General features: G+C 40.2%; 2 protein-coding genes and 1 pseudogene across 2 annotated transcripts; all 3 read left to right on the forward strand.

The window, feature by feature from the left end:
* Window positions 1–1,558: 1,558 nt before the first annotated feature.
* arnt2 (aryl-hydrocarbon receptor nuclear translocator 2) lies at window positions 1,559–55,580 on the forward strand. The gene is made up of 19 exons (XM_070909845.1): window positions 1,559–1,810; window positions 8,229–8,340; window positions 12,438–12,485; window positions 17,292–17,505; window positions 19,120–19,333; window positions 25,893–25,995; window positions 32,548–32,613; window positions 33,297–33,382; window positions 37,191–37,267; window positions 37,894–38,028; window positions 39,666–39,740; window positions 41,734–41,885; window positions 47,570–47,645; window positions 48,360–48,480; window positions 48,597–48,699; window positions 48,845–48,990; window positions 51,126–51,284; window positions 55,178–55,323; window positions 55,482–55,580. Exons 1-19 carry the CDS (start codon window positions 1,780–1,782, stop codon window positions 55,578–55,580), a joined length of 2,163 nt encoding a protein of 720 aa, XP_070765946.1. The 5' UTR covers window positions 1,559–1,779.
* A 39,002-nt stretch (window positions 55,581–94,582) lies between these two features.
* On the forward strand, window positions 94,583–114,573 carry abhd17c (abhydrolase domain containing 17C, depalmitoylase). Its single transcript, XM_070907264.1, has 3 exons — window positions 94,583–95,067; window positions 108,540–108,719; window positions 114,339–114,573. The coding sequence occupies exons 1-3, from the start codon at window positions 94,583–94,585 to the stop codon at window positions 114,556–114,558; spliced, it is 885 nt and encodes a 294-aa protein (XP_070763365.1). The 3' UTR covers window positions 114,559–114,573.
* Window positions 114,574–131,239: 16,666 nt separating this feature from the next.
* LOC139286142 (uncharacterized) lies at window positions 131,240–131,903 on the forward strand (annotated as a pseudogene).
* Window positions 131,904–144,179: the final 12,276 nt, after the last annotated feature.

Here is a 144,179-nt window from a genome sequence, read left to right on the forward strand (position 1 = left end):
CAGTCTGCTAGTCTCTAGCCAGCTTTGCCTTGGCCTGCTAGCCTCCAGCCTGCACCTCAGCCTGCTTCGCTTTGGCCTGCTAGCAACTGGTCTGCTCAGTCAATTAGGCTTGAGTTTGTGAGCCTGCGGTCTTCCTGTTTTGAGCTGGCTAGCCTGCTACGTGTCGTTCCTGAGCTGGCTTTCTCAGATCCCCAGGAGCTTTCTGTGGGACAACTGTGGAGCCACCCTGATGTCCAGTGGTCACCTTAAGTGTATTTTATATTTGAGTGTATATCCATTTTCTAGCCTACCGCTCCATTACATTTCAGAAAGAAATATTACTACTATATCTATTTGACAGCTATAGTTGCTATTCATATTAGGGTTTTACATACAAAACACATGAGCTTAAAATATGATGCATTGTTACGGTTTAAACCATCCAAAAGTGTGGTCTACAGGAGTGAAATAATGTTTCCACCTTGACCTGTTACAATTAAATGTCCCATAATATGCTCATTTCAGCTCTACATTTTTATTCTGGGATTCCACTAGAGTAGGGGCCCTTTTATGCAGCCTGACAGTTCACCGTCTGTCTGAAAAAAATCAATTTTAGACAAATCTGAACAATCTCCAGAAACTTGAAGAGTAATCCTCTGAGCTGGGGGATGAAGGTCTCTGTACTTTGTGTGACCTGCTAGGGCCGTGGCTGAGTGTGGTGACTGTATAGTTGTGACATCACAACCTTATGGAAGTATGGATGGCTCATTTTAAAAGGCACAGTTTCTGAATACTGGATGTGAGCATTTTGATACTTTCATAGTATTTATATAGCACCTAGACCTGCATCAATAATAATGATTCAGTAATAATATAACACTGACAGGTCCATTCTGCATAATGAGTACCGTAACTTTTGATTATTTAAGTGCATTTTTCAGATAAAACATCTGTAGCTACTATTAGTTAACTAACTGTTTGAATGCAGGACATTTACTTGTAATGGAGTATTTTTATAAGGTAATGTATCTACTTTCAAAAAATCCATTACTTACAAACTTACTAATAAACAATGACTACTGAAAGTGGAACCAAAATGACCTAGAAATGTATGTACCCATGCTGTAGGCTATGTATTCATTTACAGGTAGAGATAGTCATAGGCTGACATCTTTTAAAAAACAGTGTGGGTTATTTGAATATAAGGTCTTGACAAATGGTTTGACTGGTGGACTGGTCGTGGCTGATGTTCTCTTGAGCAAGGAGCTAATCTATACAGCTCTAGTGGCTCACCAGTAGTGGTACAGACAGTGGAAAACAGCTTTTAGTGACAGGAGGAAGAGTACCGAGTAGCAGACAATAGTAGAGAGTGAAAATATCTTCACACACACAACTTAACAAACAAACAAACCAAACTTGCAACACTAAAGCAATACACTCAAAACGACGCCATACATCTTTACATTATATTCATCACTGCACCAGTCACACTGTAGGACATTAATTTATTCAAGCAACCCTAAAATCTCGCGGTGCTACCATTCAGACATCTTGCATTAAGTCTGGTCGTGGAGATTTTTTCATTTAACATACACTATATTTGTTCCGCACAGAAACAGGCCTTTGTTAGTCGATTGAATCCAGATTAGTTTTCCTCCGCGTTAACGGATGTGAGGCGGTTGGACCGAGCCTCGCGTGCCAATCCCGCGGAGTTTAGACGGTCTCTCACGGGGGCTCTCTATCCGTATTGTGCGTCATCTCCATCGCTGCCGTTTTGTTATTTTTCTGCATTGGGGAAACATGGCAACTCCCGCCGCGGTCAACCCGTCCGGTAAGTCAGTGTCCAGTCTGTAGCTGGAGACGAAACGGAATGTTAACTAATGTTATCTAGATTATAAAAAAGAAGCTGTAGTTTGCTTAGACTGTTGCTGTACAGGGCTGAAGCGACGATAGGCCGCCGAAGCCTGGTTTCAGCATCCATCCCCCTTCCCCCACTGAACCGCCGTTAACAATACTACTATTCTTCACAACCTTGCGGGCAATTTATGAGCCAGAATGTCACAACGACTTGGTTATTGTGAAATTCTAAGTATCTATGGGCCTTTGGTGTCGTATTTTTGCTCCTTTTTAGCTTGTGAAAGCTAGCTTAGTGTGTTCATTTCACCGACCCTTTGCTTTCCTCACTGTGATACAAAAGGTTATTTTGCATATCGTTGCCCTACAGCGTTGCCCTTCATATGTTATGTGTTACATCGGAGACATTTTAACATTTGTTGTAGCTTACTAAAAGGTTGGCAGGCTGACAGCGTGACTTATGTGTTGTTCTCTGTTCCTTGCCTGTTGATTGCTTATTGCATAGAAAGGGTTTAGATATCTTCGCCTGTAACGTTACAGCTTTCATGGACAGAGCGAAATGCTAAACGTTATTTAAAAATCTGCCAATGTAATAACGTTGTGGCTTTTCCTAGGTAGTAACGTTTCGTGACGTACCGGAGAGAACACAACAATTCAGGATTCCCTTAAATTCTGCAATCCGACATTTAGCCACTAAGACAAGTAACGCGTATTAAAAGAAAAACTAGCCTAAACTTTCAGAATCCATGCCCCTGTTGTTGACTCAGTCTTTTACATCAGTGGGCAGTAAGGAATTGTGTGAATCAGTAATAAAGTTTGTATTGAATTGAAATACGTGGTCCTTTGCCGATTTAATAGAAATTTGATGTTGATATGTAATAAGTCTTAGGTGAAGCTTACATGCCATGTACGTTTCCGGGTAAACAAAGAAATTGTAAATTGTTAAATGTTTAAATACAGTCTGGCGTAATGTTCTCCCAATGCTGAGTTAGTGAGGGTGATTTTGCTCATGTGAATTACTAGAACAGGTATGTACAGCGAAAAGCATGAAGCTTAGTTTAATTGAAATGTATGTACCTTAATGGAATCACACTTTATTTCTCTTACCTCCAGATCAGACAATACTGTTTCTAATAAGCTTGATAACTACGCAGTTTTCAAAGAATGGAGTTAATCTTTTTAATATGGTCTGTGTCAACTGCCATGGCAATAAATTAAATGAATTACATTTGAATTAAATATTTGTGCAAAATATACTGTAGCAATTGCTTGTCACAGTCTGTGAATATCCCTTAAAGTTATGATTTTTATTCAGTATAGTTGCAAAAAATGACCGTATAAATGTTTCCACATGGCAGCTTTTGTCTTGAGCCTCCCCAAGTAGGACTTCATGAGTATTTGGGTGAAAGAAAAGAAAACACCAAAAGGATCTGTCCAAATCGGGTAAGAGTGGCAAAATAATTATTCTTATGTAGAGGGCCGAGTCTCTGAGCATCTTAGACCTCCAAATGAAAACAGGCCAACCATACTCGACCTCGTGTTCTGTGTCACTTAATTGGCAATGTAAATGAATAGGGAATATAAATAAAGAATTGGCTGGTTATTAGCACCCTGGCTGCATACAGAGTGTTGAGATGAGGTGGTGTTAGAATGAACAATGAACAGTTGAGAAAATAACCCTGTCAGATATAAGAAGAGAAGATTAAACAAATTCCTTCATCTTTGTCTTGTTTTAAGAAAAGCCAGTCTGTCAGTCATTGCAGATGGGAGTCTCAAACTCTCAAGGCCAGGGACAAACCTATTGCTTTAATTATCATCCCCTGCATGTTATGCTTGTTGGAATGTAATGACCCACTCACGTGCAGTGAGAGCTACGTGCAGCTCCTCTATCCGGTGATGACACCCAGTTAGAATTAAGTCATGCCTAATGCTGACGCTGTTCCTGCTATAGGAGGACAAAGTTAGCCTGCTGATCTGTGATCAGCCCTACTGTTTCCCCTGGCATGGATGTATGGTCAGGTGTGTTGACCTCAGACCAGGTACTTGGGGATGTGGGAATGCTGTGTCACTGCAGGATTATCTCCAGCTGGCTGTCACCCAGATCCAATTGGTGTAAGAACATGTGAAACATGACAAGTTAAATGATCCAATGAGGGTGGTGTATTTCGAGAGGATAGATGCAATTTCAGGGCCATGAAGTTTACAGATCAAAGTGAAGTATGTATAGAAAACTGTCAAGCACTGAAAGCAGCGTTTTCCATTAATTACTTTATTATTCAAGTAATTTATCAAGCAAAAATGCCAAATATTCTCTGATCCCAGCTTGTCAATTGTAGGGATATGCTGCTTTTCTCTGTTTTCATATCACAGTAAACTGAATATCTTTGAGTTTTGGAGTGTTGGTTGGACAAAATTAAACATTTAAACATGTCAGTTTGGACTTGGATTTTCTGACATTTCACAGACTAAACAACTTCATATACTGGAGAAATAATCAACAGATTCATCAACAATGAAATGTTAAACTACAAAAAGGTTTTGTATGAAAAATGTGTTTACACTCAGCAAAGTTTGGAATAGGAAAAAACTGACACTGTCTGTAAATGTTTTTATGTTTCTGTACTGACATATGCCAGTATTTATGAATATCTGTGAAAAGCTAAAATCAGCTGATATATCTGTAGTGGTAATAGAAAATTCAGACATCAACATAAAATCACAGGAATACAACATTGTAAGAGGTTTAGATAAACATTTCAGTAATTAATAAATACAGTAGTGACATCCTATCAATTTTGCATCCAGTTCTATCAGTTTGTATTGTAGTTGGTTACGTTTTTTTAAGTCATAAAGAAACTGCTTTGAATATACGTCCGTGTGTGTTTATTCCTTTTGGAGTGTTAATTGTCCTTTTTGAATGGTGAATGGCCTGAGGCAGTTTGATAGACTTGGTGGTTGGGGAAAAGACATGGAGTGAAGGAAGAAAGGATGACAGGCAAGAGAGAGGCTAGAAACAGTCTTGTCTGATTGAAAAGGAGAAAGTATGTAACATTCCCCCTGGTCTCCCAACAGGCTCATTAATGTGTTTGACCTCAGGGCTTTTCAGCTTTTGGCTGTTTGAAGATGTACTGTATATCTGAGTTAAAACCAGGCTTCTGATTGACTGTGTGTCGTTAAGACACTGCCCCAAAGAAAACCTTCAACACTTGCCATGCTGTTAAAGGAATGCAGAGATCGTCAGCTTATCCAGTAATAGGCAGCTGAAGACTGTTGGCTCTGGTGCTTCATTGTGAGTGATAGAAGTCCTGATATCCAAACACACACCTTTGACCCATGACATTGCTCTGGTAGCTATGATCCACAATCAAACAGTGTGTCTGCACAGCCCGCATAGTGAAAGCAGCACGTTAACAAAGCAGTAGCAGCTTCAGGCCTCCGTCTGTCTGCACAGGATACGTTCAGGCACAGCACTGAGTGTAGGTCACACATGTTTTGGCAGTGACAGAACCCAACACACAAACACACAGTTATGTGTGTTTAAAAAAAAACAGAAGAAAATAGACTTAAAGCGTAAAAAAATATTTAGGGTCGCGTTTATAGTGTGAGTAAAACTCAAGTCGTTATGCAGCCTGTGTAGACAGTTGGATTTTTTTAAAATGTATCTCTCGCATCAACCTCGTGTCAGATGGACGACTGAAAGATGCGGCTGAAACGCCTCCTGTATAGACATGCCGTAACGATTATGTTTAATTTTATATGATGGGAGGGATCCCTAGATCAAATTTGACTAGATAGTTAAGTGTTTGTTTGGGCATTTTTAGATAGTGACATTAGAAAGGTCTCAAGAAATAAGGGCAAGAAGAGATGGGGGATGATATGCAACATTGCAAGCCAAACATAAACTGAGGATGCCACGACTACAATGTTGAAAATATTTAACATATTAGAGGAACAAAAAGAGATGATATTATTCAGAAATAGTGTTTTTGACATACATGACACATAACATGAGTTAACCAAACAGTAGTCTGACGTATCATTCTGTGGCTTGTTTGTATTTCTTTAAACCAGATGGAATGATTGAATCAATCTCATGTCTGTGTGATAAATATGGAGCTGGACAAGGAAAGCCTAGCTTAGCATAAAGACTGGAAGCAAAAGATAGCTCTGTCCAAAGTTCAAGACAAGCTCGCTATTTAACACGGGCATCTTGTTAATACCACTCCTGCCATGATGGATATGATGCAGTTTGGTTAAAAATGATTTGTGCCCACTTAAGCTGAAAGATCGATATGAGCCAGAGTCAGCCAGCAGGCCCAGCACGAGTCAACAATTTCCTGAAATGTCTGATCAGCCAAACACCTGTGTGAGCTTGGAAAGTCTTGTGAAAGTAGAAAGCTATGATGGAAGGGATGGAAAATGACACCTCCAATTCAGGCAATAACACAAAAATTATAGTTTTTTTTAGACTGTGAATTGCAGCAGGAGTAGCTGAACATGATTGTTGATGAACATGATGTGTTTCAACTAGTCTTCCATAGCCAGACTCATCTCCACACTTCAGAGAAACGTCTGGCTCAACCCATTATCATTGTGGGAGGAGAAGAATTCTGACTGAAATAGTCGGCCAATCGCAGAGTTAACCCAACACCCTTCATCCGGTGGGTCAGATGAGCCAAACAGTTAACACAGGGACATATGGATGATTTTGGCTTCAGTGTTCTCATAATTTAGCAGAAAAGGTGACCAATGGGGCTCTCTTCAAAAGGCGTTGTATTTCTTAATGGCTGTAACACTTTGAATGGCGAACTGCACCATGGGTTGTATATTAGTCGTGTAGTGTAGTGCCTATTTAGACTGTTAGGAGAAAGGCAGCAGTGTATGTGTGCTGTTCCCGCCATGCTGAATGGCTGCTCTGATTGTTAGATGAAGCGGAATCTTAATCCGATTATGCTAGTTTATAACCTTCTGTTACTTATACCTACTTCATGAATGAATGATGGAAGACTGGTCCTTAGAAGGCCATGCAGTGTGTGTGTGTGTGTGTGTGTGTGTGTGTGTGTGTGTGTGTGTGTGTGTGTGTGTGTGTGTGTGTGTGTGTGTGTGTGTGTGTGTTTCTCTTAAAGAAAAGATGTAGGGGGGAATGCATACTGTATCAAATATTAACTATATTACTTGGTGCACTGGAGCATACCGGAGGGTTTGATTGGCCTGTCCATTGCATCTGGCTGAATGAGTGAGTGAGTGAGTGAATAGAGCAGAGAAATGGAGGGGAAAACAGCAAGGCAAACATAATGGATTTGTGGATGAGCGAGGAGGAAAGTAATGCAGTGGCAGTGAGAGAGAAAGAGGTAAAAATGAGAGGAGGCTGAATTGGCACGCAGTATAATCCTCTCAGCTATAATGACACAAAGCACATTGGCTTCATATTGAATGGAACAGCAAGCACGTATTTTACCAGCTTCATTACTGAAACATCCATAGATAGAATTTGTTGTCCAGACTGCTAACTATAGCCTCAGGCTACACTGTGTAGGTCTGTGTCGATTGATTACTCTACAGATCCCAGTCCTCCTATGGAATACAGTGCTGACAACAGACTAATATAAAATTTCATATATATGGGCATGATAGGGCAGTGGTTAGCAAGTGTGCTTGAGCAAGACACTGAACCCTACGTTGCTCCATGTTTCTTATGTCAATGCTAAGTCATGTTTCAAGCACATCCTTGTTTGTTAGTGAACAGTTTTCTTCTTCTTTGCATTTGTTGGTACATTTCTATGTTTTTGTGACTTACTTCCACCAGCTGTGGAATAGCCTGAAACCATCAGCAGGAATATGACATGTATCGCCTCGCTGCATGCTTGCAAATGCAGAACATAAATACAAAACATTGACCTGTTCATTCAGCACTACTTTATAGCAAAACTAGGGGCCAAAAACTCTACAGGGGACCTTTAAGGTCTCAAGCTGTGCAAGACAATGTGAAAATGTAACTTATCATTTGTTAAAAACATGAGAACTGGAACCATAATATATCTGAATCTAATATTATATAATATTAATTGGCACTGGTGATGTAAAGCTTGCCTTTGTTTATCGTACAGCACCTGTCAATATGGCTTACTGCGTTCCATACCTAGCCAGTAGTATCAGTGTGTTGACAGAGAATTGTTGAGTGAAATGAGCCGATTTAAAATGTATTTTTTCATATATTTCAATATTTGTGAGATGAAGTGTGCTTCTGAAGAGCTGCTGAAAACAAAACAATGTAAAACTCTACAGAAAATTGGATTTATAATAATTCCTCAAATAGGAGACACAGCAAGTTTAATGGTAGTCCTATGTGACAGATACTTCTGCTAACCCTCTGCTGCTTCTGTTGTATCTTCCAGAGATGGGCAGTGAGTTGCCAGGGACAGTAGCGATGCCGGGAGCAGTTGGGGCCGGCCAGATGAGGATGGGAGGAGCCGTGCCAGGACGCGGGGGTAAGAGGAGATCAGGAGGGTGAGTATTTTCGATGCTGACCTGTTGTGGAAATCAACCACTACATATATATTTAAAACATTTTTACAGCAAGACCTGAAAATAAAACCAACAGTCCCCAGAAGCTGATACATTTTTGTTTGGGTTCCCTGCCACATTAGCTAGTAACATTTTAAACAGTAGCATTTAGATGCCTAGGTTATATACAGTCTTTCTCATAGTCTTATTACAGTGTTGGAGGGAACAATATATTCATTCATACCATTGTGATGTGTATGAAGCAGCTAGAGAGTTTCATACTTTTGGACTTGATCACAAAAGAAAAAACACAAAGCATTACTTTTTACACAGTGAAAGCATTGTGCTCACACTGTGTACTAGTATTTGTGCCGCGGCGCATGTCGGGTTCAGTAATATACTAGTCAAACAAAAGTTTATGAATAACTCAGAAAGACTGAATGTTAGTTGGCTGTTATGTTGGCTAACTAACTTATCGATATATCACTTTGTGTGTGTGTTCCGTTTGGTTTTTAGGCATCCAACTAGGGGTGTGATGGTACACAAAATTCACAGTTCGGTATGTATATCGGTTTTGGGGTCGCGGTTCAGTACGTTTTCAGTACAGCAGGGAAACCAAAAAAATGCAGAAAATAGCGTTAGTTATTACTTTGGCACGGTCCGAATTTGCAGTGAGAGGATGCCTGAACGCTGTGGGGATAAGGTTTGTGTTTCCACAGACAGACCCAACCTCAATTGAACAATGTCGGCATACTTTTTGACACGAATCGTTGACCATTTTCTCTGTAACTAACAGGGAAGCCGTAATGCTCCAACACAGTGGATCTGATAGACAGCAACTGGTGCGTTGCCAAAACGTTCCGGGTAAAGCTTACGTTCTAGAATTTCTGTGCGAGTAGTTGAGATAAATAAACTATTTTGACAGAGGGCCCGCTGGTCTGTGTGCATTATGAAATAACAGTTACGTGTCTTGATTGAAAAATTTATATTATTAGTATTAGTATTTGAATTTTATTTACCTGGGTGGGCCGCCCATGTAGAGCCTATGTATGGTAAACACTGTATACCATGTAGCTGCAGTGTCTCTGGTTTCAATCTGGGTGGTGATGTTTATATGTTATGCTCCTCTTTCTCACCTTGTCTTTCCTTTTGCTGTCTTGCATCAACAACCCACAACAGGTGAAATTCTGTATAAAGAAACTAAAAACCAGAAACCATGTTGTGATGGTATCACACCAGCTGCATCAACGGGTTGATCCGACTCCACCAATAATTGTTGTTGGATTCCTCTACTTATTTGTGGTCTATCGAGGCCCATAAATCATACCTTATTTTTCAAGATTCAGGAACTGCATCAAGTCTATCCATTTGTCTGTTGTTTTGGTGTTTCAATTTGGATGGAGAGCTTTTAGAAACTTATCTCAAAACTATTATGATTGGAACTCCATTTGACATGCAAATGGAATTTTCAGATTCTGCATTAGTGTAGCATTGGAGCAGCCATAAAGGAATGAGGTGAAAATACAGGGGGGCTGCTTTAGACTTGCTTTTTGTGTTTGTGTGTGCATAGGGAGCGCTGTACATGAGTTCAGTGTCTTGTTAATGTAATCCTCAGAGGCCAAAGCAATGCATTTAACCCAGCAGGCATTAGGCCAACATAAACATGAATAAATAATACAGACCTGGATCTAGGCAATATGGCAAATAAGCATGGCATAGGAAGGCAACAGGGACTCTTGTGTATGCCATTGTTGTTTTATTTATCATGGTGTGTGTAGATGAGCCAGGTTGTAGTTGAGTAAGAAGATCCCAAGGCAACAGACACACACCATTGCCCCCTCAGACAGTGTCACTCCCATGGTGCATGAAACTGTCAGGTAGATCATGAGTAGTGACAGGTTATTACATGCACTTAAGTAACCCAGCTATAGTTGCCATTTTCCAGTAAGCTGCTTTTTTAAATGTAATGTAAATGAGGAACCTGGTTTCTGTCATCTGAGTAGGGGATTAATGAAACCTGACACACACACACACACACACACACACACACACACACACGGATGGAAATAATGAATTACATTTACATCGCAAGTATTGTACTTTGCTACATTTAAATTTATAGAGTAAAAACATGAACTCAGTCACTGTACAGATGAGAGCGTCAACAACCACAGTGTTGCCTGCCTTGATGATGTTTTACTCTGCTGTTAATTCAATAAGAAGTGTCAGGTTATCTAAATTATGCAGCCTAATAATGCTCTGGTAACATTTCAGGGAATGAAAGCAGTAACATAGCAGGGACAAGCATTTAAAGGGTTACTCTGTGAGTAGAATGGTTTAGCCCATGATTGTATAATTTAGTTCACTCCGTGTGGGCTCTAGGCTGCTAGCATACATAACATAGCTGAGGTGGATGGGGCAACGAGAGATGAACTATGAGCTAGGCAGTCGAAAACTGGGCATTTCTCCACTTGTATGTGACACACTTTCACTAGATGTTTCCAACGATTGCTCATGTTTTCGCCCTTACATGCAAAAGATTTGTTGCACTTTTGGCAACTAGCATTGTCAGCATCGCCTCTGTAACCAGACTTTTGAACATTTCCGCCATTGTCGCCAAGGACAGGGTCTCTCTCATTGTGTGTGTGTGTGTGTGTGTGTGTGTGTGTGTGTGTGTGTGTGTGTGTGTGTGTGTGTGTGTGTGTGTGTGTGTGTGTGTGTGTGTGTGTGTGTGTGTGTGTGTGTGTGTGTCCCACCCCTCACACATATGACAGGTTCTGAGGGAGAGATAGACGAATGTCTTAATCTTATTTCAAATTAGAAACTGAGTTGTTGAGATAAAAAGGTGCAAGATAACGTTATGTAGCCTAAATAGATAGGAAATCTATTTTAATTTCCCCAATACCGAGAGCAGAACCGATAATGTCGGAGCATATCGATACTACTGTCTTTAATAATTCAGCCCCGGGGCCTGTTTAATACTGGGTTTTAGTACCCATGCTTCTCGTTATGCTATATTCTAGTATGACTATCAATATTGGTAGATGGGATGATATGGAGACTGAATAGTTCAGATAACCACACAAGGATTTTACATGCTTGGAAGTGATGGTCCACTTGACAGTGTTGATGTAGTTGATGCAGTCATTGTGGTGCAGTTGTTTTAGCTGGAGCAGTGGTAATATTACTCCTATTAAATGTGGCAGACTTGTTATTTTAAAAAGCTAAACAAAATGAGGATGACCTGTCAGTGAATTTCTCCTTAAACCTCTCAACAAGTGGCTCCATAATAGTAATTCAGCCTGATGGTTTCTCTGAACAACTCTGTTTCTATGTTAATAGTGCTTTGTCAATGTATGCAGAGGCACAAACAGGGTGTGCGTTACGCTGCTCCATGTCACGCTGCTCTGCCTTCCATTTCCATCCCCCTTTTTTGTTTCCATTAATGGTCAGGTTTGCAGTTAGGTTGTTGTACAGGACTACGTTTTATAACATTTTGCGGCCTACCATGCTGTTAAACAGCGACGCTCTTTGTATAGTGTTGACACATCTGTTAAAAATGTTCTGAGCAAATCAATTATCTCAATAACAATGCTGTAATTTCTCCCTTTTTTGGATACTGTCCAGTCTATTGCATGCTCGCTCCTGAATTGTTTTTCTCAGATGCATTGATGTTGGCTTTTTAACCCGTCATCATGACCATGGCTAACTCTTGTGACAGATGGTTGATTTCAAACCTGTCACAGTGATTTGATCCCAGTGGTAAGGCAACAGAATGGCTCATCACTCGTGCCTGTGGTGACATGTTGAGATGAAAGCATCAGCTCTGTGAAGAGTAGCCAACCACTGAGGCCGGATAAACACATTGACCTATTGGTTTATTTGTCAGCAGACACAAGTTTGTCACTTTGCAGCAGCAGAACCAAATGAAGAAGATCTCTGTTGCTCTAAACTGATTTCTGCTATCTTAAGTTATTGCTGTGGATTTGCATACGCTCTTTTTTTTTTTACCAGAAAACACTGTGAATTTAGTCATGAGAGCACTGTCAGCTCTCAGTCTAATAGAAGTAGTAACTGTGTTTCCTGTGATTGTCTCTCAGAATGGACTTTGATGATGAAGACGGAGAGGGACCGAGCAAATTTTCAAGGTGAGACCACTGAAAGCATTCCGATCCTGTCTGAAATGTTTTAGAAATAGTTCACAAAGATCACACAGTGTCTGTTTCAGGGTATCTGCCGGAATAATAAATTGAAGTTGTTGAAATGAACATATTACATTTTTTGGATCAAAATTTTGACTGCATTCTTTGAATTAAAAATGTATTAGTAGTACAGTATGCATGCACTTTAGCAAACTGGAACATGAGTTTTCCTTGGTTTTAAATTGGTCTTTCAGGTAGCATTTAAAAGGTCTTAAAAAGTCCAAATTTGTCTTCGTCAACCCTGCAGATACCCTATGTTTGTAACATTGACTACTTCTTTGACACCTCATGACTTACTTTTTGTTTCCCTCCATCAAAAATACAGTGCTGTATTATGCATTTCTTTTTTTTAAAGAGGGACTCAGGTCTTTCTCTGTCACTGCATCTCAACCGTCCTCTCACAATTTAATTTATCTCAACTTGTTTTCCTTTTCTTCCTTCTCATATTGTGTTGTGAGTAAGTCTGTAGGATGTACAGTAAGTGCTTTATATCTGAGCTGACAACACGGAAGTGGATTTGTTTCTGCTAAGTTGAGTGGCGACTATGGGAAGGAGGAGCTGCTCTCTGCTGAACACAGGAGGAACTGCACTCTTAAATAATGGACAGTAGCATATTCATACTGTGAAAGGGTTTGCCACTGTACATACACATTGTACATAAAATAGATATTACACTTCTGTGTCCCATAGCCAGGAGCACAGCTGCACTGAGACTAAATTGGAAAAAGGTAGAGTTGACCCAATTCAGTGTGTTTGGGGGAAGGGGTTGTTTAGGCTGTAACATCAGCAAAGTATGAAGACAGTTGAGAGGGAGAAGTTCAAACACACGACAAGACTCTTCCATACTCCGACAGTGTGAAAACTTCAGGTTATAAATCAACAGGATATCATAGATTACAGTTTCTCAGCAGATTTCATGCTACAAGTTCAGTTTAGTGATATTTGCCTTTGCTTAATCCTCACATTTTTAAAGTTAGGATTGACATGAATTGAATGACATTGAATGGACAGGTTAAAGGAAAATACGGCCTGGCTCTTTTATGGACCGGGACCTTTTATACTTTAGTTATGGTTACTGAAGTCTACGGATGCTGTGATTCTGCTAGACCTGGTTCTAGTATGAAAACAAATAATAGCTATAATAATTTTGATCTTTCAAAAAACAAAATACTTAATTGAGAAATTGAACCACTGCTGAATAGTTGTAGTGGTTAAATGTTGAAATTGCATTGAATGCATTGAAATATTTGACTTTGATAACCATGTATCTGAATTTATGTGGTATGAGTTCTCCTCTTAGAAAGTGTCAGTGGGTAATTTCAAATGGTGCAACTTCCAAAACACCATTTTAGGTTTGACAAAAAGAGCTGAACACAAGATCCACCTACCAGCTTTTTCAGCAGATATCAGAATCTCATGGCCTTCACCAGCAGATGGGATTTGCTCATTTGTCATGTACCAAACAAGTACTTTTTTAGGCTTCACAAATTCAGATAGAAGTATCCAATATTCAACAAACTATATAGTTTACTCAAATTCAATTAGCCAAATTCTGATCTGACTGATACAGACACCAAAAGACAAACAGATTCAAAATTGAATATCCGGACTACCAAGGACTTCTATCCTGTCAGGTTATTTCTGTCAGTTGTGTGCACCAAGTGTCTAATCTGCCTAAAATACAAGAGGAAGAAGTATCCTTGGTAGTCTGGATGTCTGGAAGTTTCATTTTTTTGTCTTGAATTTAAGCAGTCCAATTTTAGCAACTATAATTTTTTACTTTTACTACTTTTTTACTTTGTGCAACTTATATATAATAATAATTAAAATAAAATAGATTATATTCATATTTAAGTTATTAAACATAATTTGATAATCACTTGAATTTGCTCTCGAAATTGGTGAATGCTATTCTTAAATCTATTATTAAATTAAAGTTTTTGAAATTGAATCACATGTAAGGATCTATTTGCAATTTAAAAGAAAATACATTTAAATTCATAAATCCAGATCCATGAATCCAATTCAGTGTGGTATGTAGATTTCAACATTAACTTTTCAGTAATGGTTAAGCTTTACAATTTCAGTTGCTTATGAGATTCAACTGCTATTATTTGCTTCCATGGTCTAGTTGTTACAATGTGTACCGGAGAGTGGGGATGGGGGGTAGGACCCAAATGCAGACAGCACACAGCAACATGACTTCAGAGGTGGAACGAACTGCCACTGGAACAAGGAAATTGACTGGTAGGGAGTGGCTGATGAGGGAAGTGAGAACAGGTGAGCAGGTGAATGAGAAAGTATAGTTGAAAAGTCTGAGGGCATCTGGTGGGCGGCTTGAGGAGGGCAGGTCTGGGGAGTAGGAGAGTAGCAAACTGTGACACTAGTAGGGCAGCAACATGAGTGGTCAGACAACAGGCTGTTGTCCATTTCAATGTAAAAATGGCATAAACCAGAGAGTTTGTCTAAAACTTGAATGATTCTCCAGCCCCTCTGTGTTGCTGCCTTACTCACGTTTCCGTTGTAAAGCTCCAGAGTCACCTTGTCCTGAGATGTCAGCAGTTCAGTTTGGGAGTTAATATAACCAATATGAATGAAGGCCACAAATGTAACCCAGAATGTAAGATAAACATAGTTTTGTAACCTGTCCTTACTCAGAGTAGAACAGAATACTTTTATCACTGCGCCAATTACAACAGCCATTGGCAACCTGTTTTGTCCAGTGTTGCCTGTGTTGTTACCATCAAACTACCATCTACCTCATGCATTAATATGTGACAACCATTGCATGTGAGGAGAATGAATAGTTCTACATGATGCTTTTCATCTGTATATATATACATTGTGTTACATGCTGTGTCCTCTCTTCTCTGTAGGTATGATGATGATCAGATTCCTGGTGGGGATAAGGAGAGATACGCCAGGTAGGCCTAGCCAGCTGAGGCCGCAGAGGATTTTCCATTGACTCAGGGATCAACAGACTGTACACCCTGCACATTTAATGCCCGTTCTAACAAACAACTGGTGCCAAAAAATATCAGGATAGGGTTTGTATACCAATATATTCGGTATGATATTGGTATGCTTACTAGAAATCATTTATTAGCCTGTTAGTGTTGACCATCATTATGAAAGTTCTTATCAGATCACAATTAGTTTGTCAGTATGTTTTATATCAGGTGCCTGGCCACAGAAACCATTCCACGGTGGTAAGGGAGTAGTCAAGGCAGATGACCACCAACCTAGAGTCCAGTTCTGCCTCATAAAAGGAAGTTTTTCCTTGCTACTGTCGCCAATTGCTTGCTTATGGTGGGAACTGTTGGATCTCTGTATGTAGTATAAAGAGTACGGTCTAGACCTGCTCTATAAGTCAAGTGTTATGAGATGACTTGTTGTGATTTGGCGCTATATAAATAAAATTTAATTAAAACTGAGTTGAATTTACCTAACGTGTACATGTCAGGGGGGCTGGGTGATATAAATGATGATCAGTAAATTGTGTGACAATATATAACAACAAATTATATTACAGAAATTAAGCCCTTTTAACCAATTATATCTGTCTTTTAGGAACAGCCCACTTTCCAAAATCCAAAGGCACAGTGGGGTTGGTTTAGTCAGCTAAACTTACCAGATGATGATGTTTTGGTAAAAAACAGGACAATTCTGTGTTGGCACATAAAACAACAACCAAACCCAACAACCTTAAACATAAAGAGTTGTATTGGATAAACGAGGAAACAAAGACGTCAGTGGTGTGGCGTTACTTTGGCTACTTATAGACGTTTTTGGACACAAAGTCAAATTGCGGAGATAGACAGATTTTCTTTAAAATGTGTGTATTATAATAATAATAATAATAATAATTTATGTAAATAGATGTTCTGTTTACAGCTCAAACAATTCTTGGTCATTTTCAGGTCCTGAGTCTGCTACCAGAGAATTATAACCTCAAGGGAATCTTAAAGTTCAACAGAAATACTGACTTGATTTATATCATGATATATACTGATAATGACTAATATGAAAAAAAATATTATGGTATAACTTATTTGCCATATTGTCCAGCCATATGTGTAAGTCTGTGAAACCTGCAGCTAAACATGATACATCCTGCCTGATGGAGCTGCTAACACAACTAGAAGAATTTCATTTGGATTTGTCCCCCTGATAAGAATAAAATTTGAGCAGAAACAACATTTTGGGGCTTTTAATTTATTTATATATGACATGCCCAAAATATTAGACATTGGGACAGAAATGTATTTGCAGCTTCAGACCTCAGTGAAAAGTGTAAATTTGTATATTAGGTTCTGCAGGGGATTTTGTCTCAGATTGAGACAAATAGGTGCAATGTTTTCACAAATACAGATTCATTTAAAATCCCTTGTTGGCTGACCTACGTTGTTGCAACCACTTCAAATGAGCAGTTGACATGAAGTCGACAAGCAATTTTATTCAACTATCAGTTGTTCCAAAATGTTTTTCCTGACAATTGATTACAGATTTTAGACAATATACTGTCAATTGTTGTCAGATGTAATGGTAAAATCACAATTTAGACAAATAGGTCATGGGTTACAGTTTAGGGACATTGACAAAACCTGTGGTAAAGCATAGCTAAAAGATTGGAGTGGTTTTAGAGGGAAATCATGACTCATCATAGCTGTTGATCATTTGTTCAAGCAAGGCTGGCAAGTGGTTCCCAGTCTGTAACCTCCCCAAGCGTCTAACTGCTCTTTTCTGTTTTAGAGAGAACCACAGTGAGATTGAGCGACGCCGGCGCAACAAAATGACCCAGTACATCACTGAACTGTCAGACATGGTCCCTACCTGCAGCGCCCTTGCCCGAAAACCTGATAAACTGACCATCCTGCGTATGGCTGTCTCCCATATGAAATCCATGAGGGGCACTGGTAACACGTCTACTGATGGGGCCTATAAGCCCTCCTTTCTCACTGAACAGGTACTGTAATGTCCGAGCTCTATCACAGACATAGTATGTATAAAACTTATTCACTGTCCTTGCCATCTTCTTGTTTTATTTATTTTTTACCACTTTGAGTCAAAGTGATTTTGGCTCAGATCAACAGAACAATACTTAAATATCATAGTGAAAACAAGTTTCTACAAATTTATATCCACACAAAATAATTGTGGAAATGCTCAGTTTGGAAGGCCATGTGCAGGGCAAGATGAACATTTTCCATCAATACCCCCCAGTGTTTCCCCTACGGTGGAGTTACAGCAGCGTGTGCAAAAAACATTATAAAGAGTCGGTCTAGACCTGCTCTATTTTGTAAAGTGTCATGAGATGACTTTGTTGTGATTTGGGGCTATATAAATAAAATTGAATTGAATTGAATTGGAAAAAAAAAAAAAAGTTGCGCATGTGTGAATATTTTTTTTTTGCGCTTGCAAAGCCAAATGCTTTACTCAAAGGTGTGTGAAATTACCTGGATACGAAGCGTCCATAGCGCAAAATAATATAAGTTAGTTTCTAAAGGGATCAGAAGGAGCCCGCTCCTCTCTCCTTGTTAAAAAAACGAAACCGGCTCCTGCTAGGTGCATACAGGGGAAACACACAAGAAGACTTGTCTTGTTTCTTCCTTGACCTTGCCTTCAGTTATTGCAGTGGTGGTATGTTCTGAGGACACAGTTGCTTCACAACAATAGCACAATCATAAGAGGTCCATAAGCTCAAAGCAGGTCCATCATTTTCCAATGGGTAGCTTGGATTCAGTTTTGTGCATGTTGAAAGTGGAGTTGGCTTACTGTGGAGCAGTCACTGACCAAAGCTGCTCACTGCTTTTTACTGTGCATCCTGGAAATTTTCCAAGACTGGAACAATTTTCACATTGGGAAACCTGGAAAATGACTCCCTGGGCAGAATGCTACCTACTAATCTAGAGAGTGGTTTGAGACACACCCTGAGAAAATTCAGATCCTGTTGTCCTCATTTGTCATGATTATACATTGACAATGGAAGGCCATAGCCAGTGTGTAATTGTCAAATGATTCACAGCCTGTTTTGTCATTTAACAAGCCCTGTAGATGTCTTTTTTTAAGATACTCAGGTTTTGAGTTGAAGATAACAAAGGTACAGTGCTCCTTTAGCATTATCTGACTGTTACACTTGTACAATTATGGCTAATTAGTGAATGTAATACAGCAATCAGCATCAGCTGCTTATAAATTGGCTATTCCCTACATTTGAACTCCTTCCCTCCTGCCCCTGCAGATCCTTAAGACAATTCCAATGTTTAATCACGTCTTTGATCTTACGTGTGTGTGTGCGGTCGTGTATGAGCATGTATTACTTATGCTGTGACTCGCCTTCCTTTTGGGGACAAAACGCAAGTCCCCATAAAGTAAATCATTACATTTTAGGGTGAAGACTTGATTTAAGGTTTAGGGTTAGGGTTAAGCAAGTAGTGGGTATTGTTAGGGTTTGGGTAAGTCTTCAGGAAATGAATGTAAGACAATGTTATGTAACTGAAATGATGGAAACACAAATGTGTGTGTGGTTGTGTTTGTGTGTTTATGTTTGTATGCTCATGTGCCCTTGTGCTCCCTGTAGGAACTGAAGCATCTGATCCTGGAGGCAGCAGATGGCTTCCTGTTTGTGGTTGCTGCAGAGACGGGCCGGGTGATCTATGTGTCAGACTCGGTTACACCAGTGCTGAACCATCCCCAGTCAGAGTGGTTTGGCAGCACTCTGTATGAACAGGTCCACCCCGACGATGTGGACAAGCTAAGGGAACAGCTCAGCACTTCAGAAAACTCCATGACAGGTAGAGTAGAGTAGAAGTACTGTCATCAAGAATACTCTTTCAGCTGAACATTGGTTTATAAAGGGTCTCACAGGAGCAGCCTAGAGTCATTTTAACCACCTGTCATACACAACACACAGATGTCTGCCATTTAGACTACCACTGTGCTCACTTTTTTAACAAACTCTATCCTTTGTCACTCTGGTGTCATACACAGTCAGTTGCCTATATTATGCCTATGCCAGAACTCACAATATTAGGACCCTGGAACTAGTTCACCTAAATGGAATGCAGTTGTTTTTAATGTCATGAATTATATTCATGCTTTTCCAGAATATGCATGCCAGAATGTCTGCTGTGAGAAAGGTCTATTACTGTACAGACAGCAGCTTCTAAGTTAATGGACCATGTGTGTAAGTGAAATGTGTTACTCTTTTTTCGTATAAAACAAAAATCAAACACGTTCTGTGACCAAGTTGCAGCTTAATAGTATTTTTCATTCCTTTCCTAGTGGCAGCTCAGCGACAGCTGTTTAAGCTGAAATGAGGTGCAAAGGCGGCAAAGTAGTTTTCACATGATGCACTGTAAAGGGTTACTGGCAGCTTTTGGAGCAGTTCACATTGACTCTGAAAGATGTGCTGATGATCCGCACAGGCAGCAGGTTAAATCACATAAACCTCCTTTGGTCTATATGTTGTGAACAGCATGTTGTTGTGAGTCAGCATGTTTGGCAGGCGTCGCAACCATGTGATCCCATTGCAAGATGGTCTCTAGTTTTGAATTTCGAGCGTCATCAGAATCACATGACTGATCCTGTGAGTTTCTGAGTTTCTTTATACCTTCTATATTCTTCTTTTATTCAATTCCTTCCAAGTATTCACTACGTATATTATATGCAGCGGAGAAATTCTAGTTTTGACATTATTCCTAACACTGACACTCTCCTATTGGTCTGTCCTATTAGTTAGCTCAGCGTTGCCCACAGTTTGAGAATTTACTTGTGGTGGTGGGTGGCACGGTGCGTGTGACGGCCATGTTCAGTAATAAACTAGTCAAACAAAGGTTTATGAATAACTCAGAGAGACCTAACATTGGTTAGCTGTTATTTTAGCTAGATAGCTAGTTTATTTTCATTTATTTTGAAAAATGGAACCATTCAACAGTGGCTCATTGGCCATAATTCTCACTGTAACAGTTAATGCACTCAAATACTGACATATTGTTAATAAGAAAAAATAAATAACAGTGCAGCTTGTGCTGGTTTATACAGGTATGATACAATGGACTGACTAACATGCACACATGAAGGCACATTATAGTGGGACTCAAGCACTTTGACCAGATGTTAAAATTCTGTATTCTCTACGGCCAAGTACGGTCGCATACCTGCAGCGATAAAAACTCCTGTAATATTAGTTGAGACAGAGACTCGCCCTCCAGTCTGGTTTTGTCTCGTTCCGCTAATCGACACATTCAGATGATGCTGTGTGTGTTTCCACAGACTTCAGTTGAACAGTGTCAGCATACATTTGACAGTAATCCTTGCCCATTGTCACTGTAACTAACTGGGAAACCGTAATGCTCTCATGCATTGGATCTAAATGTCTAAGCCAATTAGCATGCTACAGCTGATAGACAACAACTGGTGCACTGCCAAAATGTTTCAGGTAAAATTCGCTAAAGCTTCTGTGCTAGTGGTGTAAACACTATAGCTGATAGACAACAACTGGTGCACTGCCAAAATGTTTAAGGTAAAATTCGCTAACGCTTCTGTGCTAGTGGTGTAAACACACTCTCCCGGTGCTCCGAGCTCCCAGTCCAGCCAGTCAGCTAGCACTAACTGTTAGTGTTACTTACAGTGCATCCGGAAAGTATTCACAGCGCTTCACTTTTTCCACATTTTGTTATGTTGCAGCCTTATACCAAAATGGATTAAATTCATTTTTTTCCTCAAAATCCTACACACAACACCCCATAATGACAACGTGAAAAAAGTTTTTTTGAGATTTTTGCAAATTTATTAAAAATAAAAAACCTGAGAAATCACATGTACATAAGTATTCACAGCCTTTGCTCAATACTTTGTTGATGCACCTTTGGCAGCAATTACAGCCTCAAGTCTTTTTGAATATGATGCCACAAGCTTGGCACACCTATCTTTGGGCAGTTTCACCCATTCCTCTTTGCAGCACCTCTCAAGCTCCATCAGGTTGGATGGGAAGCGTCGGTGCACAGCCATTTTCAGATCTCTCCAGAGATGTTCAATCGGATTCAAGTCTGGGCTCTGGCTGGGCCACTCAAGGACATTCACAGAGTTGTCCTGAAGCCACTCCTTTGATATCTTGGCTGTGTGCTTAGGGTCGTTGTCCTGCTGAAAGATAAACCGTCGCCCCAGTCTGAGGTCAAGAGCGCTCTGGAGCAGGTTTTCATCCAGGATGTCTCTGTACTTTGCTGCATTCATCTTTCCCTCTATCCTGACTAGTCTCCCAGTTCCTGCCGCTGAAAAACATCCCCACAGCATGATGCTGCCACCACCATGCTTCACTGTAGGGATGGTATTGGCCTGGTGATGCGCGGTGCCTGGTTTCCTCCAAACGTGACGCCTGGCATTCACACCAAAGAGTTCAATCTTTGTCTCATCAGACCAGAGAATTTTGTTTCTCATGGTCTGAGAGTCCTTCAGGTGCCTTTTGGCAAACTCCAGGCGGGCTGCTATGTGCCTTTTACTAAGGAGTGGCTTCCGTCTGGCCACTCTACCATACAGGCCTGATTGGTGGATTGCTGCAGCGATGGTTGTCCTTCTGGAAGGTTCTCCTCTCTCCACAGAGGAACTCTGGAGCTCTGACAGAGTGATCATCGGGTTCTTGGTCACCTCCCTGACTAAGGCCCTTCTCCCCCGATTACTCAGTTTAGATGGCCGGCCAGCTCTAGGAAGAGTCCTGGTGGTTCCGAACTTCTTCCACTTACGGATGATGGAGGCCACTGTGCTCATTGGGACCTTCAAAGCAGCAGAAATTTTTCTGTAACCTTCCCCAGATTTGTGCCTCGAGACAATCCTGTCTCAGAGGTCTACAGACAATTCCTTTGACTTCATGCTTGGTTTGTGCTCTGACATGCACTGTCAACTGTGGGACCTTATATAGACAGGTGTGTGCCTTTCCAAATCATGTCCAATCAACTGAATTTACCACAGGTGGACTCCAATTAAGCTGCAGAAACATCTCAAGGATGATCAGTGGAAACAGGATGCACCTGAGCTCAATTTTGAGCTTCATGGCAAAGGCTGTGAATACTTATGTACATGTGATTTCTTAGTTTTTTATTTTTAATAAATTTGCAAAAATTTCAAAAAAACTTTTTTCACATTGTCATTATGGGGTGTTGTGTGTAGAATTTTGAGGAAAAAAATTAATTTAATCCATTTTGGAATAAGGGTGTAACATAACAAAATGTGGAAAAAGTGAAGCGCCGTGAATACTTTCCGGATGCACTGTACTTACTGTTAGTGACTAACAGGACGGCTAGCTGGATGCAGCTACAGTTAGCAGCAGTTAGCGGATACTTTAGCAACAAGTAAAGCTACCAGTCCATCAGGAAACTCCGTAAATCACAGAGTAGCGTAGCAGTCGGAGGACATCCGAGGGAAAACCAGAAAAACTGTGTCCATAACTGTGCGGGCTGTGTTTAGGGCTCAGAGGCACTGGGTGCTGCCCCTTGGTAGACTTCCAGGAAGTTGGTCAATCAGAAGAAAGTGGGCTTTTAAGGAGGGGGGGCTTAAAGAGACGGGAGCTAAAACAGCTTCAGTTTCAGATGGAGGATGAACTGAGGGGCTGCATAAAGGGCCAGTATAAGATAAATAAGGATTTTTTTTCCTCAGCCTAACTCTAGTTAGTTCTCTAGTTATAGTTGCTCTATATGAGCATAATAGGTTCCCTTTAAGCTATATTGTGGGAAATGGAGGATCCAATGCTTTTGGAGGGGCTAAAAGTCTGGATATCTCAGCCTCTGCTTCAATTTTGACCATTATTTTTTCTTTCTGTTTCTCCCCAATTTTATGGAAGTGCAATACAAATCACTGTAGTACCCCTTTGATGAAATAAAACTCATGTAACTCAGGGTAAGGTCACATCAGGTTTAAGCAGAGATTATAAACTCCAGTCAAGTGATTTCTCCTCTGGGTTTAATCTACTCTACATCTTGTTTATTTCACATTACATGATAATTCTAGGTATTATGTTATAAGGCACTGAGGATGAAAGTGATATTTTTATATATTTATGTCAGACATGCTCATAGTGCTCACTAGAGGGCAACATTGTCTTGTTAAATCTCTTCCTTTCCATGGTCCTCTGGAGGCTCCACAGCGTCTCATTGGAGCCTAGGAGTTTATTGTTTTGTATTTATCAGTCTTTCCATCTGTCTCCAGAGGTCCTCTGAACCGCATTGAATACCCAGCAGTGCCATGTAATCCACATAACACAATAATCTCCATGTAGAGCTGTGACAGATGAAAATACACACACGAGCATGCACGCATACACAAGCACATACACAGCCTTTGAAGTCCCAGAATTTCTCAGAGTTAAGTTTCATTCAGTGGAACTAAAGCAGTATGTTTTGGAGACTCTTTCTCCTTCTTCTGCTGCTCACTGTTTGAACTATGTTGAGTGCCTGTTGCAAGACTAAATGTTTTTCCAGTTTGCTGACGAGGAAGGATAGAACAACAGTGGAACAACCGATTGTTTCCTGCACACCATTTGTTGCTGTCTGTAATTCATTGTGGGAATAATATGTTATCCATTTACTGTTAGGGATTTTGTTTTGGTTGTTTCTGATAGCTGAAGTCAGTGTAACCACTCTACTTCATATTTTTGTGCCAATAAATGTGTTAAATATAATTTAGTGCTCTTTGAAGCTTTTTAATTATTGTTACATGAGAGAGAATAGCATGTGCTCATTGCGTTTGTTTCCTGTTTTCTTTGGGCAAATTGTTGATGATGTAATCTGGTCTATTATGTGTTTACCATGGTCATCAGCCTTCTCTCTATCTGCATCTGCTTGAAACAATGTCATCACTCATCATTTGTGTGCTTGCGTGTGAAGTTCCAGTCAGCTTTATATTTGTGAGATACTGAGAATTCCTTTTCCATCTGGAAAGGATCAGTCCTGTTCTAATGACGATGGAGACTGATTGTGCAGGTTATAGTAACAAAGCCAAGCTGTGGGCTCTCACCTTCCTTTCTTCTCCATCCTGCACAAGCTCAACCTCATATAGATATACATCATACACCAAACCACTTGAACCATGTGATCAAGGAACTCATGGACCCTCAGGGGTCCTTGAAGGAGGTCTTTGGTGTCCCTTGAAAAAATGAAAAGGAGTTTTAAGGCATATTAGGGCAATTGTAGGTTATAAAACAATATGGAGCTGGCGAGGGGGTTAATGTTCAGAGAAAAAAATGTACAAGATTAAAGTCGTAAATTTACAAGGAAAAAACTTGGTTATTCTCTGAGATCTAAGTTGGAAATGTATTAACTCTCGTCTGATAGAAATATTGAGTATGTGCACAAAAATATTTTGAGGTTATACTAGAAACTTACATATTAGTCAAACCCTCCATTGGGTTGCCTGCAGAGTAGTTTTGATTCACCGGATGTAGGCTATTGGGATAAGTCTGCCATTTGCTGACTATTTCAGTCAGAATTCTCATCCCCCTCCACTATCTGCGTTGCTGCATCCTGGATACAAACGAGTGTTTTTTCCCCTAACCCAAACTGACAATGGGTTTCACAGTAGTGTGGAGTCTGTGCTAATGACAGTACTGTAGTCTGGCAAAACCAGAGTATGGTTGTGCTGAATAAAGAGACTATTGCCAATTTATTGTATATATTTTTATATTTTATTTATTGGGGGGGGGGGGGGTAATAGCAGAAAATGCACCTATTCATTATTTCAATAATTATATTTAAATAATTATATTAGTAATAATGTGTTTTGAATTTACAATAAAAAAAGATTAACATGATGTTAATGAGTACAAGCCAATGTGTCTTCCTGGTTGTGGTTTCATTCATCGTTGGAGACATGTGCGCTGATGTGACTTTGTTTTCCCTACTTCCTACTGATTTCCAATACCCTCATCATATTGGGTGCTTAGTTTCACACGATGATCAGACAACCTGAAAATACAGTGGCCATCTTTGACATTGAACAAACGGAAAAAAAAAAGGTGTAACACTACACAGCTTCAGTTTTGTCTCCTGGTGGGCTAGAAAGTGTTTTGTCATCCTTTTATTCCCTTGTTCCTGATTGACATGTCCAAAAACCACAACTGTTGAGTTTTGATCATAGACTGAATTAGTGTGTTAGCTTAAGCCTTTTTTCCCCTCTCAGCAGTAAACATATACAAGACCATTTGCTCCTCCGTCTGGTTTGCAAATAAGAATACAGGTTACAAGAAATAAGAAATAACAGGTTGTTTGTAGTAAGTTAGTCTTTACTGGTCTACATGTTGTTGTTATCTGTGCACTTGTGTTGCCTTATGTTAATTTGATCTGCTGTTTGTGTGTGTGTTAACAGGGCGGATTCTGGACCTGAAGACAGGAACAGTGAAGAAGGAAGGACAGCAGTCCTCCATGAGGATGTGCATGGGCTCCCGACGCTCCTTCATATGCCGCATGAGGTAGGTGTGTGTGTGTGTGTGTGTGTGTGTGTGTGTGTGTGTGTGTGTGTGTGTGTGTGTGTGTGTGTGTGTGTGTGTGTGTGTGTGTGTGTGTGTGTGTGTGTGTGTGTGTGTTTATTTCTGTCCGTTTTGTTTGTCAAATTGGTTTAATTTTTCTTTCTTTCAATTTTTCTCTACAATTCTTTAAAATGTATATATCTTGGTGAAGCTTGCAGAAATGATGAGTATACTCTAGAGATGTAATTTTTCAGCAGTACTAATTATGAATCGTGTCAGCAGTAGATTTAGATAATGACTCATTAAAATGAATTAGATGTGGCTCAAATGAAGCATGTTGAAAACAAATGATATACTCACTTAAGCTTTGTAACAGTAAATGGTAATCAATTGACATGCAAGCAAGCTGAAGTGGTACACAATGGTAAACAGCAGGGGTTCATGTAATGTGGCAAGCAGTCAGCACAAAGTGACAGCCATTAGACGTTTACAAAGACATGAATGGCAGTTTTCTTTCTTTCAGCTGCCTCCTACACAGAACATTCCAACATTCCTGCTGAGCTGTTTCTAATTAGCCCCACAGACGCTTTTACAATAGTGTTTCATATGAGACTGTGATGGTGTTCAAGCTATTATTCCCACAATTAATCATAATATGCAGGTCTGTGTTGAACTATCAGGGTGAGTCAGAAGCAGAGGATGAAACTAGATGGAAGATATTAACAGAGGTAAAAAGTAGGGTTGGGCAGTGGGATTTAAATCAAAATTACAAGATTATTTTTAAGATATTAATATATATATATAAATGTAGATGTCCTGCTCAAGTTTTTTGGCCCAGATCCCAATCTTAGTCCTTCAATACTGGGTATCTGCCGATACAGAGTCTGATCCGATACTTAAATATTGATTAAATATGTATCTGACACATTGAAGTAACAGCTGTAGCTACTAAATCTGACACATCAAATTTGTGAATTTTGCCAACCTCTGTGTCAGAGCTTTTCGCAAAGTTTCACATTCACACACTCACACATTTTCACTCTCATATGCAGTGGAATGCTGTACTGTAGAGCCTAGCTGAGGTGGAAAACACAGTAGAGGACAGTAAAGAAAGGATTGGAATTTGATTGGCTTAATTTTAGCCGATAACGATCGATCTGACATAGGATAAGGACAAGGATAGGTGTGCTGCGAAATTAATCTTTTTACCGACTACACCTGCATCGCATGTACGATGTGCGTAGTGTTGTGTGAGTCACAGACAAAACAAGATGGTGAGCTTTCCTTTTGGGATTGTGTTTTCAGTTTTTGTACCCAGCACAGCGCTGTGAAACTTTTTCACCGACTTTGTGTAGTATGGATAAGTTAACATCTACAGACTACATGTGAGGGATAAAGTTACTAAGCGACTGCCAGCTGATGCCTGTTTGATACAAAGTAGCCGATATACAGCATGATTACTTAAAATGAAGACACTTTGTGACCCATTTATGTGTAAATGGACCACGCACACCTCGCGTAAAAAATATAAGTAGAAGACTGACCTGTTTTTACATTTGTAGAGCAGATCTCCGCACCACTTTTGCACTGCTCTCACACCTGGTGCAGCCAGTTTTATTGATTATAGTGAAAGCGTAATGTTGTCAAATTTAGCCCGCTTATCAGTGCAACAAACTATGCCACTGCTATGGATTACAGACAAAAACAGGCAAAACTTTGAACACATGTTAAACAATGGCTTAAATGGCTGATTTTATTAGTTTTGGTTCAGGTTTTACCTATAAATATAAACATGGTATTAGATCTTGACCTACCAAACTGCAACATGGGGCTTCCCATAACCTTAACTTTTAAAAAAATTGTGAGGCTTTGGTGCTCACAAGGTTTGTGTTTCCAGTATTTTACAACCGGGGATGTTTCAGATACACGTCATTAACTAGACAAGTGGCGCTATATTGTTATAATATTGTTTTTGTTTTTTCTTTCACGTTTACATTGACATACAAGTTTATACTGTACGGCTGAGCAAGAGAGGGCTGCAGGGATGACGTATATTTGTAGGCCAATCCGGACGTTAGCATCACTCTGGGTCCCTCCACTCATTGTTGCTGGAGACTTCAATCAGGCTAACCTTAAGAGGGTTATGCCTAACTTCCATCAACATATTGCCTCTGACACAATCACTGATACAGGTCATGTCCTCAGAATCAGCACCTGTCTGTACTTTCTATCTGCAGAGCGTTTGGTTTTATATCCTTTCCGCCAAAAGTCGATGGTGGGTTACTTGCCCAAGGGTCCTATTTTCATGAAACCAACAGTGCTGCCAGATCACAGTCAAATGCGCCCTGTCCCCTGTGTCTGGAGTGTGTCACTTTGTGGCTAGGCTCCCTTAGCGCAACTGTGGGGTACTTGGGCACGGGGTGGGATCATAAAGAATACATTACCATAGATTATAGGTTGGTGCATTAGAGGCTGTGACCATCATGACCACATTCACTAAACACAGGGCTCTCCCTATTTGCTCTACTTAGCTACATGCTAGAAGTTGACTTGACTCACCAGTGCAATGAATTGGCACATTAGCTTAGAAATTGGTGTCAGGCCTCAGTGCACATGCTGGAACGGGCGGCGTTCTCTTTTTTATCCACACTATGATTTTATATTGTCAACATAAAGTATGAATTAACACATTAAAACACAACATTAACTTATAATGAGTTCCTCCATTGTTTAGCTAAGTTTCTTACCTCTACACTTTTCTCTGTTCAAGGATTCAGCTAAAACTGGCACTTTGTCAGCTTCAGTTCCATGACCAGTCAGTGGACGGTCAGGAGGTAGGCTGAAGTGTTTGATTGGTTTAAGTGAAAGTAAACCTGAATTTATTTATTTATTTGCCAAGCCTATCAACAAAAACATTTTCTTTCTATCTGTTAAACTATCCCAAACATATACATGTGTAATATTTAACAAGGATTTATTTCAAGTGGAATTGTATAATTTTATTGCTGACTTAACTACTCTGGACTACAGAGGACTTGCACACAGACAGCAAAAAAGGAATTCAGACTAGAGTCTGGATTTTGAATACTTCAATTTGACACATCGCATGGCTGTACAGACAGTGAATAAATAAAGAGCATAGAGTGCAAAAGTGTGTTTCAGTCCATGTTGGAAAATGAGGCATACATGATGAGTCACCTTAATGTGTGTTACTCTCTAGGTGCACCTAGTCAATGATCTAGGGCTTGATTTAACACACAGGTGAAGTTATTACTAACACATTAGAATGATGTAATTCCATAGCACTGACACATTCTCTTACCCATACTGATATATTTACGCATACAAATGTTGCTTGTACACTGGGAATGGGACCCACAATATATTTAAGTAGAAAACCATATACTGTAAACCTTTATCCTTCAAATTCACCATATTTTTCATATTTGAACCTCAACAGAATAATGCATCCATAAGCACTTGAACAGAAACTGTTAAAGTGGATGTAGTCAGATTATTTAAAATGGGTCTGTGGAACATAGTTTGGACAAGACATCTAGAAACTAGACGTCAGTCTTAGCACAAGGTCCATTAGTAGTTGTTCTGGAGCTTTCGATCATATCAGACAATCTTTTTCTGCAGATGGAGTTTGCCTAGTTGGCTTGAAATTGTAGCTGTTCAAATTTTGCATTTTTCTGAGTACTGTAAACCTGCAATAACAGATTTTTTTTGGCTCCTTGGGGGCAGAGGAAAGAAGTTGTGAACATTGACAAATCATGACAGTTTAAGTTGATATGGCTCAATCAGTTGCTTAGGCCACGTTCAGACGGACTTAAGCCCGGGGTGGAAAAAAAGAGCCCTTTTATTCATTTGAATGCAGCCAGTTCTGTGGTGTAGTGGGGGTACCAAAAAATTGTGGCTCCACCTTGTGGTGGGATTGCAACTACTGTTTCTATGGTCAAGAATGAACTTTCAGTCTTATACATACATAAACAAACAAACAAATTTCCCAAAATTCCAATCTGACTTATTTGGTATCTTCCTACATCCCTACTACAATTTTAGATAAAATTGTGTCAGTTTGAACAAAGTTTGACTGCACAGCATGATTTTTCTAGATTCATATTCGTCCATGATTACATTATTACATAATGACTGGCTAACCAGTGGGAGACTACTGGTTGAGGTGTTAATCTGATAGATGGCTGTAGTTCTTTTCCTTTAAAAGGTTCGATATGGAGTTTTCAGAAAGTCCTATATTTTTTTTGATCATTGGCTCCATGATACTAACTCACAAACTAACTCTCCGCTTGCAAACCACTCTATCAGCTAAAGTTAAGAAGCAACCAATGCCAGTTCCATGCCGTGCAGCCAAGTCACAGCCAGCTGGCCAACCCCAGCTTTGGTTACAGTTACCTAGTTGGTCGTCCCTGCCTTATATCGCTCTTGGCTAGTAAAAAGCAATTGGTAGTTATACACTATAGCTTTGCGTGTGGTTTTTTTTATTTTTTTTACTAAGGTTAGTCAGCTAGCTCTGACTTAGCTATGCTGCATGGATCTGGTGTTGATTGCTTTGTAATGTTAGCTGATAAAGTAATTGGCAAATGGCAAGCTAGCCAATTTACCAGCCAGATCAGCCCCGAGAGTCTGGGTGTATTAGCTGACTTATCCACTCAAGACAGTATCTTGCTATGCTAGCTAGCCATTTGTTTGCGTCAGCAAGCAAACTACGTGGACTATGTGTTTTGGTTGGTGCCGGCCGTTTGTTGAAGTTAGGGGACACCATTTCTAGTAGTAGTAGTTAGTTCAGTACAAGACAGTACAGGAGAGGTGCCAGTTCACCTCCTGGGCACTGCCGAGGTGCCTTTGAGCAAGGCCCCAAACCCCTAACTGCTCAGGGGGCACCGTTGCATGGCCTATATGCATGTAAATTGTACAATAGAGTGAAAAAACTTTTCCCCGGGGATTAATAAAATAATTCTTCTTCTTTTTTATAAATTGAGGTATCCACAGATCCATAACCTATTCCACATCACATGAACCTCAAGCTATATACCTTTCTATCCTGACGTGATAGCATTAATATTTCTTCTACCCAGAGGTTGTTGGTTAAATGACTGGTGTTCCCATACTTCATAGATGATTAGACTTAACATGTTTGCCATCTATATTCTAATGATTATTGTCGTATGTTTGACATCACTCCATCTCCACTCCATAGCTTCTGACCCTTTACAAACCCAGTTTCTTGCTAAATGTGTCTCTTTCCTTGCATTCTATGTCAGGATATCATGGAGCCATAGCCCTCATTACTCATTGGCTTCAAACTACATCAAAACAGCTTTGACTGCTTCAAGTGATGGGAAGAGTTCATGTTAAGTTTAACAAAATAACACACCTTTTCCTGACAGGCTGTAGTTGTGTTAGTGCCAGAGTATGTAGACTCATCAGGGGCTGCTGTAGCCTTGTTTTGTCTGGATTTGTCACAAAGGCCTGCGAGTTGCATGAGAGCCATAGTGTGTTAAGTTGTGAGGAATTTGTTTAACTGGCATGTTCCTGTGTTATGTTGCTATTCCAGGCTCTACGTAATTCAAACAACATGCTGCTGGGACACTCTGAAAGAGACTGCAGGCAAACAGTGAAACACAACGACTGCTGTGACACGTACATAAACACGGCTGAGAGGAGCAAAGCAGGCTAACATTTCAGGGTAGCCATTATTGGATCCAGGCAGGCTTATGTAATGTTCGCCACGAGACTGGCCTTTCCACAGAAAAACATGCTGATTGTAAACCACTGGCTCATTTTCCTGCGACCGGACATTAGCCAGATGTAGACTGGCTAGTGGGGTAGCCTGAGGGCCAGGCTGGGTTAGCTTAGCTCTCAAAGGTGTGTCTCTCTTCCCCTCTGCCTGTGGTGATCGCACCGCTTGAGGTGATGCTTGGGCTGGCTGATCTGGCTTGATGATCAGAGGATGCTATGGGCAGTGATCTTCTCAAGGTCTGCTGCACTTTATCCAAACCCTGTGCTTCCTTTTCCGACGTTAATGAGTGTATTTCTGTAAAGGTACATCCTTCCTTAGTTAAAATGTGCTTCAGCAATAAAAGTGAAAATTAAAACAAAAGTGTAGCAAAGTTTGAGGGAGCTACGGGCCACCGCGTCTGCAGTGAGTTATTAGGGTTACCATGGTTGTGATCTGGCATTTGAGCATGGCATTTCACTTCTGTTGGGGAAAAAAAGGTTCTCAAAAAAGGCATCCTTTTTTTTCGTACACATACCCTGTATTCGAATTGTATTCCCACACCTATAAGATTAGACCAACAAGTAAAGAACCATTCTGTGTTTGCTATATGGTGCTTCGACATTAATAAAACATTTTCACAATAGTTTTTAGATCTTACTTAATTTCATGCAAACGAACACCACCATCGGAGAGCATGGGCAGCTGCAACTGGCCTCTTAACTGTAGTGTGTGGCACTCGGATGTGATGGGAAATGTGGTGAGTTGCTGGAATGTAATATATAATGTTGTCTTAATTTTGTATTTGTGTACAGGTGCGGTAGTGCTCCTCTGGATCACATCTCCCTAAACCGTTTGTCTAACATGAGGAAGAGATACAGGTACAGAGACTATCCACTATAATTCCTTTATTTCTCACCAGCACTCCATCTCTTCTCCCATACCTTGTTTCCCTTACATCCCTTTACCTTAAACTGGTGATGTGGAACATGTTCCTGTCAGTTTTTCGAAATCCTGTTCCTGCATTTAATTGTGTATACATGTTTTTGGGGAAGTAAATCATTCTATCTGCCTATTTTGACATATGGTTGAAATGCTGTAACTATAATATTTTCCAAAAAAGAAGCTAGAGTTGAAAATCAATCAATGATAAGGCAGTGCAGGACAGTTCTCTTTGTAGTAAAGATGGAATTACAATATTGTCTTTCATTAATACTTGTATTTTGTTGGCAGCGAAATGTATAGATATATACATATAGTTAGTAGAAATGAGGCAGACTTCTGACATAAGCCACACCCACGTCTGTTGTAATCTGAAAACAGATATTTTTGTGACATAAACAGAAAAAGATACAGATAGTAGCTTTGCATTACACCCCTAATATACAGTAATACAGTATGTAAAGCTGCTTGGAACCTAAAAGCCATTACTTGAACAGAGAGATGAAGCCAACAGTGTTAAGTATTACATGTATGTGAAGGCCTGTATTGTTGTTGAGTCTGTCCACAGCTTTGTCAGAGTATGTAACATGCTGCTGTTTCTGTGTGTGTGTTTGTTGGACAGGAATGGCCTTGGACCCTCAAAAGAAGGAGAGGCTCAGTACTCTGTGGTGCATTGCACTGGCTACATCAAAGCCTGGCCCCCTGCAGGTAAACAGACACACACACTTATACACATCCTCAACTCGATGCTCTTGTCTCTATCTCTGCTTAACCCAAACTTCACCTCACTGCATGAGTCCCTGCCCAGAGCGAGTGTGGCCTGGTTTAACCTAAAGCAGCTGCAGGCTCTTCACAGCTCTTGACCAGGACCTGGATTCAACCACAGATCCACAACAGCCTGTGTGGTTCTGGTATCCATTTCAGGGTGTGTGAGTGGAGCCGCAGGATTTTTACAAAAGTCTGTGTTGTCTTTTGACTCTGTTCCATGAGGCTGTGTTCAGATGAAGTGCCAAGCAAACATTTCATATCTTTGTCGTCTTTGTGTGAATTTGACTGCTGGAGTGATTTTGCAGTCTGTCTTTTGACTGATGAATTTCCCAACTGACAGTACGGATGATTGCTGTAACATGGTGTTTCCCTACCAGGAACTTCCCAGGAACTCTCCTTTCTGCTCCTGTCTCTGTACAATCAGAAAGCATTGTACATGAATGCTGCCTCTAAATATCACGCTACGTTAAATGGACTTCACTTATAAAGCGCTTTTCAACCTTAACAGTTCCCAAAACGCTTACAGATCAGGTCTCATTCACATATTGATGGCGACCAAGCTGCCATGCAAGGTGCTGGCCTCCATCGGGAGCAATTTAGGGTTCAGTGTCTTGGTTAAGGACACTTCGACATGTGGACGGGGGGAGCCAGGGATTGAGTGCCACAGTGCTAACCACTACATCACCATGCACACCACCATGTTATAAAATGCAACTGCAGGGAAGCATTCATCACATCTGTTATGGAGTGAAACTGGAGTGTATTATGTGGAAATTGCTGCTTTGCTCGACGCACATATTGTGATCCCATCCACACCCTGAAATTTGGTCTGAAGATCAAAAATCTTTCTAAAATCTATATAACTCAGTAGAGCACCAAATGTGGATTAATCCGTCATTAATCCTGAAAGTAGTCCCAGACAAATGCACTTACCTCTCTTCCCCACTGCATTTACCCTCTTACTTACTCCATTTACCATTTTCTAAAAGCTACAGTGACCAGCTGTTTTAGGAAATTACTGAGCCTTTTTTTATTGAAACTATGTATCTTTGAGCAGTTGTGAAGATTTGCGAGGTAAGGAAGTCAGACAGTATTGAGATACGGACTAACAACTTGGTTTTGGTCATTTCATGAGAGTTGTCGACAATAAGAAAAACTAGAATAACACAGAAATAGTTAGAATTACCTACTGTACTTGGTCCAAATGTCAACTGGTACCTTCCTGTACCATTTGTCCAAAATCTGTTGTTAAATTTAGAAGAACACATTTTTAGAAGAATTTTGGAAGAATTTATTGATAAAAGAGGTATTAGATTTTGCTTTGAGATATAGTTTTACCTATAGTTATATAGTGTAGTATGGGGTGGATCTGAGGCACACCAGTTCTGAGAATACACAAGGCCTCAGATGCACTCTGTTACAGAGACAGGGGTCGGAATGCAACCCCACAGTCTCAAACCAGGTGTCTAAATGGCTGATGTGGTAAAGTGGGGTGATGGAACTGAACAACATCAAGTAACACACAACTAAGTCCCCTCTTAGAACTTGAAGTTCACGCTGGAATATTTCCAGGTATAACACACACACACACACACACACACACCCACCCCATATGTGTGTTGAAATCATTGACATATGTTTAACTTCTTGCCTAAAAATACTCCTTTGGAATGTTCTGGACACAGTACTGCCGGCAAATGGTCATCAGACGAGACACAGGCACACGCACTCATTAATCGCAGATGGATAACAAAAAGACATGTGCTGCAGACACATACGTTGCACATCGTGCACCCGCACAGCTGCTGTTGACTAAACTGTGTTAGGAGAGGAATGTAGCCACAAATAAGGACAGAGTCGTGGTTTTCTTTTTATGTGGAGAGGAGCTGATGGTCGCTCATCTCTTTCAACTCTATGGGCTGTAGATGTTCCTTTCTATCTCTGGGATTATCTAGACAAGGATTAGAATATGGGTTTCAAAGGTCTTGTAAGATTGTTAGAATCTGGGTTAAAAACATCTGACGGAGTATTTGTATTTTCGTAAGATATTAAAATGCTAAAGTAGGAAATACTGCTACTCAGGTTTTCTCTTGATCCATATGTACCTTTGAGGTAGTGGTTGGTGTTAATGGGGTACTCCAGTGTGGTAAACAAAAAACACTCTCTGATGTCTTATGTGAATTTATGTATGTTTTTGGGCCTAAAGGGAAAGGACACACAGGTAATTGTGATAAGTGTGAGTCCTCTGTGTTAGTAAAGTAAAGCAGTTCAACATATACAGTAGTAAGATAGGAAGACGACACAAGGTTAGGGGCAGTGGAATTATCATCATGTTTTGGTTGTTCTTCCTATATAAACATATTCTAGTCAGAACCAGAGTTCCATAGAGTTGTCATCATCTGACCTTCAGGTCAACACAGTGTGCATAGCTTCTTCAACGTACACAACAAAGTACTCTATAATATATACTCAGTAATATTCCAGGCACATAGTGAACATCCAGTGATTTAGCATTGCACTTCAAAAAAGTTGAACTTGTGAGAGCTGCAGATGGTGCTGGATCCATGCACAGCCTGCAGTTCTTTACCTAATCTGAACACCAAGGAAAACCAATTAACAGACGATAAAGGCATAAAATATAGCTTTTATTCTTTAAAAATGTGCTGACCTTTGCAAAACTAACTGTAAAGCTATTTTCAAATGAAACTTTACTCTGAAAGGCAGCTACAGGGAGCGTTGAGTTTGCTTTAACATCTGATGCTATTTAAAAATACCCTGGAGAGTTGTCTTGTAAACAAAGTTCTGTTCACATTCAGTGCCACTCACCAAAACTCATTGTGTGTATTCCTAAGGTGTAACAAACATGCTAACTGCGTTTCCTTCCTCCTAAAACATTGGCAAAGTTTTAAACCAGCATTGTTTACATCTATGTTAAAGTTATAGGAAACTTGATTTAGAATTAAGTTCTATTCCATATCCATTTGTAGGAATACATGTAAAGTACTCTGCAACTCATTTAAAGTTTTGGAAAACATCAAATAGTGACTAAAAATAACCAATGATTTTTACGATTTTACTTGTTGAACTGTTGACACCAGGGCGGTATGGTCATTTCAATTAGATGCAAATCAAATCAGTGACGACCAGGGAAAAAATAAAGCCTTGTCTTGTAGCTTGCTATGGCAATAGACAAACATGACACACTGTGTAAAGGTAACAGATGAATTTCACAGCCATAGACTGCCTATTAGACTCAGAAGAAAGAAGTAAGAACATTCCGGATCCGCCCCAATACCAATCCATAGGGTTGGCACGAGACATCTTTATTGATAGACTAGGTTTGAACTTGGTGAAGGTTCTCCAAGTGTACAATGCCACTGCTACTGTGACTGAAACTTACTGAGATACGCTATGTTTGATTTAATATGACTTTATATTTGATTTAGCACCAAACAGTGGAAATGTTATTATGGGAAAAGTGCCTCCAAAATGGAATTGATTTGTCTGTTTCCCCCTTGTCTTTTGCTGAATTATTTGTATTAGACGGAGGCGCAAGTGTGAATTATGTGTTTGAATGAAATATGTCAGCAGAGTCTGGTGTTGTGCCTGAAAACATGACTTATTAATCAGAGAGAAGCAGGGCAGTGTCAGCCAGTAGATTACGTCTCACTGCTGACAGTTCAAGTAGCAAATGAAAGAATAAGTTATTATTCACATGTTCTTCTCTTTCTCTCTCTCTTTTCCTCAGGTATGACTATACCAGAAGAAGACACAGAGGCAGGTCAGACTGGAAAATACTGCCTTGTGGCCATAGGAAGACTGCAGGTGTGTTTGTGTGTGGCACAGTCAGTTGAAGCATTTAGATTCCAAAATAAAAAACAATAAACTTTTAGTAGTATCTTAAGTATCAAAATGTCCATAGAAGATTCTTAAACCACTCATCCAGCATCATTCACTTCTCATCTGTCAGTATGCTCAGTATGTTTCACACTATATCATTTCAATAATTATGGCTAAATATGCTGCTTCCATCAGAGCCTCTGAGGCAGAAGGAGGGAGATAGCTGGACAAGGATTTGGATTTAGCTATATTTTGAAGATAGTGAGTGTCTGAACACACAAGTCAAGTGGAGAAGTGGATTAGATGCAGGAGTGGTTTGAGGGGTTTCTATTTTATTTTTTATTTATTTTTGCTACGGAAACTTGTCACTTTTAGAATCAATAGTAACTGATGTGAATTCAAATAGAGGGAATTATTTCAGACTGTTTTGTCATAGAGTCTTAGATTGAGTTTGGATACTTGTGATGCCAGTGGTAAACAGTGTCAACAGTAACTTATTTTGTAGAACACTGATGTAGTATTATTTGTGCTCCAACCCTCCATTTCCTTTCTTAAATATCTTCGTCTATCTATGTCTAAAGAATGTATCAAATGTCTGTGCCCTTCCTCAGGTGACCAGCTCTCCAGTCTCTATGGATATGAACGGCCTGTCAGTGCCCACAGAGTTCCTGTCGCGTCACAACTCTGATGGTGTCATCACTTTCGTCGACCCGCGCTGCATCAACGTCATTGGTTATCAGCCTCAGGTTAGCTTCATAATTCATAATGCCTTCTCCTTGCAACATATTCATATCCACAGTAAGTTGCCAACATTGACCTTTCATGAGCTTTCAATTAAGTTTTTATTATTTATTAATATCTTTCGCTTGACATTTTTTGTATTGCTGCTATCACCAGTGAAACTTAACACCTCCTGCACAATTGTTTCACATTAAAAGCCTTCTAGTTGGTCAAAGGCATAATCCCTCCCCTTCTTGGTAGGCTTTTAATGTGGAGCATCTGCTGGAAGTGTAGCGTTTCATTGGCTGTGATTTAGCAGTGATTGAAAGTACGGCAAAATAGAGTCGACCAACCTTTCTTGTTGTTGTCATTATAATCTGTCATGATGAAACAAGTGATCAGACTAGGTCCAAAATATTTTATAGAAAAATTGCCAGTCCGACGTGACCACCTGCCAGTTTTCAAAGGCTTCGTATGTGCATTACAAACACTTGTTTTCAATCACTTTGACCTCTAACCACTATGGCTCTTTTGCAATACCCCAGTCATGCTATGTCTCAGGTGAACTCCTCATGAGGAGAAAATTCCATAATTTAACCGTACTTTGCATTATCAGCTATGCACATAAGTTACTGTGTTGACAGTGGAAATAAGCAGACTCGGATGAAAAACATTCCAAACAACCACATTCCTGTGGCCAGTCAGCTTGTGCCTTTGTTGACTCCTTCTCTCATTACTCAACAGGAAACCACTTATGAGAACGGCTCTATGACGGTTCTGTTTTGCATCTTCTGCATCGCTTCATACCCCACCGGGAGCGTTTCAGACGCAGAGCATTTTGCCTGCCTAATTTTGCTGTCTAAGTAGGCTACTTAGTGAAATGGTTTCTTTTTTTGTCTGTTTTAATTGTGTTTATTTTTGATATTTGATCGGGAGTCTGCACAGGGCATTTTTATTTTGAAAATTGAACGGATGCTGTTTGCCGTTCCTGTGTCTGACTCCCTGCCCACCTCGTTCTGCTCTGTGCAGCTTCTGGGACGCTTCTGAAACACGCTGTGGCGCACCTGACTGAATCATATGCATTGTCTAGAATGAATATCGCGTCGCAGGCCGAATGCCACGTGACCATGCCTGGTGGAATCAAGCCGTAAATCCTGCAGACCCTTTTGTCTTTTACTGCATCACATCTTACATTTCAAATGAGATACTTGCACTCAGTGTTTGAATCTCACCTGCATTTAATATATTGCAGAATGATTCATTTAGTTTCACAATTAGAGGAAAACATAGAAATCCTGAGAACTCATGGTGGTTAATTTATCACAAAAACACAAAAAAAGTTAAGATCTAATGTCTGCAAAACAATGCAACACCATCTGTTATATCCTTGATTCAGAAGTTGTTTAGTGTATACCACTGATATAAATATACCAGCCTTTGATTTACAAACATTCTTACCACATCTGTCAGTAATGATGATGGATCTGTTGTTGACTACCAGTTTACTTGATAGAAAAAAACACATCTGTAGAAATTGCAATCCTACTATAGGATGCAATATGCAGTATGAAAAATGATACGTTTCGGTTTTGTATTTTTTGGTTAAATAAACCCTTTTCAGAAGGATAAATTCACCTTAACTGACTGTGGTGCTGTCCTGTAGGACCTGCTGGGGAAAGATATCCTGGAGTTCTGCCATCCTGAGGACCAGAGTCACCTGAGAGAAAGTTTCCAACAGGTATGACGAGAGTGTTGCTGTTAATTAGATCTAATGGTTTCTTTTTTTTTAATCAGTTGAAAAGAACAACGGTAGATATCATTGGGTTAAAACTTACGAGACGGGAAGAAGAGAAAAAATGACAGAGCCAAACTATGTAGTTGCTACACAAATGATCTCCAAGTCTGTAAGTAAGTGAAACGTACTCATTTATATAGTACTTTTCAAAACCAGGGTTACAAAGTGCTTCACCGTTACAAAAGAGACAACAAGCATTTGAATAAATGTTTAAGACGGGGGATGTCCAAACTTAACATTTCTCTCACCAAAAAATATCCTCCTAATGGGTGTGACGCTGTGCTTTGGACTGAAGAACTGCTGTCAGGTTGTTTTGGCATCACCATTCGTAGAAGATCTCATGGAGCCCAGTGCATGGCTCATGACAGGGTCTGTTAGGGGGGCAAGAGTGTTTAGAGATCAGCAACGCCCTTTGGCTTTTGACTACAATTATTTATATGAGAGATATAGATTCTGGTCGGAGGGAAGGACTTATCTGTTTCAGATTCTTGAGCTGTATGTCAAAGCCATTTCATTTTGCTTTTGTATACTGATATCATCCTACAACAGAGACTGATTGAAGCACTAAAGCTTTGTACTTGATGTACTTATAAGATAGGAAAGTAAGCCTATTCAACGCCTTGAATTATGTTTTTATATTTATTTTTTATTGTCTCCCAAGTCCATTTGAAACACCAGGGTTGCAGCTGGAAGAACGAGGCTAAAATTATCATACATGCCATAAGAATACGTCTTTTTTTTTTGGACATTTTTGCCTTTATTTGATAGCTTGGAGAGTGACAGGAAATGTGGGAGAGAGAGAGGGGATGACATGCAGCAGGGCACAAGCCGAATCAAACACAGGCTGCGGCGGTAAGGGCTCAGTCTATATGGTACGCGGGGCACATTAATTTAATGGAAGACACATATAGTCAGACCTACTCACGGAGCAGTGATATTATAAGCCTATTAACCTAAGCATTCACACAGTATGCAGGTTTTTTTCTGCATTTAGCAGCTGTGTTGCTTATAGCCTGGATGATGTGTTTAACTTCTTATTTGTTTTAGTTTATTGTTATTTATTATAGTTTTCCGTTAGTTTGTAAAATATGCCCCTCTGCTGCCAGTACTCTTATCCATGTTTGTGACTGGTCATATGCTGCAAACACCACCCCTTTTATGTGCTCATGTCTAGATTGGGAAAACCTGGGTTGACTTACCGATAAGTTGATAACCACCACCGTGTGACCGCTTACCGTGATTGTGGCTGTTAGTGAACAAAAATATATTCTGGGTATGGGTTTGTAGTACAGGCCTCTGGTGTATTTGATCTTGTTGTCTGTTGTGTAGTCAAAGTGACCCCAGTGTCTGCCTTATTTATCAGCAAAACAGCATCATTCTAACCGTATTGTTTATAGCTGAACTTAACTAGAGGAACATTTTCCTTTCCTTTCCCTCCTCTCCCTCCCTGTCTGTCTGCCCTATGTGTGGACTAAAAAGTTCTCCATATCTGTGATATGTTGCTCTGGCCTTCCTCAGCAGTTTATTTGAGTCACTTTAAATCCATTTCAAATTGGGAAGAAGTGCAGTGCTGTCATTTCTCAGACTGACAATCAGCAGTGTCTCAGAGGAGGAAGTTCAAGAGCACAGTATTGGTACCAGCAGCCCGCCACAGAGAGTCCATAATACAGTAGAAACAACGACTATATGACAGCTCAGCTCGAGCTCTGCTAAAATGGTTTAATTTAGATTTGATTACATCATAGCCAACTGGATGTTTCACTCTCCAGGTGAGCACAAATGTGAAAGAAATGTGTAATGGAATGACAAATACATGAAGCTGTTTTCACAGTAGTTTCAATCTCTGCTACTTTTTTCACCTCCAAATCCAGCCAGATGATTAATAAGACATATTTGAAACAGGAATATTAATCCGTGGATTTCCCTCCCTCTGCAGGTGGTGAAGTTGAAGGGGCAGGTTCTGTCTGTAATGTATCGTTTCCGTATGAAGAACAGGGAGTGGATGCTGATCCGAACCAGCAGCTTCACCTTCCAGAACCCATACTCTGACGAGATAGAGTACATCATCTGCACCAACACCAATGTCAAGTAGGTTCTTCATGCTCACCCACACCCAAACACGCACCCTAACATAGTCTTGTTTCCATAATTTAAGAGGACATTATATTGACTTACATTTATTCAGTGTGAGTGCCCACAATGTGACTAGATGTCACACACACACACCCACACACCATTTAAAATCAGGCCTTATAACCTATCTGATGTTGGTTATTGGAAAAAGTGGGTGCATGAATGGAGTTTAAATTTCTGGTTATGGTAGCAGAGAGTAGCAGAAGCAAAAGGTCAACAGCTGTAACATTTTTTATAAAATAATTTAGAATTTTTTTATCATAGCCTTTAACATCTGCCAAACTGGTGGGCAAAGAATGTGGTATGTAGATGCATTAATTCTCACTACTGAGGTAGCTTGTTTATCACGAGATTTCCAGAAGGGACCTTCACTTTGGTTGAATTTACTCAAGCCCACAGACTTTAGAAGGCTTTGCTGTGCTCATTTTATAAATGTATGACTCGTTGTTTCATAAATGTCAATTATGGACATTCTTTGAGAAACTGTATTTGCATTTGTTAAAACCGGTTTAGTACAGCAAGAGGGTAATGCAGCCTAAATTATAAAGGGAACCTCCAATACAACTAGCGTTAACTGAACAGTACCAGTTGTTGTGACTATGCCATTATGACTATGTCATTCGTTCAAGACATGATGTATAATTTTACACACAGGTTGTTTTAAGGGAATGTCACTCTCAGCAGATTTATAGATGAGTTTAACACTAATCCAGTATATCCTTGGGTAGGAAATTAGGTTTGACGTGAGATGTCAGCAACTCACATTTCTCACCTTGCTCTGTTCTCAACATCAACACTCTCAATTGTTTTTTTTGTTCAGCCAATGAAGAACAGCATAGGAAATACCCAGTGCCGTTTCTAACTTATGATTGGGTGGGCAGCCTACAGCCCGCCCACCCCCTCTTCTCATCTTGTTCAGATTCAGGCACAAACAGAGCTCTGAAGCGGATCTGTCCGCTCCGTTACTACGCAGAGTAGGCAAGTTTACACACCGTTAGACTGCAGATCCGCCAGTTCTGCGGCTCACCAGTTTTAGATGCGGGAGCGGCTGGCTGACAGATTAGGCGACCAGTGCACTGGCACACTGGTGTCTCTCTCAGGCAAAGTTAAAGCACACACGGTCCCACTGCTCGTGAAATCTCATACACTAAGTCACATGCATAACCTGCTCTAACTTGTGTATGGATTGGAACAAATCAGTGTTCTAAATGTAAATTATTATTATGCTTATTTTTGTCTGGGATCATGTACACAAACGGTAACCTCAGAGAGAGGAGATGATTTGCTCCTGATTTAGCAAGCGAATTTCCAGAAGCAGTCCACGTCTCAACTCAAATGTGGGAAGAAGGGAGAAGGACAGACTGAGGAGAATGATCTCTGTCTGCCAGACCCCTACCCAAACCCCTACCAATTTTTTTCAAAACACTACACACAATTCTCTACATTTGGCACAATCTTCATTGAGAAAATCTTGTGTTCAGATAGAACACACACAGGCCTATGTAAGTGTGATCTTGAAAAGGCATTCATACTTGTGTTTTCCATTCATAGTAGTATTTTACATGGGCAGTGTTCAATCGGTTCATAGAAATGTCTATTCATATGATGGCGTGTCATTTGAACACAAAATACCATTTTGAGAAGACATAACATTAGTTTGAATGCAGAGAGTATGGTTTCAGAAAATGTGTGTAAACAGAGAAACTGTAACCCCCATGGGTTAATTAGTCTTCTGCACTTAACCCATCCAAGCACTCCATACAGAAACAAAGCCTGGAGAGGCTTGAGGGCGTAAAGACAGGAGCTTGCATCTGAGCTGGACTCTGACAACCGTCCAATTGCCATTTTGCCAGATTTTTGTGCCACCTGGCCAGGGATTTTAACTGGCAACCTTCGAGCTACTAGTCTACTTCTCTAACCCTCTGGGCTACATTCTGTCCAAGTAGCCCACCTATTATTGCTATCAGCCCACCCTAATATAGCAGGCAAGAACTGGCCCTGATTGACAAGTGTCATCCTGAAATAAATACACCATGAAATAAATAAGAGGTCTTTGTGGGAGAAACAAAATTAAAACACAGTGAAATTAATAAAAAAAGCCAGCCTTCAGATAGATAGGAAATTCATTAAAACATATGGAATTGTGTTGGAATTTTTTCCAATGTTGGAATGATAATGATAAACATATATATAAACAGTAACAGTGGATACTGATTCATTTAGAAATACAGCATGTTTCATTGCTTGATTTATTTCTTTTATTGCTTACTTGTTAATTTATATTTATAATTTATATTTGTCCTTTGATATTTATTTAATTTGATTTATTTTTATTTAATATATTTCTTATTTATGTATTTCATCGTCAATGTATTAATTTATTGAATGATTGATGTATTTGGTTGTCCATTTTCTTAGTTATTACAATTATGACCCATCTAGTCTTTGATACTCATCTCCAGTTAAAATAAAACATCTTACTGTCTGTCTGCACATGGGATGACAACTATGAATTTTGACATTGTTGTGACAGTATATGAGATTCCTTTAACAGCCAGTGGCATGCAGAGGTGTTTGGCAATGGGAGGCAGGGGTGTTGAGTTAGCCAAGAGTTAAGGAAGTGAATTGTGCCTACATTGAGTGTAAGGGCACAGCCCTTCATCTGGATAGATCAACATGGATTCAGAGGCTTGCAGACTCACACTGTGTACTATAAGTAGTCAGTGTTCCTCAGTCTCCACCTGGTAGTTTTTTTATAAATATGGCTACGAAATGACAACATAATTGCAAATTGTGGTACATTTTCTGCAATAAATACAGTTGTAGTATCTTGGTGTGCATTTATTTATTACCTTCCATCTGGCCTTAGAAATAATGTCATTTATCTACAGTGTTTTGCTTATTTTGATTGTTACATGAATTTTAAATTCAAATGAATTCCAGAGGGAAAGCTTCTTGCATGTCCCACCCGCTGTGAGTAGTAGTATCAGTTGTTTTTGTCCCTGCTGCTCTGATAGCATCTTCATTTGAGTTATACCCCTGTTGCTGGCACAATTGTCACATTAACTGCCAGTGTATAGTAAGAGGAAATTGCTAGCCTGCTAAATTTCTTCTTCTCCATTGTCTTTGTCAGAAATGGTGTGATTTGGTTACCAAATGGGACATTTTCCTGTCATTCCATAATACATCAAGCCAGTCTGATGAATGAAATGGCAAGTAGCTGTTGATTTTGAAGGTTGTAATCAGTGGTAAATAGTGCTGCTGATGTGTCCAGTGCTTCTTCCTTTTTATCTCTGTGTAGCACCTGATCACTGGCCATCTTTGCAGACGTTAATTTCCAGCTGATTTTGCTGTGGTGAATGTGAGGAGGCTGTGAAGAATGAGTTGATGAACCTGTAATATCCTGCGTGGCAGCATGCTCCTCTGCCCGAACTGCTTTTTGTCAAATCACATCTATGTACACGTTGGAAGAACTGAGTTACTGAACTCATCCTTTCAAACGCACAGACACCATTTAGCAGTCATATTTAATATTGATTTTTCTTGATTAATAAAGTATAGCATTTTACGTGTACCTTATCCCTGTTATGACAGATGGGGGGGATTTGGGATTCGACTATTTTTACTGATCCATGCATCCATTTGCGTGGCAGCAGGCTAAGAAGGCTAAGTATACCCCAGGGTCTAAACCCCCAAAGGAAGGTGCCCAGGAGGCATCCTGATCAGAGGCCCGAACCATCTCAATTGGCTCCTTTCGAGGCAAGGGGGGCAGTGGCTCTACTCCGAGCTCCCTCCGTATGTCTGAGCTCCTTACCCTATTTCCAAGGGTGAGCCCAGCCACCCTGCAGAGGAAACTTGCTTCAGCTGCTTCAGTATCAGTTCAGTTCAATTTTATTTTATTACAAGTTATCTCATGACACTTAACATATAGAGATATATAAGTCTAGACCATACTCGGGCGGTCATCTGCCTTGACCAGTTGGGTTGAGCGAGAAAGAGAGAGGGGAAGGGAGAGAGACAGACAGACAGACAGAGATGCATTGCAACAACTTGTATGCCTATATCTGGATCCCATTCTTTCTCTCCACTACGATGGTCCAGTACAATGCCTGCATTACTGTTGGCACCACACCAATCTGCCTGTCAATCTCAGACTACATTTTACAATCCCTTGTTAACCCTGAGACCCTGAGATACTTTTGGAAGCAACTCCCAACCTGGAGGGCGCAATCCACCATTTTCCTGCAGAGAACCATGGCCTCGGACTTGGAGGTGATGCCGTCTGCTTCACACTCAACTGCAAACCGCTCCAGTGCATGCCGGAGGTTACGGTCTGACGAAGCCAACAGAACCACATAATCTGCAAAGAGCAGAAGCAATTCAGAGGTCCCCTAACTGGACACTCTCCTCCCTCAGCTGTACCTTGAGATCCTGTCCCCAAAAATCAAAAACAGAATCAGTGACAAGGGACAACCGTAGCAGAGCCCAACACAGACTTCCTGTCAAAAGAATGGACACAGCTCTCAGTCCAGTTATATAATATCCAGATGGCTTGTAGCAATGGTCCCCGGTGCGCCATAGTCCTGCAGTACCCCCCAGGATGGAATCCGCATTGCTCCTCTTGGGTCTGAGGTTCGACAGTCGGTCTGAGCCTCTTTTCCAGCACCCTGGAAAAAGCTCTCCTAGAAACATCATATATTGAAAAGAGAGTTGCTGTAAATGAATTGCCTGTATACAAAAATAATTTATTAAAGTCAGCATTCAAGACAGTTGTTAGAAATTAGAAATCTGTGCTGTGTAGAAGTTTTATTTCAGTCAGTGAACTCAAAGCCCTTTGACTGTCAAGAGCAACAGCAGCATTTTGTCTCATCTTTGTTGTGCTCTCACAATATCATTGTCTTTGTAGCCTCATGTTAAGCATACACTGGGCAGATCTCAAAAAAATCAAATCGTTCTTGAACTTTCACAGCTGTGTAGCTGTTTCTTATCATCTTTCACACCCCAGTGACATCCTGTGTCTCTGCATCAGAAATGTTTGGTAAGGAGCCGCCCTGTCCAGTGATATTAAGTATAAATAGGTATTTGATGTGTTTCAGAAATGGTATGACAGGTGATGTTTTATCTCTATAATCATAGATTCATAGATTTTGGTTGTTGTGTTGGATTTCATTACATTGTTAAGTGTGTGGGTGTGTTGCAGGAAAGGAGGCTACAGCCAGTGATGTCAAATGTGGTTCCTAGATGTTATAACCGATTCCCACACCCAATGCGGATATTATACTGAGTGACGGCTGTTCTATGACCTAACACTTTTTCGAACGGGGTCCCAAAATCTACACGCAAGACCACCTTAGTCTGTTTAGGAAGCCGAGTTGCGTTCCGGGAGTATCTCTTCTTTAGGGCCTATCTACTTGACTATGTGCCAACAGCCGGATATCAACGGAAATATCTGTGTGCAGTAGGTGTTTGGAGATTGGTGGTACTCCAGCAAGATCCTGAAGGAACAGATCAATCTTATCTTATAGTTATCTTATTATATTGAATTTAAAATGAAGGTAGCTTCAATTCAGTAACATACTATATGTGTCAGTTTGTAGTCTGAGGTGCTGATGGTGCACATGGTGTGTTTTGTTTTTCAGGCAGCTACAGCAGCAGCAGCAGGCAGAATTGGAGGTTCACCAGAGAGATGGACTGACTGCCTACGATCTTTCCCAGGTAAGCCGCTGCTTTAGAGCCACTTCACGACCCCCACTTAGCTTAGGAAGACCCCTCCAGACTCCATGGAATTTCAGTTGAAATAATTGGACATAATTACTAAATAATATGCAAACTGAAGGTGATGTACTGGGCACTTTCATGTGAGGACAGTAATGTGTTTTGTATTCATAAGAAGCTTGTTGAATTATCATGTATTAATGTAAAGCAGCAGCTCACAGATAGAGAAACAAAACAACATTTTGTAGTTTCACACAATTTATGAGCATAGCACACAGATATTATAGGAGTTTAATGCTAGATTAACACTAATGAAGCTTTTTACCTCAGGGCCAGTGTTATCAAGAGACTCAGAAAAGGAATTCCTAACTGGCAAAACATTTTCAGAATTCCCAGGCTGTAAAAGACTAGAATTTCAATCAAGTTTTGCAGAGCAGAACAGATCAGAAAACAGTCTTGGTTTGATTATGGAAACATCAGGAATGAAGGACTACAACAAAATAGTTTACCTTTTTTGCTTGGCTTCTTGGCTTAAAAGCTGACCCTTTAAATGGAATCCCAGCTAGTGAGACATCTGTTGTACATGTGTCTATGTAAGCGTGTGGATCGTTTGTGTTATTTTTTGTGACCTGAGTCAAACCATTCGTAACATCAAACCCTATACCCTCCTCCTTCTTCCCCTCTCCCCTCTCCACATTCACCCCCCACCCTCAGGTTCCTGTGGCCAGCGTCAGCAGTGGAGTCCATGAGGCATCAAAGAGCATCGACAAGACAGAAGCCCTGTTCTCCCAGGAGAGAGACCCGCGCTTTGCTGAGATGTACACCGGCATCTCTGGCTGTACGACACGCACACAGAGAAACACACACAAATACATCTTCATGCTTACACAGTTTCTGGTTTAGCTTTATATTTCTTTTTATCAATGCTGACCCTGGTCTGTGTGTGTGTAGCGGGAGATAAGAAGATGATGGCTCCCTCCTCTACAGCTGGAGGACAGCAGCTCTACTCGCAGAGCTCTCCCTTCCAGCAGGGACACTCTGGCAAAAGCTTCAGGTACATGTCATTGATCTGTGTTAGTGCATGTAATGCTCAGCAGGTTACATCTGTAACTTACTTGGTTAGGCCTCAGTGTGTCTCTCTGGAGAAAAGTGAAGCCAGACTGAGATTCAAATTTGTGTGTGTGTCTTCATGCACGCAGTTCCTCTGTGATCCATGTCCCCGGAGTTAACGACATCCAGCCATCAGGCTCATCCAATCAGAATCTAGCTCAGATCTCCAGACAGCTCAACCCAGGCCAGGTGGCATGGTCAGGCAACCGACCCCCCTTCTCTGGACAGGTAATACACACACAAATGAACACACACACACACACACACAAACAATGTTTGGAACCGTAAAGTGAAACCATTGCCTTCTATATCAATAATAAAGTCAGCAATCTCCACAGACTTCATTCAAACATCACAATATTCACCTCAATTAGGACATGCGCGCTATTACTTTTCTCATTCATAACATTCATACTTGTAATATTGCAGGTTTTCCAGGAAATTTTCCTCATTCAAATTAATGGACGGAATGTTCAGAATTTCCACATTCTCATACTTTCAGCTAGAAACATCAAAATGTTCAACATTTTCCTCACATTCTGGGTATTAATCAACTTTCAAATCCCATTAAAACCTTTAAAGGTCCCATATTGTAGAGAGCTCCATGTCTTGTTTTATAAAGCAGGTCTAGGTGCTGTATAAATACTGTGAAATCAAAATGCTCAGTCCCCAGAGAAATGCACATAGCCCGTATTCAGAAACTGTGCCTTTAAACGAGCCATCAGGACATCGTAAGGTTGTGATGTCACAACTATACAGTCACCGCACTCAGCCACGCCCCCAGCAGGTCATCTGCTCCAGGCACAGTATCCCCATCCAGTACAGGGGCAGTCATCCACCGGCTCAGTCTCTCTAAGTTATTCGACTGCTTCTAGTAGGACTACTACTACTTTAGCGTCAGCTTTTCAACATTTTTTTAAATATTTCATACATTATTGGTACTATTCAACTCTATTAGCCAGCAATCCAATTCAGCATCAGCCTTTCAAGAGCCAGCATTCACACCGTAATTTCTTCAGAAGTGGCCATCTCTATTTTTATCTGCTCCTCCTGTACCCCAGATGACAGAATAACAGATTTACAAATCTATATTTAGTATAGTGGAATAATGGCAACCATATCCATTCTGTATTCCCATTTAAATTTTTTCATTCACCAGTGTTCTCAATGTAGCTTAACATAGAAACACAGGACTTTCCCAGATAATGTAACGATCATATAGGTTTATGTTAGGATGACCAGTTTCAATTATTCCAACTTTATTTCTGAGAAATCATGTCGTGTCCATAGTTTTTGCATGGTGGACGGCTCAAAATACTACAATACGCATGAGCCTCATCTTGTCAGAGACACAAATTTTTATGCTTGATGGTAGCATGTTTCTTGCTGAAATGCACCTTAGGAGACATAATTAATCTCTCACCCGTAAATTTTATGTACCCAAGCTTGTACCTTCTACTTTTTATCAAAGAACCAGATATTTTCAGTTATTATTATTTTGGGCTGATGATTTAACCAGAACACTTTCATGCCACTCCGAGATGCCACGCAAAAGGGTTGTCCTGTGTTGGTAAGTCAAATATGTGCAACCATACATCACTGGTGAATTAATACTGATCGCTGCAACAAAAGATGACATAATTGCCGCGTTTACTTTCCAGGGTTCCTTCCTCAAAGCATAGTGTGTGTAGTGTTTTGGCCTGAAACAACCCCCACCCACCCACAATGCACAATGCCCCTTTTGCTTTTTAGTTCAGTCATGTTTTCGGTGTGAACACAGGAGTCAAGCAGTGCAAGCTTTCTAAAGCGTTCCGAATACATTTCTGTTTCACATCAATCATTTCAAATGCTTGTCTCTAACCAACAGTAAACCCAGAAATTAACCCCCTGGATTAGTTATTGTAGCTAACGGCATAGGGATTGATAACTATCATACCCGAACATGGAAGCTTCTTTTGCAAACAACGTTTACTGCTGCTTACTATCCATTAGAAAATAATGTTACACTAATACAGTAGCTGGACCAAACTCATTTGGCAGAGCACATTTATCAAACAACAAAGAGTTTCATTGTAGTTTGTATGTAGTTTGGCCAACTCATGGAAATAATGTTGTGTCACAGTGTCAGATCATTTTCGTCCATTTAAAAATGGATATTAACTCATTTAACTAATTTACAAAGAATGTTCAAACTTGAAAATACAGTTTTTGCACATTTCATGTGTAAGTAGTCATGGTTTGTTTTCAGGAAACCTGATTCAAAATAACATGCACTCATCCTGTATCTTGTATTACACTGAACCTTGAGCTGACAGTCCAGTACAGTACAGTTACAACCCTCATATGCCCTATATCTAACCAGTATCTATGCTCTCCAGTCCAGTAAAGCCCAGTCCAGTCCATTTGGTATTGGTTCTGGCCACAGCTACCAGACTGACCCGGCCTCCTACAGTCCCCTGTCGTCCCCAGCCACTTCTTCCCCCAGCGGCAACGCCTACTCAGGACTGACAAACCGCAGCACAGCTTTTGGTGAGCCCTCATCTTCATCTTTTATCCCCATTTATTACTGGGTGATCTATTGTAATGTCCCACCTGTATGGTACAAGGTGTAGGGCATTCATTTGTTTGGTGTCTGTGTCTTTCTGTCTGCAAACATAATCTTATGAACACAGTAGCTGAGGAGCAATGTGTGATAGAAACACCCCTACAGCATAGGTTTTATTATGTAGGGCTTGGCAATAACATAGAAATCAATATCATATCAATATCATCACCATATTTTAACATTTACCACAGCATATAGCTGAGGCAGAAAAGAAACCAAAGGGTAGAGAAATAAAATTGTTTCATGACAGGGGTGACTATTCTGGCAGAAGCGTTTGTATAGTGGAAGCGACTAAAGGCAGAAAACATGATGGAGGTTGCAGTACATCTTCTCGACATTTAATTTACTCGCAAATGATAGTCAGCCAGCTTCTCAGATATATGACCCTTATTTTGTTATGAACTCACTAGCCTTGTGTGTGTTTGTTGTTATCCAGAGCAGCTAGTTAACTAGCCTTATCCAACACACAAGATCACTAAACAGATTTGCAGTCCATCTGTATATAGACTAACCTGCCAGCTGGTTCATGTGGTGTGCTCTCTAACGACACCACCAATACTGGCACAGTTGAACTGAAGGAATTTTCATTTATAGTGAAATCTTTAATCACATCACAGGCTTTCTCTAAAGCATAACTGAGAAAAACAAAAACAACAATGATTATGATCCATGATTTGTCGCGTTGCAATCAGAGAATATATTGGCAGCGAATATATTTTACATACATTTTACACACGCGTAAAATACAAAATTAGTTTTCCATGTGATGACATTATAGCAACAACCTGAGACATTGTCACAAGTGCAGCTCTGGATGCTGATGTGACATCTGTGTTGTATTTTGACCATCATTTTCCATGACTTCTTGACACTGTAAAGTGTGACATCCTGTGGAAAGCAGAGTAGACTACAAATGTGAGCTTCACCATTTTATAAATGTAATTGTATGTTACAAGTTGTAATCTCTCTCAGTCGCCATGTATTCAATTAAATTAGGAAAGCCGTTTCCTTGCTTTCTAGCCTTTATTGGTTTATTTTTGTCCTGGTACCAAGGTAATTACATGGAAGGGGAAGCAAAGCAGACACTCATGAACGGTTCCATCCACCATTAATATACATAATTCTGTATAGCTTTCAAAGCTTTTTTCTCAACTCACATTGCGGTAACAGCCTTTTTATGAGTGCCGTGAATAACACAGCAAGGTTGCATCTGATAAGTACTTCTGAACATTAATAAAATACATATAAAAAAATAAATAAAATATAAACATATTTTTCCACTGATGGATTGGCACAAATGACTTTGTGAAACAGCTTAAATACAAATAGAAGTATTCAACAGTGGCTTGAGAATGTATTTGTTGTGGTTGACCCCAATCTGTGTGAATGGGGGTTTGTGTGCTGTTGGAAGACACTGTGACTTTCAGCTGACTTTCAAGTGTGCAAACTTTTTAGTAGTAATAGTTGTTTGATATATCTGTAATATAAAAAACTAAAATAGATAGGGGTGGGCCCAAATTATTTTATATATGAAAAATATATTTGTTAGTTCATCTCTTGCTGGGTATGCCAAGGAAATATATATTTGTTTTTTTCAATTCAGGTTTTTCAGTGTTTAATACATAATTTGATATTGGCAGTTACTCAAGTGACATTACTTGGGTATCTCATCTTGGTATTGGAGGTTACAAAATTGTAAAAGAAAGCATGTGCTACAAACTGAGGCTGTGGAGATTGAGAGACGTGGTCGTTTACCAGGCAAGTTGGGTTGAACGAAAAGATAAAAGAATTTAGGGATTTTGGAGTTTGGAGTTTGGCCCATACTAGGGACTAAAAGCATATCTATCTCTGCTTTTGATTTTGACCACAGATCAAACAATTATGTTTCCCATCTTTATGGCAGCGTAACAACTACATTTTCACAATATAAGAACTATAAATGTCAAAGTTGAATGATTTGATAATAGAATCAACTGCAAATACTCACTGCAAAATATCTGTAATTTATATCATAAAGAGTACGGTCTAGACCTGCTCTATTTGTAAAGTGTCAAGAGATGACTTTTGCTGTGATTAATTGAATTGAATTGTAATTATTCAGGTGGCACACTCCAGACTCCTTAGGGAATTTGTTACCCAGGTAAACTAAACATAAACAAAATAAGTACACCATGTACTCATGCGCCTTTACTTCGTATAAACGTGTTACACAAGCATTTACAGATATGTTGTTAAAGACTAATCTTTCCCAGTGAGTGTGTGTCTGGCTATATGTCATACCATAGTGTCTAATGGTGCATTTAATGCTGCAGGTCAACCTTAGATAATATCAATATCTGCTTTATCCCCAGGACACATTCATATACAACCTCCTACACACTCTCCAACACTTCTCACGCACACTGTCTCACTCTCTGCTGTCTTGCTACACATTACATTCGTCTTTAATACCCTAGAAGTTTAACTTAAGTTCAGCAGCTCAGCTTCTTGCTTGTATCTGCGTGGATATGAGATTTTGAGAGCATTTTGTTTATTATTGTGAAACAGCAAGAATGCTCCTCTGCAGGGGAGGGCAGACAGCTTATCAATCTGGTTTGCTGTAATGTACTCAGTAGAGTCCTAAAACAGCCTCACAGGGAGAATATTTTGTCATATTTTGTGTATTTCTGTTTAGCATTGTCAGTGGAATGTATTTGTTGGTGTATGAGTGACAGAGAATAGATGAAGAACGTCATCAAGCACACACTGCTGCTTTTATCAGATTGTGTTGATATCGACTACAAAGATAACTTTTTATGTAAATTTCAGCTACCTTAAATTCTCTAATTATTTGACACAGGCTTATATTAGAGTCAGGCCTTTATTCCTAATTTTCCCAGTTTTTATTAGAATAATTGGTAAGAAGCCTCGCTGTTTTCTGATCTGCTCCTGTTTTAACTTGCTGATGAGGCAAATGCAACATTTCCTCAAGGGATGTCCTGGTCAAGTTTTTTGAGTCTGCATCTGCCAACACCAAAGTCAATCTGATACTTTTACATAGCAGCGGAAGGTATGCTATGTTGAATAAATACAGTACGTATCTGGCACATTGAAATAACAGGTGTAGCTACCAGATTTGGCACAGTTACTTTATCCAAATACTGATGGTCAGGGTTTAAAACTATTCAAGATTTTTGTAATTGACTTAAACAATTAATCGGTTAATTGTTGCGGATTTATTTTGTGTAATTTAACTAATTGCTTAATCAACAGATAATTTTAGCACTGATTGAGCAGGAAAGATGAAAAAAAAACACATAACTAAAGAGAGAGTACATACAGTGGAATCCAAATTAAGAATTTAGAAAAAGAAGAGCAATACAGCATCGCTCATATACAGGAAAGACTTGAATACAAGAGGGGGATAAACACAGAATGTAATAACCAAATGACAGACACGATTAATAAGACATCATCAATTTCTTATTGACAATGTAAAATGATAGTGAGGTGTTAGTAATGGTCATAATAATAATGGTTTTACAAAAAGGAGGGTCAACTTGTCTAGTATTATCAGACTGAATGTAAGAATTGTACTGAACAATGAGTTACTGTAATACATAATGAAGCGAAAGAAGTCATTTGAAACACAGGATGGCAGTTGCAGTGTTTGTATTAATAGTGTCAACAACCAAAAAAAAAACAGTGTCAAAATTCTGGTTAAATTTGAATTCTTTAGTTCTAGCTTAGATATGTAATCAGTCAAACTGCACTGTTTTCATTGAAGACACTAACTGGAGCTGGTCTCATGTATGAATGTAACCCTGTGTGTTTCCAGATGTCTCGGGGGAGAGCAGCCAGAGTGGAGCCCAGTTCCAGGGTCGTCCCAGTGAGGTCTGGTCCCAGTGGCAGAACCAGCATCACTCCCAGCAGGCTGGGGAACAGCACACACACCCCAACCCCAGCCAGACAGAAGTCTTCCAGGTAACACACACACACTTAGACACACTCCTGTAGTGTGTCAGAGCGTCTTCCAGCTGCTGGCTGCTGACCAGTGTACACAGATATGTGATATGTCTTATGAGAGCTGTGTGTCCTCAGCATACCCCTGACCTTGGCCTACCCCCCTTGTGTCTCTGCAGGACATGTTACCCATGGCTGGAGATCCCACCCAGGGAACAGCCAACTACAACATCGAGGACTTCGCTGACCTCGGCATGTTCCCACCCTTCTCTGAGTAACCCTTTCCATCACTCTCCCTCTCAGACCTGGACTGATTTTTGCATTTGTCTCTCATGTTGTCTCATTTTTCTATATTGTTGGATCACCAACACACAGCTGATGTGCAGCACGGTGAATGTCGGGTGCAGTTGTCATTCGCACACATACAAACACGATCCACCAATGTTTGGGCTCCAAGGCCTACAGTATGTATCTGTAAACATACTCATACCTCATCGCTGCAAAGAGGAATCCTGCTGTCAGATGGAACGAACGTCAGTCAACCTGTGTCAGCTCTTTGTCTGTCGTCACAATGATGGATATTGTCTCAAACTCTTTGAACAAATAGTGGAGTCGCTGTTAAGCTCTCTGTAGTCAGCATTAGCATGACCAGAGGAGGTCAGTCAGGTGATTATAGCTGTATTTGTGCTTTGAGACTAGTATCAGTATTGTAAGATTTTACACTTCCTCTCTTTCAGATTTGTCAAAGCAAAACTTAAACGTTTTCACCAAAATCAGTGTCCACAATACATCATTTTTGTCAGCGGTTTTATATAGCAAAATGCATGTTGATTTAGGATTTATTAACGCTGCACCCAATAACAGAAGTGCATACGTGTCCACTGCTGTCTGCATCCACGTCTGATTTGGAGCATATCAGGGCTTGTTTTCAGGATGGAATAATTACATCTGAGCAAAAAACTGACCAAACATTTACTTAGAAGTCAGTCTGCTCTCAACAACAAAAGGATAAGCTCTGTCATGTAGATACAGTGTGTTTGCTTTTCAACTGCTGCATAGCATTAACTTTTCAACTACAATTAATACCATAGTTCATGCCCTATGACTAATGACACTTGTAGTATTAGTCCCTCAACAGGGTTGACACAGAGTACCGTCTTAAGTTAAAGACTAGATTATTTACCTAATGTTACTAGACAACTGAAACAGGCTGCATTAAATTTGATTTAAATTTTGATTTAATTACTGAACAAGGAATATGTTATTACATTATTTAACATTTCAGTCTTAGTGATGATGCCAATGGAGAGCTAACATTGAGTTCTATTGAACAGTATCTTCACATTTCATTAAACTGTAAAAAGACCAAGTAATACTGTGGTAATTGATCATACTTATCTTTTGAGGAATTTAGGCCTGCACTGCTACAGAAAAGCCTGGAAAAGTCTTGCTCAAGAACTTCTTGCTGATTGTGACTGAGGAGGAAATTATTGCAAAACATTAGCTGGCTGCACAGTGAAAATTGCAGGGTTTTTTGGGGGTTGTTTTTGGTGAATATGTGTATTGTACCTCCACACATTTTACATCGTGCCTAATGAGCTGAAAGTGAGTGTGAGCAGCACATCATCACATGCTGCTGTAGGTCTCATCACAGTCTCAACAGTCCCATATATTAACAGTTACTGTAAAGATGTGTGAACCAACCGTCCACTTTACTTCAAAAGCATGATTATTTTGTGGTGTGAGCAGTTAATATATGGTCAGTCAGTTCATACAGCAATGTGTCAGTAACAAACACACTGGGTCGTACATTTGACCTGCTGGTGTCATCAGTCAATAGGCTTTTGTAGCTCACATGTATCTGTACATAATGTGAGTATTAGTACTTTAGTATTATTAGGGGATGTTATGAGTGCCAAATTAAGAACAAGTCTGGTTTATGTTCAACACAGTCATGTAGACATCCATTCATGAATTATTGTACCAGTGTGCTTTATGTGTGTGCACATTATTTCACTATGAGAGAAAACACAGAACTAAGTGGACACACGACACTATGGGACAGCTGAAGACTGTTCTGTTACAGTTATAGATAGCTATGCCTTTCTTTCTTCCTTTCTTTTTTGCTGGCCCCTGTGTTCGTCCAGACAGGATGTCACTTACTCACGGTACAATAAGACCATTAGGACCAATAAATCAGTAGTTGAACAATCACCTCCTCTGGTAATACCTGCAGTGATCATAAAGAGCATCAGTCGACAACGCTATTGATGCACATGCCAGGAAGTCCCAACACTACATGCTCCCACATCCATCTCCATGCTCCCATCTGTCTGGTGCAGCTCTTGCACACCATTGCTGACTCTGCCAAACAGCAGCAGTAGAGGAGAAGCTGCTCTTCTCCAGCTGCTGCTGTCCTCACTCTCTCCATCAACCTTATTGTGTAACCTATATGTAGTGATGTCCAGAACTCCAGAGAAAAACCTGATGCGAGTATAGAAGGATTCTATGTATATATGAAACAAAATTTAAAAATAAAAAAAACTCATTGCAGACAGTTGCTAAGCTAAGGCTTAAAGTGCACTTCATGAAGATAACTGCTAATCTCACCAGCCTGCTTTAAAAGGGAAAAACCGCCATACCGTCCAAGCAAAGCGCAGTATTTACTAGTGTATTTGGTGTTCTTCAGCTCTGGCTACTTGACTTTATTACTTTATAATCTTTTCAACTATTAAGAGACTGAATAATACTTTCTAGCGGGGGAGCTTTTACATGATAGATTGTATAATGTCTCTGACAGACGGATGGGAGAACCTTGAACAGACATCAGAGTCCTTTTGCTAAAGATCTCAAATTGATGTTTTTTTGTAAATAATGTGATTTTTATGTCGACTCGTGTTACTTTCACACAGTACATGTTTTTGTGTAGGTTTTAATGATATTGTGTCCAATGTGAGTACATATTTAACTATTGGTATTTAGTTAGTCTGTTAATTGTACATTGAGTTCTAGACCTGTATAAATTGTGTAAATGTGACCCATTATTTTTGTGTAACAAACTGTGCTTGTGACAATAAATTCTTATTGGTTACGTGGCTTCCATTCAAAGTTTATGTCTTCCATTATTCATGGACATGCTTCACATTCAGAACCGAGTTTTTGAAGGGCAAAATCCTTCATTTTGACCTTCATGTTAAAAAAAGGATTTACACCGTTGTACACTACTGGCTGGTGACTGATTTACTGCCTTCCTCATCAGTAATGATAATATATGATGGTGTAACGATGGTTACTCTTAGCGTTAACTAAACTTAGTAGTTACTAAATTAAAACTTAAATACTTTTGAGACATGATTACTAACTTTAATGCTCCCTCCCACAGTAGGACAACTGACAGACAACCAAACTTGATACATCATTTCAGTTTTACAACATATCACTCCGCCAATTTTCACCATATTATGTAGTTCCCAATATAAATGAAAGAACAGCATACAATATATATATTTATATATGTTATTATCATTAATTATATATATATCATTAAACCTGAGAATCATTAAACCAAAATATTTCTTCACAAAACTAAATCTCATCTTACAATAGCATAACACTCACAGGAGTCATTTTTCTGTATATATTCTTTTATTTTCAATACTTGATGTACTCTTTTCCAATTTTACACATTTAAGTGTAAGGTTTTGGGGAGTACCACTGCATATGTAGTAACTTGTAATGGCATATTTTCACATTGTGGTATTGCTACTTTTACTTGATATGAGGAACTTGCTAGCAAACAGTTGCTTATCTACACATCCAGCATTGACAGAACAACATTATCTGTTCTGTTACAGTTGTACTGTCTGTTTAGTTGTTAGTTAAGAGTCACTGTAGTTTCAGCACCTCCTAGTGACTGGTCCTGAAAGCTCAATTAATTTACTGATGCTGGATACATCAGTTATAAACCATTAATAGAACTTTTGTGTTGTATGTTTGTGAAAAATCTCTCTGGCTGCTGTTTATCAGTATGACAGTTGCTTTCTCTTTTTGACTTTTTACAAGCAAACCAAGAGATTTAAAATATGAAGTCACTGAATTCCAATTGGAATGTGTAAACAACTCATTGAATTGCTATTAGTGATGTCATTCTACATTGTAGCGTGATGAGGAGGATGATGATTTTACAGCTTTCACAAAAGAACTCCAATCTTACCTCTTTCATTGAGAAAGGAATGAACCTTTTCTGATTTTGTGGTCTCCTGACCTCTCGGTCACAAACAGGCCCTGTGAGGACTCAAGGATGACACTAATGGAAATTTTAGTGACAACTGACAACTTTTAAGTTCAGGTTCAGGATGATGAATGAAAAAGAATGGCAATCTTTGGGTCAACATGCTGATTTTGATACAGGTACAATAGAAACTGAACCAACAGGAACCGCTTACACAGACCTGCCAGTCCATAAAAATAAAGATGGGATGTTTGGTTTTGTTTAATAGCTAATGAAATAGTAAATTTGAATACACATTTACATAACAAATAAATTGATTGTGAGACAGCTTGCAACAAGACCAAGATGTTGGAATGCCAAATCTCACATCCCTACAGAGCGCATGTGAGTCCATGTGCCTGCCGGCTCCGGGGTTGCAAAGATACATTCCTGGGAGACAAGAAACACTGACATGTATTGATTTTATTTTACTATTTCATTTGCTGGGTTTATGTGTATATATATATATATATGCATATATATATGTATATATAGATATACAGAGATACATATAGTATTAAATATGGAAGCATTAGACATGTGGTAAACTTAATTATCTAAATTCATTCTTTGGAAATGAAATTGGAGCAAATAATTGAGACAGAATAGATCTAGGGTGGGTTGAGGTACAATAAAGTTTTGCGCCATTTACATCGGACATCACCGGCCCTTACAGAAGACAAAACAGAAACAAGTAAACGCTCAAAGACCCCCACTCTTCCTCTTCTTCCTCTTCTTCTTGCTCTTACTTTTCCCTGATAACTCTTATTCTCTTGACCTCTTATCTGAGATCAGCTCTTGGCTCTGCCTTTTGTGCCTGACCATTGGCTACGCAGGCGGGCCAGAAGCATCCAGCGAACTTTGAAAGCAAGAACTTTCTGAAAGAAGCCTGCTCAACATCTGTGTTCTATGTTCTAACACAACAAAAGTTAGAACTGAAGAAACTTTGAATCCTGCTCACCCAGCCAAGTGGCGGTGTGAGAAGATATTATCATACCACTGCTTGCTGAGAGAGAGAGAGAAAAAAAGGATTCTTCAAGCCAAATCACCATGAACGCGTTCAAGAATGCCCGAGAGCTGGCCTACACGAGAAACGACATAGAATCTAGAATCTAGAATTGAAGCAAAATCAGGCAGGGAAAACTTAAACTGTAAGTCAACAGCAGGCTGAACAGCACTGTGTCACCGCCCTTGCTGAATATATCAAGCCTGTTTAACTTATGATTACAGCCAGCATCACTATGGATGGAGTTGTGTGTTGTCAGAAGTGTTTGTTTTTTGTAGCATGAATTGTTATGTGCTATTTTGTAAGTATAAGAGTTCCATTAAAATTAATGAAAGGAACTCTGTCGTGTAAAAAACGAGATCAAAACAGAAAATGTTCATATTCCACTACTATCAGAGTCAACTTCATTGGTGAAGTACTGTATGCTCACATGTACAAGGAATGTGACTCCAGTTCAATAGCTTTCAATGTACTTTCAATGTACGGGGTCCTCGGCTCTATCGAGGACGAGGTGCTCGCCAGCTGTGCTTCATCAACCCGAGGCTGGTCTAACTTTGTTGACTTGGTGGAGCAGGGAATATTAGACATTTTTTCAGGCGATACTGGAGGTGATGGCGATAAGGAAGAGACTGCTATGGTTTTTTGGCTTTTACCTTTCCTAGTGTCTCAAAGGAAGTCAGTGTTACTGACTGTTGACTGTGGCTAATGTCATATTGATGTTAAATTGAGCTCAGTTATGTCTAGGAGAAATAGGCTGGACAAAGATTTTCCTTTCCTCCGGGGTGGTACATGCCCCATGAGCTGGTATTATGGATTTGATATATCAACATCTATAGACTGCAGACTTCAAATACAGTGAAGAAGACAAAAGGTAAAACTATGTCTGAGCAGTGCTAGTTCTTAACTTTTCTTCTCAAGTATGTATGGAATGCCAACGCTCAGATCTGTTTTTCTCATAAACACAAACTGGCAGCTCTTGGCATCTCTCCCGTTTGGCACTTTAACACCTTTCTTCAGACTCAGCTCTTGAACAAACTGGTAGGTGATTTGAAAAGAAATAGTTTCCCACATCCTTTCCTGACATGACATGCACTCCAATTAGCCCCTTAAATTCCCCTCTGACATTTGCTAAGCTCTGCAGCATTCGTGATGGACTCACAGGGAGGGGAGAAAGGAACACTTAATTCTCAGGATGTCTTCATTCTGCATCTACATGCTGCTGTCGTCTGGCTCCACTCCACATCTCCTGCCTGACTGCCATTAGCTGATAACTGTCGAGATGGTGTTTATTTGAAAAAGTCCCAACTCAAGTGTTGTAAATGGCGTTCAAATGGCATCTGGTCTCTTTACAGTGCCTTGCCTCGGGCCTCGAAACCATCACCGAGACGCTCTGCTGTGCTGTGTGTGTCAGAGTGTGTGTGTGAGAGATAGTGTTCAATTTGCATAAGCCACTGAGATGTTATGCAGTATGTGCATATGTGTGTGCATTGTGGTTTGCGGCGCATAGCTGCGTGCTTGTCTGCAGTCTGTGTGTCTCCATGCTGACAGGTCTATCTTAAATCACGCTGCTGTGAATCTCCTCCAAAACACAGTGACAACAGCATTCAAACCACAGAGAGAAAAAAACAACCCACTGTGCCCATCAAGACTGCTGCCTGTTTACCTGCAGTTACACACTCAACACAACGTTATTATTTTCCACCCAGCTCCATCCTCCCTTCATATTTCTATCATGTTTGGGCAGTGTTCTGTGTTCACAGTGTGCATATGGGACTGGATATGAAAGCTGTGTGTAATCTGTCTGACCGCAGGGCCTCTGGAGACCAGGTGCTGTGAGGAATAAAGTGGTGCCACAGTTTTCAGTTCAGAGTTCAGGTCCCCTGAAACTGCCTTGGATGGAAATGAACAACAAATGTGGTCCAGAACAATTTCATATTGTCCTACTCCTCTCACAGAACACAAACACTTTTTTTTTCAATTTCAGCTACACAGTTTTCAGTACTGACTTCACCTAAACACATCCAAAATGTATCAACACTTTTTCCACCGTAGGTACAATTGAAATCCATCCATTTTCTTCTGCTTATCTGGGACTGGGTCGCGGTGGCAGTGGGTTAAGCAGACCCTCTCCCCAGCAATGTTTTCTCCTGGGGGATCCCAAGGCTTTCCCAGGCCAGATGAGATATGTGATCCCTCCAGCGTGTCCTGGCTCTACCCTGGGATCTCCTACCAGTTGGACGTGCCCGGAAAACCTCCAAAGAAAGGCGCCCAGGAGGCATCCTGGTCAGGTGCCCGAACTACTTCAACTGGCTCCTTTCGACGCGAAGGTACTCAGAGCTCAGAGGTCTGAACATGTTTCCATTTGCCTATACTTAACCCACTGTGAAATTGGAATATCTTTTAATAGACAACCTGACAGAACTGTGGGGAATCTGTGGGGAAAAGGACACCTCAGAGGCACTTGTGGATCATTGGGTGGGAGGCTTTTAAAGTTCTGTACATGGAGAGTGCATTCTTTATTTTAAAAAAATGTAATTTATCTGTCTTCTTTCAGATTGAATGCACATTATGTTCATGGTGGTTCCACTGGGTGTGTGTAGTTCCACCGGCCAAATTAAATTTTGGCCTGTCCTGAATAAAATTAACATGACAGTTTGACGTCTCTGTGTATGTATAAAAAGTATTCTTTCAGGTCCAATTCTGTGGCTGGTTCAGATGAGTTTCATTCACTGCGCAGTGGAGAGAGAGAGAGTTCAAAGCAGTCATACTGGGCTGGGCTAATCAAGAGGTCTGAGTGAAAACAAAAAGGTGAATAGAGCTAAGGAAATCCCAGACAGGCTATTGCTACAATGCAATATTTTTTCTATTGCTACAATTGATTCTGCCGAGGGCCCATTTGGTTAATCCCTTCAACACCTATGACAATGTAATATGTTTTTTTTTAATTCACATTTAAGTTCAAGAAAGCTTCTCACAGACTGTTTTCCTGGATGAGTAGCTCAGAGTTTACACACAGTGCTCTGTATGGAAATGGAAATAGCCATCTGTCCCTCATGATAAACAAGTGAATGAGCATAAACATAAACATTTGCTTCATTGATTTGCATCACTACATTAACGTTCTTATTTGTGTTGGAAACCAGTGAAATACCACAAGTGCATGGCCAGTGTGTTCACATGTTTATCTGGCTGCCTCCTGTTTTTAAGAGAGATGGCTGGCTGTATGCTTTATGGAGTTGTTTTATGAAAAACTAAGGAAGTTGATGTAATGCAACTACAGTACACTTGAAATTACTAAATCTTGGCCCATGACTGCATTTTTTCCCATCTAGAAAAAAAACAAAAAACAGCTGACCTCAAGTCTTTCCAGAATCACATAGTCATGTATGCCAGTAAGCATTCTGCATTCAGCCCACCTGCATTTGAGGCCAAAACCCTGCTCACAGATGAAACCTGATGGAAGCAGTAAGTTTGATTATTTTAGGCCCTATTCACATGCTCCTTGCTTAAAAAAATTGATCTTATCTATGAAGTGGATGAAATCCCCATTAATGTTCTCAAGCCCGTAGCCATGGAGTTAACATTGGGGAGGGGGACAAATCTGCTAGCCAGGGGTGGGTAGAGTAGCCAAAAACTGTACTCAACTAAAAGTACTATTACTTTGTACAAACATTTATTTGATGTGGATGTAAGGGGAATTATTTCAACCACAGATAGCCTTCCTCTGGTAAAGTGAAGATACACCTGGATTTATTTGTGGTGAAATGACAAGTCATCATCATTAGATAACCTGCCACATATATTCCCAGTCTGTATCTCTCAAGTGTCATCATAAAATATTACATTAGTATTATAGTCTACACCAATAAGTAAAGATTTATTTTACAATTACATTCTTTGCTTGTTGCCTCCTATATTATGATTCGACAAATAAATCAAATAATGTGCATAATAGAGCGTGCCTGTTATGTCAAAAAGTACATATAAAGAGTATGTCACAACATGTCACAATCCTTAAACGTTGATAATTCCAGTATAGACGTCCCAAGTCCCAGTTCACATCACAAACAGCCACAGATCAGGTGTGAGCTCCCCACATCAAGGTCTCTCCAATCACAGGAAGACAATAAGATTAGAGAATTGGCCAAATCAGTCTCTTATCTTTCTGAACATGTCTCATATAAGATGGCTCATTAAGAGATACTGCTGTGAAGTTTCATCATTAATTACCTATTAAATACAGGTGTATTCACTACTTCACTTAGACACCTGAAGAAGACCATCTGTGGTTGAAACATTATATCAGTCTCTTCTGTCTCTGCATCAGGCTACACGAGTGAGCGTGACTAGTAAAATGCACACCGCTTCACACCGTTAGCTTGAATATTTATGTTACAACAGAAAGCAGCAGCAGCAGCAGTAGTAGTTTTTAAGCATGATATACTGTGTGTATATATTATTACACTTATTAGCATTAACACAACAGACACACTTAGTGCTCTCTGTTTCAGCACGGTTCCCTGATGTAGTCTAATGTCTCATACTGTATTGTGTTACATTGCGCTGTTTTTCCCCCCACCTTTTCCTCAAGAAGCTTCAAGAAGCACAGCTCCACAATAATTTTGGTCTAACCAAGTTTCAGTAAAAACAAAAAATCGAAATGACGTTCTGTTATGAAGTCATTAATTAAAAATGACTTGCCTGCTAAAGAACATTCAGAAGGGCCATGTTAATATGGAGTGTCTCCCTCTCCTGCTGTGAGCATCGACCAGCTTCCAAGACTCGTGGTGGGATGGAGTGGAGTTGACCAGGGGTTGGGCTTAGCCCCAAGCCGTAACCACGAGTCATCAGGTACAGTGGCCGGAGGAGGGGCATCAGCGGCGAGTGGTGACACCTTACTCTGGAGGAGAGGTAGCTTCAGTGGAGATTAGGCTTCGGTTAGCAGTTGGTAACGCCTTGGCACTCAGTGTCTGCAGTCCTCGTAGGTGTGTTTGCTCCTACTGCTAAAACCAATCCAATCCAAAATCTTGGTCATCTGAATTACCTTAGTTATCTTCCCTGGATTATTGCCTAGCTGTGGTTAAGGATTGCTGACAATTTCCTTCAGCTTAACTAGAAAACAGGCAACAAGAACTAAATACAGAATAGCAACACTAACTGGTAGCAGAGACTACAATCTGGCAGAGTGGAAGTGGCAGGGCTGAGAGTGTTTGTAGAGGCTTGATTACAGTCGACGAGATGCAGCTGATGTGGCTCTGCTCTGACTACGGTGCACCTGAACACAAACATACACACACACACGAGAGACACTCAGGGAGTGGCAGCAGGTTAGAGAGGCACTGAATTAGAGGTAGAGGGCATGGCAGATGTCCCAGGGGCAGATGTAACAGATATAGATTTTTGTACCACTGGCGACTGAAAATTCTTGATTCCTATTGGCTAGCAGGTGATTAATTTCTTGAAACTACAGTGGCCAATAAAGGCAAACGTGCTACAAGGGCACAAAACATTTGCATGTGGAGAAGCTGCAGCTTTAGAAATGATGCAAATTCCAAAACACGATACGAATAAATGCAAACAAACAATAGAAATGTGCTGCAAATGAACAAACGTGCTGCAGAAAGCAAAAAAACAACAACTACAAAGTCAACACACAAATTCCGAAAACAAATGCAACAGAAAAACGCTGCATATCCAGTCAACACAAGGGAAATTTGTTGTACACATTTGGTCAGAACTGTGACTAAATTGTCCTTTTACCATTTAAGAAATATTTCTCGCCTCAGACCATTTTTCTTTCAGGTTGATGCGTGTGCTGACTTCATTATTCTATTCTTATCATCCTTACTTTACTGTAAATGTTATGATTATTGTTTTTTTTATCTTTCACTTGGGTAAAGTGCTTCATGTTGCACATATGCATGAATTGTGAAGATAGAAATAAAGTTTATTATTCTTATTATTACTACTGTAACCACTAAGAAATACAGTATAGAGTTTTATGTAGGTCCAGATAGAAGCGTCAATTCACCCAGATGACAAACATATCCTCTCCACTCTGCATTTCAGTTGCTGCCATCTGGTTGCAGACTGAACGTCCCAGTGGTCAGGAAGAATGGTTACAAGAAATCATTTAATCCATCAGCTGTGACCATCCTCCATAAGAGCCTTGGCCACTCGATCTTGGTTTTATTGTGAAGGTTTAGAGATCCTGCTGCTGACACTTCTGTCACCACCCCAATACGAAATTTGGTTTGTGGTGCTCATGGAATTAAAGATTTACATTAGAAAAACTTTTGGTTACTCTGAATCCTCCACAGGCCTCACTGTTAACAGTTTGCAGGATTTTTTACCTTCAGCAGCAATTATTGAAAACTGTGGTAATAAATGAAAAGCCTGTGAGCCCTCTGTGACGGCACACGCAGAGTTGGACAGGTCTCGACTGACTGATAGCAATTATGCTATTACAAAGTGCAACTAATGTAGTGCAGCAGCCATCAGCCTGTACACTGAAGCTGTCATAAAACAGCATCAGTTGCTTGTTTCTCTCTCTGTCCCCAAGGCTTTAAGGGCTAATTGGCTGTGATTAACAGGCCTCCTGTCAGAGAACGGATGGTTTCTGTGAAGAAAAGCAACAAAGCCTGGCCCGGCTCACTTTGTTCTGACGCCTGCTTTAGAGCTCTGGGAGTCTTTTGTTCAGCTGACTGCTCCTCAGGCCTTCAATAACACCCTGTGTTACTGACTCCCGTCATTAGCTTCATTATTGTGTGGCTCCCTGATAATAGCTTTCTTAGCAGAGAACTGTGAGGCTGTCACAAGAAATTGTTTCTTTTTTAGCTTTTGATCCCCCAATGAAACTGACCACTGTCACATGTGGCATCATAAAAATGCTGATCTGGTTAATCAGTCTCCATGGATGATGCACCACCTACCAGCTAGAGACAGCGTAGTCCTGCCATGTGGTCAAACCCTATCCGCCCAAGCTGCAGATGGCTACTGAGCTTTTCTGAACTTTGATGCGTTGTTCCAATTGTCAGATATGAACACACAATAGCATGTCATCATATTTGCATTTGCTGAGTTATGTTATTGCAGTTTGATATTCAGTGCTCTGTTTTTAAAAGGAGTATTTGTGTATTAAAAGAAGGTGCTTAGATCAAGCGGAATGGTGACGAAATATCTTTTGGATGTTGGTGCTATGGTGCTGAAGTCCAGCCAAATTTGAAAATGAGAACTTTCGTTCTTATTCGTTAGAACTGAAGAAACTCTGAATCCTGCACACCCAACCAAGTGGAGGTGTCTGAAGATGTTATCATCCAGCTGCCTGCTGACAGAGGGTCCAGTTCAAGCCGAACCGCCATGTGGGAATGAGCACACCCAAGGATGCCCAATCAAGTTCCAGAAAGCTGAGCCACAGAGAAACGACACGTCCCCTGGCCACCTGAATCATCAGGTTCTTTACTTTTCCTGTGATAGTAGGGTTGATGCTATAGATTACTAAACCTAATTTAGCGTTAGCTCAGGAATAAGATCTTCCTTCAATACAATAAGGATAATGAAAGTAAAATATTTCCCTCTGCCTCTAAAGTGATTTTGCTGGTCAATTTTAGTGGTTTCCTGTGTTTACCCAAATCAATACATCTTCATTTCATGCATTAATTGTCTTTTGTTGTATTCATGATTGAATTATTAATTGTTAATCACTGTATTCATGCCATTGATTCATGGCTGCATTTATCCATTAATTTGTCTGTTGAGTAGTTATAGTTGTCTTCATAGTTCGTAAATATTACATTTCTAAACAACCTGATCACATGGTTTGTGTACATGAAGTACTACGGTCACTGTACACGAGTCAAGAACTCTGTAGAAACCTTTTAGACTGAGACTGAATGAATGAATTGGCTATCCTTTTCCCTTTTTAGGGAATTAAAATATAAACACTGATTATTTCTGATAGCCGAAGTTGAGGGTCATCTCTCCACTTCATTTTGGCCACACTTTTAGTGGTGCCTTAAATATGAAACCTAATTCTGATACATAAAACATGTAAATACTTAGAAACTAGCAGTAAGTATTTGGAAATTGGTAGCTGCACAGTCAGTGTAAAGTGCAGCACAAGAGCCTTGCTTTTTCCACTATAAGTTCACTTTCATGTTATTTTTGCGTGTTTATGTTTGACCCTTACGAAAAATGAGAAAGTCTGCCTTGTGTTCTGCAGAAAAGAACTTTGGCACTCCCCAGTAGTAGCATTGAAATAAATGCACTTGGCATTGAGCAGCTGTTGGTATCACCGCAAACCCTTGCATGGACTGGGTTTAACTCATTCAAACAAATACAATGGCAAGAACCCACTTTAAAACACTAGTGACAAACCATACTGTTGGTGCTCACACTCCTCAGAGACTCAACCTACTGTGATACCATAATGACTGTCACGTCCTGTGTTAATCATGATTAATGAGTCGCAGTCTATTATATTTATGCTGTGTGCCCACACAGTTTGGAAGTTTAGGCTCGGAAGTCCAAAGAATAAAAGTCCACACAGGCACCTGCTCAGTATGAAACCTTCATCATTAACACACTCTCTGAACAGGGCTGTAATGTACATGCTGTCTGTTGAAGGTAATGGGCTTTCAGTGTACTTGTTATTCAATTACCTGTTACAGTACAAAAAGTGGCCCCATTTGCTATATAGTCCACTCAGCTTGATAAACTGACTAAAGGTAATGATGCTCATTTTGTTGTCATCGCAGGTTGCTGTGGATCGTGGTCCTGGTACGCCTGGGTGCTGCTGCCATGGGCCTGCCTAACTCTCATCACTACAGTTATTATGTTTAGTCGTAGTTCTGTTACTATTAAAGCTGCCATTATTAATCTCAACTACTATTACAGCCGTAACTACTATTATCAGTCATATTTCCAGTATTATTATAATTATAGCTGCTATTTCTACTGCTAGTGCTGCCATACATCTCTGCCTGCCTGTCTGTCTGTCTGTCTGTCTATCTGTGTCTCTACGTCTGTCTCTCTCTCTCTGTCTCTTTCTGTCTGTCTGTCTGTCGCTCCCTCTCTCTCTCTCTCTCTCTCTCTCTCTCTCAAACCCAACCAGTCAAAGCAGATGACCGCCCACCTAGAGTCTGGTTCTGCTCGAGGTTTCTGCCTCTTAAAAGGGAGTTTTTCTTGCCACTGTCGCCAAAGTGCTTGCTCATGGTGGGAACTGTTGGGTCTCTGTAGTAACATTATAAAGAGTCGGTCTAGACCTGCTCTATTTTGTAAAGTGTCATGAGATGACTTTTGTTGTGATTTGGCGCTATATAAATAAAATTGAATAAAAAAATTTAAAATATTTTCTCAAAGAGATATGGCCCGACATGCCAATGGTATGTCTTGAATGCTAGCACTAGAGCTTTCTACATGTGAATGCAGTTCTAATGTGTCATCCTTACTTCAAAGACCACACTTAATGGCACTTAGTAGCTCCTTATAGTCAGCCCAAACATTCTTCTTTAAATGAATGCTCTCTGTTTGCATTTTTCCCTCATTTAATGGTCAGTAATGCTCCTTCTCAGGAAATGAAAAAGCCATTTAATTGATCCTTTTCCATTTTTTTCATCATATTTGTTTCTTACAGCAGGTGGGTTTGGATAACATTCACTGTGCCCTAAAAGCTGCTAAGCTGTGTATGTCTCCCCTTTCCCTAGCCTTCACCTCCTTCTCCTCTCTTGCACTTAGGCTTCTCTGTGTTGGACCATTGGCCGTCCTAGGACCTCTGTCTCTCCTTGCTGTTCAGAATCAGAATCAGAATCAGAAATACTTTATTGATCCCCAGGGGGAAATTTTACAGTACTGGTGCTCCCATTCAAGATTAGAAAGCTGCATAAATTTAGAAATAAAAGTATGTACAAAATATAAAAATAAGAAATAGAGAATAAAAAATATACACATTTACAATATTTAAGTGAAAAATAAAAGTTAAAAATATATACAGCAGGAATGTATATGTATGTCTATATATATATTATATATTATATATATGTCATATTCTCAAATGACAGTGCAATACATACAGAATCAGAATCAGAATCAGAAATACTTTATTGATCCCCAGGGGGAAATTTTACAGTACTGGTGCTCCCATTCAAGATTAGAAAGCTGCATAAATTTAGAAATAAAAGTATGTACAAAATATAAAAATAAGAAATAGAGAATAAAAAATATACACATTTACAATATTTAAGTGAAAAATAAAAGTTAAAAATATATACAGCAGGAATGTATATGTATGTCTATATATATATTATATATTATATATATGTCATATTCTCAAATGACAGTGCAATACATACAGTCATGGAAAAAATTATTAGACCACCCTTGTTTTCTTCAATTTCTTGTTCATTTTAATGCCTGGTACCACTAAAGGTACATTTGTTTGGACAAATATAATGATAACAACAAAAATAGCTCATAAGAGTTTAATTTAAGAGCTGATATCTAGCCATTTTCCATGGTTTTCTTGATAATAACCAAAATCACTTAAGTTCTTACATCAATAGCTATGGCATTTTACTGCCAAAAACAGTGCTTTTAGGCATTCCATGTTTTCTTTTCTGTCTGTTTTAGTCACATGATACACACAGGAGTTAGTACTTGATTGCATAACCATTGTTTTTGATGACTGCAGCCATGCGTCTTGGCATGCTCTCCACCGGCTTCTGACATTGTTCTGCTGTCACAGCAGCCCATTCCTGTTGCACAAATTCATGCATGCATTTGCCCTGTTCCACCCATACTGAAACAACCCCAGATCATCACTGATCCACCCCCATGTTTTACTGTAGGGGCAGGACAGTCTGGTTTGTAGGCTTCTCCAGGCTTCCTCCTAACCAGTAAGTTGGCTGGAGTGGGCATCAACTCAAAATTGGATTCATCACTGAAGAGAACCTTAGCCCAATCATCAACAGTCCAATCCTTGTGATCCCTAGCAAAGAGTAACCAGGCCTTCCTCTGCCTTTCATTGATGAAGGGCTTCTTCCGTGCCCTGTGTGACTTCAGACCGGCTTCAAGAAGTCGGTTTCGAACTGTCCTTGCCGAACAAGTCACATTTCTCGACAGTGCCCACTCATTTTTAAGGTCCCTGGAGGTCTGACGACGATTCCTGACACAGGAACGGATGAGTGCACGGTCATCTCGTGGGGTAGAAAGACGTTTCCTGCCTCGACCAGCTAGCAATTTGGTAGTACCATGTTCGGCTTGTTTTTTCTTGGTGTAATGAATGGCTGTCTTGGAGATCTTCAGTTTTTTGGCTACCTGTCTCTCACTCATGCCAATTTCCAGCAGTGCCAAGATGGCTGCCTTTGTGGCTTCACATAATTCTTTTGTTTTAGGCATTATGTGAGAGCTGACAACTTCTGAGTTGTGCTACGGCTTGAATGTAAGCAGGAAACCACTCCAGGCCTTTGCATGTGCAGTGCTGCTTATGACATGAAATGGCCTCTTATATACCCTGGGAATTCAATTAAGCTTAAGCATGTCAAATAGGACATAAAGTATTATGTAATCAGCTGCATTTTTTGTCGTGTTCATTGTATTCTTCAGGTAATATACCTTTAGTGGTACCAGGCATTAAAATGAACAAGAAATTGAAGAAAACAAGGGTGGTCTAATAATTTTTTCCATGACTGTATATATATATGTATTGCACTGTCATTTGAGAATAAGTAATATTGAGGTAGTATATTTAGAATATTTCCAGTCTGTTTCTTCTGAGTGTCTGACACTCAGAGGGAGGAGTTGAACAGTTTGATGGCCACAGGCAGGAATGATTTCCTGTGGCGCTCAGTTGTACATTTAGGAGGAATGAGTCTCCCACTGAAGCTGCTCTTTTGCCTGACCAGTACGTCATGGAGAGGATGTGAGACATTGTCCAAGATGCCCCGCAGCTCTAGCCCTTCTTGTTGTTCTGTTGGTGCCTCATACCATCGTTGAATTGTATCTTTGTCCCCCAGGAGATTCAGCCTCTCCCCTTCTCTCCCCAGTTTGCATGTTATCACGGCTCCCTCTCCCTCTGTGTGTTTTCTGTTTCTCCTCTCTATGTGAATGCTGTTGTTCTCTTGTGTGTTTGTGTGGCCTGCCCTCTTTCCAGGTGGTGTGACTCAGATGCTTCTTAGTGGGCCATCCTTTTCACTTATGTTCAACATCTACAGCAATTTTGTCATCATAATTGTACATACTATTACTCCATACTATTTTCTGTTGTGAATTCTGTATACATGACATATATTGCATGTCTGTCCATATATATATATATATATATATTTTTTTTTTTATATCTTTATTTGTACATACTTCTCATTTCTAAATGTATGCTACTTTTCTACTCTTGAATGGGAACACCTGTAACTTGTGTTATTTCCCCCCGGGAATCAATAAAGTATTTCTGATTCTGACGTGCTAGTCCATCTCTCAAAACTTTCTGTCTTACCACTCTGGTTCCTTCTGAAGACTGAAATTTTTTCTAGTGCTAGTGCTAGCAACAGTACAATCCTACTTTTAGCTAATTTAAAGTTTGGCTGGAGTCTGTGGGCCAAGCAGGTTTATTCAACAGACTCTAAACAGACAGACTCCTGTGATTGACAGCCAAAGCATGTTGTGGCATACCATCAGCGATGTGTTCGACTGAAACAAAGGAAGGTCCACAAATGTGTGATTTTTTTTATTACTTATTTTTGTTAGATGCTGAAAATAGTAAAATGATAATTGATATAGGCTGCTTAAATATAATCATGTGATGACGTGGACTGTATGATGATAAGTTTATCTTAAAAAAGACAAAAAGTGGGGTAGCAAAACCATAACTTTGCTCCCCCTAATTAAATAATGGGGTTGCATTTGCTACACTTGCTCCAATGCTCAGGCGCCTATGGCTGTTCTACTCCAAGCAACTTCTAGAGGTCTGAGCTCTTCCCCCTGTCCTTGAGGCTGAGCTCAGACACCCGGCAAAGAAAGTTATTATCGGCCGATATTCGTTCTAAATAGTTTGATCAGGGGTCTCCAAAAAGGCAGATCAGATGACGCAAAACACGTGAGACAATTGTCACCATTATTAGCTTAAGCCTATGGCATTTTACACAGCATAAATTAGCCTAGCAGACTTTTCCTCCACTCATAGCTTACCAAATTCCATATTATTTATACTTTTTCGTACTCACCGTTGTCTTAAATCACTGCATCTCCCGACAGAACACCACGGTTGAATTTCAGCATTAAATAACGAGTTCTCGTCAACTCGAGTAACATTCACTTCACCTGTCTCTCCTCAGCTCTGCTCCATGTGTCTGTGTGTGATATAAAACAATAAAAAAAAATTATAAGAAACAACCCTGTAGCATACTGATTTGGATGTCGATTACCATGGCAATGGCAGAAGCTTCGAAGCACTCGGGTCAACCCTCCAGTTCAACATGAAAACTGACAATAAATATTATTGAAATGTACTTTCTTTATTTGATTGACAGTCAGTTGCTGACTACATACAAACACTGATACAACTCCTAGGCTATTTCAATATATATGGTACTGAATCATAATGCAAGTTAAACATTATGATGTTCCAGACCTTTCCAGACATTTTCTCTAACTGGACCTCTTTAAATTTGAATTGAATACCCCTAGCATCTGAATCGCCACTCACTCACTCAAGAGAAAGAGTGGAAGCTGGTCAAGGGTGTTGTGGGGTGTGAGAATGTCATCAACGAGGTGGTGTCCAGCAAACGATGTGGGCTTCGTAGATAATTGGCGGACTTTCTGGAGGAGACCTGGTCTGATGAGGAGAGACGGCATTCATCCCACTTTGGATGGAGCGGCTCTCATATCTAGAAATCTGACCGACTTTATTAGTGAACCAAAACCGTGACAACCCAGAGTCCAGACCAGGAGGCAGAGTCGCAGTCCTACACGCTTCTCTGCGCTTCCATTAGAGCAGTTACCCACCCAAAACCCCATAATGACTGTGTCTGCCCCCCGACCACTTAAATTAATTCAACCAAAGTTAAACAGGAGAGGAGTCATTAATAAAAACTTAATAAAAATTAAGACCACTACTGCTATAGGCCAAAACAATAGGAAAATTAAGTGCGGACTGTTAAATATCAGATCTCTGTCATCTAAAGCTGTATTAGTAAACGAGCTAATATCAGAGAATCATATTGATCTACTGTGTCTGACACAAACCTGGCTGTGTCATGAAGAGTATGTCAGCCTGAATGAATCCACTCCGCCCAGTCATACTAATACTCACATCCCTCGAGGCAGCGGCCGAGGAGGTGGAGTTGCAGCCATCTTTGACTCAAGCCTGTTGATGAACTCTAGACCTAAACTAGATTATAACTCATTTGAAAGCCTCGTTATGAGTCTCTCACTCCCAACCTGGAAAACACTGAAGCCAGTCTTATTCGTTATAGTCTATCGCGCTCCAGGTCCATACTCTGAATTCTTATCTGAATTCTCAGAGTTTTTATCAGGTTTAGTCCTTAAAACAGACAAAGTCATTATCGTAGGGGATTTTAATATTCATGTGGACGTTGATAAGGATAGCCTTGGTACTGCATTTACCTCTTTATTGGATTCGATTGGCTTCTGTCAGAGGGTACAGAAACCCACTCACTGTTTTAATCACACCCTCGACCTGGTTCTGACATATGGACTTGAAATTGAACATCTAACTGTCTTTCCACAGAATCCTTTGTTATCGGACCATTATTTAATAACTTTTGAATTCCTATTACTGGACTACACGCCATTAGGTAAAAAAGTCTACACCAGATATCTATCTGATAGTGCTGTAGCTAAATTTAAGGAAGTGATTCCATCGGTATTAAATTCAATGCCATGTCTCAATACAACTGAGGACTCCTATGCTAACCTTCGTCCCTCTCAAATAGACAATGTTGTTGACAGTGCTGCAGGCTCAATGCGATTGACACTTGACTCTATTGCCCCTCTTAAAAAGAAGATAATAAAACAAAGAAAGTCAGCTCCATGGTATAACACCCAAACCCGCAAATTAAAGCAAACAGTGCAGAAACTTGAAAGGAAATGGCGCTCCACCAAACTAGAGGAATCACGTTTAATTTGGCAAGATAGTCTTAGAACTTATAGGAAGGCCCTCTGTAAAGCCAGAGCAGCCTATTACTCAACATTAATAGAAGAGAACAAGAACAACCCCAGGTTTCTCTTCAGCACTGTAGCCAGGCTGACAGAGAGTCACAGCTCTATTGAGCCATGTATTCCTATAAGCCTCAGCAGTAATGACTTCATGAGCTTCTTTAATGATAAAATTCTAACTATTAGAGACAGAATTGATCACCTCCTGTCTTCAGGTGGTACCTTACCTTCAAACACAGGAATCTCAGAAATAGCTGTAAAACCTGATGTATATTTAGATTGCTTTTCTCCCATTGACCTTCACCAAATTACTAAAACTATCTCTTCATCTAAGCCATCAACTTGTCTCTTAGACCCCATCCCAACCTGGCTGCTCAAAGAGGTTTTACCTTTAGTAAGCACTTCTTTACTAGACATGATCAATCTGTCTTTATTAACAGGCTACGTACCACAGTCCTTTAAAGTTGCTGTAATTAAACCTCTTCTTAAAAAGACCACACTTGATCCAGAGGTTTTAGCCAACTATCGACCTATATCTAACCTCCCCTTTCTCTCCAAGATCCTTGAGAAAGCAGTCGCCAACCAGCTGTGTGACTTTCTACATGACAATAGGTTGCTTGAGGACTTTCAGTCAGGTTTCAGAGCTCATCATAGCACAGAGACGGCACTGGTGAAAGTTACAAATGACCTTCTCACTGCATCAGACAAAGGACTTGTCTCTATACTTGTTTTGTTAGATCTTAGTGCTGCATTCGACACCATTGACCATCATATCCTATTACAGAGACTGGAACATTTAATTGGCATCAAAGGAACCGCACTAAGCTGGTTTAAGTCGTATTTATCAGATCGATCTCAGTTTGTACATGTTAACGATGAATCCTCCATGTACGCCAAAGTCAGTCATGGAGTTCCACAAGGTTCTGTGCTTGGACCAATACTATTCACTTTATATATGCTTCCTTTAGGGGATATTATTAGAAAACACTCCATACATTTTCATTGCTATGCAGATGATACCCAGCTATATTTATCGATCAAGCCAGAAGAACCTCATCAGTTAGCCAACCTCCAAGCATGCCTTAAGGACATAAAGACCTGGATGACCTGTAATTATCTGATGTTGAACTCAGACAAGACAGAAGTTATTGTTCTTGGCCCTGAACACCTCAGAAATACAGTATCTAAGGATATTGTTACCCTAGATGGCATTGCCCTGGCCTCCAGCGCCACCGTGAGGAATCTCGGAGTTGTCTTTGATCAGGACATGTCCTTTAACTCCCACGTAAAACAAACTTCACGGACTGCCTTTTTTCACCTCCGTAATATTGCAAAAATCAGGAAGATCCTGTCTCAAACAGATGCAGAAAAATTAGTCCATGCATTTGTCACGTCTAGGCTGGATTATTGCAATTCCTTATTATCAGGCTGTCCCAATAAGTCCCTGAGGACTCTCCAGTTGATCCAGAATGCTGCAGCACGTGTACTGACAGGAACCAGGAAAAGAGATCATATTTCTCCTGTATTAGCTTCTCTGCACTGGCTCCCTGTAAAATCTGGAATAGTTTAAAATCCTTCTCCTCACCTACAAAGCTCTTACTGGTCAGGCACCATCATATCTTAAAGAGCTCATAGTACCTTATTACCCCACTAGAGCACTCCGCTCCCAGAATGCAGGGCTGCTTGTGGTTCCTAGAGTCTCCAAAAACAGAACAGGAGCCAGAGCCTTCAGCTATCAAGCTCCTCTCCTGTGGAATCGGCTCCCAGTTTGGGTCCGGGAGGCAGACACACTCTCTACTTTTAAGAGTAGGCTTAAAACTTTGCTTTTTGATAACGCTTATAGTTAAGGGCTGTCTCAGGCCTGCCTGGACCAGCCCCCTAGTTATGTTGCTATAGGCCTCCACTGCCGGGGGACTTCCCATGATGCACTGAGCTTTCCTCCTCTCCTTCTTCATCTTTGCACATTCATCACAGTCCAATGCATGTTACTAACTTTATTTCTTCCCCGGAGTTTCTTTGTGCTTTGTCGACTCGTAGGTCGCTGTGGATCGTGGTCCTGGTACGCCTGGGTGCTGCGGCCGCCATGGGCCTGCCTGACTCTCATCACTACAGTTATTATGTTTAGTCGTAGTTCTGTCACTATTAAAGCTCCTATTATTAATCTCAGCTAATATTACAGCTATTTCTACTGTTAGTGCTGCCATACATCTTTGCCTACCTATCTGTCTGTCTGTCTGTCTATCTGTGTCTCTATGTCTATCTCTCTGTCTCTGTCTCTGTCTCTCTCTCTCTCTCTCTCTCTCCCTAAAACCCAACCGGTCAAAGCAGATGACCGCCCACCTAGAGTCTGGTTCTGCTCAAGGTTTCTGCCTCTTAAAAGGACGTTTTTCCTTGCCACTGTCGCCAAAGTGCTTGCTCATGGTGGGAACTGTTGGGTCTCTGTAATAACATTATAAAGAGTCGGTCTAGACCTGCTCTATTTTGTAAAGTGTCATGAGATGACTTTGTTGTGATTTGGCGCTATATAAATAAAATTGAATTGAATTGAATTGAACGTAGCTATCGTGTTGGAGCACCCAACGTTCTCTCTCTTTGAGGTGGGTGAAAGGAGGGAGGTTAGCAGTCTCATGCATTGCCAACTGCGCAATGCATGAAAACTCCAATGACTCTGATTCTCTGTGGTTCTCGTTGACCTTCTTTATGGCTTATGATCAAATTTATTTCTCTGGTCCTCACCAGTTAACCAAGCGGTGCGTCTGGAAAGAATTCCTGCAACTGCTTCAGTGTCACACTTTTGTGGATATCTGCAATGCTGTCCAGTCCATAACAAACCAATTGGTGTGATTTGAGAGTGCCTTTGGGAGTGATTTCTTCACTTCTGAGATTCAAGGCTTCCAGCCTTGTGGGATATATAATTGGTGTCTGAAGCCAAATCAATTAAAGTTCCAATTTTCAGCAGGGGGCAGTGTGGCATTTTACTTTGCTCCGGGATGACTTTACGTCGGGAGAGTCGCTTTATGGCTTTTACGGCGGGTTCGTTACTTTCCTCATTCTGCTGAGCGAGGCTAAACGAACAGAAGCATCGTTGCCCTGTTTCATTTCTTTCTCCTGTTTGCAGGATCCATTATCTGTTTCTTCGGTACCGGCTGGTACCTGTAACAAAGAGTCTCCTGAATTAGACTTTTGACCTCCTTCAGTTTCAACTCACACTCGTTCGCAGTCTTTGCTAGGTCTGCTTTTCGCTGCACTTTGTCTGCATCCAGCCCCGCCTCTAGCTCTGCAATGAATCCGGCCTCCACATCATCGTTGGCTTCAGACATTTCTTTATAGGTCCTGGTAATACCGTTGAGAAGAGAGAATAATTTCACAGTTTCCAGGTTTTCCGGTTTTTCAAGTTTTATCCTCAAACATGTGCAGCTTCCCCACTTGACGGGGATTGTTACATCTACCCGAAGATTTTTTAACTGGATTCCACTCAAATGACCAAACAGCTTTGCTTTTTTCTCCTTTTACTTTCCAAGGTAATAGTCATTAGGTGAAAAAACAAGGTGAAAATATATACACATTGTGAATAAAGTTAAATGGACCACAGGAAAATGTTTTTCATTAAGCATCATAACTATTGGCTTAACAACAGGTAATGTATGTATTCTATTGCATTTTAACATGAATCATTTTATGAAATTTATTTAAGTCAATATCATATCATGCAATCAATTTAAACAACCTCTTTTTGAGCCATCATAAGCCTTTAACACACTGTAGCTAAGAAAGGATATGGAGCTATTTTACCATTCATCATTTCACCATGTTTGTGACCAAAAGTAAACCGGCATGTAATTCAAAAGCATTCAACAAACAACCCCCTTTATTGTCACTATTCCACGTGTCTACTTGACAAACAACAGAGTCACAAATAGATTTACACCTCGTGGACAATACTAGAAAAAGCAGACAAGCCATTCTGCTCGCAGAAGCACCGAAAAACCAAACTACAAAACCACACATGCCCTGTGATGCAAAGCCAGTGCGAACCCAAACCGGCTGATAGCAGCGGCGATCTTCGCCAGGAAAACAGTCTCTCTCAAAGAAGTTCTGCCTCTTACCGGCTGCCTCTCTAGATTTGGTAGACAGTACAATAATCATGCATTCCAATAGAACTGCCCTGAAATTAAACCTGTTAAATCTGTTAAATGTATCATGTTCAGGGTTTGTTTAACAAGCTGTTGTTAAAAGCTTAATATAATACATTACGCCTATGATGTCGCATCTGTGAAGTGGTTTTGTTCCGTCCTTTGCACGGCTTCATACCCCAACTGGAGCGTTTCAGAAGCAGAGAGTTTTGCCTGCCTGATTTTGTTGATTTGTTCATTTTTTTGTCTGTTTTAATTAGTGTGCCAAAAGTGCAAAGCATAAGAAGTATTATTATTCCTCATACTTATTTCTGCATATTGTTATTCTTCTTCTGTGTTTTTTTTGTCCTGTATCTACTCCCACACCATTTGCTGCACATACGCAAAAAATACATCATGTGGCTTGATCAGGAACGGTGTGCTTTGACTTTTTTCAGATATATGCCCAACCTATTTTGCATAAATTGTGTATGTGGTGAACTAGAGTGTGAGTCACATGACCTAAAGTGGAGAGCCCTTTTCAAGTCTTCTTATAAATGTGTCTCAAAGTTGCTCCCAGTCCCACAATTTTCACTCTACATACATCATTTTACCATCAAGCGTCGGAAAAAGTGTTATGTCCACAGCCATGTAGATTTGGAATCAACTGCACTTACTCACAAAAAAGTGAAGGTGAAAGGAAAGTTGCCATGCTTCCCACAGACTCCCATTACAACTGAAGAGAAATGCTAAGCATTTTCTACATATATAACATAGATTTATATATATTTTCTTGCCTTTCAGGCAGCCATTGGTGTTCATTCATTTCTCTAGGATATGACAGTCATCCATATTATTGTTGAGCAAGATTTTTAGAGATTTTTTTGCTTGCGCAAGAATGAGAAAGATACTAGCTCCTGTCTCGCAGGGATGACTAAGTTACAGAAGAAGCTTGGAAATTGACAGAGCACAACAACAACAACACAAGACCCGGTTTTTAGACTTTTACAATATACCAACCAACTACAGCCCCGGGACAACACAGGAATACGAGGAGATCCGTGCTGAGCTTCCACAGAAGGGGATCGACTCGTTCCTTATATATCCGGCGATTTTGAGAGTGAATCACAAGGGCATGAGGATGTTGTTTAACTTGGCAGGAGGCGAAGGAAGCCCTAAAATCATCGGTGCTGGAAGGCATGGAAGAAGATCCTGGGAAAAGAGCACAAGCAGTAAGAACTTGTAAGACACAGGCAAGTTAAATAATAGTGGTGTTAAATAAGGTGCCAATTTATTTTTTGAGTATTGCAGGCTTGAGTTTTATATGCAATGGCTCAGCTAACTTGCTAATTCACGGATAACATAGTTATGAGACATTATGCCTATTCATAATATATATTCTATTTCTTAGGTGAAATTCAACAGAAACAAATGTTAAACTTTATCAATGAAGCTAGGGGATAAAAAAACAGTAGTTCGCTTTGAATAACTTGTTGTACATTTAGGCTTATGCCTCCTGTAAATTTAATTACATTCCTGGGCGCAAGATATGACATCATTGACGTCATTGTGACGGTTCATTAAAGCAACAGTCTCTCGCAAGAGTTATACTGTTTTTGAGATGGGAATGGTTTTAATTGTATAAATTAATGGGTTTGTCCAGGTGTGTTTGTTTCTCTGATATGATTGTCTATGGGAACTGCTTTGCATTTCTAATTTTTTGGTGTTAGAGGGGGTGCAGTTAATGTTCAGTGTTTTGACATTGCCAAGTGACACTCACAGATGTTACAAGGTAAGGGATTGAATGGGAGGAGGAATGGAAGGGGTTTTTGTAAACAATAACCTTGATAAATCCTCCTCAACTTTCTTAAACTCTCACGAATATGCATCCAAAGCACTTAATCTCTTTATTCCAGACTTAAACTTAACTGATGTGTGGAGGATGCATAATCCATCTGTTAAAGACTACACCGTCTTCTCCACAAGACATCTATCTGATCACAACCCAATTATATAAAAAATAGCGTCTCAGAAATGACAGTGGTTTGGGGCCTCCATCAAGGCTTTCATATGAAATAACACCATATGGTTCAGTTCCCATTTACAAAAAAGCCAGCTTCAAAAGATTTTTACCCTAGAAGAACAATGTAATATTTTGGAGAATGATCTTAAATGAGATACACCATAACAAAAGAAAACAAGCTCAAAACAAAACAAGCATAATTAAATTATTTATTAAGATGCAGGGCAGAATATGAGCCATACATTTAATATATTCATCGAACTGCTTGCACAATTAATTAGAAACTGTCCACAGATTTCCCCAATTACAATAGGTGCAACATCACATTCAATATCACTCTATGTGGATGACACATTGGTTTATATTGAAGATGTTCGACAAACTCTTCCCACTGTTTTAAAAACACTAACATTTTGGATATGTGTCCATCCCTCCCCAGATTAAGATTACAAATACAAATTCCCTATCGTCTATAGCTAAAACAACAAGATTACTCTTTAATCTTGAAAAAAATAGAATAAGATATTAAAATATGGAGACACCTGCCAGCATCAGTTCCAGCTCGTACATCAGTCATGAAAATGAACATCTTACTATCATTCATTTTATCAACTCAATTGCACTCACTTGCACCTCCAGCAGGATACTGGCAATAACTGGACTCCTTACTATGATGCTATGTTTGGAACAGTAAATGACCCAATTTAAAGTGGTCAGCTCTTCCATTCAAAAAGGCAGATGGGTGTGTCCAATTTAAACTGTATCACTGGACATTTGTATTGAGAAGTCTCAGTTATTGGATGGCGGAGTTTCACCTTGAATAAATATGGAGCAAGCATTAATAGCACCAATAAGATTAAAAGATTTTCTGCTTATAGGCATGTCTACCAAAAAATGTGGTTTATATTTCAGTCCAATTTGAACTCATATGCTAAAAGTGTAGCAGCAGAAATGTTTTCAGACTTATGGTGAGGTCATCTCCAATATGGAACAATAGTCACCTTCTATCTGTGGGGATACCCTTCACTAACAGAACTTGGGAGGATAAAGGTATTGCAACTCTTCAAGATATTAATGGGCAACCCTTTCTCCTAAAAAATACATTCCCTTACAACTAATCTGCATTCTCAATTACATTTTGCAGGAAACATATTTTCTCCCAGATTACGCTAAATTTGTTTGTAATGTATGTTAAATACGTTTCTAATCAACATATTTTTGCCATTTATTTCCTTGCTTTCCTGCATAATCACAATAGTGTTTTTTGTCGTTTCATGTCATAGCTAGATACTTTTAAATAGTAGTCAGTCAAATCAAGTGTCGACATTGAAATGACATCTTCTGTCTTGAAAACCTAGGTTACAATGTTCAGACTGTCAGGTTTATTGGTTACAATTTGGTGGTTACAAAATTAATATGACTTACATTTGAAGCAAATTATGTTTCTGAAGATGTATAGTAAATTCCACTCTTCAATATAGCATAAATGTGAACTCTCAAATATCACATGAACAGCCTTCTCTGAAAACATTTTCTGGAAATCATTCCGTCTGTTAAAGGATATACTATGTGAAAGAGTAGCAATACTTTTTCTGAGACACTAAAATGTGCATCAAGAGCAAGGCCAAAGAAAAAATAAACACATACATAAAAAATGTTTTGAATAGTGTGCTTTTATTCATTCAAAATATTTACAACAACAACAGAATATTCATCACACCCCACAATGCAACTGTTTGATTGTAACAGCAGCCTTTAATCTTGCATCTCATTGTCAGAGGATTCTCTGTCATCAAGGGTCAGACAGATCACAATTTGCCTCATACACCCTCTGTCCTTAGACCCTCGATTCGAATGAGGAAAAACTCCCAAAAGAAAAACCTGGGAGAAAATGGAGGAAAGCTCAGGAAGAGCAAGTCTGTCCTCTAGCAGGACAGACAGACATGCAACAGATGTCGTGTGTACAGAATAGACTCATAGTCATATTATATACAATTATGATGGCAAAATGTAGATCTCTTTCTCTCTGTCTCCCTCCCCTTCTCTTTTTCTCTCTCAATCCAACTGGTCAAGGCAGATGACCGCCCACTGAGAGGCCTAGATTGTGCTGAAGGTTTCTGCCTGTTAAAGGAAGTTGTTCCTTGCTGCTGTCGCCAAATGCTTGTTCATGGTGGGAACTGTTGGGACTCTGTAAATAATACTATAAAGAGTCAAGACTTGCTTCATATGTAACGTGTCATGAGATAACTTTTGTTGTGTTTTTGTTGCGCTACATGAATAAAATTGAATTTAATTGAATAGATAGTAAAACATAAGTAAAGAGGACAATTGGACCACTTCAGGCCTACTACTGGGGCGGCATGGTGGCGAAGTGGTTAGCACTGTCGCACGGGAGGTAAAGCTGGTTAGAGCGGGTTGGGGGTTCGATCCCCCGTCATGTCGAAGCGTCCCTGAGCAAGACACTGAACCCTAAGTTGCTCCCGATGGAGACCAGCACCTTGCATGGCAGCTCGGTCGCCATTGGTGTGTGAATGTGTGAGTGAATGGGTGAATGAGACTTAGGGGAACCGTGAAGGTTGAAAGGCGCTATATAAGTGAGATCATTTACCATTCATTACCATTTACTAAGTAGAATCTGAGCCACACCATCTCCTCTCCACCATAGAGACCTGGAAAGGCCACACAAACACATAAGAGGACAACAGCATTCACACAGAGAGGAGAAACAAACCAACACTCAGTGGGAGAGAGAGCAATGATAACATGCAAACTACAGAGAGAAGGGGAGAGGCTGAATCCTCTGGGGGACAAAGATCCAAATTATTACTTAATGTTATGGTTTGCATCTTAGTATTCTTAGTCTTTATGTGCTGACAGCATTGGAATGTGTGCCATTAGACAAATCTAACAAGGTAATATTAAAGAATGCAGAGGTAAACATTACAGTGACTTGCATGAATGAAAAAGGGTTAGGGGAACGGGGTGATATTACATTAGTGACAGAGAAACTCGCTTATGTGAGCTCACAATATTGTATACATTTGTGACCATTAAATAACTTTGCATTCAAATGAATCACAATAAAATACATAAACTCATGTCAAATAATGATCATTGTGGTCATTATAATTCATTTAAATACCTACTCTGTTTACACAGGTCCTCCTCAATCTGCTGTGTCTCTCTTTTTACAGCTTTTGAAGATCCTGTCAGGTAGCGGCAGTGGTTCCTCATCGCTTTGATGAAAATCCCATCCTCTTCTCGAAGTCGAGACAGCAGCATTACTTTGTCAAAGGCCTTAAGAGCAATAGACATAGCATAGGGAAGATTAGAAGATTTAAATACACTGTATATGACTGATACAAACTACAAAGATACAAAAATACATGCTATGAAAAGTGCAGAAAAATCAGAATCCCATGGCCAAATGGGGAAGTCTTGACTTCAATGTAAAGATTCAATTCTCAATTAACATGGTTTCCTTGACTGTGAAACGAGGACAAACATTTGAAAGTTAATATTTTGTAGTTAAATGAAAAATCTTACTTGATGCAGCCCACTCCTCAACCTCCTTCACCCACTGCTTCATTCCCCTTCTGTTGCCTGCAGTATGGTTAGTAGCTTTTGAATGTCCCTGTCCACTTCAACAGTCCTCCTCTTAGTCTGCATGTTATACATTTGTATCATTGTCTGAAAATCAACCACTAGTGTTTACTTGGTCACCAAAGTAGGCTGTTCCAAGTGTTCAATTGGAGTTGTTGTAGTAGCAGTGAGCAGTTGCAGCCACAATTCAAAGTTAAAAGAGTTATTTAGGCCATCAATGATTCATTCATCCAGTGCAAATCCCTGACAGTTGCACAACACCAATAAAAATGACATTGTATGCCTTAAATGTAAATGAATATGCAGCCTGTGTTTAAAAAAAAGGTTTGCAGCCAAAACTTCTGCACATTGTTGTATTGTATATTGGAAAAAAGCTGACGAGGACCTATAAATCTGCTACTCACTTGCTTTGGACATGTACTTTTTGGTTGTTGCTACACGAGAGAGGTATGAATTGACAGCTTCCATTTCCTCTCCAACTGTCAAACCTAGAGCAGTATGAAACTGAAATGTTCAATTTTCTTTTTTTTGCTGTAGGTAGAGAGGGTAGGCAAAGACTTCCCCATGAAACGTGAAGTCCTGCATCCAAAAATGAGATAGAATTGAGAGGGCATTACTATATTAATAGACATTCTACCCAAAAGGTGTAAAGAGGTTTACGATAAAAAATTCACTACATCTTTATTCTTACCATTAAACAGAATGCAGTGTCTGCAGACTGATGTCATCATGACCTCTTCATCCAGTCTGGGCTCTGACTTTCTGGTAGCCTCCCTGCCTGCTTTGAAGTTGGATTAACCACACAATGGGCGCCCAAGTGCCTATTGAAACAAACAATACAACATCCTATCCAAAACGTAATTATATCTTGTGCATTTTACATCTTACAATCCACTACGAACTTTAGCACATAAAGCAGATGCTATTAGATAACTTATATTTTACTCCTTTTCACAAAGTCTTCAACATCTGTGTCTTTGGCAATGAAAGTCCCTTCAAAGTATGGGCATTCATTCGACTTTTGAAGAAAAATAGTAATTAAAGATAATATCCATGTTGCTTTCTTGCTACTTACCCCTTATGATTGAATCGATACATTTTTCTGTTGCCGTCAAGAGACACTGTGACCATGTTATCTCCGCAGGCAGGACATGAGAAATGGTCATCTCCAAGGAGTTTTTCAATCTCGTGGCGGCAATATGTCCACTTCAAGAAACTTCTTTGGAAATTCTCCCCAGATATCATGCCAACCCAATGCATAAGAATTCACAATTAAATGCAAGACAGATGTCTGCATGCATCAATTACATAACCTTTGGTAGACAAACTATGACATTAAGTTTAATATTGAATTATCTTTCCTGCGAGTCCTTTTGCAAGTTATTGCACAAATGCACTTCATCTGCCAAATATAAAATACATTACCCTGCTAGCATGAACTGAGCGACTTTCCAGCATTTCAATGAAAGCATGTCTGCCCTGCCAGGGGCACTGATTTTGAGATCTTCGTAAGTGGAAAAAACATCAATAGCAAACACTGTGTGGAATTAAATTATGCCAGGTCAGTATCCATTTGATATCAAGTCTTTTATCTGTGGTATCCACTGGCAGTGGCAGTGTGAAACAGTAAATTGATGGCTAGCAATCCTAATAGGTCAAACGGAACATGGACCTTTTGGTGAAATTATTAGGATGTTTGCAGATGTGAATAGGTTTACTTTTGTCCTACAAGGTGGACAAGGTGGAAATTTGTAGTAGATTTTTGGGACAAAACTTGCAATTTGGGGTAATGTTACTGGAAAAACCCAAATCAAAAGTATATAAATTGTATAATAAAAAGTTAAAAAAAAGTAGAAATTGTGTAATACAGCATATCTAACACTGAGAATTAGACATCAGATGGGACTGGTACCTGACCCTTATTGTTCATATTTCTCTCACAGAACCGTTGGCTCTTTTATGCATGTTGATTGGGAGTGTCCAGGTGTTTTTGCCTTTTGGGGGAAGGTTATTAATACCCTTGCAGAACTAATGGTGGCACAACTGCCAATGGACCCTGCTATACATCTTCTAAATGATGATTCCCACCTTTCTCTTATGGAAGTCTCAGTCTGGCTAGCAGGCCTGACTGCAGCTAAGAAGATTGTAGTATAGCGTTGAGTGTATTCACTGGCTTTGGAGCTTTTTGGACATCATCAGCAAGAATCAACACAATTTTAAATGGTAAATGATCTCACTTATATAGCGCTTTTCAACCTTCACAGTTCCCAAAGCGCTTTACAGTAAGCTAAGTCTCATTCACTCACACATCAATGGCGACCGAGCTGCCATGCAAGGTGCTGGTCTCCATCGGGAGCAACTTAGGGTTCAGTGTCTTGCTCAAGGACACTTTGACATGATGGGAGGAGCTGGAGATCAAACCCCCAACCCATTGTAACCAGCCTTACCTCCCGTGCAACAGTGCTAACCACTGCGCCACCATGCCCATTGTTTTCTTGGTACATGAGCTGGGAAAAAGTGACATAGGGAGGGACATAGCGTTGATGACAATGTTGGTTACATCTTGCTACTCACATCTTGGGTGATTCCATCCCACTGTAGCTTCAGTCAAAGAGAGCTTCTGTGGACCCTCGTTGAAGATATACCAACCACCCCATGCAGTGGGGGCATGCTTATAGTATTATGTTTTTCATTGCAAGGCTCCCCCAGATTAACACTGTAACTCTTACAAATATCACTGTTTCCTTCAGACTCTTCTGTCCATTTGTTGAAATGAAATACAAATTAAAGACACATTTTACTCTGATGATCATTGTGGCTTCACTGTCAGAGTCATGTTTATATCCACAAAACTTTTGAATCCTACAGTTGGCCTTCACACATTTGTTTATGCACGAGGACTGAAAAACTGTGATTGTAATGAAATCTTTCAGCTGTGACATGGCCGCTCAGGACTGCTGAGACTTCACCTCCAGAATAGAGAAGAAGGGTTTATTAGAGGAATGTAAATATTCTGCTTATGTTCAGTATATTCAGCTTGCTTTGATTCTTACTGCTTGTTTGAATTGCAGATTAAACCTCCCGAGTCACAACTACCACTGCTATGTCTGAGTGAGGAACCAGAATTCAAATGCTGTCTTGTGAAAATATTGTGTTTCACTGTTAGATCAAGTATGTGGCCATAAAATGACTTCTGAGGCAGATATTTGATATGGTGAATGTCTCTGCTGATTTCTGCCTTCATTTTATCAGATAGTCTTATTGAGATCATGATCTGTGGTTCAAGACAGAGCCGAAGAATAAAAAAACATCCATAAGACTAAAAAGAGAAACTCACTGAATAGTAGCAATAACAAATATCATGAGCGACATGTTACATGTGAATTAAATGCTTTTGCCTTCAATAAGACCTTAGCATAGCATGCTACTATACTGATAGTATAATAAAGTGAGTGTGCATATAATTTCCTAAATATTTTAGTTTTTCTTTAAATATCAGCACCAGTTCTCACCTAGTAACAAAGATGTGGAAGATCAGGGTTGACTTTTGCCTGGTGTTCATCGTGATAGGAGGAGTGACCCTTTTCTGTCATCCTAACAAATACATTTTCTTTCAGCTGCACTTGTATGGACACAATGGGGGCAAAAAGACAAATAAACCCAGTTCTGCTTCACATTTGAATGAATCATCATCGGGCGATAAGGTCAAAGGCTGAATTTAATTGGACTTGGGATGTTTCATGTTGGCAGGTTCATGATCCTATATTGTCTTGTTTTCTTCTAAATAAACTGTGGGTCTGAAACACGGCCTTGAAAGAAAGAAATATATAAATATTCTACTTATGCTTGGAAAAACACAACTTAGGTGTTGAACGATTTGACTTTTTTCTGCTGTATTTGTGTTGGAAGCTTGTCACAGACTCCATCTCTGCAGTCTGTTAGATTTGAACACATTAGACTATCTGGTAATGACTTTCCTCCTCCAGGCTATGACAAATGTAGCCAACTCCTGTCTCCATATGGTTATTAGTGGCAGCGCCGACATATGTATGGAGCTGATCCCCTTCGCCCCCTCTCAGGTGGGTTTGAAGTGCTTCAGCTATCTAAGGATACATGCGTCTGTTATCACTGAAATATACAGTAGTGATCACATCCTGTGTTCGACATTGTGAGTGTACTGCCTGCTGTATGTTGACTGGTGAATGTCTTTATAAAATAGAAGAGTCAGGAGTTGTAAAGCAACCCAGTCTTAACAACTAATTTGCATTAACAAATAGGTTTTGTAAGTAACATACAGTAATGCTGCCAGGATTATGTTGTTTTTTATACAAAGAAATTGTGTCTGTAAAGCATTCACTATCAGTGTACTTTTAAGTATATGCTTGTGGCAACTTAAGCATGACTAACGATTTTGTGTTTAAAAACACTTAAATATATAAGATAAATTGTAAACTGTCATGGTCACAGGATCTCATTCGTCATTGTTGATTGGTTATCAATCTCAGGAGGGTGGGTTTTATCTAACATGGGCCACTCAGAGGGCCAGAGGGCAAACCTTGTGCCTCCTTCAGGTGATATTATTAGAAAACACTCAATACATTTTCATTGCTATGCAGATGATACCCAATTATATCTATTGATCAAGCCAGATGAAACCAATCAATGAGCTTAACCCCAAACATGTCTTCAGGACATAAAAACCTGGATGACTTGCAATTATCTGATGTTAAACTCAGACAAAACTGAAGTTATTGTACTTGGCCCTGAACACCTCCGACACACATTATCTAAAAATATAGTTACTCTAGATGGCATTGCAGAAAAAATAGTTCATGCATTTATTACTTCTAGGCTGGATTATTGCAATTCCTTATTATGAGGCTGCCGTAAGTCCCTTAAGGCTCTCCAGCTGATCCAGGAAAAGAGACCAGGAACCAGGAAAAGAGATCATATTTGTCCAATATTAGCTTCTCTGCACTGGCTCCCTGTAAAATCCAGAACAGAGTTTGAAATCCTTCTCTTCACCTACAAAGCTCTTTCTGGTCAAGCACCATCATATCTTAAAGAGCTCATAGTACCCTATTACCCCACTAGAGCACTGCGCTCCCACAATGTAGGGTTGCTTGTGGTTCATAGAGTCTCCAAAAGCCGAACGGCAGCCAGTCTTCAGCTATCAAGCTCCTCTCCTGTGGAACCAGCTCCCAGTTTGGGTCCGGGAGGCAGACACACTTTTAAGAGTGGGCTTAAAAGTTTGCTTTTTGATAATGTTTATAGTTAGGGCTGGCTCAGGCCTGCCTGGACCAGCCCCTAGTTATGCTACTGTAGGCCTGCTTGACTCCCATCGCTACAATTATTATTATCAGTCATATTTCTGTTATTATTACAGCTGTAACTACTATTAGTAGTCATATTTCCATTATTATTTTTGTTGCTATGGCTATTACTGGTGCTTCTATACATCTCTGCCTGTCTATCTGTCTGTCTGTCTGTGTCAGTGTCTCTCTGTGTCTGTGTCTCTCTCTCTCTCTCTCCAACCCAATCGGTCAAAGCAGATTACCACCCACCTACAGTCTGGTTCTGCTTGAGGTTTCTGCCTCTTAAAAGGAAGTGAGGAAGTGGTCAAGACCTGCTCTATTTGTAAAGTGTCATGAGATTATTTTGTTGTGATTTGGGGCTCTATAAATAAAATTGAATTGAATTGAATTGAACAGATATTTTGTGTTATGGCAATTAAAAGCACTAAATCTGGAATTTTAAAAACTTTTATTTTTCTTTATCTGTTTTCCGGAGGGTGGGTAGAGCAAGATGAGAAGAGGGCAGTGTGCTTCAGAAAGCACAACTATTTTTGTTGAGACATTAACATTGTTTTAATGTTAGCGACTTTGCGCTCAAAGATAACATTTAGTAACGTTAATGTTATAACAAAGTTATTATTTTTACCTTAGATTTGACCGCTAAGCAGCTGATTCCATGCCAATCAAGTGCAAGTGTAAAGTAAACATACAATATGTTAATGACAAAAGGAGAAGTGCTTGTCTTCACTCCTAAATCCCATTTCATAATATCTCAAGACAAATCCAGCAAGCCAGCTATGTTACAATGTACACAAAAAGTGTGAAGCCCAGGCAAATCAACACAACTGCAGCACGGAATTGCCTGCCAATATACTAAGTAAGTAAAGTTTATTTAGCGTAGCACCTTTTACAGAACAAGGTCACAAAGTGCTTCACAATAATAATAAAATTGTTAAAAAATAAGACCATAAAAACAGTAAAACAAAACAAACAATAAAACATAAGCAACAACAGACCTTATAAACACACAAAATTACAAACATGAGACAGCAGGAGGCGAAACAAAGTTTGAATAAATGAGTCTTCAGCTGCTTTTTAAAGGTGTCAACAGAGACTGCGGATCATATGTCTATAGGTAGGGCGTTCCACAGTGTTGGAGCCACCACTTCAAAGGCACGATCACCTTTTGTTTTCAGTCGAGCATGACCAGTAAGCCCTGGTCAGAAGACCTTCGTGACCTACTAGTGATGTAAGGATGGAGCAGGTCAGAGATGTACACTGGTGCCTGACCATGCAGGGCTCTATATGCGAAAACATATTAACTTGAATGAATTAACAAAATGAATCCTGAACTTGATGGGAAGCCAAGATAAAGAAGATAAGATGGGTGGGATGTGCGACGACTTGCAGCAGCATTCTGGACTATTTGTAGACAGTCCAGGGATGACTGAGGCAAGTGAAAAGGAATTGGCCATAACACTAATCTATTTAGGATTTCTACAAAGATATTGCTTAATGTAGTATATCATCCATTCAGAATAGCAAAGACAGTTCTTACATATTAACTTCAGGCAAAATTGTATTTAATTTTCATGACTGAAAGCATGATTTGTTCTCCTGGAGCTATAATAATCAAAATTTTACCAAAATCTTGTCCCAGTTGTCATTACTCATGCTCATTACTTTGAAACAGTATTGGTGTATTGATAGAAAAATGCAAGGACTGGTCCCATGGATGGCAGCTATATGGTTCCATCCTGGAATGACAAGTCATTATGACATGTTGCATTTAGTGTTCTGTGTCTATTGTATGATAACCCCCAAGTATTTTTGTTTGGTTTCTGTCTATGTCTCTTTGTTACCTAAATTAGCTGAAACCATTCTAGCTCAGTGTGTGGTCTTGACCTCAGAAGAGGAGTGGAGCAGACTTGCATGCAGTGCAACACTGCAGGGAAGGAGTGGCAGAGCTCACCTGGGTTTCAGTTAAGGCCTGCATCCTTTCTTGTGTTGACAACAAAGGCATTTAGCATGTATGATGGCCTGTTAGTAGTAACTGGTACGGCCATAAGGCTTAGTGGTAAGATGTGGCATGTATAGAATTGATTACCTCAGAGGAAAAGGGTACAACAATAAATGGTGAAGATTTAAATTTGAGAACGGATCCTAAGCTAGACTGTCAATACAGCATAAATACAGCATTACAGATGTTTGGAGAAAGTTACACCCCAATGAAAAATCCTAATTATTCAAAAAATCATGAGGAATATTCAAAGCTAGATTCTTTTATAATGTTTAAAACAGATCTAACAATATCTATAGAACTAACGTTGGTGTATCAATCTGGAGACTAAATAACTTTAACGATATTGAATTCAAAATAAGACAATATATTGAGATTCATTATAATGGTGAAGTCTCCCATTTAATGGTTTGGGAAAGGTCATTCAAGGGGAAATAATGGCTTCATTTACGAAAATGCAAATGACTTCAAGAAGAGCATAACACGAAATTAAGTGAACAAATAATTGATAAAAAAAGATCAAATCAGGAAAAAAAAAAACATCACCTAGATGAATCAAGGTGGATCAAGGGCTCAGAAACTTAATCCTAACCCTGAGAAGACAGCTTGTATATTATAAATTAAAGACAATACTGGTAACATATTAATAAAAAGGTCAGAAATAGTGCAAGATTTTGACAAATATTACCAAAAATGTAACAAAAAACTATGAAAACACAAGAAAACCACATAGAAAATAAAATAAAATAATTTGGAAACTGTCACTTTAGCAAAAGTGGGCAAACAGAAGATCAAAACAACTAATTAAGCCAATAACAGAATACTTGTCAGTTATTGGAAAAAGAGAAAAGTTATTAACAATACACAGATGGGATTCTGCAATTATCATGTTGTTTTGAATCTGGATCTTCGTGCTCCAGGAGATTGAGCCTCTCCTCTCATTTCTTTCTGCTGTGTGTGTGAATAGTGTGCTTGAGTTTTGGCGCTTGTGTGTTTGTGTAGTCTGTCCTCTCCCAGGTTTCCATGGTGGAGAGGAGGGCTTCGTATGGCTCCGGTTCTATCTGTTTGGTGACACCTGAGGTTGCTCCCGGATCCATTCTCCATATGTGTTTCAATCTATTTATAATTGTGTCATCATGATTGTCCATAATGTAATTGTATTATGTTGTCTATTTGATCTGGGTCTAAGGACAGAGGGTGTTGTATGCTGTAAAGATTGTATAGCTCTTTGAGGCAAATGTGTGATTTGTGATATTGGGCTATATAAATAAAAAAAAATTGACTACCAACTATATATATATAATCAACTTATCTAAAATAAGCAATGCATAAAATAAGTTGACATAAAAAACCTAAACAAACAAAACAAAATCCAAACAGGATATCCGGTTGTACCGGAAGACCAGCTGGTCCCATCCTAGTGAAATGTCCATTCTCTTTCTTACAATGCATTAGCAAAAAACCTTGACGTAATGTGTTACAAGGGCGTAGTTGTTCTACCGAGACCAGTCGCTGCACTGTTTCGTGTTGTAGAATAATATGGATTTAAATGTGGCGTTTTAGTTTACCTCTAATCCACATTAAGTCTGAGTTTTGTTGTTAGCTACCTGCCAGCCGGCTAGCGCGTTAGCTGCAGAGGCGAGAGACGGAGCCACCTGTCATCCAACACTACTCGTTAAAGTCTGTTAAAGTCTGTTAATGGGAAATAAATAGGACCTCAGGCCAGAAGAGAATTGTCTTTTTGTTTAAATAGAGGTTAATTAACCGGGTAACCCCGCGTCTAAATGCCCGAACAAGGCCCCAGGATGAATGGGTTTTCTCTCGGCGAACTATGCTGGCTGTTTTGTTGTCCGCCCTGTCCCAGTCGCATCGCGGCCAAGCTAGCTTTCCTCCCACCGGAGCCCACGTACTCGGTGCACACCGATGCTAACGGGGTAACTAGCTTACATTTAACTGAACGAGCGGACTGGCAGTACTCCCAGCGAGAGCTCGATGCAGTGGAAGTTTTTAGCACCAGAAGCAGCCGGGGTAACCGGGTCGGATGCATGTTTGTGCGTTGTGCTCCGAACAGTCGGTACACCCTGCTCTTTTCCCACGGTAACGCTGTGGACCTGGGACAGATGTGCAGTTTTTACATCGGTCTCGGCTCCAGGATCAACTGCAACGTGTTCTCCTACGATTACTCAGGCTACGGAGTTAGCACTGGCAAGCCTTCTGAGAAGAATCTGTATGCGGACATCGAGGCGGCCTGGCAGGTCCTGAGAAACAAGTGAGTAGGACCAAGGAGATTATTATGGATCAGCTTTAAGTCCGCAGTAGTTTGGTGAGCATGTAGTTAGCTAGCCCCATGCACATGCTCATACTGGTGAAGTTATACACTAAATTTGAGAGAATGCAGACTCCTTTTCTCATTTTTGACCAATTCTGTGACAGCCTAAAAAGTCAGCTGAATACATGGATGCCTTTGCCTTCCAAACATACAATCACTACATAAAGGTGTGCTATGGAAGCTGTCACATACATTAAGGTAATGTTAATGTGAAAAATTGTCTGAAGCTGTAAACAATTTTGAATCAATGAGAAGAACTTCATAAAGCACTGTCTCAGAAATCTTTCACACAGCAAGCATAGCTTCTTTCTTTCTGTGGTGTAGTACTGCCAAAACTTTTTTTGCACAGATAATTTTAAATTATTTCTTATTTGTGTGTTATATTTGTAATCATTCTTTTAACCAAGAAATAGGCTTAACCATAAAACAAGGTGTGGAACAAACAATTTAATCCCATTTTGGGGGCTGCACTCAGTCTTTCGGGTGAGAAAGTTTGGGAATCTCACAATTACATTTGATTCCAATTCAATTCAGAATTGATTCTTAATTTGAAACCGATTCTCTAAATAGAAAAGGGGGCAATATTTTCAGGCTCTTACTCAACTGAAATGCAATATTAAACATAACTGGCAGTGAAGCTAACTGGTCTTGGTGGTCACTGTCTGACCAAACTGAAAAATACAAAGAAAAGTCTGAGTACACAACTTTTTTAATTAAAACTGCATAAATTTGGATGTATGATACAGTCTTCTCTCTGTAGTGCAATTTACTGACCAACATCACTGGTTAAATGGTTTTTGTAAAAACCATTTAAAAGTTGGTGTGTGTGTGTGTTCTGGAGTAAGAGGGGAGAAGGGAAAATAAGGTAGAGCTTTCTCTGCTATGTTATTAAGGTTATGTCCACAGCTGTGGAGAACGGTATGCTGCAGCCACTAGTATTGGGGAAAACCATCTCTATTAAAAACACTGTGCGGGCACAGGGCTTTTGAAATGAAGGAGACTATGGACCTAGTTGTAATCTTTGCCTGTCCAGTGTTGGCACAGGTCAAGTGTTGTTGTGTGTGTTGGTTTGCTGGCTCTTTTGTTAGTGCTGGAATGCAATGCTCTGTGCTGCTTATGTTAGTCCTCTGGGTGATGAGGTGCAAGATATCCACAAAATACTCATTGCAAAGGCAATGAACAGCGACCTTCTTTTTCCCAAATTGCAAGGCACACTAGAGTATTCTTAGCAGACCTCAGTATTTGGTTTTACATGGTGCATTCAGGTGGTCCATATCAACTACTTTCCCTACTACTAAGTAGGGAAATATAATGTGACACGATTGTATTTAGCATATTACATATACTTGCCTGCTGAAAAGCCACTGCCAAGTGTAAATAAAGGAATCCAGCACAGGTTGTTACTGATAGATTAGTCTGACTCACCGGATGTAGGCTGTTGGTATAAGTCTGCCGCCTATTTCAGATGGAATTCTCCTCCTCTGCGTGTTACAGTTTTGCAATGGCACCGTCGCTGCATCCTGGGTTTAGCGCCGCCCAAGATGATTGTGATTAGTTTAAAGAAATACAAACAAGCCAGAGTGTTTTTAATTACCGTATACCAGAATTATAATGGGTTCAGCCAGACCTTTCTCCAGAGCTGGCACAGCGCTTAAACAAAGATTTATTTCAAAGGCCCACAGATGAGGGAATTTATGTAATTTGCATACTGCTGGAAATTAGTTTCAGGTGCATTAAAACAGGTTCTGCAACAAAAATAGAATCTTGTCCTTATTTTCTCATCTCTCAGACATTGCAGATATGAGGTGGTCTGATGCTCATCACATTGCCTCTGTTGTATAACTTTTTGATCGATTGAATTATTCTGAAGTTGTCATTGTCACCTTGCTGTCATATTATGATATATGCCAAAGGCTGATCATTACTTTGTGAGAAATTAAGCCGACCCATAGATTTTTTTCATTCTGAACATGCCTCAGCTTAATGTTCCATTTGACAGATAGTCTAAATGCCACTGAAAGGAAACCGAAAGTGTCCCTTCCAACCTAGCATTGAAATGAGACATTTAATTGTTCCTTGACCCTTTGGAGAGCAGCCTGCCCAAGCATAAAACCATGCTAGTCATTGGGCTCTCCTTAGGGCAGCTAAGCACCTGAGGATGAGGTTTATGTTTATTCAATATCTTTTTAATTACATTTTGTGGAAAATCATTAAGACTATGCCCTTAAACAGCAATTTAATTTCATAGTGGTAGTCCTAGTGCTCAGCCTTGAGGGCTCTGCTGAATTGGAGCTGCTAGAAAGACTTTGACGATAAAGATTTGTTTGTACAAAGATCAGTTGGCTCGACGTTTTGATAATTGCTAAGTTTGTTTATTGTACTTGTTCTTCCTCTTTGAAATTACATTTCCCCCCAGCAGGCTTTAAAGATACAGTCCCTTGTGTTGTAATACCCAGTAGTGCCCCCAAACCCCACGCAGTTTCTTCATGACCACAGTTTTTCAGAACATTACTGAAAGGTAGCTGGATGTAACGCAAGCATTGTCAGCATCAACTTGTGTAACCACGCTTTTGAGTGCTTATTTCTCCGACATTGTTGCTAAGGGCAGAGTCTGTCACTGTGTGTGTGTGTTGGTGCCACCCCTCGCATATATGACAGGCTCTGAGGGAGAGATAGACAAATGTCTTAATCTTATTGCAAATTGGAAACGGAGCTGGTGGATTTATTGGGTCAGCCTGATAATAACAAATTGCAATAATCCAGCCTAGAAGTAAAAGGTGCTTGGACTAGTTTATCTGCATCTGTTTGAGACAGGATGCGCTTGATTTTTGCAATGTTATGTAGGTGAAAAAAGGCTGTCTTTGAAGTTTTGTTTTATGTGGGAGGACATGTCCTGATCAAATATAACTCAGAGATTCCTCACGGTGGCACTGGAGGCCAGGACAATGCCATTGAGAGTAACTATATCTTTAGGTAATGTGTACTATAACTTCAGTTTTGTCTGAGTTACAGGTCATTCTGTCCTTAAGGCATGCTTGCAGTTTAGCTTACTGATTGGTTTTGTCTGACTTGATCAATAGATGTAATTGGGAATCGTCTGCATAACAATGAAAGTTTATGGGGTGTTTTCTAATAATATTGCCTGAAAGGAAGCATATATAAGGTGAATAGTATTGGTCCAAGCACAGAACCTTGTGGAACTCCGTGACTAACGTGGAGGATTCATCGTTAACATGTACCAAACTGAGATTAAACCAGTTTAGTGCGGTTCCTTCAATGCAAATTAAATGTTCCAGGCTTTGTAATAGTTGTGATGGTCAATTGTGTGGAATGCATCACTAAGATGTAACAAAGAAGTACAGAGACAAGTCCTTTGTCTGATGCAAGTAGAAGCCCTTTTAAAACCTAAACCTGGCTGTAAAGCGCAATGTTGCAGCTTTCAGAAACCGTTGTCTCTGACGTCATACTCTGTGTTAAAGGGTTAATAAAGACAGATTGATCATATCTAGTAAAGAAGTGCTAACTAAAGGATGGGGTCTAAGAGGGAAGTTGATGGCCTAGATGAAGAAATCGTTATAGTTATTTGGTGAAGGTCGATGGGAGAAAAGCAATCTAAATATGTATCAGGTTTTACAGCTGTTTCTAAGGTTCCTGTGTTTGAAGGTAAGGTACCATCTGAGGGCAGGAGGTGATGAATTCTGTCTCTAATAGTTAGAATTTTATCATTAAAGAAGCTCATGAAGTTGTTACTGCTGAGGGTTATAGGAATACATGGCTCAATAGAGCTGTGACTCTGTCAGCCTGGCTACAGTGCTGAAAAGAATGTATGTTTTAAGACTGTTTTTCCAAACTAAATGTGATTCTTCGTTTGGTGGAGTGCCATTTCCTTTCAAGTTTCTGCGCCATTTCCTTTCAAGTTTCTGCGCCATTTCATTTAATTTGTGGGTTTGGGGGTTCTTTCTTTGTTTTATTATCTTCTTTTTTAGAGGGGCAATCGCATTGAGCCTGCAGCACTATCAATAAGATGATCAATTTGGGAGGGACTAAGGTTTATGTACACTCCAATCGAATCTAATAATGAGATAAATACAGTACTAAGGCTATCATTTTCAACGTCCACATGAATATTAAAATCACCTACCATAATTACATGGAGCATGGTACACTATAATGAATAAAAGTGGCTTCAGTGTTTTCCAGGTTGGGTGTGAAAGACTAAGAACAAGGCTTTCCAATGAGTTATAATTTAGCTCAGGTTAAGGGTTAATACGCTTGAGTCAAAGATGGTTGCAGCTCCACCTCCTTAGCCGGTGCCTCGAGGAATGTGAGTATTAATATGACTGGGGGGAGTAGATTCATTTAGGCTAAAATATTCTTCATAACACAGCCAGGTTTCAGTCAGACAGAATAAATCAATCTCATTTTCTGATATTAAATCGTTTACTAATACAGCTTTAGATGACAGAGACCTGGGGCCATATTCACAAACATTTTGAGAATACTCTCAGAGAGCTCCTAACTTAGACTAAAAATGTCTAGCAAGGAGTCCTAGCTTGTGTGTGATTCAGGAAAGTTCTCAGAGCAACTGTGGTCAAGGAATTGACAGAAACTTTTACCTTAGTGAGGAGGTGTGATTGACCCTGTTGCTAGGTATGACACATTCTTTTAAAGGGTGTGATTGGTTGATCAAACAAAAATAAGGAAATAAAATAAATAAAAGCGCACTCTCAATGAAATCGATAGGCCTAATGTATGTAAATAAACCAGCGATCATGCAAACAACAATGGAAGCACTGTTGCATTTGTCCAGTTGCCAAATATCTTAGCGTTGTGATCACTTTCATTTCTGGCGTTATAGCGTGATTGCGTTGGGAGATGTGAGCGCATCTCTAATGAGATTGACCACAGACATTATCCCTGCACGAGCGAATTGGTAGCATTTCATGGACTCACTGTCATCAAACTCACCAAACCAGGACTCCTCCAGAAAGTCCGCCAATTATCTACAAAGCCCACATCATTTGCGGGACATCCACCTCGACAGCTAGCAGTTGAATGATGGCATGCGGTTATACATCATCTCTGGGCTTCTACTTAGGGCTATGCTTCCTTTCGGCCAGTCACCCAGCCTCCCTGGCTTCTTGGCTGCTCGGGACCTGCGGGGGGACAGCTAGCAGGATCTACAGTCGGTTCGCACCGGCTACTGGGGGCTGCCTAACTACAGCAGCTATAGGTTGTGTTTCCACGGTGCGGAACCATGCTTCCAATTCGCTGAGCCTCACCTCCATCTGACACACCGAGCAGGGCAGAGCAGGAAAGTGAGAGGGAGAGAGAGAAGCTGTGAGATTAGCAAGGTGTGAATTGTAGGCAGCAGTGCGGGTGTTAAAAGCATGATGGATGGATCTGTCAACCCACGGTTTCTGATTAGGGAAGGACCTAACCTTTACCACGCGGAAGATGGTGTTGGCTAGCGTTGCTATGAACCCTTTGACAACATGTCCCAGTCAGTGTCTCTCAGGGCGTTCTATAGTGTGGCCTCTGATTGGTCCTATCACCACTTTAGGATGCTGCCTTGTACTCATCCATTTTGGCGGACACAAAGCCTGAATTGTAGGCAGCAGTGCGGGTATAATTATTATTATGCTCCTTATTATTGAGGAGCATTCATTTACTAGTTATACTAATTTTTTTTCTAACTTATAATGCTTTGCATAGTCCTCTTAAATCTATTCCTAGTTTAAAAAAAAAAAGACCTAGATCAAGTTTCCTATAGCTTTAACATTTAATACGTGTTAGTGGGAATATATTTTCATAAAAAAGCTTAGGCGACAACACTCTGAAACTCATACAAACAGTTCTGACTTCCATACTGACAGTCGGGCCCAATCGTCGACTACAAAAGTCTTGTTAGATCATTTACTAGTACTGATTTGTTTTCAAACCATATTACATAATTACAGTAAAAAGAAGAAAATGTATCTCTCTCCAACTTTTCATTTGCTGTTTATCTCGTCTACAGCATACACACTGTCTTCCATGAGTGATACATTTAGCAGACTTTGTGAATTCAAATAATTCTATCTCTTAAAAGCATCCCAGAGAGCACCTGTGATGTTATGGTGTGTTGGGCTTACTCCTTCCTTACTTTTTGGGAGTAATGATGCGCTGTTGGCTGTGTTTTGTTAATGGTTGTATTTTCAGGCAGGGTTGTTCAAAATCAATTTGCACTGGGCTTCATGTCTCAGAATATGGATGTGGTTTTCATCCTTCATAATGTTGCCTCTGGCAACCCACCTGAATGCCTCAGGCATCAGTCTGAGCATACCCACCACCTAGGCCAATTTACTCATTCTAATCAAAAGTGATTTGTAATGCTGGTTGGCACTTCTCTCCTAAAGCCCTTTTTTACAATGGCCCCACAAGGCATTAATGATGCAGCATGATCCAAGCTGCATATGACGGCTATAATTTTTATCAGACATGATTGGTTCATGAGATTTTAAGCCTTTTTTTGAGACGGGGCTCAAAGAACGAAAATTATTTTCAGGATGAAACATTTTTGCATCTGTTCAGTCTGTTTTATTTGGCAGAGGGGATTGTTCCACAAAAGTCATGTGATACATTGCCTTTATCACATGCCATGTCTTTAGTTTCAAAAGCACTTGGGGGATTCATTATCTCCTGGGCATGCACCTATTCATTAACCCTTACTATGTCTTCCATTGAATGACTTATAAGCTGCATTTTTAACTTGGGAAATACTTCTCCTTTCATTTGGAGACTGTTCTACCATGTCTTTGACTGTGCCGGTCTTGATGTTTCCATGGAATTTCATCACAGTTTGCAAATGGAAACATTGCTCTCTGTCTATTTCTGTCTCTCTCCCTCTGTATCTCTATTTGTTTGGAAGTATCTTTCCATTGACAATCTCAGGTTTTTTTTAATCAAGTTTTTTCACTAAACATAGTGTTTCTGTTCCCCTTCATTCCAAATGATTCACTTCCTTGAACTGGAAGACCTCAGATTTATGCGTCAATTATCTCAGAGAAAAAGAGTCATGATTTCTTTTCTTTTAATCAAACAGGTTTTTGCTTCCTGGACTATTTGAGTCCCTAGTGTCTATCTTTCCACTTAAAAGAAATGGAGTTCCTTTTAGCTCCTTTTTTGAATTAACAGCCCCGTTAAAGCTTTACACATGCTCATTTGGCCTTCCGCTTTCAGATAACAAGGACCAAATGATTCTAGTTCCATGCAGCTGCGCAGCCATCAATATAAATTAATTTGCATCAGAGTATGTTAAACAGATGAGACAAACAGGTGTGTGTGGTCTGTTAGTTTACATTGACCATGAACCAAAGGTTCTGTGATCCCTGTTCACACATACAGACTCAAACACTGAAAATGCGACAGCATGTAATTTATTGTGAATGGAACTGGAAAAAGACTCTGCCGCTGTTCACTCAAAGGCTCAAATACGGCTAGTAGCACTACATGGGGGAAGTTGAAGAAGGTTCAAATTGGTCAAAAAGGTTGATTTATAACTAATTTGACACATACCTGATCAGTATTTTTCCTTTAGTATCTATGGATTATGAGCACGCATATGGACGAAATGTGATGCTGCACGGCCAGATGGCATTGTAAATATACCGTATTGACCCTAATGAAAGACAGTATGTTTTTCTGAAAATTATAATTATTCACAACATCAGATCCTTTTTGAATGAACAGTGACTCCTACAGGGAGCTTTGCTTGTTTGTAGCATTCATGTTGCTATGCTAGGGAGAGTCAGTTTCTAGTGTGTCTTCTCGAGTTAGTAAGCCTAAGTGTTTCGTTGGCCTAGTTTAACCTACAGGCGTTTCTGACTTTTTTCACAGGCCAAAATAATAAAATGCCTTTTTGTGTCTCATATACATGGAGTGGAATTACTAACGTACAGTAAATGGTAAATAAACTTCACTTATATAGCACTTTTCAACCTTAGTGGTTCCCAAAGTGCTTTACAGTTTGGTCTCATTCATCCTTTCACTCAGACATTCAAACACCGATGGTGACCGAGCTGCCATGCAAAGTGCTGGCCTCTATCGAACCCCCAACTTGGTCTGCCCTGCTCTACCTCCCGTGCGACAGTGTTAACCACTGCATCACCATGCCTACGGGAACAGGATTGCATATATAACATATTCCATCAACTGAGAATCTATATCGCTAATCTATATCGCTCACAGAGAATATCTTCAGGAAAATAATTAGTGAGAGGGTGGCGCTTTTTAGAGCAGATTTAAATCATCTTTGAATCCAAGAAAAGTTCAACACAGCAGATTGTGAAAACGTTGACAAACACAAACAGAACGGGGCTTGGATAAAAGCATTAATTCTTTCTCACCATAACTGTGGTTCTTTGATTCTGACAAATGTTTGTTGTTCCTGCAAAGCTTTTTCTTTTTGTGCAGTTTGTCATGTGGCTGAACACACACACTTGTCATTTCTGGACAGAACTTAAGGAGAAATTGGTTGGATCTGTGTGAAAGCAAATATGGCAGAATTGTTGTCATGTAAGAATGACAAAGGAACAGGGGCCAGGGAACTCCTTTCATGTTGTGCTGTCTTTCACATATATAAATAAATTGATTGTTGAGGCTTAACTGTTGAGGCTACAACATATGTAAACAACATTGCACTTTATTGTGTAGTGAGTAGGATCATGAGACTTTAAAGTCTTAACCCTTGTCCAAGGCTGCAACTAATCGATCGAATAATTGAGTAATCATTGCAGCTCTATCCTTGTCATTACAAGAACAACTGACACTGACTATCCATCTACTTGAGCTGAAAGTTTTTGACAGCCGTGATGCCCAGGTATAACTATAATCATCCTCAAAGTTGTGTAGTTAGTCCCCAGTAATAAGAATGTGCTGTCGTATGCATCAAAGTCCAGTGTTGTGTGAGTAAGCTGGCAGCCAGTGGGTACCATCCATGTGTGGGGCCATAATCAGCAATCAGGCCGACTACTCAGCCCAGTCGCTGCTTATCAGAGGCAGGATCTGTCAAGGCCAACAGATTAGTCACACCCAAGCTGTTATCTGAAGAGCCCTTATGATGGCATCACTTCATAGGACACATACAACCCAGCACCTCTTGTCCAAATCCTTTGTCATAGTTGTCTGTTAAGCAGGGTCTCATCTTCCTGTGTATGCGTGTTGTGGCAGAGGGCTGCTCAGCCTCTCTCTGTCAAAAGAGGTAGAGTGTGCTTAAACCTTCCTACCCAAATTGTGAGTTCTGTCAAGGGAACCTAGTTCTCTCTCATTCTTCCTGACAGGCCTGTTTTCTGTTAACGCTGCCGTTCACCCTGTAGTGCTTAAGAAGAGAAGGTGGTAAAAGCCACTATCCAGGTCACATATCTAACGATTCTCTACTTTGCTCCACCCAGTGCATACCTGATAGGAATGAGTTGCAGTTGTCTTGCGCAAGATGACAAGAGCCTTGACCAGAATTTGCGCCGCCTCCTGAGTGAGGATTGGACGTATCCTCCTGATATCATGGAGCATGAATCTGCAGGAGCAGGTTGTCGCAGCAATGTTGGTAGCGAATGACAGTTGATCATCCAGTGTCACACCCAGTTTCCTTGCAGTTCGAGCCAGGGACACTACACCACAACACAGGTATCTTAGGCTTGTGAGGGGTCTCCACAGGGGCAGTTAATTATTCTTTAATTTTCTGTACTTTTCAAGTAGTTGATTTTGCAACCCCAATATAAACACTGGGTCTAACCCCTTCACCCCAGTAGGAAAGTTGGATATGCCCCTGCTTATCCAAGAAGAGTCCAAGAAGAGAGACTGTCCAGAAGTGTATGCCATTATAATAAAATGTGCCAAGATAAGAAAGACATAAACAAGTTCTTGGGGTGATTTCAGGGAGGCAGTAGTATTACATTGGGAGGTTATCATGACAGGCTGTATGGCCATTCAGAACAGGTATAAGCACTTTGAGACATGGTCCAACAACACTTTGTATGACGAGTTCATTTTGTATAAATTAAAGCTACAGTAGGCAATACTATTGAATTATAATTTTGGTTGACATAATTAATTTTGAACATTGCATGTCACTAACAATATCTAATTGAGGGGCTCTTTTAAAAAAAAGCACCTACCCCTTTGTGTTTAGTTTTTTTAAAAACTGGACCAGGTCTGAATCAAACAACCAATCAGGGTAATCGGGCGTTCTGTGTTTTGATTCCTCTCTTCCAACTGTTCTGATTCACACGCCATTCCAGATGGTGGAACCTTATATAGAAGTACTTGCTTGTGCAGAGTCGATGTGATTGGCCAGTTACTTAATAGCCAACCTGGATTGGTTGTTTGTTTCAGTTTTTTAAAAGACTAAATACAAAGGGGTGGTTGCTCACAGACACACATTTTATTTTAAAGGAGCCCTTCAGTTATTAATAATTAACAATATTGTTAGTGGCATGCAATGGTCAAAATTCATTATTTCAACCAAAATTATAATTCAATAATATTGCCTACTGTATCTTAAATCAAATCAAATAGTATACTATATGCCTATAGCATATCACATCATCATTATCATATAATATTCCAGTTGGGAAATACAGCAAGAAATACACAACCAACATTTATAATTTTTGTAATTTTTGTTTTTTTGTTCCTTCATTAAATCTTTGGGAAAGAAAAATGGTCTACGTTGGTGGTTCGTTTCTAACTTGTTAATACTGCGTACTAACTTGTCAATCATAACCATTCATAACAATGAGTTCAACATTTGGAAAGTTTGCTGCAGCACGTCAGCCCTGTTTTAATATCCCGCCCCAGGTTGTGATTGGTTGATTACAGCAGTAGATACAAGGGAGACTGTTGATGGTACTCTCCTTGGAACAGCCAGCCTCCTTATAGAACCAACATCCTAGCCTTTCCTTATTCCATATTGAGATCTCAAATAGATAGGACACAGTAGACAAAGATGCCTGTGATATCTTGTGTATCTAGCTGTTGATTTGATGCAGATTAGACTGTGTTCCTGAAAAGAAGAAGCTTCTCTGTCTCTCGCTGGCGATTATCAAAGAGTATCATCTCCATCTTGATGCTGGAATAGTCTCATTACTGCTATACAAGACACATCTCCTTTTGCGCTCCCCTCACTCTCTTTATATCCGCCTATCTGTCTGATAGCTGTCTGAAATTTGTCAGAAACCAGTCTTTCCCACATTTCTGCTGCTTGTTATAGTATATACCTGCAGACAGCCACGGTGTTGCCATAGAGCTCTCATAATGTCATATTTGCACAGGCATGCGCAGCCTCTGTGGTTAGGCAAATATTGGCTGTTAAAGAAAAAAATGGATATCTATCTGAGTGCTCTCCACATCTGATATTAATGACACAATGCACAGTGTGTGTTAATATCATAGTTGACTACTGCATTGATCATGTGTGGTGAACCTTTTAACCTGAATTGTTTGTAATGCAACATTTAGATCAGATCCATACAAGTATACATCAGTAGTGTTTGCTCTATTACAGAGATTAGTGGTTAACCCACCCAGGTATATCTGGTACCTTCTTCCTGACCACAGCAGGGAGAAAAGGCAGTTATCCGGGTGGTTGGAATCCTTACTGGTTCTCCTAGCCTTATTCTTGCAGCGCCTGCTGTAAATACCTTTTAGGCTGGGTCGAGCTTTGCCTATTGAATGTTGAACTAAACTAACAACTCTTGGTGACACTCAGAAGAAAGAGACTGGAAATCTGGACCTACTTCACCTGCCATATACTACCTCATTATTTATTCTTTAAATGTTTCAGTGCAATACATATATAGTCATACACAACAGTGCAATACATACATATATATACACATACATTGTTATTGTATATATTTTTTTACTTTTATTTTTCACTTAAATACTGTAAATGTGTATATTTTTATTTTCTATTTCTTATTTTTATATTTTGTACATACTTTTAGCTCTAAATTCATGCTACTTTCTACGCGTGAATGGGAGCACCGGTACTGTACAATTTCCCCCCGGGGATCAATAAAGTATTTCTGATTCTGAAAGGGTGATAGGTGTGAAAGGTGCACCCACCAGGGTTCTAAAGTGCAAGAACTTTGCCCTAAAAGTAGATATATGTGAACTGGAAAAATAATTTTTGAGCACAACCTACTGTAACCCCGCTGCTAATTGTTCAAAACATAGTGGGACTGGCCATCGGGAGCACCAGGAGAAGTTCTGGTGGGCCGGTTGCTTAAAAACCGAGAGAGAGGGAGAGAGAGATGGTATGACCATTTCCTGACCTCTTGCGTCTCTGAGGGTATGAGTCGTAGTTTGTGTACATAAATACATTTGACCTCAGTAATTGGGCCTCATGATTGCTCTTCCCAAATGCGGGCAGTGATTCCGCTCTGTAGCCGTATTTGAATGGTGTGTAGCAGTGATCTAGAGTGTTTATTCCCCTTTTGGCGCAGTCAATATGTCGATGGAAGTCCGGCATAACCCTCTTAAGGTTAGGTTGAAGTCTCCAGCAACAATGTGTGCAGCATAAAGATTACCGTTCTGTGAGTAGTTTAAGTCCCTGTAAAGATCTGACAGAGTAGTATTTGCCAGTGGTGGGATGTAGACCACTGTGATAATGACAGATGTAAATTTCCTTGTTAGAAAGTGCGGCCTGCATTTGATTGACAAGAACCCCTGATCAGGTGAGCAGGAATGGGATAGCATTTTAATATTCCCACTGTCACACCAATCTTTGTTCACCATAAAGCACACGCCTCCTCCTTTTTTCTTGATGGAGTCCTCTGTTCCCTCAGATGGATATACAGAAAAAGAGTCTCCTGGTTTAATGGTATTCCAGAATTTAGCAAAGAATATGATATTATCAGAAATAGCCATTACATTCACAACAGACATTATATTTTGTGATAACTGCAGTTATGGTAATAATGGCAAACTGCTGGTAAGTTACATCTGACATTTAAATCTGAAGATATCAGATAGCGTCTAAATTATCCTGTTGACAGCTGTCTCACTTCGGCTGCTGAGCAGTTTCACAGCCTTAAGGTGGGTTTGCATCCATCTGTTCGTATGTACATTGTCAATTTGTGCAAAAACAAATTCGGAAAAACCTCGAAATATTTTGAAGAAGTCTCATTTAATTACGTCATCTCTTTGCACTTCCTTCTTCTGCAATGGCTTAATGGCACCAATTGGAGAATTAGCGGCACCAGCTGTTTATCTTGATGAACCACTTGCTAATATTGGCATAATGGTAGTGGATAGAAATGCACAATGTTTTTATTCTTATTTTTAATTGCTGTTACAGTATGGTGCTGTCTTGTTTCTTCTATGTAAAAACACTTTACATATTAAAATAGCTGGTCTGTGTTGTTGTACAGGTATGGTGTAACACCTGAGAACATCATCCTGTATGGTCAAAGCATCGGCACTGTGCCCACTATCGACCTGGCTGCTCGGTATGAGTGCGCGGCTGTCATCCTACACTCACCACTCATGTCAGGGCTACGGGTGGCCTTCCCTGATACACGGAAGACCTACTGCTTTGATGCCTTCCCCAGGTGAGTCTCCCCCACACACAGCATTATACATGCACACCACAGTAACAGTTACCTGGGCAACTAGCAACCATATTTTAAAATCCAGTTGCCACTAGGGATGGGTATCGTTAAGATTTTAGCGGTACTATCCGGTACGTTAACTGTTTATTTGACAGGACAGTAGAGAGACAGGAAAGTAGAGTGGCTGCTTGTACACATAACATACCTGAGGTGGATGGGACAATGAGAGCTGAACATCAAGCTAGGCAGTCGAAAAACTGTGCATTTATCTGCCTGTATGTATGCTAGATGTTTTCAAAGATTGCTCATGTTTCTGCCCTTTCGTGCGAAAGACTGCACTTGTGGCAAAGAGCATTGTCAGCCTCAACTTGCGTAATTGGACTTTTGAACGTTTTGTTCTCCGCCATTGACACTTAGAGCAGGGTCTCTCACTCTCTCTCTCTGCGTGTCTGTGTCTGTGTCTGTCTGTCTGTCTGTCTGTCTGTCTGTCTGTCTGTCTGTCTGTCTGTCTGTGTGTGTGTGTGTGTGTGTGTGTGTGTGTGTGTGTGTGTGTGTGTGTGTGTGTGTGTGTGTGTGTGTGTGTGTGTGTGTGTGTGTGTGTGTGTGTGTGTGTGTGTCCTGCCCCTGACACGCTCCGAGGGAGAGATATCTCTTCTGGATTGGGAATGGTGAAAACGCATCACAGACAAATGTCTCAATCTTATTGCAATTTACAAATGGAGTTGGTGAGATGGGTGCAAGACAATGTAGCAATGTTATGCAGCCTCAATAAAAAGGAAATCAATTTTAATGAATCTCTCCAATACCAGGAGCAGAACCGATAATGTCAGAGCTTATCAATACTACAGTAATTTAGCCTCAGGGCCCGTTTAATACTGGGTTTCAGTACACATCCCTAGTTGCCACTTGAGGCTATAGCTGTCACCATCTTTTGTTGTGTACAGTAGGGGTGTAATGGTACACAAAATTCACGGTTTGGTGTATAACTTGGTTTTGGGTTCACGGTTCGGTACAGCAGGGAAAACTAGAAAAATAGTAAAAAAAATGTAGAAAATAGTATTTTTGTCATTTATTTTAAATATTGTAAACATTCAACAGTTCACAACAATTCTTACTATAATAGTTAAAGCACTCAAATACTGGCACATTGTCTAATAAAGAATATAAATAAAACAAATATCAGTAATGCTCCATCGTAGGCCAGGCTATTACTCCTCCTCACCGGACTGTTGGTGTCCTGCCACAGTTGTGCTGTGGATTATCCTGTGGATACTCTTGGGGTGCACATCACTTCTCCTTCCCCCGGACACCTGGCTCTTGGTCACAAGCTAACACTAGATTTGTGCTAGCGCTCACCAAACGGACCATGCCGCCGCTGTACTCCACTTCAGATCCCCACAGCCTTAATAACCACCTGTGTCCTGACTGCATGGACATCCTCAAAGAAGCTGGAATACTTCGGACAGGCCATCCCCGACACAGTACTTGTTAAGGACTGCCTCCCAGCTATCTCCTCCCTCATCACAGAAATCATTAGGGTTCGGTATTTGGTCCTTTCCTGTTCATCCTCTATAAGCTCACCCTTGGCAACATCATTCACCATCATGATGTCCAGCTCTACATCTCCACTAAATCCGTCACCACTGCAACCCACTCCAATCTGACCAACTACCTCACTGAAATCAAATCATGGATGCAAGCCAACTTCCTCATGCTCAACTGTGATAAATCAGACATGATCATCATTGGTCCCAAATCCCTCACCAAAACTACTCACAACCTCTGCCTCACCATCGATAACTCCAATCTGTCTCCCTCCCCACACATCCGCAACCTCTGAGTCATTTTCGACAGCAACCTCTCCTTTGAACACCATGTCAATCAAATCAGCAGAACTGCCCTTTTCCAAAAACAAAGCTTGTCTGCCGCCAAAACTTGGATTCATGCATTCATCACATCCAGATTTGACTACTGCAGCAGCATTCTTTATGGCACATCATCCAAAGTCCTAAATAAGCTCCAGTATATCCAGAACTCTGCTGCTCGCCTGCTTACCCAGTCCCGCTCCCGTGACCACATCACCCCTGTCCTCCAGAACCTCCACTGGCTCCCTGTCCAACAACGGATCAGATTCAAAGTCCTTCTCCTCACTCATAAAGCTCCACCACCACACTCCTTCCCGCAGCCTGCACTCCTCTGATGCCAACCTCCTGTCTCCACCTCTCAGGACCAAGCACCGGACCTGGATCGACAAAGCCTTCTCCATAGCTGCCCCCTCCCTCTGGAACTCTCTCCCCAAACACATTCGAGACCAAACTGCCCACGTTCAAATCACTTATCAAAACTCACCTTTTCAGAACTGCTTTTGATATGTGATTTTGTGTTTTATATTTTTAGTATGTTGCTTTTATCACTGTTTTAACTTATGTAAAGTATAAAGTGTCTTTGAGTACCATGAAAATATAAATAAATTTATTTATTATTATAACCAACTTGGACAGTATCCCCTTCTTCATCACAACCTCCAGATGGTCCAGCTCAACTCCTCCAATCACTGAGGCCTTTCTAACTAGCTTGTTGAGCTTTTTAGCGTCTCTCACCCATAACAGATAGTGCTGGTCACCACAGACTGGTAGTAATGATCTTACAGCACTGCAGTCTTAAATGTATATATTTTTTTCTTTTTTCATCTTCTTTTTTTTCCAAAGTCGATTTTATCTTTATTTATTTTATCCTACACACATACACAACAACGAACCTGAAAGGTTGAAAGACCACAACAGGACAAAACCACCACAGGAACAACCACAAGAGGACCAGCAGAAACCAGACCTCCCCAACCACCATCTGATACTGAAGCAGCTGAACAAAAGAGTGCAGACATCATCAAAGCTGCCTCAGAGGTTCACGCTTTTCTTGTAGCTGACTAATCAACATGGAGAAAATACAGATCAACATATGATCATCTTGGCGTAGATCTTACTGTATCATGGATCATTTGATAGCCAAGCCTTCAGGTTAGTTCTGTAATTCCCATGTTTCTTAGTTTTCTTGCTTCATTTACAAGAAGTTATTTTTGCTTGCACGGTTTATTCCTCTTTTCTTGCTGCACAACGATCTGACAGATTTTATTGTTAATTTTTATTGTTATTGTTTATTGTTACTTGTTTATCCTGTCATTTATTCAGATTCTCCCCACCAAGCTATGACCCAACACAAAGTGCACCGATTATCCTTGTTTGAGAACTGTTACTATATATGTTACTATATTCATATGCACCCCTGACTTCCATGCAAGTGTGTGACAGTGATTTGTGATAACATTAAAAACAGACTTTTGTGATGGTGTTAAATAACTCCTATACATGGGCACCAATTTGCAATTACGGAATTTATTGCCCACATGCCTAACATCTTTAAATATACAGAGGTTTCTGTGGAACTGCTGCGCAGTTAAATCAGTCTTCCTGTAGATGGCCCACCTTATCGCTCCTGCTTAGGAGTCAGTAAAGGGGGCATGCCGTTACTGCATATTAAGTGTTGTCAAAGTAGAATATTGGGTGGATTGATCATTTTAATCATTCACATCAGTTAAACCAACTGTAAAATTAGTGATAATAAAACAGTAGATGCTAGACAACCTCATTTGATCAATGTCACACCCACTTTCTTTGGAGGAAAGCAGCAATTCACATCTATGCAGTTCAGTTGCTCAGTGCTGTGGTAGTAAAGCAAGCATCAAACTGGAACACAGCATGTAACAGGTCTACAAAAAGCTGCATACCTTAACTGCAATTTGATGTCAGAATACTGCAGCCTTATCTGGCATAATTATTCGTCCTAGCCATGTGTGTCTTACGCCAAGTGCAGTTTATGCAAACTGACTAGTGAGTGCATGTGTTTGTCTTAAAACTACTGTACATGTTGAGAAATCTTGCACACAGCTCTATGTGGAACTCCTCTTCTTTTCTGTCACAAACTGGAAGTGGCATTGTGAGTGTAGTTGTAGAGGTACCATGCCACCTCACTGGGTTCATAATTTAGTCACACCAGGGATCATCTGTAGGCTTCAGGGAAGTTGGCATGAGCATGATAGGTACCGTTTAAGGAAATGCTATCAAACCCTGTTAGTATCTGCAAGCCAAATGTCTGCACTCCTCTAACAGAGTTTTCTCTGTGTAGCTGTGAGTTCACATTCATACAAATTAGATCATGTGCATGTGTGACAGCCACGTCTGCCATAATTAAGTCTGTATACCCCAGCTGTGAAGTGAACAGTAATAGTTTTATTCCATCTGGAATGAAATTAGCTCACAATGATTTCCCTGCGTTAATCTTCCTACTAACCTCTATGTGAGTGGCAGGGCACCATAGGGGCTTAGCTGCTACACCTAGTTATGGGTGAGGATGATTAGTAAGGAATTTGTATGCATGGCACGGACTGGAGCTTTGTACAATTCCATCCAGGCCAGAAGACAGAGCTGATCATCATTTATGTAACTCAAGTGTGCGTGTGTTATACACGGGCACATTTACACATCCAAGTTATTGTCTTTGGAACAACACACAATGTTTCTCACTGGCTTTTCTATGCATTTTGGACTCATTTTGGAATTTGGAATCTTAACAAAAAGGTACACTTGGATGATGTGCAGTGCGCATTGTCATACATTGCCACAGTGTTTTTTTTATATTACTGGGGGGTGCTGAAATTTTACACATAGTGGCTTTAATATGTTGCTATTGTCACATCCTGGGTTTTATGGGTAATTTTAGACTTCCATGGTTAGATTGGAGGTGTTTTTCAATCTGTGTTCTTGTCTGTTCTTGTGGACTTTTAAACACCATCTGTCACGCCCAAGTAGTGGCCCAATTCAAAGTCCATGTTTACAGTGCAAGTGCCATGAAGTCTTCTTGCTCTGCCTATTTTAGCTAACTTATGAATGTACTTGGGGTGGTATCTAGGGGTGTTGCGGTTTCAAATCTAAATCAAAAATCAACGGAAATGAACATGAACGATTTCGAACTTCAAAAAAATCAAAATCAAAATCAGGATCGCTGATTCTCCTCAGTATAATTGTTTTCTCTCCACCCCTGCCACGCGTCAGAAGAAAAGAAAAAAAAAAACAACACTTCAAAGACGACACGAGTAGCGTATTGGTAGCCTGCAGCTGCACTTTTCGAGACACCCAGGGACACACACAGGGAAGTGGTCAGACAGTACAAGAGTGTATAGTAATAATATAGTTCAGATAACGGTCATATTAGAGTCCAACTGAACAGGTGATGACAGCAAGATGATGTCAACACTGTTGTGCCAATTACAAATTGAGCATACTGTGTTCCTCCTGTTTGAGATAAAATTCCCAAAACTCCCAAGAATGTGAGTTGAGTTTGCCGCACTCTGTATTAAGAAAGGCCTTCTGTTTCACTGTTTTCCTCCACAATGAGTCAAAATAGTCCATATAATAAATTTGTTAGAATAATGGTAGTCAGTCCAATCCAATAAGCCCTTGAAAGATTATCAAGGTTTGACCCATTCTCTTCTTGGTAGCCCATTGTCACATCTTAACGTTGTCTGTCTTTTGTACTTACCCTTAATCTCTTTCCCCTCCATAGTATTGACAAGGTGTCCAAGGTGGCATCCCCGGTGCTGGTGATCCATGGTACGGAGGACGAGGTGATCGACTTCTCCCACGGCCTGGCCATGTACGAGCGCTGCCCCCGTGCCGTCGAGCCCCTGTGGGTGGAGGGAGCCGGCCACAACGACATTGAACTGTATGCCCAGTACCTGGAGAGACTCAAGCAGTTCATCTCCTTTGAGCTTCCCACCTCATGAGGGGAGCTCAGCACTCAGGCCAGGGTTCATCTCAACACACTCAAGAAGCCTCCTCTTTATCATCTCCCAACTTCCTCTCCCTTAGAAGAGGGCAAGATTGGAGTAAACTGATCACACTGTTCTCCCCAATCATTGGGGCCATTTCAGGGTGGGAATGTGTAGTGGACTGGAAGAGGAGGTGGTTTTAGATTGTTGAGGTGCAGCCGAAGGTGAGGCCAGGCGTGAAGCTTAGGCTTAACATTTAGTGTCCCTAACCTGTCTGGTGCTCCGACTTGTGGACACAGTTTGCCAATGAACCTGGGCCTAGATGGTGTTTGCACTCGCTGCTCAATCTGGATTCATTTCCCACTCCAGCTCTCAACCTCCTTCCCTTAATTTACCCTACTCTGTCTCCCCCGCATTTTCTGTGTCAATGTCTCTCACTGTGAACTTAAGTCTACCGCATTTCCTTATTCTTCCCTCTGTTTCTCCCATGATCCCTGCTTTTCTGTTGACAGAGATTCTTTGCAATGTTCAAGCTTGATTTTTGTATTCTTTTATACCAGGTGAAGAAGTATCGATTTTGCACCTCGAGATACAATTGAAGTTTTTTACTTTTTCTGTATTTTTAAGTTACCATTCAGGGTTGATTAAACAATTGCACTTTTAATGTGCAGATATTTTCAGGTAATGATTTTTTCTGTGCTTGGATATGTATATGTTGATTTATTTTGTTATTGGCATTCCATGTTTTTCTTAATTGCGAGTAGAATGGGTTTTTTTTTCTTTCTTTTTTTTTTGTGGGTGTGTGTGTTTAAAAGCTGTTAACCAGAGTGTGCTCCTGCACATCTGGGCTTTGTAGCTGTGATATTTGTAGTCCTGGTGCATGCTACTCTCTCATACAGAGAGCTGATAACACCAAACTTCATTGAGGAATCTAGCAATTTACAATATGCCTTGCTCATTGGCAAACACACATACAATTCTGGGAGAAAATTACTCAAATCCTTGAATTCTTTGGAATAATACTTTGAACACTTGGACCTAAATGATTTCTAAAATGCCTCAATAGGTTAATAGGTAAACTTATTTTATCCGCCTATGTTGCAGAATACAAACACATCTTGACATCCCAGCACCTGGTGAGGAAAAAGTTATATTGCTCCATAACTCACAATCTAATTAGGACGGTCATTTTGTGTATGCATCAAAATTCTCACTTATCGCATCTATAAATTGTGTCACACCAGGTGCGTACCTTTGCCACTAAGCAACGCTGCAAAGAATATCCCAAATGTTGGGTAATACAGAAGCTTACCTCAATAGAATAGAGAACAGCAGGTATCAGGGCTATGCTTTTGTTAACTGAAGATCATGAGGTAATAAGACTTGACAGCTGTTTCAAACAGAAACACACTTGACTCAGTACTGTAAACTGATGCCAGGGAGCATGGTGCTGGGTTTATCTGCAGACAGAAGACACTGAACTGTGAACTCTGCTCCATGTGGAGGTATTCATGGAGAACTTGCTGTCACTGGGTTTGGGTGTGTACTTAATTTATCATTTCGCACTGCAAATAAAGCCTTATGTTCGTAGACATTTCACCCAGTCCTGTCAACCACAGCAGGGCTCTCGTGGTTTTCGGGGGGACTGATAACTGCTGCTATTCATCAGACAAATTAATCAGTCAATTTGAAAGCCAGTTTGGGTTATACTGGAATGACAGCAAGGTACTAAAACCAAATTCAGCCTGACCAATGTCATCCCCCTTTGTCAGCCATGTGTTCCTGCCTGCTGTAGGAGAGGAATCAGCCAGGGATGCCCTCTTTTACCAACACTGTTGTCTGCGCAGAGCTCTGTGATAGTTTGCTCTTATCCCAGCTCCAACTCCAAAGACATCCACAAAGGGGAAATGGAATGCTGTGGAAGTAAGCAACGCATGCAAATCACCTCTCATAGTTGTAGACATTTCAACTGTTTGAATCATTTTTCCTTTTACCCCTGCAAATGAAAAACATGAAGCAAAACACTAAAAAATTCATCTTAACACTAAAAGTTGAAGTTAAACAATCACATTGAGGTAAAACACTAAGAAATAAGTGAAACACTATCACATTGAAGTAAATGCTGAAAATGTTTTCAGAGAAGGATTGTGTTTGAGGGATATTTGCATAGCAACTTGTGATGATCGTTTGATTGATCCGTGTATTGCTGTGAAGTGTTTTGTCAGTTGGGTATTAGTATTTTCTGATTAGCTAATGGGCCATTGTTTTGGGATAACAGGCCCTTGATCATCTCTAGTGTATTTCCTCTAGCTCCTGTTTTTAACGGAAATGAAGACCTTGCTTTAGTCCTGATTATTGTTTTGATACTGACATTTTTACGAGGTTTTCCAGTCTAAATGTTGATAGATTTACACTGTCTCTGAAGCTGGTTTGTACGATAATCCTCTGTAATGTATACTTCAATAACTTCTCTATACATATTAGCCCTTACACAGGGCAGTCTAGTCTCATTGATTTTAACACTGGAATTACGATATGCAAATGAAAGGCAGATGAAGCTTGTAGAATCCGATTTTGGTAATAGTGTGTAACATGAAATAAGCCTTAAACATGCCGTGAAACAGATTGTCATACATGTGGTGGTTGTTGCAAGATAGCAGCACAATGGATGTTTTAATGCTCATAATGGAATAAAGGATGCATGGAAGTGTGTGTCTGCCGTTATTGTATCTCTGTTATGTGAGAGATTAAAGGCCTGTATTATGACTGTCACTCCTATTAGGCTTCTTTTTAAATTCAATTCAATTCAATTCAATTTTATTTATATAGCGCCAAATCACAACAAAAGTCATCTCATGACACTTTACAAAATAGAGCAGGTCTAGACCGACTCTTTATAATGTCATTACAGAGACCCAACAGTTCCCAAAAGATTAGTCCACCCTAATTTTGAATAAAAAAATGTACTTAGGGCTGGTTATAGTACTTGCTGATGCTGTCATTGGTCTTCTCTAAAACCAGCGTTGTTAAACGTTCAAAATCCAAAAGGAAGTAGTTGTAATTCAGTATATTCCCTAAGTAAACAGATTGTTTGTCTTCACTGTGAGGAGAGCTGGATATCGGTTAAATCAAGTGTGATATGGGTGTTTCTGTCCCAATACCAAACAACACTTACCTTACTTTGAGAAAATACCAACTTTGTTTTTTATTAACAAAGAAGCAAAATATCCAAAATGTTAAATGTTATCTAAACATAAGCAGTTGTACAAGAGCTTTGGTAAACTAGAATTTTCTTTTTCTTTTTTTTTTTAAATTATGTTTCATTATGTTTTTGGGTTCGTCCATCCATCCTTCCCATTTTCTTCAACGCGACATCTCAGCCTTGAGGGAATTTCTTCAAATTTGAGACAAGCCTAGCTAATCTTGATCGTGAGTGATTGAGTGAGTTTCAAATACAGTTCATGTAAAAATGGTTGCAGTTTCAGTTCATTGAAGTCTCAAAAGCATTTGATAGTGTTGATTATAAAATCCTACATAACAAACTACAGTCTTTAAGTCTAGATATAGCACTCAATTACACAATTCCATGCTCACCTTACAGCAGACTGTCGCTGCTAATGGTGCTGAATCAAGTCCTCTTACCTTCAGTAACGGAGTGTCACAGGGGTCTATTCATAGCCCATTACTATTTATAGTATACATAAATAACATTATTCTTCTTAATCAGTACTTCAACGTACATGTTTATTCATATGATACAGTTTCATTAGCCCTGGGCTCCACTCCAACCCAGGCTCTGACTCATCTTCAGTCTGCCTTTTATCCTTTCCAGTTATGATTTTTTAATCATATACGTGTTTTAAATGCCAATAAGAACAAGTGCATGGTATTCTCCACCCCCACCAGTGTTTCTGACTATTCTGCGATTGAAATTTAAATCGCACCCATAACAATCTTGCTGAGTCATACAAATACTTCGGAATTTGGCTTGACAGCTTGTCAATCAAGATTCATATGCAAAATTAAAAACTAGGCTTTCTGTATGGAATTAAAGGCTTTCTGTCTTTCCTAAACCATGAAACTAAATTTCAGCCAACTTGATTACAAGGATATTCTGTACTGCCAGGCTGTGCCATCATTACTTCAGCAGTTAAACCCTGTTTATCATGGTGCATTGCGCTTCATCACTAATGACAGATTTGTACTAATTATTGCACTGTGTCACAAAGTTGGATAGACTCCTTTTTTTTGGTCCATCGGGAGTCTGACAATGTTATCAGTGGAGTACTCTTTTAACCAAAGGGTCAAATGACTGTGTAACGTGAAAGGTGTTGTTTGTAGTGACTAACCCACATTATGACCAACTCTGCAGTTCTCCTCAGCTGTACAGAGCCTTTTAGCTTCTTTCAGTTCATTGTTTTGGTTTAGAGCCACAACTTTGCGGTTTTGGTTCAGTCTCTCCTCTTTCATTAACAGGACTGCCAGCTTTTCAATTTAGTTTGGAGTGTGATTCGGTATTGGTGAAGTTGGTGCATTTTATGAGTAGGCCGCAGGGGTCTGAGTCATTACTCCTCAACCCTTAGGAGTTTTGTTTAAAAAAGTACATGTATAGATGAAAAGCCAAGTCAATAATCATGGTCAGTGATGAATTAGTATGGTTGATCTGCATACTTGCCAACCTACAGACATCATAGCCTAAATCACAAGAACAAACCTAACCAGGGTATCTTCCCCCAGAAAATGGTTCAATTCAGAGACTGTTTTCCTGCATTCAGTGAATTTATGGAGTAATTTCGTTTCAGAAATGTGGAGTCAGGAGGACAGAGGGAAGGAGGCATTGAAAAATGGCGCTCTCAGTAGAATCTGGAAGGTTAAATATATGAGCATATTTTAAGAAGTCACACACTATCAAAAGTGTTAGTTTTTATTGGTGTTCAAGTCCAGTGTCTAGTACTCTTTATTATAAGAGGAGTACATTATGATGACATTTTCACTGTAACTCAAAATAAATGTCTCTTTTACTCCCTTTTAAAAAAAACACAGCATCTCATTGTCTTAGATTTAATGGCCTATATAGGAACATAATTCTTCATACCTTCATGTATCCATACATACTAAGTTCTGTTGGTTTATTTTTTCTAACGCAAAACTGACTCACAGCAAGGAGTGGGTCCACTTGATTACTATCCCGGCGTACGCTGGTGTCGCATCAGCTGGGCCGAGTGGATTCACGCTGTCACAAACGTGTGACAAGGAGGGAGTCCACAAGAGATTTACTTAAAACAAGGGTCATTTATAAAAACCAAGGTCAACACAAATTAAACCAGCCATGTCAGCAATGCAAGCAGTGCATGGATATGTGCTGTGGAGGTGCTGAAGTTGCAAACCAAAAGATGATGATGCAAGACCAGGAGAGAAGTTTATCGGAATGAATGAGTGAATAACCCAAAAACCAGATACCAAGCAACACCAAGGTGCTGCTGCAGCAGGATGGAGAGAGCTGAACAAGAGGGCCTGCCTATCAGATGATTAGTCAAGAGGGGTCAACAGGAAACAACAAATAAAACAGGATGTAACAGGACATCCTAGAATCAGAATCAGAATCAGAATCAGAAACTGTTTATTGCCAAGTAACATACATTACAAGGAATTTGCTGTGGTCTGAAGGTGCTATTGTTTTGATAACAAATAAGTAGAATCCTAGCTTCACACATTATCAGTTCGTTATCAATTTGTTTTTCACTGCGTGAGAAAACATGAGAGTTGGCAGCCCTGCTCATAACCTGGTTTCCAGCAGCAGCAGCAGCAGCAGCAGGAGGCTGTTCTCAGTAAAAAAGTGGCCATATAGAAATGATTGCAGGTTTAATATGTTAATATATTTGCCTCACCCCATAACAATCCATGCTGTTTAAACTCCCTGCTGAATTGTATTGAAATGAATGAGTAAATACATGCACACTTGGGCATGATTAACCATGCAGCATGGGTGGTGTTAGTAGTGGTGTGTCTTAAAGAGATATCCACGTCAACTGCCCGAGTGGGGTCAGTCCCTGTACATATGGTATATGTAACTGTGTGGAGAGATAGTCTCGATATGATAGAGAACAAAGTTGCTTGCATGAGCACACACACACACACACACACACACACATGCCAAGTCAACACAACTTAACACCTGACAACTGTCACCTTATTCTCTTGCTAGACTTTTTTTTAATTGTCCTGTATTTATTGTTTTGTTTTTCTCTTGTTGTCCTGTCTGTCAAGGCTGGTGGGAGGGCAGCAAGGAACGCGACGAATAGAACCCAAATGCAGACACAGGGGCAGACCTGATGCAGGTAAAAAGGTTTATTGGCAAAACCAGGGGGACAAAGACTTACAGGGTGGTGAGGCAGGCAGGGGTCAAAACTGGGAAAGCAGTCCAAAGAGGCAAACAGAACAGACAAGGAGCAGGCAAGAATCAGAGTCCAATAAACAATCCAAAAGTCCAAAAAAATGGAAGTCCAAAATCACTGTGAACACTGAGAATGCAGGGGAAACAGGGACCAAAGACAAGTAACACAGCAATAACATACAATGAACTGGCACTGGAGAGAGGGAAAATACATTGACCCAAATACATTGACTTGTCTTGACATCTTAGGCCTAAAATGACCTTGACCCAATTGTAAATCTATGTGCTAAGGTCATCTATGCTTTTGGGAAACAGGGCCTAGGAGTGTTGGAGACTTTGAGGGTACTGTTTCCTTTAGCCAGGTGTGCCAAACAGTGCACCATTAAATAGTTTAAGTCCACTGGTAAGACTATTGCTCACTGGTGTGCCAATCTGGTTTTATGCACAAGGTGACAAATGAAGCTCTAACTGCCTTGGTAACAGTTTGGTTAACTGTGGGAGAACAGACAATAGAGTGTGTGAGTTCAGATACATCATTGTGAACTGACGAAATCATGCTGCATTAATGAACTGATCATATTAGTGTAAACTAATGTAAACAGCCATGATCAATGTGTTTTATTTAACTTTGCTGTAAGTGGAACAAGTTGGCAATGTGTGAGCCTACATTAAAGATTCATTTTATATTACAATTAATTACATTATCATTTAATTATACAGTTAAACCTGCTGTTTGAGGGAGCTCTCAATGAATCCAAGCAGCGATGAGGATTCTGCTCAGAGAGCTAATCCCCCAAAACAAAATTACTGCTTAATAAGTTTTGTATTAGCAGGGAGCGCATTAGAGGAGTTGGAATGTGCGTGATCAACAGACAACAAAAACAGCAACAGTGATGAATATAATTGAATGGTACTAACCACACAGCATTGAATGATCCAATAATTGTGTAGCATATTGCAAACAGCTGATGCCGATCAGACAATACAAGCGCAACGTCAGTTCTCTGCCAGAACTAATGCTGTGTTTCATTTCTGCTCTCTGGGACCCACTGAAGGCTAGTGAATTATCTCTATTATCTCTGTCTCTATCTCTGTCTACATTAGTCCTACTAATAACTACATGCTGACTTTGAAAAGGAAAATAGAGCCTTAAACAGAGACAGGGTTCTTGTCAAAACACTCCTACCTAGTGTCGCACACAACCGGTAGGTTAGATCAGAATCAGAATCAGAATCAGCTACACACGCCCATGGCAGTACCCTAACTTGCGGAATGAGATCAATGCCATTAATTGGCGCATCAATACAGGGAAACTCTGCTCCTCCTCTTCCACTGCTGTTGTGGTCACCCTGCTCATTCCCAAATGCAACAAATTCTTATTTCTGTTTTTTGAAAAGATACTGCCACTGCTACTTTGCGTATGCTAGCTTTGCTTTTGCTCCGTTCGCTCTGCTGAATTTATGCTCCGTTTATTTTGCCCATTTTAGTTTTACTTTCGTGAATCCTAATGGACAATGATGACATGACTTTGGGTCACTCATTAGGATACGAAAATGATCAACTCACCACTTTTCAAACACTTCTCACACTGACTGTGCTACATGGCCAATGGAGATTCTCAAACAAACATCAAGGAAACACCTTTGTTTCACTAAAACTTAACGAATAACGGCACTCAACACCAGGCAGTGTAAGATTAAGGCTAATTGAATTGTTAGTCTTTGTAATTGTAAATCTAAATCACACATACAATGGCCTTTTTCCCTGCTGCGACCAAGAAGGTCACCAGGCCAGCACCGAGAGGCTCAGGAAGACCTTCTATATACAATCAGGCCATTAGGATCCTAAATCGGGACACTGCCTAAGACTGTACTCACTATAGCATGTGTGGTTAATATATCAATCGGAGCCCTGTCTGCCTATTCTTTTTACAGCTGTTTTAACAATTCTGGCAAAGTTTGTGCTGAGACTGCAGAACCATCCGTAGATATTTAATACCAAAATCCTATCTACCTATCTACCCGACTACAGAATATCCACACTGACACCAGTTTCCTCAGTAATGACAGTTTGAACAAGTAAAGTGAGTGTTATTTAAAACTATTTTTTAAGCAGTGAAAACAGAAAACTGTCTGAACAGTTTTGTTGTACAGAGTAAGTTGGGTTCTGTGTGAGTCATCACTCTTATTGAAGTTAGTGTTGACCATTAGTCAATAATCAGCTACGCCTCCAGCACTGTTTCATACCAGAGACCTTCTCAGTGTTTCCCTCCATCACTGACCCAACCAATCCATCCATTCCTGAACAGAATGACATTACATGCAGTCATTATCTGCCCTTATCAGAGAGCAGTAACAATCCCCATTATAAAACAACTACAATGAACATCACAAATTCATGATGCATGTTAGCTATGCCCCATTTCATGGTCTGCCTCAGTGTGTGTTTAATTAAAGTGAGTCATTGTGTGGGAGCTTCACTTACCTTTTATTCATTAGTTCAGTTTAACATTTGGTTTTGACAGTGTAACATGTATTTGTCATCTAAAGTTTAGTTGATTAATGAATTAGCTTTGTTTTCATTGAATCATTTTTTTTCTTTTGTTCCTTTTTTGCCTAGATTTCAAATCTCTGTTTTCTCTTAGGTAAATGATCTCACTTATATACCGCTTTTCAACCTGTAGCACTTTACAGCTAAGTCTCATTCACCCATTCACACACCAATGGCGACCAAGCTGCCATGCAAGGTGCTGGTCTCCATCGGGAGCAACTTACGGGGGCAGCTGGGGATCGAACCCCCAACCCGCTCTAACCAGCTTTACCTCCCGTGCGACAGTGCTAACCACTGCGCCACCATGCCGAAGGTACACTTCCTGGTTGAGGAGGGTGCTCTCATGAATACGCGCGGACTGTACCAAGTGGGACTGTAGGACTGTGTTTTGTTTTCCATCCAGCCAGGGACGGACTAGGAATGAAAAAATGGCATTGGACGTTTTGACTCAGACCGGCCTACCCACTAACCTGGGCCACAGTATATTTTGCATTGCATTGGCACCATTTGTCAAGCTGCCCACCGGGAAAATTCCTGGTGCTCCTGGTGGCCAGTCCAACTATGCCTCCAGCCCTAGCAAAACTAACTACTTACTGAATATCTTACAGAAAAAGCTATGTTAGAAATATCTTTGATATCTTTAATTGTCTGTTTCGCTTCACCCCTGCAATTAGCTAGGTGGTTTGACCGGGAAGTACTGAAAGCTATTGTTTGATGTATTTCGTATTTTGCACCATATATAAACTGAGATTAAGAAACAGTAAAAGCAAAGCCCTGAACAGAGTTCTTGGACTGTTGTTCTCATTTCAGGTGCTCCAAATCTCTCAGAACTGCTGGCTCACATCCTTTATTTTAGCAAATATCGGAAAGTGTTGAGGACTGACAGAGCTAGAAGAAAATGAGAGACTTCTAGATACATATCAATTGTATCTCTAATTAGAGCAGTTCTTCCACAGTGCCGGGATCATCCGGTCATGTTACTGTTTAAATAGTTATGGTGGCTGGTCAGGATGTTTCGGTATGAAAGTTATATGATTAACCCAAACCTTTTCCACACTTGATTTATGGTTTGTTTTCATACCATCTCATATGTTTGCAGGAGGTTCAGTAAATCTAAACATGAACAAAATCAGTCCAGTTTTCCATTACGTAGGCTTATTATTGTGTAAAAAGCTGATAATCTATTATATTATCATTTTAATTAATGATTATATTATTAATAGAATATATATTATACATTACATAGTTGGGTGAAAAGGGTTATTTTAATTAATGTTAATAAATTCCAGACCAACCAAGCAAAAACTAGTTGGTTTAGTGATAGTTTATGACGAATGCACTTCAGTTCAAATTTCATGATAAGTAAAATTATGCCTATCAATTAACTTGGTAGGACTATATAAAATAACTTACCAGCTAATTATCAATTTGGTTGTAATTTCCAAGAAATTTCAAAGAAGTTAATTGCTAATTATCATCAACTTACCAGGAAACAATGGACTTGGGAAAAAAATAGTCTGTGTTACGTCATGGCTATCAATTAACTTCGTATTACTTTCCTGGAAATGTATGTCTTTATGTGGTAAAGAAATTACCAGCTATTTATCACCTGCTTATTGGGAAATACCAGAATATAATTATTGAATAATGCTGGGATTATTTCAGATACATTTTGGGGTAAATGTTGAAGTAATTTGGGTGTAATTTCAAAGAAATTTCAAATGCGTTACTTTCTAATCATCACCTACTTACCATGAAATTTGCAGACCTGTGAAATAAAGTGTTACCCTTAATAAATTATTGTTGAAGGAAATTTGTGGCGTGGCCGCCCTGGTAGGTGCCAGAGGGATAATGGTAAATATTAATCAGGTTTATACAAAAAATGTTAAATACTGTATCCACAACACTCAACAACACATCTTTCTGTGCACATTCACCTATAACATTTCTGTCCAAGTAGGTATTCCATTAAGATCTTCAAAGATGTAACTGTCTATGCAACCAACGTACTTAAGTTTACTTTTGTTATGTTCAATGTTCAATAAAGTGGACCAAAAAAAAAAAAAAACACTGGGAAGAGAGTTGCTCAATGTGGGTGGAGTCAAATGTGAGCAACTCTACAGTATCAACAGCCAATGAAATGAACTGGCTGGATGATCAATTAAAAACTAATGGGCATCAGAGTTTACTGTTTTTAAACTCCCATGTTTTTATTGACCACAACTTTTGCGTGGCCAGACCAGACCCGACCAGAGCCCTCTATTTATTATTATTATTATTATTATTATTATTATTATTAATAATAATAATAATAATAATAATAGTGACTTCAAAGGCAAACATTGTTGCCTTTAGTCAGTGCCTGTAATTACCAGTCTTTATACTTTTATTGAAAGCTCTCTTTACCTCCTTATCAAATGAAATACAATAGCATGGGCTTATATTCACAAAAATTAGTGTATTAGTGTAGTCAGGCAAGTGTTTAAAAAAATACCACACCATTTGTGTGCATGTATTTTATTTTATTCAGCACCATGGACAGGGCCAGCAGTCACTGAAGTAACAACTGCAGGGAGAGTGTGCATTTTTCGGAGCAATGGGCGTTTGTTTTGGGATAACGGGACGTTGGACAAATGGACTTTGGGTCCAATGAGGCATTTTTCTGACTATTGGGGTTTCAGAATAATGGGACATTGGAACAATGAGCAGTCCCCATGATTTCTGGTATACAACTGTTTGAATCTAATCTCACATACAGACAATAATTATTACTGGATGGATTTTCTGATGTGATATGTGGAGCAGATGTTGAAACAGACAGAAGATGTATGTATCCATCATTTAGCAACGTGTTGTGATCTGTCTTTGATCAGATGTGTATGTGTTTCTCAGTGAGACAGCTGCTCATGTTTTGGACTCATTAACAAACAGGGCTGAGGAAATGCAAAGCGTCAATCAGGCTTGAATGCCACAGCCTGCATCTCAATGCTGCTTCTCCCTCTGAAACATCATGTCGTTCTGTTAAATTGTTACATTCTTGAAAAGTGTGTTCAATGCTCAAAGAAATAGAGCACACCTACTAGAATTAGTGTGAATGCTAAAATAAACATACTAAAAGAACTTGCTTATCAGGCTACATCAACAGTGCGAGTGATCCTTATAGAAAGCGAATTAAAGACGAAAAATATTTAATGTTAAATAGAATTAAGAGCCATAAAAATCTAGATTCAAGAATCACTTAGATCACAACATAAATTATACACTATGCTCTACAGTATTTTGAAAGGGTATTAAACGTATAACTTGCAGCTTGGACAAACATCTTGAGGCATAAATATGGCAATAATTGTCTGTCAAGTAATACGTTTTGGGAATAAGTGAAAATATCCAAGTCACAGTCGTCACAGTAGCTGCAGATACTTTGGTTACTGAGCAGTTTTTCCAAGTACATAAGCTACTATAAGATCAGTAATTCCTCCTTTTACTGGAGGGTGCCTGACAAGAATTTATGTATGCATATTTTCATGAAAATTGGAGTAAAATGTCACTTCCTGTGTCCACTATGTGGTGCGAGAGAACATGCACTAATTATACATTATGTTGCTGTATATCAAGTGTAGACCACACAATGTAAATTTCATGTCAATTGAATGATGTTTGTCACATTAGTTCCTATTGCCAGTAGGTGGCACTGTGACTTTGAGTCAATACTGGCATATATATATTCTCAGGTCTGAACTCTTATCAAACTTGTCAATTTTGGCAGATTTGACAATGTACTGTCAAGTTACAACCGCTTCCTGTTTCATGGAAAAACGTGCAAATGGTCAACCTCGCCATGGCAACTGCGTTCCATGAAAACTCAAAGGTTTTGCAATTTGGCATTGTGAAGGTCTTCGCTGACCAGATTTGAGGTGTATCTGGTTGATCTGCTTGGAGGAGTTTGTAGAAGCCACTGAAATCGTCATAGCAGCCAGATACATTAAAATATGATGACAACAAGGTACAATAACACAGCTAAGATGACACCAAGATGAATAAGCAGTGAGACAACTGAATGAATGGGGTTTAATTACTGATAGTCTGATTATAAACAAGGTTCAAAATTAAGGCATAAGGTGCTGAAGATATAATATACAATAATAATAATAATATAATATAAAAAAGAATTATAGTGTGCAAGGAGCAATAGAACAATATAATGATAATAAAATAATGATAATAGAATCAAATAAAAAGTAAGCCAGTTTTAAAGCAATCCTGATATATTTAAGTGATAAGGCATATACAAGTGTTCTGGTAGACCTGATGTGGAGAGGAACTAAAAGTCCCAGCTTAAAAACAAATAACAAAATTAGTTTGGTACTTACTACTTTGTACCTGCAGGACACACTCACCAAAGCTGGACCCATAACATTAGAGAGACATCTATTTACAGCCAGGTTAGAAGATAAAGACATTTAGGTTTTATTAAGCAAAGAAAAACACGTGTCATTTCAGTTTTAACTTTTATTTCGCCAACGATTCAGCACCAGCAGCGAGAAGTGATATGTGGAAGATATGTGGCTTGTGAAAAATTGGTCCAATATATTTACTTTGGTGACTACGGGACAAAGAATCGGTCATAATCTATGCTCACGTTCGCTTCTCCCATTGGGTTAGAGTGAATAGACCTGCCCCAGGGGCAGTGGCAAAACCCACATGACACAGATATAGGAAATTACTCTGAATTGAGCCGTCTCCTTTCTAAACCGTCACTGGCCTGTCCCTCTGCTTTGTGGGAGTGCTTCTTTTTTTCCGTGGGTGTGCCGTGACTGCTGTGCCTGGAGCAGATGACCATATAAGGAAATCCGTGCCTATCTGATGTCAGCTCAGCATGAAAGTAGAAAAAAAACGCTGCGTACAGAGCAGTCTGAATCCCAGTTATTATATAATATATATAATATGACCATTTTGCCTACGCCATCTCATACCGTCATACCTTGTTGGGCTGAATTTAATTGTGGAAATAAACCATATTTCATTTAGCTTTAGGCAAAATTGTATTAAAATGAATTTTCCATACAAAAATGTGGAACTTTGAATGTATGTTTTTACAGATTATATATAGTATTTACATTGGGAGGGAGAGGAAGCAGTTTGCGACCCTCGAAGGCCACATGTTGCCACTGATGTTGAAGGCTCTTAAAGAAAAATGTTATTATTACAACATTAAAATACATACTTCGAATAATGTTAACATGTGTTACAACAATGTAGTTACAGTTTGAAATTTACATTAATCTAAATGTAAAATAGGTATACTTTACCATCCCCTTGCCGACCAGGGGGTGGGGGCAAGTGGTGATGTCCCTGAGCAGGCAGGCTCATTAGGGATAGTGTGGCAGGCAGCCAGGGACCGTGGGAGACACAAGAGAGCTGGTGAGAGCCGCGGGGCAGGGTGGTTGCCAGGCTGCTGTCTTTGGCCCGCTGCTGCTCTCTGGCCGGAGCTTGGGCCTCAGTCCACAGGGGAGGACAGGGGGTGGGCTCAGGGAATGGGGGACAGCGGTTGGTTGATTCTGGGACTTGGGTGAAATGGCAGGGGGGCTCTTGGGTAGGGCAACTGGGGATAGGGGATGTTGGAAGGGGTGGGTAACATCAAGCATGGCCCAGGCGGAGGTGGTGAGGGGGTCCCACGCTGTGCTGGGATGGCATGACCTGCGACCAGTCAATGGCTATTGGGTTCAGAGGGTTGAGGCCACAAGAGTGGCTCACTGCAGACAGATCTCCTGTAAAGCCAGAGAAATCTGCCTTCAAGGATCCGACGAAACTCACATCCAGAGGCTGCAGGGTGTGAGACGTGTGTGGTGGCAGGAGAATGACCCCCTCCCTCTGTGCCGCCCGGACCAGCTCTGGATCCAGGTGGGACTGATGACCATCCAAGACCAGCAGCAGTGCCCGACAAACCACTTCTTAAACAGCTCACTGTCCATGTACCCTGCCAGCAACTTCCCATAGAGGGCACTGGGAACCCCTTCCATATTATAGGGGCCCCCTGGATATCCCCCTTATAAAAGGGAGGATGTCCTCCCCACCTGCGTTGAAGCAGGCCAGGATGGTGATGTGGTCTCTGGTTCCCTGGGCCTGCCTGTATGCATGTTCGGTCCCCCGTGGCACGATGACTTGCCTTCTCACTATTTATAACCTATGCTCCTCCAAGGTGGTGGTGAGGAGCCTGAAGTATTCTTCAATGGGCCCCCTCTTGGAGCAGGATGCCCTCCCATGGTCAATAATGTCCGTGGTCTTGGCAGTAAAGCAATGGTGGTGATGGTCCACTGGTGGTGACACGTACACATGCACCAACAAATGAATTTAGCTTAAACCAAAGCAGCATTACAATCTCTATAAGCAAGGTTGCAGTGACTACTGGCCTTCAATATATGTACACAGCCTACTCTCTCTCTCTCTCTCTCTCTCTCTCTCTCTCTCTCTCTCAACTTGTGTGTGGCCTATCTTATGAACAACAGGAAAAAACATTGTAAAAGCTGATATGAAAGTATTTCATATTTACAGTGACCATTTGAATTAAGGTTCCTAGAGGATCTTTAGGCTACTACATGAATTTATCTCACCTGAAATCACTTTCTTCTTCTTCTTCTAATAATAATAATGATAATAATAATAATAGTAGTCTAATATTATTCATAATAAATTATCCTTATTATTATTATTATTATTATTATTATTATTATTATATTATAATAGCCTACCAACCTGCATATTTGCAATCATTACATATTGCATTGATTATAATGAATTCAATAGGCACATTTTATTCCTCAATGCTTCTGCATTAAGAAACTGGTGCAAACAACTTCCATCAAAAAAATATTTTGTAGGGGATGCCCTATTTATTGCAGATATGATATTGTTCAGTCTATTATCGTCATTTTTCAAGAAAGAAAAGCTTGTGTGGGCTATAAATGTCCATGCCCTTTAGATGAATGAGTTTAGAAACTGGTTGATAGAGGGCGCTGAAGTTTGTAAATTTGAGGCAGGTCACAGGTCACAGGTGAGATCACTCTGCGCATGGGTAAGCAAAATGGAGATATTAGGGAAGCAGATATTTTTTACATCAAGCTACTCTCATTTCCAGTTTTTCAAAAACCTTTATAGGAAAGATAAGAATAACAACTTTGCAGAGGCTCATGAGCCCACCGTGGGAGGTGGTTCAGCCAGTTAGGAGCAGCACTACCAATGCTGTATACCACCGGGGTTAACGGTATTGTTGGTGGGTGAGGAGGAGCAGACCGGTTCTAAAGAAGAGGGCCAACGGCAATGCGCTGTCTGAGATGATGATTGATTAATGTGGACTCCAGCTACGGAAGCGCCCATGGACTACAAAGTTGCCCGGCAGATGCTCTTTATAGTTACAGTGCATCTGGAAAGTATTCATACCGCTTCACTTTTTCCACATTTTGTTATGTTACAGCCTTATTCCAAAATGGATTTTTAAAAAAAATTCTCAAAATTCTACACACAATACCCCATAATGACAAAGTGAAAAATGTTTTTTAGACAATTTTGCAAATTTATTAAAAATAAAACACTCAAATATCGGCATGTACATAAGTATTCACACCCTTTGCTATGAAACTCAAATTGGAGTCCACCTGTGGTAAATTCAATTGATTGGACATGATTTGGAAAGGCACACACCTGTTTATATAAGGTCCCACAGTTGACAGTGCACGTCAGAGCACAAACCAAGCCATGAAGACAAAGGAATTGCCTGTAGACCTCCAAGACAGGATTGTATCGAGGCACAGATCTGGGGAAGGGTACAGAAAAACTTCTGCAGCATTGAAGGTCCCAAAGAGCACAGTGGTCTCCATCATTCGTAAATGGAAGAAGTTTGGAACCACCAGGACTCTTCCTAGAGCTGGCCGCCTGGCCAAAATGAGCAATCGGGGGAGAAGGGCCTTGGTCAGGGAGGTGACCAAGAACCCGATGGTCACTCTGACAGAGCTCCAGAATTCCTCTGTGGATATGGGAGAACCTTCCAGAAGGACAACCATCTCTGCAGCACTCCACCAATCAGGCCTTTATGGTAGAGTGGCCAGACGGAGGCCACTCCTCAGTACAAAGCACATGACAGCCCGCTTGGAGTTTGCCAATAGGCACCTAAAGGACTCTCAGACCATGAGAAACAAAATTCTCTGGTCTGATGAAACCAAGATTGAACTCTTTGGCCTGAATGCCAAGCGTCATGTCTGGAGGAAACCAGGCACTGCTCATCACCTGGCCAATACCATCCCTACAGTGAAGCATGGTGGTGGCAGCATCATGCTGTGGGGATGTTTTTCAGCGCAGGAACTGGGAGACTAGTCAGGATCGAGGGAAAGATGAATGCAGCAAAGTACAGAGAGTTCCTTGACGAAAACCTGCTCCAGAGCGCTCTGGACCTCAGACTGGGGTGAAGGTTCACCTTCCAACAGGACAACCACCCTAAGCACACAGCCAAGATGACAAAGGAGTGGCTTCGGGACAAGTCTCTGAATGTCCTTGAGTGGCCCAGCCAGAGCCCGGACTTGAACCCGATAGAACATCTCTGGAAAGACCTGAAAATAGCTGTGCACCGACACTCCCCATCCAACCTCATTGAGCTTGAGAGGATGTGCAAAGAAGAATGGGAGAAACTCCCCAAATCCAGGTGTGCCAAGCTTATAGCATCATACCCAAGAAGACTGGAGGCTGTAATCGCTGCCAAAGGTGCTTCAACAAAGTATTGAGTAAAGGGTGTGAATACTTATGTACATGTGATATTTGAGTGTTTTATTTTTAATAAATTTGCAAAATTGTCTAAAAAACATTTTTCACTTTGTCATTATGGGGTATTGTGTGTAGAATTTTGAGGGGGAAAAAAAAGAATTTAATCCATTTTGGAATAAGGCTGTAACATAACAAAATGTGGAAAAAGTGAAGCGGTATACTTTCCGGATGCACTGTATATATGATTTTTTTCTATTATTCGTCTTTTCAACTGAACTGTAATTTCTATATAGCCCAGGAGGAGAAAATGAAGAGGACATTTGCTGAGAGAGTTCACTTCATTTAAAGCCAGTCCACCAGTGACATTCTTAAGGAGTTCAGCATATCGGCATTGTGAGTTCAAACTCCTCATACAGGTAATGTAAAGATGTTTCACTTTTAACAAGTTACAAGCAGCAGACAAAATTGTAGCAGAGGCTAAAAGGAGGCGATTCAGTACCAGAGGGCCCTCAGCCAGGACTTTGAGGAGACACAAAGTTATTGACAACTTTATTTGAGGTTCTTCAAATACAGTGCCATCATTGCTTTTTTTTCCTCACTGTTGGTGCTGCAGTACTCCTGCTCCCCTACCTCTTCAACGAAAATCCAGACAGGCTCTGTGTAATTGACAGGGTAAGGCCACCAGTCATTCATAGGTAGGGCTGTCATATGCCTGTCGTGTTTTGTTTGGAACTCCGCAGTGGATTATTCCTTTGGTGTAGTTCATTTGGATAGGTGAGTACAGAAATACATTAGTGCCATTCTCATAATGCCTTCTGGAAATTGTGGGATTTTCTTTTGCTTATGACAGTCTTAGAACTTATTTCTCATTTCCTTTTATCGCATATAATTGGGTGAATAATATAAGCGGCTCATGTGGAAAACATGATCAGGCAACTTCTAAACCAGATTCGCTGACTAATTCTTATGAAAATTGCACAACAATATAACCTTTTGACATCAGTGCTTAAACACTTTTATGGCTTTCTCCCTTTAAAAAATTAGCTCACTCGGTACACTTGGATGTTCACTTCACCAAGACCTGGCTTTTGATATTCATTATTGCGCATCTGTGATAGGTTAGGGCATCCTCACCTATCAGAGTGAACCATGGCGAAGAAGTAATACACTCCAGAGTTCCATTAAATCAAACAAAACACAGCAGGCATACAAGAGCTCATAATATGCAAGACTGTCGTAAGCAAAAGAGAATCCCACAATTTCCAATAGGCATGATGGTATTAATGTATTTCTGTTCACCCTCCAAATACTTGACGAATGAACGACAGACATCTGCAAGCATGTGGCTTTAGGTATGCAATGTGTGGTCTGTTTTGTTTTTGAGCAATGAGCAAATCAAAACAAGTGGAAAAAAGTACCGTATCAAATATTATGGTGGTTTGGAGTGCCCACATTTTCCTATATCAAAAGGGAAAATGAACACCCAAAGGATTTCTGCAATTCATGTCTGCAACAACCCTCAAACCTTATGCTTACCAGCCCTTTACTACTTAACTGCAAAATGATGTCTTTGTTGAGAACCTGGTATCTAATTAATGCCTAATTAACCAGATTAATATGCAATTGAAACAGTGTTTCAGCTGCCACTGCAGACAGGTAAATAAAAGAGTGAATGCTTGAACACCACATTGTAAATATCATGTATTCATGTTAGATACTGTATTTGTTGTGTGCTTTTCATATGTGCTGGATGTTAAATCTCTTTTCACATGGACAGAGTTGGCATTGCGAAGCCCAGATGACATCTCAGTGGGAGCTGCTTCCCTACTGAAGATCTGTTTCATCTGGAGTTAGATATGCCGAGAATGTAAGGAAGACTAATATTTATGCAACAGCTTGGTATGAAATCAAATAATAAGGTTCCAGTAAGAGTCATGCTCTAAAAGTCGCAGGTGAGAAATGGATTATTGAAATGATACCAATGTTGTTGACATAAAGCCATTTTGTCAGTTGCCTGTGATTATTTTGAGACATTATGTTGTACAAGCACATATTTTCATGGGAACAAGTACAAAAAAAGTGAGCATCATATGTGTTTACACACACACACACACACACACACTCTCTCTCTCTCTCTCTCTCTTTCTCTCTCTAGTTCTGAATCAAGTCCTGTGTATAGAATTGTTGGATTCATGGATTTATTGACATTATATAATGTTTATGGTATTTATTTCTGTGTAATATTTTGTATTTATTGAGTTTTCTATATTATTTCCCAACATCAACAATCCCAACATCAACAGAAACAGTTCATCAATACAAGAATTTACCAAAATCTCAGTACCAATGCTGGCCACATTCAGTGTCTCTTAGTTCGATGCCTACAGACCTGATTTTCCTTCAACCATGTTTTCAAACGAAGTTGAAAATGCTTAATAGTACTACTCTCTCTGATACTCAGTGGTAAAGAATTCCACATCCCGGCTGCACAACAGTCCCCTCTAAAGGAAGGTCTTGTTAATCTTGAGCAAGCTCTACATGTTGATACAAACTGTTTGAGAGGGTGTGGTGCAAGATTGTGAATGGTTTTGTATAATAAACCAACATTGGCTATAAACAGAACATTTTCAAAATGCCAAGGGATTATACTTTTTAACTATATTGCAAGTTAAGTTTTTTTATCCATAATTTTCAATACTTGCTTATACAAACTATGAAGTGGTTGCATTAATGTACTATTTGTCTGAGACCAGGTTGTAATACAATATGAAAAATGTGGCAATATTGCGACATTGCGTGCATGTACAGCTTTGCTGCATCTGTACTGTACTGATTCTTATAAATCTAAAGTGGGCAAGGTTATGCTTTATTGTTTTTGACATTTTTGTAATTTGTTCTTTGAAGGTTAGACAGCTACCAACAATCACACCTAAATATTTAACATGCTGAACATCCTCTACCCTCTTTCCTTTTATAATAATTTCAGGAGGAGGGGAATTACTTCCTCTAATGGAAAAGAACATACTAACCGTTTTAGACAAATTCAATGTCAAGCATGAATTAGTCATCCATAGCCCCTGTACGTAAAGAAGCAGCTTGCTGTTCGGAGTTAGCATGTACATAAATGACTGTGTCATCTGCATACATTTGCATATTAACTTCTGGACAATTTGAGACTAGACACAAGTACAAACACACAAACACAAGTTTTTGAGCATAGGCATGAGCCTTTAAGCACACTCTGAAGATCATCTAACTCTTAACAGGTAAGTGCTGAACTAGAAATGAGTTTACATGTTAGCTAGCATAGTACATACCTTGCTAATCAAAAAGGTTTGAGCATCTCCAAAGTCACCTTTCCCTACCTCTGGTCTCTGCCGACATATTATGAAATAGAATTGAATACTCATGAACAGCCCTGTTGGCTTAAAAGCTACAAACGTTTGTCTGTGTGCTGTGTTTATTTACAGTATCAGGCTCTAGTTGGTTTATATGGAAGCCTCACTCAGCATTCACTTGAGAAAAAAAATGTTTGCTCGTTTTTTTCTGAATTACCTCAGAATCCTGCAAGAAGCTCTCACCTGCATGGAGTATGGTTGCTGCTGCTGTTTGCTTCCATGAAATCGAGCTCTCACGTAAATTGAGGTAATTCAGAAAAACAAGGGCAAACATTCTTTTCTCTCAAGTGAATACATTTCGCTTCCGTAGGTTTATTCAGACTAACGTTGGCATTGTTTGCTAAATTAGCCTGCTGAGTTAAGAGAGACAGGGGTTGGGTCTTTGACAATGCCACAGTTATGAGAAGTGACAGCAAAAGTGATAAAACGTGACTTGAAATGTATTATTTGGGGAAAATGCCATAATGGAATAAAAAGGTTTAGGCCAACAATAAATAAATATTCACTATTTCCCCACCATCCCTATGGAGACGGCTTTGCAGCATTTAGATCAGAGGAGAGACAAGATTTAGTTTAGGCCTACATAAAAATCCAATTAATTAAATAATCGATAAAACATCTTCTTGATTTAATTTTAATAACTTGCTTAATTATTCTTTTCTTTCATTATACTGCTCACTTTATTTAGGTATTTATTTACTTGTTTATTTATTAATCAATATTTTATGTGACCTCAGTAGTCCTATTTCTAAAATTCTGGCTTAGCCCCTGCAAATTCTTAGGTTTTCAAGTGATCAACGAAGCAGGAATACCCCTCCAAATCTCTCTCACACACACACACACACGCACGCACAGTGGGCGTGGCTATCCTCCAGCTGGAGTAAATAGAGGCGGCGCTGCACCGAGCGCCTTGGAGAGGGAATGGCCGTGTCTCTGCGCTCCGACACCGGCTGACACAGTATCAGCGGTCCGCTCCATCACGGCACTGCACCGAGCTGCGCGTCTCACAGGCTGCGGGACTAGACACGGATTACATGCTATACAGGTCAGTAGGTCTCCGTGGACTCCTTAACGCCTTTTTTCTTGGGCGTAGGTATGTTGTGTGTGTGTGTGCGTGTTGATGTTGTGGTGCATCCAAAGTGGGTAGCCTACTTCGGGGCGTCATTTGGCCGCTGCGAGCCACAGGTGTGTTGGAAAACGTCCGTGTCTGTAAACGCGGTTTTCTGCGCGGTTGTCGCGTTGCTGCTGGGGAAGGAAGCGCACTTCACTACATGCTGTCACAGCGGACCGGAGAGGGTCGCGGTCAGGACATTTTGTCAGCGTGTGGGTGCGGGCTGGACTGTTGGAACACACGCCGCCTGTCCTGTCACGACTTTAGGGGCAAAGGTAAGTGGACTCCCGGTCATTTCGCGCTGATAGCGCAGCTCCGTTTTCAGCGCACGTTTCCTTTGGATTCCCCGCTTGTCTTTAACAAACTCGCCGTACGGTCGCGCCGTGCGTGCAGCTGGAACTGACATGCAACAATTGCTGTAAATTACAAAGTCGCGCTATAGCTACTGGGTACGATCAGCTGAGGAGCGCAGTCTCCTCCAGGATGCAGTGAGGCCAGCACTGGTGTTCTGTTGTTGCTTCACCTCAAGATGCTGCCAGAACTCTGCTTTATTTGCGGGCAGAGAGACCACATGCATATGGACTGCTGATAGACCTTTTTTTTTTTTTTTTTTTTTAAATAACTTGAGTGTAAGAGGTTGTGATCTTAATCAAAGAAAGAAAACTATGCTGCGAATGCAACATGACATCGGCCGCTATTCCAATTTTTAAAGTAGGCGTCTGCAGGTTCCCCTTCTCCTCCTCAGTCTATGAATGGTGCGCACTGTTCAGCGGTAGATCCGCAGCACTGCCGTGCCGCTCCAGAGGGAAACAAAGTGCACTGTGCTCTCCAGTCTCCTTCAGACAGGTTAGTGGACCATTTTCCTCATTTAATATCTGCTGGGATGATGCTTATCAACTGTGTTGTCTGTATATCAGGGCTGTAGCCAGAATTTATGAAATACTGAGGTCATAGTCCAAGGTCCACCAATGCAACCCACCCCTAAACTTTCTTTCTCCACACTTTCTATATAAATGTAAGTTTTATATAAATGTGGTATATTTTTCAGTACATTTCCCTACTTAACTGTGGAAATTCTATTTCGAAGCCATCCCCACAATGTCATGAATATAATTCCAGTGGAGGAAGACCTGGCATGTTTATGTTTTTGGATTTAGACAGTCGAACAATTTTGACTTGACTTGAAAGATGTCAATATCAGTGTTGTGTAATTGTATTATAACTCCTCAAATCACATAAGCTAATATAAATACAAAATATATATATCTACATTTTTATTCAGTAATAGTTCCTTTGAAGTCCCTTGTGCTGTTTTAGAGCGTTTTACAAGAACATATTTTTTTACTCACATCTGAAAATGATTTATTATACCATATAATTAACTCTACAGTTGCCTACTCCAGTATTAAGCTGTCTTGACGCCTCTACTTTGGTCGCTTACCTGCCTAGTGCCTAACATGTACTTGCGCCACCTTTTTAAACACAAAATCCTTTTGTATTCATTTGTAATGGAACTCATCCATGGTTCAGGCAGCTGACATTGATTCTGTGTTTGACTGCAAAATGTGGGGATCAAGTGGAATCTCTGCTTGGTCTGATGAAATGATGCCTCTGAGGCTGACTGCTGCCTTCCTGTGTTCCCTTATCACCTTTGGTGTCCTCCAGAGAGTATGACATGACGTGACGATGACGATGATGAGGAGGAGAATAGCACTGTAACAGAGACTAGGAGGAGGAGGATGGCATTCTTATGGACAACAATTTGTGTCTGAGTGAGGTTATACAACCAGGGATCTCATTTATAAAACAGTGCATAGGATCCATACTAAAAGTGTATGTACTCACAAAAGTCGAAAATGGCGTGCACCAAAAAAGAATCAGACTTATGGAAATGTGCGTACGCTCACCTGCCGGCAATGTTCCCTTTTACAAATAACAGTCCACCTGGAAATGTGTGCACATGGATCAGCCTCATATCCCGCCCACATTCAACCATAAATGCGAAACGCCACATGAATATTGATGCATAGAAATGAGCCTGCTGATCAATGGCACATCACGGTGAATCATGGCAGCCCACGTGCCAGGTGGTGAAGACGCGCCGGGTGAGGTGACTGCGGAGGGCGGAGTGTGTGTGGCAGCCACCGCGGTGTCGCTCTGTCCTGCAATTCTTTAAAGCTATTTGATGTAATCTTTCTACAACAGCGGACTTTGATTTAGGATTTTAAGTTGGCTTATATCCTTTTAAAGTGAAAGGTGCTTATGGAATAGTTAAGGCTCACGACAAGCATCAGTGCAAATAACAGCTGGTTAATTAAATGTGTGAGAGGCGTCATTATACAATCTGGCTTCAATTCACCACCACACCGTCTGTGTTGCCCATTTCCCCTGTCTCCAAAATGTTCATACGCATGGCTCAGAGTTTACGTACAGGTGCGCACATTCTGCCGTCAAGTTGAATAAGTCACAACTTCTGCATGGGAAGTGGCGTACACCTCTTTCAGGTCCGTTTTTGTGCGTACGCAAAGGTTATAAATGAGACCCCGGGTGAGGCTAAAATAATAATAATAATAGGTTTGTCAGTCAGGTGGGTGTTGATGAAGAAAACGGAGAATACAAAAGGTGTGTAGAAAAGCTTGAAAATTAACTGAGAGAAAAAGAGAGCGTGTGAAGCCAGAGGACGGATTACACAAGTTTAGGTGTAGTGGCATTGCTTTTCATCTACAGCTGACTTGCTAATGTACAAGCTGTTGCAAGTGTGTGTGTGTGTGTGTGTGTGTGTGTGTGTCTGTAAGAGGTTGAGAGATTCCTTTTCTTATTGTAGGCTTGCATCAATTATGAATCTGCAGCTGTTCTGATGTGTCTGATCTGCTGCGGCTGGTCTGAGTTAGTCTGGCCACTAGAGGGCTTTGTCACTTGAACGTAAAAATATGTTGTTTCGGGGCGCTTGTTGAAACAACTGATGCTGTTGTTCTTCTTTGGAGGACAAACTGCCTCCTACAAACTGCCCGGTCCCCAGGGTCAAGGAAAGGGATGCGTGATTCTATGCAAAGTGAGGGTCACATGAGAAATGAATTCTCTGGATCCCTGACTGAGTGGTGATTCAACTTTAATCCATTTCATGAAAGCTGTGCCATTTGTTGTTCTAAACACTGAGGGGAGTAGACCTCCCAAACCTACCACAAATTACTGTTGAGGCACAACATTATGTGTCTCCGAATCCTTTTTAATTTGGAGGGTATTTAGTATGAGTGATGATGTAAATGAGCAAAGTTGCGGTTGCGTTAGAAGGCGCTGCTAATTAAGGCCTGATGTTAGGCTGTTACAGATGCCTCTTGAGCATGTCTGACAGCAATGGAGCACAAAAGAGAGTGTGAAAGTTCTCTGCTGTTGAACCTGAAATATTGGCTGGAGAAACCAGGAACTGCAATTACACAGATGTCTTCCTGCTAGAAAGAAAGAAGGCTATTGAAGAAAGAGAGAAAATAGAAGTAAAATAACTCTGCCGGCTCAAACTAGGGTATGGCATGAGTGAGAAGCCTGTAAAATGTTCTCACATTCTGTTGCAAATCCCCTGAGTGTCTGCTGCGCAGGAGGTGATTCCTTCCTCTTGTTTGTTTAGGATAAGAACTGTGTAGGCATGAGCAGTGATGATGAAGACAGTGACATAACTGAGAGACAGACAAACTTAAAGCTGCTCTAAAATCAAAATTTTCTTTTATATAAACAATGGATCAAATTACTTTGTGTAATGTGAAATGTGTTGTTTATAATGACAAACCCACAGAGCTCATTGTTTTGGTGTTACAGCCCGCAACCTCATTATTTTCAGTCTCTGTATTCCCATTAGCCTGGTTTCCATCAGCAGCATGCAGCTGTTGTCAGTGAAAAGCTCTGATAAACCCGCTGTACAATAACTGCCTAGCACCAAACAGCAGACAAGAGAAATGTAGGGGCTAGCTAAAGAGCCAGCCATTTTGCTCAGGAGGCTCAGGAGGTTTTGTCTAATTTCCCCCCCGGGGATCAATAAAGTATTTCTGATTCTGAGGAGACCTTACCAAACCAGACCTAAAAAGACTGAATTTTGGATTTCATTTATCAAGTGGACATAAACACGACTCCAGGGACCTCATTTATTAAAATGTTCTTACATTTATACTTGAGCTTAAGACAGTGTGCTTACGTTGGATTCATAAAAGACACTGAACATAAAAAACGCTTACGTAGGTTTGCAAATTTACGCACTGATCTATAAATGTCAAATTTAAAATTGATGTCCCCTGCCTCACAATCAGCGAGCTCCTCCTCATATCCCAAAGTGGGCTGAGATGAGGGGCTAAATCTGCACACAAACATTTCTTGGGAGAGAATAGCGACTTATAAGTCATGGATCACCATGTGCAAAAAAGTCATTGTGAAAACTCTCCCTTTTTAAAAGCACGGTTTTCAATGTCTTTCGATAATGCAAAAACAGCCATGGTTACTTCTTTCCAATTCAACACAGTATTTATAGTAGTATTTATGTATACACACCGTGCATCTGGGAGTTAATTCGTCACACCGTTAATTGAGAACTCCTATCACATTGTTCATAAAACGAATGCAAAGTTCACCACGGGCTTGGGCGTCCCAAACTGCAGTACCCCGACAACCAGCAGGAGAATCACTTGCGTCAAGTCTACAGTTTGCTTAGAGATACGACCGTTTCCACGTCAAAGTAAGGTTTGATAAATAACTACTTACACGTGGTTTTCTGCTTGTCATACTTAAGATAAAAATTGATCGTAAGTCCCTTTTTATGAATGAAGCCCCTGATGAATGCTAATGCTGATGTTTGCTACATGTGTATTATGGCAACTGTTTGCTAACACGTTCACATTGGTGTTGTGTGGGGGTTTTTTTGTGCACTTGTTCCACTGCCCCCTGAGTGGCCAAAAAATCAATTAATGCAGCTTTCAACTTACAAAGAGAAACATATTGCTTTAAACATATGCTGTGCTACAAGCATAGCTATGAAATAGCAAAGAATTTATTGTTTAAAAGCAATTTGAAGCATTTCAAGTGGGCAAGGAAAGGCTACTGAAGGACCTCTCCATAATAATCTAAAATACACACACAAACACACACCCTAAACGTTTTGGCCTTTGTTGTATTGAGAAAGCAAGACTACTCTTGGCAGAGAAAAAGCCTACTTTCCAGTGTAGGCTGGAGTTTCCACAAACATCCACACTTAAAGTCAGAGGCATACTGGCAGAGAGCTGCCACCGTGGATGATTGGGCTGGCAGCCAAAGGCCACAGGTTACCTCGGGAAACCATCAGCTCTCAAGCCTCAATTGAAAGAGGAACATTTCTCTCGCCTCTGGGCAGGCCTGCCAGCTGCAGGCTGCTCTCTGCTTTCTCCTCTGCTCTGGAGAATAATAGCTCCATATTTGCAGATGAATTTGCCCAGATGGAATCTAGTTTGGAATCTTTCTTTCTTTTTTTTTTTCTTTTTGAGCCATCCATCAACTCTTTAATGGGCTGTGAAATTGTTTTAGAACACTTGTTTTCCTACCTGTACCTACTACCCTGCAACAGAAGTTGGGTCAACCAGACATCAGCCCCTCCTTCACCCAGTAAAACCGCAATGAGGAGCTTGCGTGGATAACTGGGTGTAAATTGATTCCAGGCACTGCCCTGGCACAACAACAGACCGTTGCTCATGCGTTGAGTGCAAGTCTTGTTATTTTTGTGGACTGATGTGATCCAGACAGACAAAACACAGACAGATATCCACCTCTACCTGCATGTCCATGTGCCACTGCAGCCGTTTGAAGCTCAAATACAGCAGCCACTTACAAGCTGACATTAAAATCACACAACGCAGCCACGTGCTCCGGACTGTGTTTTGTTTGGATCCCAATTTAGATCAAAGCACCGAGAAGAGGGGTGTAGTGTAACGCACACCCATTGGAATTCGTGTTTACCCACTTTCTGAATTGCAGGAATTGAGTTTACCACCTTTTTGCAGGCAAAAAAAAAGGGAAAACCTCTGACAGATATAAATAGCATACATATTGTCAGCACATTGCTAAAAGCTGACACGCAGATTATGTTGTAGAACACAAGGAAGAAAAAGACGTCCTTGCCACAAACCGGCACCTGTTCACCTCATGTAAATGTAGCCGTTATTTTCAGGCAACTGTTTTTGTTACTGTTTTTTCCATAACCTAGGCTGGATTGCTAAAATTGGTACGTTAGGCTATTTCATTCTATTTTTTTGATGTACAGTTGATGAGTTAGGTTTAGCGTGTTTTTCTGTGTATAGTAATTTGAGGTTGCTACTCATAGACTCAATAGACATTCAGTGGAGTACTCCGTTAACAGGGAAAATATTAGTTCTGTTCCGAAATATCTTTTATTTTCTTTCATAAAGATCTCTGTCTGGAGGTCATGTCCTCCGCAAGCTGCCAGGTGTTGCGCACCTAAACTGCTCTGAATTCAGTTTCCAGTTAGCGCAATCCTCAGATACATGTTTACAGCTGGATATATTCTCCGTGAATTCTCCTCATTCACACAGAACAGAGTCCAACATGGAACACTGCTGAAGGTGTTTTTGTAGTGGAGTGTGTGTGTGTGTGTGTGTGAAGCCTTTATGGCCAAGAATGTCTCAGCAGAGCAGGCACGGAGTTGTCAACAGAGATGAAGTAGCATGTCTGTGCTCTGAAAATAGCAGATCTCAACATAATACCGCTGCACTGACCCCGTATTAATGCTGGTGGAGCATGCACACACATGCACAAGCGCACACACACACTATGGGGGGTGAAATGGGTCACAGAGGACGAGACGCAGGTACGTACAGAGCAGAGGAGGCACTCGTAGAAGAAGTCACCTAGGTCATTGACTTGACCTTTTGATGACGTCCCTGCATTCAGGAGGTTTGATTTGTTACACAAACCTGCTCCAAGGTGTCTGAGGGAGAATAATACAGTTGGCGTTATGTTGATGGTTGAAATTGGTTGCCTGCTGTGAATATGAATGAATCAGCAAACAGAAAAAGTGTTTTAAGTGATAAATGACTGCAGGCGTGAAGTTTTGTTTTGTTTTTCTTTTTGGTATCATTTCTGACACCTTTTTGTTCATTGAATGACTGTTTTGGTGTTCATCTCACCTATTCTCAAAACTGAGCTGGGCCGTTTCTAGGTTTTTGGGGGCCCTATGCAAAATGTTGTTTGGGGGCCCCTATTTTGTGAACGATTTTCATCATCAATAACGTTTATATATATATATATATATATATATATATATATGTATTATGGCAAGCCATTTAGGAAGTTATTATGTATATAATATGAAGTCTGAATATATGGAATGAAACTTGAATATATGGAATAAAATCTGACGTCATCAAATCCAGTGGCAGCAATCCTAAGTAATTAAAAGATAATT

Source organism: Enoplosus armatus, chromosome 1 (genome assembly GCF_043641665.1).
Source record: "Enoplosus armatus isolate fEnoArm2 chromosome 1, fEnoArm2.hap1, whole genome shotgun sequence".
NCBI classification, from domain to species: Eukaryota; Metazoa; Chordata; class Actinopteri; order Centrarchiformes; family Enoplosidae; genus Enoplosus; species Enoplosus armatus.

Bases quoted from the DNA above. Each gene is read 5' to 3' on its own strand.
- arnt2 (XM_070909845.1), top strand. From the start codon at position 1,780: ATGGCAACTCCCGCCGCGGTCAACCCGTCCG. The intron at 1,811-8,228 runs GTAAGTCAGTGT...TGTATCTTCCAG, and splicing joins CGCCGCGGTCAACCCGTCCG to AGATGGGCAGTGAGTTGCCA. The intron at 32,614-33,296 runs GTACAGAGACTA...TTTGTTGGACAG, and splicing joins AACATGAGGAAGAGATACAG to GAATGGCCTTGGACCCTCAA.
- abhd17c (XM_070907264.1), top strand. From the start codon at position 94,583: ATGCCCGAACAAGGCCCCAGGATGAATGGGTTTTCTCTCGGCGAACTA. The intron at 95,068-108,539 runs GTGAGTAGGACC...GTTGTTGTACAG, and splicing joins TGGCAGGTCCTGAGAAACAA to GTATGGTGTAACACCTGAGA. The intron at 108,720-114,338 runs GTGAGTCTCCCC...TCCCCTCCATAG, and splicing joins TGCTTTGATGCCTTCCCCAG to TATTGACAAGGTGTCCAAGG.